General features: G+C 47.0%; 3 protein-coding genes across 4 annotated transcripts; 1 reads left to right on the top strand and 2 right to left on the bottom strand.

Annotated features, from left to right (window-relative positions):
- Window positions 1–10,030: 10,030 nt before the first annotated feature.
- On the bottom strand, window positions 10,031–46,173 carry HARS1 (histidyl-tRNA synthetase 1). Its single transcript, XM_060254462.1, has 13 exons — window positions 46,010–46,173; window positions 44,014–44,103; window positions 38,268–38,387; window positions 36,106–36,201; window positions 34,720–34,845; window positions 32,920–33,027; window positions 29,343–29,441; window positions 24,265–24,358; window positions 23,563–23,690; window positions 23,210–23,452; window positions 22,202–22,318; window positions 18,622–18,768; window positions 10,031–10,493 (listed from the first exon to the last, which is right to left on the bottom strand). The coding sequence occupies exons 1-13, from the start codon at window positions 46,085–46,087 to the stop codon at window positions 10,434–10,436; spliced, it is 1,506 nt and encodes a 501-aa protein (XP_060110445.1). The 5' UTR covers window positions 46,088–46,173; the 3' UTR covers window positions 10,031–10,433.
- An 8,402-nt stretch (window positions 46,174–54,575) lies between these two features.
- LOC132582749 (histidine--tRNA ligase, cytoplasmic-like) lies at window positions 54,576–68,488 on the bottom strand. Of its 2 annotated transcripts, XM_060254459.1 has the most exons (13): window positions 68,251–68,487; window positions 66,402–66,485; window positions 65,887–66,006; window positions 65,472–65,567; window positions 62,466–62,591; window positions 62,139–62,246; window positions 61,201–61,299; window positions 60,822–60,915; window positions 59,800–59,927; window positions 58,679–58,921; window positions 56,028–56,144; window positions 55,642–55,788; window positions 54,576–54,900 (listed from the first exon to the last, which is right to left on the bottom strand). In XM_060254459.1, exons 1-13 carry the CDS (start codon window positions 68,353–68,355, stop codon window positions 54,844–54,846), a joined length of 1,524 nt encoding a protein of 507 aa, XP_060110442.1. In that variant the 5' UTR covers window positions 68,356–68,487; the 3' UTR covers window positions 54,576–54,843. The 2 variants fall into 2 exon arrangements, with proteins under 2 accessions (XP_060110442.1, XP_060110443.1); XM_060254460.1 differs by lacking the exon at window positions 54,576–54,900 and having other exon boundaries at window positions 55,642–55,784; window positions 68,251–68,488.
- Window positions 68,489–70,366: 1,878 nt separating this feature from the next.
- ZMAT2 (zinc finger matrin-type 2) lies at window positions 70,367–103,767 on the top strand. Its single transcript, XM_060254463.1, has 6 exons — window positions 70,367–70,515; window positions 88,146–88,239; window positions 88,484–88,607; window positions 90,680–90,753; window positions 100,867–101,012; window positions 103,359–103,767. The coding sequence occupies exons 1-6, from the start codon at window positions 70,498–70,500 to the stop codon at window positions 103,500–103,502; spliced, it is 600 nt and encodes a 199-aa protein (XP_060110446.1). The 5' UTR covers window positions 70,367–70,497; the 3' UTR covers window positions 103,503–103,767.
- The last annotated feature ends 14,863 nt before the right edge of the window (window positions 103,768–118,630 follow it).

Here is a 118,630-nt window from a genome sequence, read left to right on the forward strand (position 1 = left end):
TTTGTAGTTCAGGGACCGCTGCTGCACTTCTCCATGCACATGTACACCAGACATATATCCACGCCAGCATTTAGCATACTAGTTTATGGGACAAAGCAATTGCAAAATGTTTTGTAACTAGTTTGAATACAATTTATTTGCCTCATTTGTGTTTCACCTTTTCCCCCAGTGGGGGCACAGAGTGTCTCCCGTTGCTCTCCTCCATTTTATCCACACAAAACCCCCCTGTGGTGGACCAGGCTGGAAGCATGTGACAAAGTCCCCCCCCCCACACACACACACACAGCCACCAGTGGGGGATAGGAGGGTAGGGTTGCCAAATCCAGGCTGGGAAACTCCTAGAGCAGGGGTGTCAAACATGTGGCCCTGGGGGTCAAATCAGGCCTCCAAGTGACTGCCTGTCATCTGCTTCCTTCTCCCTCTCACTTCCTTCTGCATCACTTTTTGCTTTGCAAGACTTGCTCAATCACACAGGAGCTACAGAGCAAAACCTCTATTTTCTCCATTGGCTGAGGCTCCTCCCTTAGGGAGGAAGGGGGGGGGAGGCAAAGCTTGCTTGCCAGGTTCTCCCAATTGCAGAGCTACTGAGCCAAGCTTCTCTTCCTTCTATTGGCTGAGGCTCCTTTCCCTCCTGGTCCCCTGGAGAAGAACGAAAAGAGCCAGAGCTTCCTTTGCCCAGTTCCCTGGATCTCCTGGGAGAAATATGAAGAGAACACCTTTAAGACCAATGAGTGCTAAAGTTTTAAGCATGTTTGTTTTTTAAAAAACCTTCAATTGTGTTTGCCTGTGTCCTTTATAAAGTTTATATCTCTGCTACCTAATCTTAAATAGGTGCACACGAGGCCTGGACCAACATGGTCTGGCCCAGCAAGGTCTCATTTATGTCAGATTTAGCCCTCATAACAAAATGAGTGTAACACCCCTGCTCTAGAGATTTGGGGCTGGAACCTGGGGAGGACAGGGACCTCAGTGGGGTACAATCAACGCTATAGACTCCACCTTCCAAAGCAGCTGTGTTCTCCAGGGGAGATGAACTCTGTAGTCTGGAGAGGAGGTGTAGTTCTGCGGGATCCCCAGGCTCTACCTGGAAGCCGCATCCCTAGGCCACTAGGCCTAGGTCACTCAGCAAATTTCCATAGCAGCTGAGGATTTGAACCTGGGTCTCCCAGATCGTAACTAGCTCGGCTTTCTAACCCCTCCACCACAACACTGGATCTCTGAATTCAAAGATTCAGTTCAGGAACGGCAAGAACTTTTGGGACAGTTCTTTTTAGGGTTTTAGGCACAAGCGTTCATTCCAAGCTCGCCTTTATTGATGCAAATACCAAGGGTCAGACATTAGAGCAGACAGGCAACTCTACAATTTGGTTATTACAATCGAAATCTCTGTGTTTTGGAGGGAAATGTCTTAAGGCCTTGTGAAAGCAGGGCACGGCAGGCCTGGCCACTTCACTTAAACCAGGGGTCCCCTCCCCAGCCTTTTTTGACCCTGCAGGAACATTTGGAATTCTGACAGCATGGTGGGCGCAGCAACAAAATGGCTGCCACAAGAGGCAGAGCCAGCCACACAATGATTGGCCACAACTTCAGTAACAGAGAGCAGGACCTTGTGCTGTGGTGGCAGCAGCTGCCAAAGGAACATTAAGAAGAAATCTTCACAGCCAATCAAATCTCTAATGGTCAGCCAAAAGCCTTGCTGGGCAAAAGTCCTGTCTGGCCCCACCCACTTTGTAAAATCAGAAAAGGTGTTGGTGGGCACCAGGAGCTAGGGTTGCCAATCCCCAGGTGGGGGCAGGGGATCCCCCGGTTTGGAGACCCTCCCCCCGCTTCAGGGTCGTCAGAAAGCAGGGGGGAGGGGAGGGAAATGTCTGCTGGGAACTCTGTTATTCCCTATGGAGATGTATTCCCATAGAAAATCATGGAGAATTAATCCATGGGTATCTGGGGGGGCTGTTTTTTGGGGTAGAGGCACCAAATTTTCAGTATAGCATCTAGTGCCTCTCCCCAAAATACCCCCCAAGTTTCAAAAAGATTGGACCAGGGGGTCCAATTCTTTGAGCCCCAAAAGAAGGTGCCCCTATCCTTCATTATTTCCTATGGAAGGAAGGAATTGAAAAGGTGTGCCGTCCCTTTAAATGTGATGGCCAGAGCTCCCTTTGGAATTCAATTATGCTTGTCACAGTCGTGATCTTGGCTCCACCCCTAATGTCACCTGGCTCCACCCCCAAAGGCTCCTGGCTCCACCCCCAAAGTCCCCAGATATTTCTTGAATTGGACTTGGCAACCCTACCAGGAGCACCCCTGAATTAAGCCATTTCCTGGAATGTTATTTGGCTCGTGGCTTGCCGACTATTTGCTTGCTTTATGGACTGCACACAGTCCCAGAGGGTGGGCATCCACCCGGTCCCCTGGCAATCCAAGGCCTGAATACCTGCGCCAGTCCCAGGGCTGGCAATCTAGCCTGCCCCCTGCCAATCCCATCCCAGGGCACTTGTAGGTTATCTTGACTTTTCTGGAAAAATCCATTCCGTGTTTTTATTGCAACCGTTATTGTGCTTCAATGTATTTCAATGGAGCTCATGCAAGTCCATTGGCAATCTTGTCTCTAATTATATCCTATGGGAAATCTAGCCTCTCCCATTGTTTCCAATAGGCAGTCCTGTCGTTCATTTTAGTAGGTCCCAGTGTCTCCCTCTAAGACAAATGGGGTCTGGATAGGGTTGCCAATCCCCAGGTGGGGGCAGGGGATGCCCCAGTTTGGAGGCCCTCCCCCCGCTTCAGGGTCGTCAGAAAGCGGGGGGGAGGGGAGGGAAATGGCTGCTGGGAACTCTGTTATTCCCTAGGGAGATTTATTCCCATAGAAAATCATGAATTGATCCGCGGGTATCTGGGGCTCTGGGGGGGGCTGTTTTTTAGGGTAGAGGCACCAAATTTTCAGTATAGCATCTAGTGCCTCTCCCCAAAGTACCCCCCAAGTTTCAAAAAGATTGGACCAGGGGGTCCAATTCTATGAGCCGCAAAAGAAGGTGCCCCTATCCTTCATTATTTCCTATGGAAGGAAGGAATTGAAAAGGTGTGCCATCCCTTTAAATGTGATGGCCAGAACTCCCTTTGGAGTTCAATGATGCTTGTCACAGCCTTGATCTTGGCTCCACCCCCAATGTCTCCTGGCTCCACCCCCAAAGTCTCCTGGCTCCACCACAAAGTCCCCAGATATTTCTTGAATTGGACTTGGCAACCCTAGGTCTGGAGAACACTCCCCCAGCCCAGGGATGCAGCCCTTACACAAAATTCTGAGTGACAATTCTTAGAATTTCACGCACGTCATAGCCCTGCGTTCCAGAATCAGTTAATAATCCAGCCGGTATGGTGTGTAGTGGACAATGCTGGATCTTGACCAGAGAGGCCTGGGTTTGGACCCCAGCTGCAGCCACAAATTGCTTGGTGACTTCTGAGTTGGCCTCACTTACCTTGCATGGTTGTTTCAAGGAGAAAATGAAAGCGTACACAGAGGAAGGCTGGGGTAAAAATGTAATACATTCATTTGTGAGGAGCAGGCATTGCAAAAAACAAGCAAGTGTCTAAAAAAGGTAAAAGGCAGTCCCCCTGTGCAAGCACCAGTCATTTCCGACTCTGGGGTGATGTTGCTTTCACAATGTTTTCACGGCAGACTTTTTACGGGGTGGTTTGCCATTGCCTTCCCCAGTCATCTACACTTTCCACCCCAGCAAGCTGGGGACTCATTTTACCAACCTTGGAAGGATGGAAGGCTGAGTCAACCTGACCCGGCTACTTTAAACCAGCTTCCGCCAGGATTGAACTCAGGTCATGAGCAGAGAGTTCAGACTGCAGTATTGCAGCTTTACCACTGTGTGCCATAGGGCTCTAGTGGCATCTTAAGGACTTATTTAATCATGAGAGAGAGTAAAGTTTAGTAAAACCCACCCACCCACCTCTTGGAGGTGCGAACTGCACAACCAGTCCAATGACCTCTCTCCATTTCTTGATTTGAACTGTGGATAGTAACACCTCACAGTGTCATCTCGCAGTTTGTGGCCCCTTGGTGCTTCTCAGCAACTCCTGGAGAGTCAAGGGGCACATAAGGGTTCATGCCAGCTGCCTGAACTGATTCTTAGATTTTCTTTTAAAAACAAACCCAAACCTAAAGTCTAGCCCAGGGGTGTCAAACTCATTTGTTATGAGGGCCAGATCTGACATAAATTAGACCTTGTCAGGCCAGACCATGCATGTGCCTATTTAAGATTAGGTAGAAGAGATATAAACTTTAAGGACACAAACAGAATCAAAGGTTTTTTTAAAACTTAAAATAAGATTTAAAAAAAACCCCTTAAAATAAAACATGCTTATAATATTAGCTTTCTTTGGCTCCGAATCGTGGGTTTTATACCGTCATCACCTGCGACTCCTTGAGCGCTTTCATCAGCGCTGCCTTCGCACCATCCTCAACATCCACTGGAGTGACTTTGTGACCAACACTGAAGTCCTCAAGCGGGCAGAGGTTACCAGCATCGAGGCACTGCTGTTGAAGACGCAGCTGCGCTGGGCGGGGCATATTTCTAGGATGGAAAACCACCGCCTTCCCAAGATTGCCCTGTATGGCGAACTCTCCACCGGCCATCGAAATAGAGGGGCACCAAAGAAGAGGTACAAGGACTCCTTGAAGAAATCCCTTAGCACCTGTCACATCAACCATCACCAGTGGTCTGACCTAGCCTCAGATCGCAAAGCATGGAGGCACACCATCCACCAGGCTGTCTCTTCCTTTGAGAACACACGCATAGCTGGTCTTGAGGACAAAAGGAGATTGAGGAAGAATCGCACTGCTACAGGACCAACCCTAAATCAGACTTTTCCCTGCAGCCGCTGTGGCCGGACCTGCCTGTCCCACATTGGTCTTGTCAGCCACCAGCGAGCCTGCAGCAAACGTGGACTATTGCACCCTTCTTAAATCTTCGTTCGCGAAGCCAAGCCGAGAGAGTATTTCTCCCATGGGATCCAGGGAACTGGGCAAAGGAAGCTCTGGCTTGTTCCTTCTTTCCCCAGGGGACCAGGATGGGAAGGAGCCTCAGCCAACAGAAGGAAGACAGGCTTGGCTCAGTAGGTCTGCCCTGTGATTGAGAGAGCCTGGCAAAGCAAGCTATTCCTTCTCCCCTTCCTCTGTAGCTTGTGTGTGATTGAGCAAGCCTGGCAAAGCAAGCTGTGATGGAGAAGAAAGCAGATGACAGCTAGTCGCTCGGGGGCCTGAGAGGAGCTCTCTGGGGGCCTGATTCGGCTCCTGAGCCACACGTTTGACACCCCTGGGTAACCATTTTTGTTGGTCTCATTCTCTTTTCTTTCTGGGCCCTTTGCTTCTTTCTTGTTTCTAACCTCTTTGATGTCCAGCAGTGATAAATAGAGACAATGACTAAAATCTGGAGTAGGGGCTGACTTGGGGAAAAATAGCAGGAAAATGAATGTCCAGCCTGGGAAAATGAATGCCCAAAATGAATAATTAATTGAAAGCCACCTTGCTTGTGTGAATGTGTGCCTCCGAGCATGTGCAGAATGCTTTTTACACATCAGTGAATAACTAGAATCAAGCTTCTGTCCTCACCTTCCCTGAGCTCTGGGACTAGATCTAAAGGACGGAAATATAATGCTCTGACAGGCTTTAATTCTAGAATCTCTTGCTACAGAAAAACAAGGTCCAGAGGGATGTAAATAAATCTGAGACAAGGACAGTTTCTTCTCTGAATGATTGAAACTGAAAACCCTCTGCACATGTGCAGAGTGCTTTTTTCTCACACTGCAGTAATCAACAAATATCCAACTTACTTGGTTTTGGGGTGATGAATGTCCAGGTTGGAGGGAATTATTTGCAGGCAGGCCTAATTAAAATACTGGAATCCACAATGCTGACCTTGACAGGCCAGAGTTCTGATGTAGCAAAAGGCAGCTTCATGTGTTCACTTCCTCACTTGCATCCTTCTATTGCTGCCGCTTCTTCCTCTCTCTCTCTCTGTGCTCTCCCCCCTTGCTGGCACTTTTTCAGGGGACGGAGGATGTGCAAGACACAGAGCGAAAACAGTGCATTCTATTTTCTAAGGTGCCATCACTGGAGTTCAGCTGATGTGAGTGGCCTCTTCAGCCCACCTTTCCACAGAGTGCAGATGACACAGATGTGTCTCCCCTTCCTGCCACTCTCCCCTGCCTTCCCTTGTATTAGCATGGCTTCTCTCCCTCTCATTTCTTGTCCTCTCTGGCTACTGCCAAATTAGCAGGTCTGCTACACCAGTGGTGCTTAACTTTGGGGGCATGGTGACTCTCCAAGTCCAAATTCACTTGGTATGGTGACCGATCCAGGGCAGGCCCAAGGTTTTTGGGACCCTAGGGGAACTATGAGCTTGGCTCCCATGTAATCCATCATTCCTTTTTCTACAGTGGCCAGCCAGATGTTTTTGAGAAACCAACAAACACTGCACAAAGGACACAACTGTGCAGTTGACGGGCATTACCAAGCACACATATGGAATTAGGGTTGCCAAGTCCAATTCAAGAAATATCTGGGGACTTTGGGGGGGGGGGAGCCAGGAGACATTAGGGGTGGAGCCAAGATCAAGGCTGCAACAAGCATAATTGAACTAGGGAGTTCTGGCCATCACATTTAAAGGGACCTTCCTTCCTTAGGAAATAATGAAGGATAGGGGCACCTTCTTTTGGGGCTCATAGAATGAAGACCCCCTGGTCCAATCCTTTTGAAACTTGAGGGGTATTTTGGGCAGAGGCACTAGATGCTGTACTGAAAATTTGGTGCTTTTATCTCAAAAAACAGCTCCCGCAGAGCCTGAGATACCTGCGGATCAATTCTCCATGAGTTTCTATGGAAATAAATCTTCATAGGGAATAACAGAGTTCCCAGCAGACATTTCCTTCCCCTCCCCCTGCTTTCTGATGATCCTGAAGCGGGGGGAGGGCCTCCTAACCGGGGGAGCCCCTGCCCCCACCTGGGGATTGGCAACCCTATATGGAATACTGGCATATGGAAATTACATTCTAGCCCTTGGCCACCCGCTTCTTCTCCATTACTCCCCTTGATGCCCTTTAAGATTCTAAAGGAAAGGAAAAGGAAAGGTCCCCTGTGCAAGCACCAGCCGTTTCCAACTCTGGGGTGACGCTGCTTTCACGTTTTCACGGCAGACTTTTTTTACGGGGTGGTTTGCCATTGCCTTCCCCAGTCATCTACACTCCCCCCCCAGCAAGCTGGGTCCTCATTTTACTGACCTCGGAAGGATGGAAGGCTGAGTCAGCCTTAGGCCAGCTACCTGAACCCAGCATCTGCCGGAATCGATCTCAGGTCGTGAGCAGGGAGTTCAGACCACAGTACTGCAGTACTGCTGCTTTACCACTCTGCGCCACGGGGCCGCTAAGATTCTAAAAAACTTCCTCTAATAACCAGCAGAACACATTTTCCTTTATTCCCTACCAACATGCCTATGCACTGAAGAAAAATACCAACTACAGTATGTCGCGGAGGATACTGTTTCCAGGGGCAGGTCTTGGTTTCCCGAATACAAAACCTTGCCTCAGATCAAACACTGAAGTTGGTTCTTTTAGGAGCTGCTTCACACATGGTTTTCCTTCAGAGATATTGTTCTGCTTAGGAAAATGTATATAACTATTGGTGGTCAAATGCCACATTTTGCTAAGTGAGGCGGCACCACTGGTTGCATTGCCAGCAGATGGCCAGCAGATGTTCTTTTCTCTACAAAGCTAGAATAGTAATGCAGGTAAGAAGAAGAAGATGATATTGGATTTATATCCCGCCCTCCACTCCAAAGAGTCTCAGAGCGGCTCACAATCTCCTTTACCTTTCTCCCCCACAACAGACACCCTGTGAGGTGGGTGGGGCTGGAGAGAGCTCTCACAGCAGCTGCCCTTTCAAGGACAACCTCTGCCAGAGCTATGGCTGACCCAAGGCCATGCTAGCAGGTGCAAGTGGAGGAGTGGGGAATCAAACCCGGTTCTCCCAGATAAGAGTCTGCACACTTAACCACTACACCAAACTGGCTCTCCATCAACATAAAACTGGCCTTGTTTTCAACCTCAGGGCAGTGCCAGGTGTTTGGCGTGGAACAAGCTGTGAGAACACCCTAGTCTCCATCTCCACTTAGAAGACCAGAGATGGTTCTTTTACCACTGGGAATGAACCACCGCATGCAGGAGGGTAGATGCTTCTCCGCTGCTGTTTGCTCAAAACCGCTTAACACTGTGCATGATGTCCCCCCCTTTGTTATGGCTGAAGCGTAGGATTTCATCAGTGCCTGGACTGTGAGAAGAGGAAAGATCCAACCCACACATCACTGAGTGTACAAGCAGGGGAATTAAGAGGGCTCTCTCTGTCATGGCACCCAGAGCCCTCCATAAACGTGTCACTCGTGGGTGGGGTGTGTGTGTTAGAACACAGGCTTCTCTATCAAGTGGGGAGCTGACAAGGCTGCCCCTGAGGATAACCACCTCACAGCAGGGACCTTTCTCTGCCATCTCCTTCTCCTCTGCCAGTTGAACCAGAGCGGAGGTGGAGGAGGTGCATGAAGATGGCAGATGGGGCACAGAGGTTGGTAGAGAAGGGCTCGCTATACCCCGCTGGCAGGCCTGAGTAAGTCGTGCAAATCTGGTGGTATCAAGTCACCTGTTAGTTGCTGTTGGGTCTGGCCACAGCATGTCCTTTTCCCCAAACCCAAGACAGTCTTGAAAATGGCCCTCTCCTCGCCCCCCCCACCCATTCCTGACAGACACTAAGGCTGACAATACTGTTGTGACCGCCTAGCAATGGTCACGGAGGGCATTTCTGCCTTAAAGCTACAGGCACAGCCTCTATTCTTTACAAGGCGTCTTTAGCTCCTCAATGTTTTCTTTTTAGATTTCGCTTTTTTTTTTTCCTTGTGGCTTTTCTCAGCTCCGTAGAAAGATCTGTCTTGTGTGCCCCTGGTTCTAAATCTCCAGATTTAAGTATCCACAGACTTGCCCATGCTGAGAATTAGATATATATGATGATATAAATGATGATACTGCACTATTTATTTCAAGAAGGACCACCTCATCCGTTCACATGGGAATTGCACTCGTTTCCATTGCAGTTTTTGCGAATACGGGAATCCAAAGGCGGCTTGCAGACACACGTCCCATGTAGCAGATTGCTAAGGAGCTCTCTGGCTAGGCCTGCTCTTGTAGAAGGGCAAAAAATTATATTGTAACTCCAGGAACTCAACGACAACAGATAACTTTGCTGCATAACTGCAAGGAATACCAGGGAACATGGACGCAGCAGAAAGCACTGAAGGGTAACACATTTTGCTCTGACCTGGATAGCCCAGGCAAGCCCCACTTTGTCAGATCTCAGAAGCTAAGCCGGTACTTGGATGGAAGACCTCCTTGGAATATTAGCAGTCAGGAGGCAAAGGCAGGCTCTATTCAGCCACCCCTCTGGACATATGAAGCTGCCTTCTACTGAATCAGACCCTGGGTCCATCAAAGTCAGTATTGTCTACTCAGACTGGCAGCGGCTCTCCAGGGTCTCAAGCGGAGGTTTTTCACACCTATTTGCCTGGACCCTTTTTTGGAGATGCCGGGGATTGAACCTGGGACCTTCTGCTTCCCAAGCTGATGCTCTACCACTGAGCCACCGTCCCTCCCCTTAGACATATGGACATATGAAGCTGCCTTATACTGAATCAGACCCTGGGTCCATCAAAGTCAGTATTGTCAACTCAGACTGGCAACGGCTCTCCAGGGTCTCAAGCTGAGGTTTTTCACACCTCTTTGCCTGGACCCTTTTTAGTTGGAGATGCCAGGGATGGAACCTGGGACCTTCTGCTTACCAAGCAGATGCTCTACCACTGAGCCACTGTCCCTCCCCTGTCCCTCTGAATATCCTCCAGGCCTCCAGTAGGGGTCAATTACCAGAGGTCGCCATGACTTTCAGGTGCTGCTCCCCCCATACAAAAATGCAAAGAAAAAGAAAGAAAAGAAAGATGGGCAGCACGTTTTATTAAAACTGCCAATTAACATTTTCAAATGATAACGTTGTGAAGCCAAAAGAGGGAGAGGGTATGGATGAATGAGGCCTCACCTTGTCCAGCCAAAGTAGGCAGTCACCAAAACACTCACAGAACGGATGGCATCCTCCAAAAATGTTCAAGCTTCTTCTGCAGAAATGACCTGTTTTCTTAAAAAAAAATGTTTTGCCATCCCTCACGCCCAGTGAAAAGGTGCTTCAGGGTACAATAAATAATAGAGCTTTGGAGAATGACCCCTCCCCATAGACTATCCAATATTGCCCCATGGGCAAAACTGGCTTGGCCTTTTGAAGAAGGACTCAGCAGTTCTCCAAGGGAATCCAGGAAACCTTTCCAGTGTGGGTGGCAGGAAGCTCTCTAGGATAGACATGTCCGCCTCTTGATTTCCTCCACAAGTTTTCCTCTGCAAATATCCACCTGCAAAGAGAACCAGGACTCAGCTGTAGCGCGTCTGCCCCTCTGCCTCCCACAATGCAAGCTGCCCCTGCGCAAGTCCCTCGATGCATGTGCTCCTCTGCTCCAGCCTCCCAGTCACTTTTTCTCCCTCCCTCAAAACAAACTTGCATTATGAAGCAGCATTTCTCCTGAAGCAGACCAGGGCACTGCACAGTTCCCAGCTGCACCTCTCATTTATGTGCCCTTCCTCAAGGCCATAGATTAAAGGTCATTCTACATAGGCCCTCCGTGTCTTGAACTGAACCAGTGCCTCCATAGGACTCGTCCACAATTATTTTTGGGGGGACAATTCAGGAGCATTTCCTTGCTCCACAGATAAACTGGATCTCCCAGCCCACATATGGAAGAACAACGGATCTGAGAGTCCTCCAGGGGCAGTAACAGCATTTATTCTGCCACAAGCTTTCATGACTCAGAGCTATTTCCCTCAGGTGCTACAAAGAAATTGTTTCTCACATTTGTTTTTTAAAATAAATATGTTCCCCAGAGAGCACTACGATCAAGTTCAAAAATTCTTCTCGAAATCCCTGGGCCAAAAGAAACCAAACTAAAAACTACCAGAGAACAGGCGTTCTCTACGAAGGCCCCCCAATGGCGGAATCAACTGCCGGAAGAGGTGCGGGCCTTGTGGGATTTTAACCAATTCCATAGGGCCTGCAAAACTGTCCTCTTCTAGCTAGCTTTTTAAGACGGAACCCCTGATAACATCAATAACCACCGTGCCATCTTATACATAATTTGTTTATATTATAATGTCATATTGTTTTATTGGTTTTACTGTTTAAATTATTAATTATATTATATATTGTTTTACTGTATCATGGTCTTACCATGTCTTGTTAGCCGCCCTGAGCCTGCCTTGGCGGGGAGGGCGGGATATAAATAAAAGTTTATTATTATTTTATTATTATTAAAAGTTTGTATTGAACGAGAGAATAACAAATAGCAGAGAAATAGGAAAAGAAAAAAAGAAAAGAAACCTATATAAAATGAAGGAGAGCCTTTTTCTGTCACCATAGAGTAAGAGTAAACTTTTAAATCATACTTATATTTGCCGTAGATAAAATCAAAACCCTTCTTTTATAGTTTATCTTCTTTTATTTGACTATTTCTCTGTTGTGTTATTTTTTTCAATAAAAACTATAAAAAGTTATTTCTCACATTTTTAGAAGAAAAATACAAAAGGGAGGCGTTGGAGGGCAAAGAGGGGCTCGGTGTGAATCCCACCCCTAAATCTTTCAGGTGCCACTTCTCAGCAAGAAACAGCAGGCTATTAGACATAAAGGATGGAGAAAGAGGTCAGAGGTCCCAGTCCCTCTCACAAGCTAAAGCATAGATTCCAGCAGGCAGCCATGTTGGTCTGAAGCAGTAGAACAAAGCAGCAGACAAGCGCACCTTTAAGACCAACTAAGTTTTATTCAGAATGTAAGCTTTCACATGCTCTTAAGCAGACTTCATCAGACAAATGGGAATGGAAGCAGCAATTCTTAATATAAGTGGGCAGTGTGGAATCATGGGAACGTTTTTAGCAGATTAAAATAATCACCAATAGGGATCTGTGTTTGTTAGGGCTAGGAGGCTGAAAAAACACTAGAGGGTGACAAAAAGCAGACTGTAGGGGTGCCATAAATCTAGGCAACATTCTGGCTTTGTTAGTTCAAATAGAGGGCATGGTTACTCAAGAGATTATAACATCCATATAGATTGCCATAGGATGGCAACAGCAATAGAACAAAGCAGTAGACAAGTTTCACCTTTAAGACCAACTAAGTTTATTCAGAATGTAAGCTTTCGTATGCTCTTAAGCAGACTTCATCAAACAGAACAAAGTTTGAGTCCAACGGCGCCTTAAAAACCAACGAAGTTTTATTCAGGGTGTGAGTCTTCATATGCATGCACACTTCAGTATGTTCACACCCTGAATAAAACGTCGTTGGTTTTGAAGGCGCCATTGGACTCTAGCATCTGAAGAAGTTAGCTCTGTCTCATGCGGGAATAAAATGTTGTCCGTCTTTAAGGCAGATTTCTGTTTTGTTTTGCTACAAGAGACTAGCATGGCTAGCTCTCAAGGGTTTGAGAGGGCAGTTACAGTTCAGCAAAGATTGTCAAAAAAAGGTTTTATACCCCCCTTTTCTCTCCCTTAAGGAGCCTCAAAGCAGCTCACAATTGCCTTCCCTTCCTCTCACTACCACAGGCACCTTGTGACGTAGGTGGGGCTGAGAGAGTTCTGAGAGAACGGTGACTGCCCAAGGTCACAAAAAAGATTTCCTATGGAGGAGGAGCGGGGAATCAAATCCAGTTCTCCAGATTAGAGACTGCAGCTCTTAACCACTAGACCAAGGGTGAAGAAGATGATATTGGATTTATATCCCACCCTCCACTCCGAATTTCAGAGTCTCAGAGCGGCTCACAATCTCCTTTCCCTTCCTCCCCCACAACAGACACCCTGTGAGGTAGATGAAGATATTGGATTTATATCCCGCCCTCCACTCCGAAGAGTCTCAGAGCGGCTCACAATCTCCTTTACCTTCCCCCCCCCCCCACAACAGACACCCTGTGAGGTAGATGAAGATATTGGATTTATATCCCGCCCTCCACTCCGAAGAGTCTCAGAGCGGCTCACAATCTCCTTTCCCTTCCTCCCCCGCAACAGACACCCTGTGAGGAGGGTGGGGCTGAGAGGGCTCTCACAGCAGCTGCCCTTTCAAGGACAACCTCTGCCAGAGCTATGGCTGACCCAAGGCCATGCTAGTAGGTGCAAGTGGAGGAGTGGGGAATCAAACCCGGTTCTCCCAGATAAGAGTCCGCACACTTCACCACTACACCAAACTGGCTCTCAAACTGGGTGGCCAAATTGCAGCTCAGGAGTCACATGCAGCTCTTCCACACTTATTGTGCAGCTCCCAGAGGTCAAGGAGGAACTTAATGCAGGCTTTCTCTCAAGGAGGTGAGCTTAGCATTGGGACCTCAGTCAGCCCCTGAGCTCTGGCCCATAGGTAGGTGACTACTTCTGCTGCTGTGTGAAGCAGGGAAGGAGGAGGAACAGGCAGGCTTGCCAGCTCTTCTCCTCCACCGCAGAGGCTGCCTGGAGAACCAGAGTGAAGAAAGAGAGTGCAAAAGCCGAGGGAGCCACTGGAAGGAGGGACAGAAGTAAAGAGGGTGGTGCAGGGTTTCCCCTTAGTTTCATAGTTCTTGTAGGAAATGTATTTACTAACCTTGTTGTCAAGGCAAAGAGAGATGCATCACGATGCAAATGGTGGTCAGTGATTTATGTACTACACTTGTGTTTCCTTCTCTCACGTGTGCCAAAAAAATAATTCCCAAACCTTTCCTTATACTGGTCTTATGGGGATTGTTATTCCCAGCTTTTGTTGTTCAAAGTCTTTTCCTAACATGGTCATGTTGTAAAGGGCATACTTATGTATTTTATCTTTCTGTGCAAAGAAAGTATTAAGAGTTTTAATAAAGAGGTTTGCGTAAATATTTGTTCACGTCTCGCAGCTCTCAAACATCTGACGTTTATTCTGTGTGGCTCTTACGTTAAGCAAGTTTGGCCACCCCTGCGCTAGACTATGTGTCCTCTCTGCGTCCTGCCTCAGCAACAGTCACTTTTGCACTGGTGGTGGTAGAAACTGCCATCAAGTCACAACTGAGAGATGTTCAGAGGTGGTCTGCCATTGCCCACCTCTGCAAAACTGGACTTCCTTGTTGGTCTCCCATCCAAATAGTAGCCAGGGCTGACTCTGCTTAGCTTCTGAGAACTGATGAGACTGGCTCACCTGGAGAGGTTAGTCATGCTAATCTGTGGTTTGGGAAACATACAGTTAAACTTGGATTTAAATATGGTTCATTAAGGTTCATCTAGGAAATGAATGCATGTTTTAAGCATTTGTGTGTGACATCCAGGCTCCAAGGAGCAAATATAGATGTTGTGTGCCATATCAAGTCAAAATGGCTTTGCAACGTCACTAAAAACACTTCTGGGCACATAGAGCTAGTTGTACAGTTCTTAGGATCCTTGTTATATTTTTAAAGAGTAGTTAAGAAAAACCTGCCTCAGTCCTGGAACTATGCCAGAGCCTGCATGTTAACAGGCATGCTAGTTTTAGTTTCCCATCTTTGTGGAGCATGGTTTCCTAGGATCTGGGAGGAAAGGAAAGGTCCCCTGTGCAAGCACCAATCGTTTCCGACTCTGAGGTGACGTTGCTTTCACAACGTTTTCCCGGCAGACTTTTTATGGGGTGGTTTGCCACTGCCTTCCCCAGTCTTTTACACTTTCCCCCCAGCAAGCTGGGGACTCATTTTACCGAACTTGGAAGGATGGAAGGCTGAGTCAACCTTGGGCTGGTTACCTGATTCTGCTGGAATTGAACTCAGGTTGTGAGCAGAGAGAGAGTTCAGACCACAGTACTGTAGTATGCTGCTTTACCACTCTGCGCCACGGGGCCACTAGGATCTGGGAGATCTGTGTTCAAATTCCCCATTCTGCCATGGAAAGCTTGCTGGGTGACTTTCAGACAGTCATTCTTTTCTGCCTAACCTACTTCACAGAGTTGTTTCTGGGGTGACAAAATTGAGAAAAGGAGAACAATGTGATTTGCTTTGGGTTCCCACTGGGAAGAAGCTGAAGTATAAATGAAAAGGGGGGGGGGAGAGAAACAATCCATAAACTGGCTGTGGTTGCTGAGCAAAATAAGGACTTTGGCTCTGCCTCTGAGTTGCCTACGAGGCTGAAGTTGGTCCTCAGTTCCATGTTCCAATTTCCTAGCTCCTTATTTGTCCCCTTGGAGGACCATATTCCTTGAATGTGGGGGTATATGATTTGTGGGGGCCCAAGCATTATGTTGTGGTTCAGAACTTTTAAAATGTCCTTGGTGTTTGTTGTTGGATTTGCAAGGAAGGAACCAGGAAATGAGAGTAAGGAACTGGGAACCAACTTCAGCCTCCTGAGCTGCCAAGAGAAAAGCAAGGCTGCAAAGGAGGGTGATTGAGGTATTGAAATGATCTGTGAAAGTGCTCTGATTACTGCTCTAATTCTTTAAGTGTTGAAGCGAAGGATTTATTCGCCTCGCCAGAGGCACTCTACAGAATCAGGCATCTAACACTCTGCTAATCCCCAGTTCATTGTCTCTTCTCCTCCACTAGCAAGGGGCCAAGAGCAATCAGGGAACCTAATTAGCAAACACAGCAGTCAGCTGAAGAATAAGATGGGACCTGAACAAAATAGGACCCTTCCTGACCCTGGAGGGTCCCTTCCAACTCTATGGGCGTTTTCGCACTCACCTTCAGCTGGCGCGACCCCCCTCTTCACCGCGCAGGATCTGCGCGGATTTCGCACTAAATGCCGCGGAGCAGCCGGAAGAGCCGGAAACTCCCGTCGCAAAAGCCGCGCAAACAGAAACTGCTTTTTGGCGGTTTACGTTTGAGCGGCTTTTGCGCCGGGAGCTTCCGGCTCTTCCGGCTGCTCCGCGGCATTTAGTGCGAAATCCGCGCAGATCCTGCGCGGTGAAGAGGGGGGTCGCGCCGGCTTAAGGTGAGTGCGAAAACGCCCATTGAGTTGTAACTCGGGGTCTGTGCTTTTTCATCCCACCTACAGAGTTCCCTCCAGATACACTAAGGAACTCTATGCTTAGATCCAGTGGGTAGCTGTGTTGGTCCAAAGCAACAGAACCAAGTTTGAGTCCAGTGACACCTTTAAGACCAACAAAGTTTAACTCTGGGTATGATTTTGGGCATTCACATGAAAGCTTGTACCCAGAATTAAAGTTTGCTGGTCTTAAAGGTGCTTGTGGACTGAAACTTTGTTTTATGCTTTCCTGAATTTCCCAAGTGAAAAAAGAAATACATATTTTTGTTTTGTCCCCCACCCCCCTCCCCCGCAGGGTAAAAACATAAATTTTAAGAAAAATTTAAATACTTTTAATCCAGCCTAAGCTTCTTACTGATTTAACAATAAAATGCATAATTTATAACTTAGCATTTAAATGGGTAGTATCTGGCATATTTGGCAGGTATGTGGAATTAGATTTTTTTCCTTTTGTTTTCTATTAAAAATTATAGGTAGACTCTAATGCCCCATTCTCCTGGCTTTCTGCAAACTTTGCAGAACTGAATTATTCAAGAGGGTTTTTCTATGCAGGCAATAGACTTGCACTGTAAAAATTAAAATCCAATAGCAGAATAGTAAAATTAACAAATTCAGAAAACCTTTGATCTGGGTTGCATTAGCGTGGGAAACCATAAAACAGTAACATGACAGAATGTGAGAATGCCTGTTAATTATTCTATTGCTAATAAACCTGGGTCAAAAAGAAGGCATAAATATATACATCATTCTAGTTTGCCATTAGGAAAAAATACATTAAAATATAGTGGAAGATGAGTTTAGTATATGTAATGAGATAAACAGTCAATATCCCTTGTTTGAGTATTGGCTGTTTATCTCATTAGAAGAAGAAGAAGATGAAGAAGATATTGGATTTATATCCCGCCCTCCACTCCGAAGAGCGGCTCACAATCTCCTTTACCTTCCTCCCCTACATCAGACACCCTGTGAGGTGGATGGGGCTGAGAGGGCTCTCACAGCAGCTGCCCTTTCAAGGACAACCTCTGCCAGAGCTATGGCTGACCCAAGGCCATGCTAGCAGGTGCAAGTGGAGGAGTGGGGAATCAAACCCGGTTCTCCCAGATAAGAGTCCACACACTTAACCACTACACCAAACTGGCTCTCTACTACATTACATATACTAAACCTATCTTCCACTATATTTTAATGTATTTTTTCCTAATGGCAAACTAGAATGATGTATATATTTATGTTACATGTTAAAAGGTAAATTCGTTGGACAGGAAAAACTTCTGAGAAAGAAATGCCTTCATTTTGACCCAGGTTTATTAGCAATAGAATAATTAACAGGCATTCTCACATGTTACTGTTTTATGGTTTCCCACGCTAATGCAACCCAGATCAAAGGTTTTCTGAATTTGTTAATTTTACTGTTCTGCTATTGGATTTTAACTTTGTACCACTTGGCAATCCAAACCCCACCAGCTATATGTGGCTCTGCTTACTGTACCTCATTCCTCGTCTGAAGAAGAGTGCATGCACACGAAAGCTTACGTTCTGGATAAAACTAAGTTGGTCTTAAAGGTGCAATCGACTCCTATTTTGTATCACACTATGTAAATCGTCTTGAGACCAAGTGAGAAATGCAGACTAGGAAGAACATAAATAAACATTTGAGAAAGAGTTACAAGTTGCAACAGAATATCTACCATACTTATGTATCGTTAATTTTTGCAGTCTGAGAGGAAGAAAAAAATAAAAGTTGGATGTGGAGAACAAATTCTTTAGTAAGCCAAAAGGAAGTACATTACTTGAGCAGAAATGTTCTCATACGTTGTCATTGTTCTCATAGACATATTTGGATACTAAGTAAAACCTAAGAACATTGTACAAAACTGAACTCTGTAATAATGTATAATCATTAAATACATTATAGTATTATCATTCTTTGGTAGCATACTGTTACCAAAATGATTTACATTTAAACAAGCAAAAAAACCCCCTTGAAAATGTTACATATGTCTATACCTAATGATGTAGATTTTCTTACAATTTTTTTTTCATTTTTGAACATTTTTAATAAAACCTTGTCTCCCATTTCACTCATTTTCCAAAAGAGAAAATAAGTTTCTGCTCCCTCAAATTCCCCCCCTTTTTTTCCTGCAAGAAAACCCGAAAAGTCTTGGGAAAACTAGTCCCCTCATTTTTCCTCCTCCCCTCCAGCTCTTCACATCTCTAGCTATGCTCAGTGCAGAAATGGCTCAAACTGGGCAGTGATCACCAATGTTCCCTCTAAGCTGCGGAGTCTTGTGAGCAAAAATTCTACTTTGTGAGCTACTGGCATTAAAGTGGTGAGCTACTGCATCAATGAGTTTGGTCTGGGGCCATTTTTCCTAAGACAAAAATGTGTGAGCTGTAGGCTAAAAAACTGTGAGCTAACTCACACTAACTCAGCTTAGAGGGAACACTGGTGATCACTCAGGACTTCCATCCTCCCCACTCCAGACAAAAAGGAATGAGCACCTCCTCTCTAGTAGCAACTTCTCGCAGCTTGACCACTCCGTCCTTCAGTTCTTGTTCCCCGAGGATGGCCACAAGCGGGATGCCCGTCTCCTCGCAGTACTGCAGCTGGTTCAACAGCTTGGGGTTCTTCTTATAAAGCAACTCAGCCTAGAGAAGACACGAAGAAGAAGAAGAAGAAGAAGAAGGAGAAGGAGAAGGAGAAGGAGAAGGAGAAGGAGAAGGAGAAGGAGAAGGAGAAGGAGAAGGAGAAGGAGAAGGAGAAGGAGAAGGAGAAGGAGAAGAAGAAGAAGGAGAAGGAGAAGGAGAAGGAGAAGGAGGAGAAGGAGAAGGAGAAGGAGAAGGAGAAGGAGAAGGAGAAGGAGAAGGAGAAGGAGAAGGAGAAGGAGAAGGAGAAGGAGAAGAAGGAGAAGGAGAAGGAGAAGGAGAAGGAGAAGGAGAAGAAGAAGAAGAAGGAGGAGAAGGAGAAGGAGAAGGAGAAGGAGAAGGAGAAGAAGAAGAAGAAGAAGAAGAAGAAGGAGAAGGAGAAGGAGAAGGAGAAGGAGAAGGAGAAGGAGAAGGAGAAGGAGAAGGAGAAGAAAAAGGAGAAGGAGAAGGAGAAGGAGAAGAAGAAGAAGAAGGAGAAGGAGAAGGAGAAGGAGAAGGAGAAGGAGAAGGAGAAGGAGAAGGAGAAGGAGAAGAAGAAGAAGAAGGAGAAGGAGAAGGAGAAGGAGAAGGAGAAGGAGAAGGAGAAGGAGAAGGAGAAGGAGAAGGAGAAGGAGAAGGAGAAGGAGAAGAAGAAGAAAAAGGAGAAGGAGAAGGAGAAGGAGAAGAAGAAGAAGAAGAAGGAGAAGGAGAAGGAGAAGGAGAAGGAGAAGGAGAAGGAGAAGGAGAAGGAGAAGGAGAAGGAGAAGGAGAAGGAGAAGAAGAAGATATTGGATTTATATCCCGCCCTCCACTCTGAAGAGTCTCAGAGAGGCTCACAATCTCCTTTACCTTCCCCCCCACAACAGACACCCTGTGAGGTAGATGAAGATATTGGATTTATATCCCGCCCTCCACTCCAAAGAGTCTCAGAGAGGCTCACAATCTCCTTTACCTTCCTCCCCCACAACAAACACCCTGTGAAGAGGGTGGGGCTGAGAGGACTCTCACAGCAGCTGCCCTTTCAAGGACAACCTCTGCCAGAGCTATGGCTGACCCAAGGCCATTCCAGCAGGTGCAAGTGGAGGAGTGGGGAATCAAACCCGGTTCTCCCAGATAAGAGTCCGCACACTTCACCACTACACCAAACAAAGCAGAGGCAGCGTTAGAGCAGGCACCCATGGATCCTACAGCTGTGGCTTCCTAATGGCATTCTAGGGACCTCCCTTCACCATTTGAGGATTTCTTGGCAGCTTACTGGTGAGTGAACTGGCAGTGGCGGAGAGGGCTTCTGCATGCCTTCCCTCTGCATTATGCAGTCATGGGAGTTTGGGGGTAGTGGTGGTGTTCTCAGGTTCACATGGGGAAAGAAGGAGGACTGACTGGCTGCCTAGTGCCCTACATGAATCACTTATGCAACCTGGAACATGTCCCAGAATCAGTGCAGCACTCTGGCAAAGCGCTGGTGCAAGAAGGGCTCCTTGAAAGGCGAAAACCCAAACGCTAAAAATCTTAGCCTGGCAGTTCCCAACCTTTGCAGTATGGCAACCTATCCAAGGCTGACCCAAGGGGGAGCAGGTTTGCATCCTAGGCACACTATAACCTCGGCACCCATCTAGTTCATCATTCCCTCTTCAGCAGTGCCCAACCAGCTGTTTTTGACAAACTAACAAACATCACACAAAGGCTACAGCTGCCACCACTATGAACCCCAAGCATGTGGTATTCCTACATACACAGCATACTGAGGTTACATTCCAGCCTTCGACCCCCCCCCCCTTCTCCATCCCCCTTAAAAATCTCATTCACTTCAGAGACCGTCAGCACACATTTTACTTGATCAAGGTGCATGAGCAGTGAAGAAGAAATATCTGCTAAAGAACGAAATGGAAGATACTGTTTCAAGAATCAGATCTTGGTTTCCAAAGCACAAAAGAGAGCAGTGGGAAGGGCAGCGGTGGCCATTAGGGAGGGAGGGAACATCATGACCCACTTTTGGGTCCTGACACACCATTTGAGAAACACTGTCCTAGACCACTGAATCACAGTATCATAGAGTTGGAAGGGACCTACGGGGCCATCTAGTCCAACCCCCTGCACAATGCAGGAAATTCACAAGCACCCTCCCCACCCCCAATAAAAACCCAGAGACCCCTGTTCCAAGCCCAGAAGATGGCAAAACCTCCAGGAGCCCTTGCCAAGCTAACCTGGAGAAAAACTGACCCCAAAGTGTTCTGTGGATGTGTAAGAAAGGGCCACAGAAACTAAGCATTGGTGCAACCCTTCCTGCCCTCCTCCTCATGATCTGTGTAATGCACAGAATCAGCATTGCTGTCAGTGCAATTCTGGGAGCCTGCCTAGTTCCCGAGGATAAAATCCGAAGGGTCTCAAATAGAGCAAGAAAAACAAATGTCAGGTGACTCAAGCACTGAGAACATCCCACCCGCACATCTCTGATGATGGCCACCCTTCCTACGGCTCGGCTTGCAAAACCTGCATAGCTGCGTCACAAACAAACTTTCCCTTTTTTTTGGAAGCTGAATCCAAACTGTCCAGCACCTCCTGGTTTCCCTCCTTTGGGGTTTTGGATGAGCAGAGGCGGCAGGGAATGCCTGTTCACCAGTAGCAGCTTCTGTGAAGGAAGATTTGGGACCGACTCCTCCCACCATTCCAAAGAACCTTACAGTATTTTGCAATTAGCGCTGCCCTCGTAGCAGCAATTCTGAGGCACCTTCCACTATGCTTTCTTATGCCTGTGGAACACTTGCTGGGGTCCCTTGCTGGACACCAGCTAGCACAGTGGCAGAGCTTGACCACACAAGCTGCAGATCCCAGATGGCCCTTATTCCAGAAAATGGTAATTCTCATTACAGTCTCAGCTTTGAAATACACCAGCTCCAGGTATTGCCGGACTGGCACAAAAACCTTTCCAAGGACCGTTTAGCTTTCAACTGTCACTCTGACATCCTGGGATGCAGCCTGAGGCTTCTCGGTTAATACTGAGACTCTGAGAGGACATGTGAATCGGTATCAGTGACCTATATCTACTGGGGGGGAAGGACCAGAGAAGATGAGCTGCCCCACATGCTTCGCTATAAATCAAACGTATTTGCCTGGTAGAGGAATCCAGGAACTTCTGGAGAGGGGCAACTGCAGAAGTCTGGGCTCACGCCTCAAAGATGCAACACTCTGACCCAGGTCAGTGCCTACATGGAAATGAAATGCTGGCAGCATCACAAATGGCCCATACTGGTACCTGAAAGTCTGGATCAGTAACTGCAGACAGACAGAATGGGTAAGAGTATGGGTCAAGCAGCATGACCTGATCAGGCTATTAATCACCCAAAAGGGTCCCTAGTGGCTGTTATCCCTCCCGCACAACTGAAGACAGAAAGACTCCCAAGTCCCTGGCTCGGCGTCTGGGCTGGGCCTCTGGCTGATTTGTAGATCACAGCCGCACCTTGACGCCAGCATCCCACAGCTCCGAGACAAGCTTCAGCCTCTCTTCAAGGAGCTTCTTCTGAGCAGAGGCCACCAGCACCTGCGTCTCTGTGGTCCGGATCTTCTCCTCAGAAGCCTGAAGGTGCAAAAGAGTTTTGAGAGAAACGTATGGAATCTCACTAACACAAGAGAATCTCAACAACTCGCATGTCCATACAAAAGCCAGAAACCGTTTTTTCTCAGGAGCAAGACTGCCCCAATACTACTCGAGTCAAGTTGTACAACTCTTTCAGTGCTCTTAGAGACAACAGCTGTTGCAGAAAAAGAAGACGATCATAGATTTATCCCCCCCCTTCTCTCTGAATCAGTCTCAGAGTGGCATACAATCTCCTTCCCCCACAGCAGGCACCCTGTGAGGTGGGTGGGGCTGAGAGAGCTCTCCCAGAAGCTGCCCTTTCAAGGACATCTCCTACAAGAGCTATGGCTGACCCAAGGCCATTCCAGCATGTGCAAGTGGAGGAGTGGGGAATCAAACCTGGTTCCTCCAGATAAGAGTCCACGGACTTAACCACTACACCAAACTGGTCACAAGTGTTTGCAGACTAATGCTGACTTCTTCAGAAGCAGATTTCTAGAGGTGCAACTAGAGGGGAAGTGCAACACCCCACAAAGAGCCCACATCCCTAAGCTTTCCCCACTAGCTCTGAACCTACATGCACACTAGACAGGTTGGGGGTGGGACTTCTATGGATGGCGAAGAGCTGGGTTTGCTGGGAGTGGCTTATGTTAAAGTCACAGCCAGAAGATCAATCTGTCCACAGCCAGTGACAAAGCAGCAATGCACAGTTCAGATGACAGTCACTTGGCCATTACAGTTTACAAAGTTAATAAGAAATCAAACTTAATTAGGTTCTGAGAGACTTTTGGCAAGGCGCTCGATGGGTGGGGCCTGTGGTCATTCCTTGCAAGCAGAGTAACCTCATGCCCTGCGCGGCCCTTGTGAAAGGAAACAGTGAGTGGCTCTCACCTCTGCCTTTTGCTCCATAATTGAGAAGATGCGCTCAATGCCGATGCTGACTCCCACGCAGGGCACCTTCCGCCCCTTGGGGTCGAACATTCCCACCAGCCCGTCGTAGCGGCCCCCGCCTGCCACGCTGCCCACGCCGACGGACTCCTCTGTGTGGTCGTTCTGCGGCTGGATCAAGACAGCCTCGTAGATCACTCCAGTGTAGTAATCCAGGCCGCGAGCCAGACTCAGGTCAAAAGAAATCTGGAAGGCAGGGCGGGAACCTCACAGCAGGCAGAAAGCTCCCCAATTAAGAGGATCGGTTGGGCCCAGAACAGCATTCCCTCCCCGCACAGACACACAAACACACTCACTTGATCCGAGATGCCAAAAAGAATCAGATACTCAAAGAGAAGCTTCATGTCCCCCAGCCCTTCCCTGGCCAGCTTGTTCTGGGACAGCTTCGGGTCTTGCAGCAGCTCTTCGATCAGGCTCAGCCCACCTGCAGAAGCAAGACGTGTGGGATTGTTACCTTGAATGAAAATGACTGGATATCAATAGTAGGAGATATGCAGAGGAGGAGGAGGAGGAGGAGGAGGAAGAGGAGGAGGAAGAGGAGGAGGAGGAGGAAGAGGAAGAGGAAGAAGAAGAGGAGGAAGAAGAGGAGGAAGAAGAGGAAGAAGAAGAGGAAGAAGAGGATGAAGAGGAAGATGAAGATGAAGATGATGATGATGATGGTGATGATGATATTGGATTTATATCCCGCCCTCCACTCCGAAGAGTCTCAGAGCGGCTCACAATCTCCTTTATCTCCCTCCCCCACAACAAACACCCTGTGAGGTGAGTGGGGCTGGAGAGGGCTCTAACAGCAGCTGCCCTTTCAAGGACAGCCTCTGCCAGAGCTATGGCTGACCCAAGGCCATTCCAGCAGGTGCAAGTGGAGGAGTGGGGAATCAAACCCGGTTCTCCCAAATAAGAGTCCGCGCACTTAACCACTACACCAAACTGGCTCTCCGAGTGCCCAGTCTGCTTGCCACAGAACAGGCATGACCAGACTTGCCTGCTTCCAAACTCACCGTGGAGCCGGACATATTCGCCGATACGATCTGCAGTCTCTGGCGAGAGCCCCTTCTCCCCGACCATTTCACTCTTCACGTCCTCCCAGGGCATCTGTGTACGACAGGAGAGTCAGGCAGACCCTGCTGGAAGGGGCCATTCTTACTCCATTCTGGTTGTTCCCAGCAGCCTGGGATAGTTCGGAAGCATTTCCCTCCCACTCCTACTCTGACTCCACAGAATCCTGCCACACTTCTAATCCATTCTGCTTCTGCTCTTCAGCTCCTCAAGCATGAAATGCAGCAAGAAGAATATTTTGCAGTCACGTGTCTCTTTTAAAAAATGCCAAGTTTAAGTAGAAAAATAAATATCGAATTAATCTTGAAGTTTTATTCTGGGCATCAGCTCTCGTATAGGAACATAAAAGCTTATATCAAGGGTTAAACTTTGCTGGTCTTGAAGGTGCCACTGGACTCCAACTTTGTTTTGAAACAGAAATATAAGATACTGGAATGATTTTTTGTTCACAGAGTATTGGAGGGCAGGGGAAGTATCTACAACAGATGAAAAATGAAATGCCACCATGGAAAAGTTAACTATGCAACTTTGTTCTACTGAACATAGACCAAGATGTGTTGGGCCTTTCAAACACGAGCCATCATTTATTAACTACAGGCACCACAAACATGAACTTGAATTAATGAATGCATTTGGAAAAAGGAAAGTTCCCCTGTGAAAGCGCCAGTCGTTTCCGACTCTGGGGTGACGTTACTTTCACAACGTTTTCATGGCAGACTTTTTAAGGGGTGGTTTGCCATTGCCTTCTCCAGTCATCTACACTTTCCCCCCAGCAAGCTGGGGACTCATTTTACCAACCTCCGAGGGATGGAAGGCTGAGTCAACCTGGAGCCGGCTACCTGAACCCAGCTTCTGCTGGGGATTGAACTCAGGTCGTGAGCAGAGCTTAGGACTGCAGTACTGCAGCTTTAACACTTTGCGCCACGGGGCTCTTGCAATGAATGCATTTACCTGGCCCGTAAAAACTGCCTGCTATTGTATATAAAACGTAGTAAATTATCTCTAAAACTTCATTTGGTACTCATTCCCAGAAATTCACACACAAAAAAAAGCTCACAGAAGACCTGTCCAGGGTATAGGAGAGGTCTGCAAGTAAGCTTGCTCATGTCAGCTGGATATGAGTCTTCCTCTACCAAACCTGCTGTCATGATCCTAGGCCTAGTGTGGTCTACGGGCTCCAGGGAAGCCTGTGTAGGAGTGGCTAGTAGGCTTATACCTCCCAGGATCCCTTCTGCCCCCCTGATTGGATTAAAGCAGTTTTGCAGGGAAAACTTGCCCAGAAGGGTGGGACCTGGGAGGAAAGCATAAATAAGCCAAGCTGCAGACTCAGGGTTGTTCTCTTTGGAGTGGTTGCAGCCAGAGAGAGGTGGTTCTCTCTGGAGCTGGAAGGAGGTTGCAGCCAGAGAGGGATCTCTCATCCAAGGTGGGCGAGTTGGTTTGAAGCAGGGAATATCTAGCTGGTTGTATCAGGGCTGTTTATTTCTTTGTCCCAACCTTTACTGTGTTTCTTTATTCACTACTGTACTAAAAAGTTTTACAACCCACTTATTGTACACTTATAATAAACCTGCTATTATTGTTAAACTGCTGGGTCCGCATGTCTCTTCGGTCACAGTTAAAAGGTGCTTGCTAATAAAGAAGATACAGGGTGCTTTGGGCCTAGGGTTGCCAAGTCCAATTCAAGAAATATCTGGGGACTTTGGGGGTGGAGCCAGGAGACATTGGGGTGGAGCCAAGATCAAGGCTGTGACAAGCATAATTGAACTCCAAAGAGAGTTCTGGCCATCACATTTAAAGGGACGGCACCTTTTCAATGCCTTCCTTCCATAGGAAATAATGATAGATAGGGGCACCTTCTTTTGGGACTCAACCCCTGGTCCAATCTTTTTGAAACTTGGGGGGTATTTTTGGGAGAGGCACTAGATGTTATACTGAATATTTGGTGCCTCTACCCCAAAAAACAGCCCCCCCCCCAGAGCCCCAGATACCTTCAGATCAATTCTCCATGATTTTCTATGGGAATATATCTCCATAGGGAATAATAGTGTTCCCAGAAGTCATTTCCCTCCCCTCTCCCCGCTTTCTGACAACCCTGAAGCGGGGTGGGGGGGTGGGGGGGAGGGCCTCCAAACCAGGGGATCCCCTGCCCCCACCTGGGGATTGGCAACCCTATTTGGGCCCTCCCATGCAGACCCTTACCAGAGTGGTGGCAGCCAGCAGAAGGACCTTCCTAGTCCTTTGCTGTGTGACACCTTTTAGTATTCTAAGAATAGGTTCGCACACACAATCACAGCTTGAGCTTGCTGGGGCAAACAATGAGAGGGTTCTTTGCTTTGGCCAAGAAAAAAAGCCTTCAGGCTCAACAGCTCATTCCTCACCGAATCAACGCCCTCTCCATCTCGATGTAATTGCACCATTGTGCCTCAGGTCAGAGCTGCGATTTCCATGATAACAAGGCACATCTATTTTTAAGGTCCCTGCAATTCCAAGGAGTTCTCTCTCACCACTGAAAGTGAACAGTCTCTAATTTGTGGAGCCCCCAACCTCCCATTTAAGGCCTACTCCAAATCTGGGGCCAGGATTTCCAGGAATGGAGCTTGTTCAATAGCAGATATGCAGGCAGCTGGTTTGGCCTTGAACTCCAGGGCTTTTTTTGTAGCAGGAACTCCTTTGCACATTAGGCCACACACGCCTGTTGCGTGTGCTTACATATTGAAGGCACAATCACAAATTATTCCTATGAGAAGAAAAATGGGAGGAGCCTAAAGAAGCCAAGGTGACTCCATAAGCAGCTTTCTGAGGACCTGAGAAATAAAAAAAAGACTCATTTAGGAAATGGAAACAGGGCCTTATAACCAAAGGTGAATATAAAAAAGGACTTACAGGGCTCTTCTTACAGGGCCTACTGTAAACTCTTGGAGGACTGGCTACATCAGGTGGTGTGGCCTAATATGCAAAGGAATTCCTGCTACAAAAAAAGCCCTGTTGAACCCTAAGAGGTTCCCAACAGCCCCACAGAGCTGTTTGTCTCATTCAACACGGCCAGGCCGTTCCCTGGTTGATTCTTCTTACAAGTCACAAAGAGACTGCATTTTGTAGGACCAAATATTGCCAGCAAGAAATCACAGAAAGCTTCCAGAGGTGTTTTTTTTCCTCCCTGATCAAACTGCAGTTTCAGATGAGTTATCTGGAGCAGTTTTCTAGATGTCTGCTGGGCAAGTTTACTGTATGCAGAAGAAGGGAGTGGGTTTAAAGTATCTGATCGCCCCAAGAAAAAAAAACATTTTGCTCCTCCCCCTTTCTAAACAGCACAATGTGAGTTCACAAGTTCACTTTTTTGTCGTGTTTAGCATCTCTTGCTAGCCTAAGCTCATACTGAGCTTCAACTTTCCTAACTTTCTCTCTACAGGCACTGGCTATTTGTTTATATTCACCTTTGGTTATAAGGCCCTGTTTCCATTTCCTAAATGAGTCTTTCTTACTTCTCAAGTCCTCAGAAAGCTGCTTATGGAGCCACCTTGGCTTCCTCCCGTTTTTTTTCTCCTTATAGGAATCATTTGTGATTGTGCCTTCAATATGTCACTTTTAAGAAACTCCACTACTCTGGAATGAGGGTCCCTTGGGAAGGCCCAGAGTGCCCTCCCAAGCCCTTCCGATCCCTTCCTTTGGCCAAGAAAACAGGCGTGTCGACCAGGTTTATTTTACACAGGGAAATCTAAAAAGGGCACGTGAACAGGTGAAGGGGGACCCCTGAATAATTAATGAATACCCCTATAATAATGGATGAAAGCATGTTTCTGCCTTCAAAAAGAGGGTGTCTGATGCAACGTTTGTTAGAAGCAGACAGAACTCAGTGGGTGTGGATTCACAGATGTGTATTGGATAACACAAAGAGGTCTCACTGAGAAACTTCTTGCAAGAGCTGATAACGCAGGGAGACAGAAGGTATAGAAAAATACTAGAAGGAGAGCAAGGGGGTGGGGAATGTTGAGTTAGATAAGTTTGGGGGGCCTGCCTGCTTGTTTGGGTGTGAATAAAACTGACTGGGTGTAGGATGATTTTAACTTAGTCATTTTAGAGGCTTATGGCCGGCTAAGTTCTGCTTTAGGCACCAAAGTAAAATTCGCTTCATACCAGCAATGTGTGCGGACCTCATTATTTCTCTGCTTCACAGGTAAGGTGCTTTAAACTATATAAGTAACGTGGGTAAAGAAAAATAAACATAAAGTCCCCAACGCAACTAAACTTAACTGTCCTAGTCTGTTAGGCTCCAGGCCTCGGCCTGCTCACTCTCTCCCTCAGCGTGAGGGTCTTCCTCCTAACAGCATGCATCCTGCCTGCTTGACGTCTCAGAAGGAAAGAACAGTGTCTGTCTCCTGAGAGCGCTTTAAAACAAGTCCCCTCAGTCTACTTGGACACCGACTGGCTGAAACCAGCACCAAGCATTCTGGGGATTGTAGGCTGTCTCCTCCTACTGAGACACAGGCCTTACAGGCTCCCTAGGCCCACTAGGCCTCTGTCTCACAGCACAGCGCAGATCATGACATTAGGGAATTATTTTTTGGCACAGATGGGAGAAGGAAACAAACATGTAGCACATAAATCACTGAGCACCGTTTGCATCACAATGTATCTCTCTTTGCCTTGACACCAAGGTTAGTAAATGCAGCTCCTACAAGAGCTATGAAACTAAGGGGGAACCCTGCACCCCCCTCTTTAATTCCATCCCTCCTTCCAGCGGCTCCATTGGCTCTTGTGCTCTCTTCCCACTCTAGGTCTTCAGGTGACCTCTGTAATAGGAGTGAAGAACTTGCAAGCCTGCCTATTTTCCCCTTTTTCCTTGTTTCACACACAGTAGAAATAGTCACCTACCTATGGGTCAGTACATTTGATGGGAGTCCCGTGAGAGCATCTCCACAGCACTTCTTGGAAAGGAAGACACTGCTGTGGTTTCTAGCCTCTTGAACCTGGAACAAACAGCTCCTCTGCCCCAAAGGCACCCACAACTTCAAGCCCTTACCTTGTCCAGCTTGTCCACCGTGGAGCAAATGGTTCGAAATTTGCTGTCTGGGACCCCACAAACAGCAAACATCCCATCAAGAATGCGGCGGTCATTGACCTGCAAGAGTGTTACAGTTTTTCTCAGAAGGAACCCATGACTTTTCTCTGTGTGTGTGCGTGCGTGTGTCAGGGGGAGCAATGGGGAAAGAATGTCTGTCTCTTTACTTCCTTTTCTTATGTCACTATTCCACCTACAAAGCTGGCGAGTAAATTTTCACACTTGGAAGGGGTTCAATGGTTAGCAGCCCAAAACGGATGCATCTCTTTGCTTTCCCTTCACCAATAGAGAAGGCACAGAAAGAGCAGGTGGGCTTGCAGGAGAGAAGTACAGGGTTCTCCCACTGCTTCCGCCATCCTCCTACAAGAGGAGGGATGGTCTGAAAACTCAGCGAGGGTGAAGGGACATCCGGGGACTTCATCCTCCTGCTGCACGCTGTCTCCTTTATCTAGTTATCGTGACAAAAGAGACACAAATGCTGCTCATCCTCAGTCACCAGTCTGATAGATCCAAGTGGGCAGCCGTGTTGGTCTGAAGCAGCTGAACGAAGCAGGAGTGCAACTTGACTCCTACTTTGTTCAACTGGTCTGAGAAGTAAGTAGAAACAGCAGGAAAGTAAAAGACATAAAGTAAAGTAAAGACAGGCACAGCAGCAGAAGAAAGGAAAGTGCTTGTGTCTCCCCTCCGCCTCAGGTGAAGTTAATGATCTACAAATATTGCCTTGCTTTTGGGGGGGGGGAGGCGGATGTGGGGGGGCGGTCTAACAAAGCACCTGGTGTCCGGCTGCATCAGCCATTTGAAGACTGGCAAAAAAAAAGGGGGGGTGCAGCAAGAGAAACTGTCAGGCTCCTCCAAACAGGCCCCATGTTTCTTAAGTGCCTGCTGTTTGTCACCAGTGATAAGATTTGAGGGAGACTTCTAAACTGCATAAGATTCAGAGTCGGTCTTCCAAGGGCACAGCTGTTTGTGCATAAAGACATTTATTATCTGCCAGCAGAAGGGGCTGCTGTTGCTTTGAAGGCAAGAGGCCCCAGGTTCCCTTCTTTGCATCTTCTGTTAAAAGGGCTGGGGATGACCTCTCTCCCCTCAAGACTCTGGAGAGCTGCTGCCAGGAGGACTGAAGGGCACTGGGCTAGGCGGGTCAGTCGTCTTGACTCCACAGGAGGCCCCCATGGTGTGTTCGCTTAACTCTGCACGTAGTACAAATGTACAAAACATCAGCATATAATTTAATAATGCAATCAGAGGTGCTAACAGAGAATTGGTAAAATTAGATAAAATAGAATGTAAAAACAACAATCCTGTAAGGACCTAATCCCAAAGTCCATTTACATAGATATAGGTTTAAAAGTGCATAAAACAACATTTGGCCTCTCCTGTCTAAGCGACCGTGGCCTATTTATATCTTGGGTGCACAGACCTAGTGACCTGCTGATGCAGAACGCACCCCTGGCATGAGTCCAGCAGACACTGAAGAAGAAGTGATTGCCCGCTATGCTGTTAGTAACTACCAAAATTAGTTGACTAAATTTTTGTAGTGATGTTTTAATGAACTGTTTTAGCAATGATTGTATGATTTTACCGGACTATATGTTTTAAGCTGCCCTAAGCCCGCTATGGGGTAAAAAAAGGTAAAGCTGCAAGCACCAGTCGTTTCCGACTCTGGGGTGACGTTGCTTTCACAACACTTTCACGGCAGACTTTTTACGGGGTGAACATATGAACATATGAAGCTGCCTTATACTGAATCAGACCCTTGGTCCATCAAAGTCAGTATTGTCTTCTCAGACTGGCAGCGGCTCTCCAGGGTCTCAAGCTGAGATTTTTCACACGTATTTGCCTGGACCCTTTTTTGGAGATGCCGGGGATTGAACCTGGGACCTTCTGCTTCCCAAGCAGATGCTCTACCACTGAGCCACTGTCGCTTGCCATTGCCTTCCCCAGTCATCTATGCTTTCCCTCCAGCAAGCTGGGTACTAATTTTACCGACCTCGGAAGGATGGAAGGCTGAGTCAACCTTGAGCTAGCTACCTGAAAACCCAGCTTCCACCGGGATCAAACTCAGGTCGTGAGCAGAGCTTAGGACTGCGGTACTGCAGCTTTACCACTCTGTGCCATGGGGCTGCTGCTACAGAGTACGGCGGGATATAAATAAAATATTGTCTCCATATGTGAGACCCAATACCAAATGCATTTCAACATCTGGCTTTCCTTGGTGATAGAAGTCAGACTGAGCACTCCATTAATTTAACAATAACAGGCAGAAAACTGACCATACACAGAACAGACCTTCTTAAGTCCAATCAGAAATTCTCAGAGGAAGGCCAGGTACCAAAACACAAGTCTGATTGTATTATTACATTATATACTGATGTTTTGTATATTTGTACTACATGCAGTTATGTTTTACTTTTTCTTTGTCCTGTCCTTTCTCATGCAGCGTTGAGTTTTTCTCCCCTTTTTTGGGTCGTACTCCTCTGCACATTTTAATGCTGCTGACAAAGCTTGGAGTGCTGAGGAACCTGCTTCGGGGAAGGGCTTGAACTGCTTACATTTTGGGTTCCTTTGAATCCAATAACCCAGGAAAACTGAATGTTTCCCCTCCTCTTGCATGTACGGAGGGGGGGAGGGGGGCAATCGACTCCTGACAGATAGCAGAAATGATTCTGTCAGAAGCAACGAATCAATCAAGACATCTCTTTCCCTCTATAGCTTGCAAACCCACATTGTACGGCATGTGGGCAAAGAAGTGTTTGACAAAAAAAACAGGACTCCCCTTTTCAAGTGGACGTACTTCTGGGCCCTTTCCAAAAGTCTACAGAAGATAAGGCAAAAAGCAAACTGTTTCACAGAATCATAGAGCTGGAAGAGGCCACAGAGGCCATCTAGTCCAACCCCCTGTTCAATGCAGGATCAGCCTAGAGCATCCCTGACAAGTGTTTGTCCAGCCGCTGCTTGAAGACTGCCAGTGAGGGGGACCTCGAAACCTCCCTAGGCAGCTGATTCCACTACTGAACCACTCTTACTGTAGAATTCCCCCACCCTAATATCCAGACCTTTTTGCCCATAATTTAAACCCATAACTGAAAGACCTGCTTTCTGCTCCCCATAGGAACAGCTCCCTGCCCTCCTCTAAATGCCAGCCCTTCTGACATTTAAAGAGAACAATTGTGCCCCCCCTCAGCCTCCTCTTCTCCAGACTGAATGTTCCCAGGTTCCTTGGACTTTCCTCATAGGGCTTGGTCCCCGGGCCCCTGATCATCCTTATCACTCTCTTCTGCTGCACCCTACTGTTTGCTAGGGCAGAACTCTTACCATGGCAACAAATGAGAGTGCCCCCAAATACAAGAAAGGAAAAGGGGGTGAAGAAAATACTGAGGATGGTTGTGGAGACATAACAGGTGGTTATCAGCTGCTGTTCTTTGTTCCAGCTCTGGGATTTTGCTGTTGTTGCAAAGGACACAAAAGGCAGCTGTAAAAAAATCTTTCCCGCACGCATTCAGGATAACACTGCACGCAACCCCAACCTTATTCTCACCTTGATAAGAAAATCTCCCAGTTGCAGGGCACTCAGGATCTCGTGCACAATCTTCAGGCACTCTGCATCAGGAATCATGGGGTCATACTGGCCGGCAATGTCAAAATCCTGGGGGCACAAAAGGGCAGGCAATGAAAACACCCACAGCTGCTAGTGAAAAGGGGCAGTTGACACAGAACCCTACACAGCTGAGCTACTGGTTAAATGCAATTCAAGAAGGACACATATGCAAGACGGGCTTTTATGTAGCCCCTCTGCAGACACTGCGACATATGCCAAAAAAAGAGGCAGGTCTCTGGTGCAAAAAGCTCCAGAAATTCAGGTTCTGTGTCCTGGAAAACAAAAAAGACACCTCCCTTTCACCCGAACCAGTCATCGATAATTCCCTATCACATCCACCTCTCCAAGCAAATTTTTAATGAACTCTTACCTTCAAACAGACAGTAGAATAAGTCATACAAACTGAATATTTCTTCCAGATTGTATATATAATTTACAATTCTGAGAATTATAATTTTAATTGGATGCACAAGGGCTCCAATTCCGATTTCACTGGAGGTGGGGGAGGGGGAAAGGAAGCATGAAAAGATAAAAAATGCAGAGGTCAAGGTTTTTAAAAAATATATAATTGATGTAGATAGATCCCATTAGGCCGCCATGTTGGACTGAAGCATAGAACAAAGCCGTGCACCTTTAAGACCAACTAAGTTTTATTCAGAATGTAAGCTTTCGTACGCTCTTAAGCAGACTTCATCAGACAAAATGGGAATGGCAAGCAGCAATACTTAATATAAGTGGGCAGTGTGGAATCATGGGCATGTTTTTAGCAGATTAAAAGAATCACCAATAGGGATCTGTGTTTGTTAGTGTAGGACAAAACAGGGTTAAAAAAAATTGGAGTGATAAAAAGCAGACTGCCGTCGTAGGTGCGGATGCCATAAATCTAGGCAACATTCCGGCTTTGTTGGTTTAAATAGAGGACAAGGTTTCTCAAGAGATTATAACATCCATATAGTTTGCCATCAGATGGGTTGGTATATGCAATAAGACAAACAGCCAATATCCCCCATTTGAATATGTCAATACAAAAAGACAAAAAACAACAACAAAACCCCCCAAATATTCTGATACACTGTTCTAAAAGAGAAATAATATAAGTTAGCCCCTAGAAAAACAGGGTGCATTATAGTGGAAGGTGGTTTAGTAAATGTAATGAGACAAACAGCCCACATCCCTCATTTGAGCATGTCAACACAAAAAAAACCCATTCTGATACACTGTTCTAAAAGAGAAATACATCGGAACACTGTGGATGCACAGCTATACTCAGCGACAGCTGGCTTAGCATTCAAGAACAGAATGGAGAGAGAAATTGCTGAATTACAAATTATCATGAAACTTGGAACAAACACCTCCCCAGGGCGGAACAGGGATACTGGTTTCTTATCTCATTACATATGCTAAGGACTGTGACAAATGCTGAAAGCTCACAAGCATCAACCCCCCACCCCACCCCGGGACAACAACTGCTCCTCCATGCTGCCCCCTAGGGGTGGTCTTTGTGCTTAGTTCAATTGGCATTTGTTTGGCAGGTAACCTGAAGGACAAGGAGATGGGCAAGGAATGTGAAGCAGCTCTCCAGCAGCTCCAAAAGCAACTCCGGCAGAGGGAGGACCATGGATCCAAGAGGGGGTGGGGTGGAGAAGCATCAGTTGCCAAGCCAGAGAAGGGAAATGCAGCAGGAGTCCTGTGGAAGGAAGGCCAAGCAGAGCCTCACCAAAGGCCCCCGCAGGTACTCACACACTGGTAGAACTCTCGGTAGCGGCCCCTCGTCATGGCAGGGTTGTCTCGCCTGTACACCTTGGCAATGTGGTACCGCTTAATATTGCTGATCTTATTCATTGCCAAATAACGGGCAAATGGCACCTGAGAAGAGAAGGCTAAGGAGAACATCTCAGCCCAGTGGCAGCACTTTTATGCTTCCAAGGACAGCCAGCAAAAGAGAGAGAGAGAGCGCGCGCAGCAGAAGACATCACCACACAGTCACCTCTGTTGTAAGCATGACAAGCAAAGGGGAGAAAACCATCTGCCACTTCAGGATGGTTCAAAAAATCTGCAGCCTCAGATTTACCCTACTTTGGCAGGTGAGAACAGGCATGGCAGCTGCAGAGACTAACACTGCGCTCAGGTACTGCTAGCTTTTACCCACCCAGATTTTGGAGATGAAAATACTCCCTTACCATCTAACTATGAGAGAACTGTCACAGTTTGAACGATGAGGCACAGGGCTCAAAATCTGGACATTTAGGATCTTTAAAGTGCAACTGCAACTCCAGAATCCTCTGTAGAAAGCTTTTAAAATGTGGAGAGTAAGTAAAAGGCAGTGAGAACCATCTCTGTGAAATGCACAAAAGTGAGAAGGGGCTCTGTTCTGGAAGCTGAGTTACTTATCCCCCTCCAGGGGGTGGCAGAAGCCCTCAATGGCCGTCTTGCCTCCCTCCTCTTCCTGGGTGGTCCCTCTGGGTTTGCCCCTCTTTCTTGGAATGAACTGCTGCATTCTCTCCTTGCTCCCTTTCCAAAATAGCAGGATTGGGTTTTATTTCCCCCACTTCTTGCAATAATTCAGTCTACCCAATTGCAAAAATATAATCAGCATTGTGGAGATGGGGCCCAGAGATATCGGGATAAAGATCCTACTAAAAGACACCAAGAGGCAAAATGAGCAGGTGATATAAGCAAATGAGTACAAACTCAGTTTTCTCTTTTTCTAAAAGGCCCCTAGTGAAAGAGTATCAAGACAAGGGCCAGAAGGAATACTCCAAAAGCATTTTTAGTAAAATGTGTTAACAGTAGTGGAGCACAACAGCTATGAAGCCTGCAAGAGAGTATCAAATGTGTAGCTCAAAACTTAGCATTAAGCTTTAAATTAGGAAGGTTGTCATAACCCCCACCCCCAAATATCTGCACTGACTCAAGGTCCCAAATAGCACAACCCTCTTTCCCTGTTTGTCTCAAAATAGCAATTGCAAGGAGCTGCACCCAAGTTGTGGCATGCAAAAACCAAAAGCAGTCGGGGTGCATCCCCAGTTCTTGAACAATTTCTGCCAGCGACGGGATCTGCGGATTTTGCCTAGAGTGTCAGGTCTGCTCAAGGGCACTTCCTGCCCAGGCAAGGAACAAGGATACAGTCAAGTCATAACGAAGGGACAGCAGCTCTCCACCTTGGTCCTTCAGGTCATAGATGAGCTTGGAGTCCTCTCCATACTTCCCTGTCAAAGTTTCCTACATGGGGGGGAGAGGGGAAGCACAGAAAAAAACCCAAAATGATGAAAATGTTGTGTCATGGGCTTCTATAGGATAGGACAATAAATCTTAACTTGCAAATCTGTCCTAAAAGGCCCCAATTCCTTGGGGATCCACATGCCTCTTCCCACCAGCATATGAGGAAAAGGGCTTGCTCACCCTTCAGTCCATTGCATGCAGTGTTCCCTCTGAGTTAGTGTGAGCTAGCTCACAGCTTTTTAGCCTCTGGCTCACACCTTTTTGTCTTAGCTCAGGAAAAATGGCCCCAGAGCAAACTAATGTATTCAGTAACTCACAACCTCAATGCCAGGAGCTCACGAAGTAGAATTTTTGCTCACAAGACTCCGCAGCTTAGAGGGAGTATTGGTTGCATCCTGCCTTTGGAAGCACCGAGGCGGCCCTTCTTTGCTGGCTCTCTGGAATTCCCTCCACTGCTTGTTTTCAGAGAAGATTGTCAGATTTTGCTACCTTCCTTTCAGACATTTAGGCTTCTACAACCCTTTGTTTTCAAGATTTAGATAAAAGTGAGCAGCTTTGGCGCTTTCTCGTAAAAAAAGAGAAAATAAAAGGGCTGCGCCAGTCACCGAGACAGAAAATAAGGCCAAGGCCAATGGTGCAAAACAGCATAAAATTTATTTTATTCATCAGTTAAAATCCCCCCCCAAATCCTCTAGATCAGGGGTGGCCAAACTGTGGCTTGGGAGCCACATGTGGCTCTTTCACACACATTGTGTAGCTCTCAAAGTCCCCACCGCCCATCAGCCAGTGTGGAGAAGACATTTCTCTCTTTAAATCAGGGGTCCCCAACGGGTACTGGGTCATGGTTTGAAATGGGCTGCGCAGCCTCGCCGCCCCCCCCACCCCCGCAGTGCCTCCCCTTCCCCCTGTTTTCACCATTTTAAGGCCGGGGAAGGGAAGGAGGCAAGGGCAGCGTTGCTTGCTGCTGCTGTGGTGGTTTCCCCGCCCATCAGCTGATCGGTGTGGGAGGGTGTTGGCCTGGGAGGCGATTCATAGCCCCTTCCATGGCCTTAAAATGATGAAAAGGGGGGGAGGCGAGGCAAATGGAAGGAGGGGGCAGCGAGGCTGCACAGGGGGTGAAGGAGGGAGGAGGAAAAGCTGTGGGGGGGGAGGTAGAATTGGGTGCCCCCACCCCAGGGCCAAAAAGGTTGGGGACCACTGCTTTAAATCACTTTGCCAAGCCAGCCAATGGCTTGGAGAATGCATTTAAAGTTGTTTTCTTTTCACCTCTCCCTCCTCCCTCCCACCATCTATTTGCCTTCTTTCATGTCTTCAAGCTCTCAAACATCGAATGTTCATGTCTTGTGGCTCTCAAACATCTGACATTTATTCTATGTGGCTCTTATGTTAAGCAAGTTTGGCCAGCCCTGCTCCAGACATTTCACCAACAGGCTTCTTCAGGGGCTACTGATCTCATACTTGTTTTGGAGAAATACTGCACAATTGACAGATTACCTGTTGGCAAAACATTTAGCAAATTTGGAGGATTTTAACAGTAATAAAATAGATTTTTATATTATTTTTGTGCCATTGGTATTGAAGTTATCTTCTACTCTTTAAAAAAAAAAAGGATGGGATGCAAGTTTAAATACATATGTAAAGTAACTGTCAGTCTATATTCCAGAGAAAGCTTCCACAGCTAAAACCCAGCTGTTCATGGAAATCTCTTCCACAACCTCCTTCAGCTGTCAGAAAGCGGCAGACAAATTAGGTTATGCATCATTTTGAAGCCAACACTGGTAATTATGTCTCTATCTTTCACCTATACCACTCTTGCCCATTTTATCTATTTCTGACATCTCTCCTTAATGGGAACCTAACTCAATTGATCCGATCTTTCTCCCCCTGCCACTTTATACTCACAACTCTTACTCTGTAAAGTAAATTAGGCTAAGAGAGACAAAGAAAGAGAGAGATTGGCCCAAGGTCATACAACAAGCTTTCCTAGCAGAGTGGGGGATTTGAACCTGCATCTCCCAGGTCTTATTTTGATGCTCTAGCCATTACACCATACTGTCCCATCTCACCTTGAGTTCAAATACTGGGGTATCTATTGTCTCAGCTCCATGACGCTTAAAGCAGTTGGTAATGATGCTGAAGACTTTCTCTCGGATGGCCATCTGCTTGGGGCTGTAGTCCCTGGTACCCTGAGAGCCCCAAATGGAAGAAATAAAGTTAGAAAGAGCCCGGAGCAATTTCCATTCCATATATCCAGGAAAAGGAGGTGGGCAACATGGCCATTCTGGAACACTGCTTCTCCAGCATTCAATAGTGGGATTAAATTTTCAAGTTTCTCTCTCAAAGTATCCTCTCTATAAGGAAAGTCTAAAGCATTTGGGTTTTAAACTGGGGGCAGGGAAGCCACAAGTGGAGACACAAATGACAGACTTAAAGAGTTTTGGATGGTGCAGAGAGAAAACAGACTAGAGCTTCATCCGGTCAATGCTTTTTCTTGTACACATGAACTCTTTTTCCGGTACACATGAACACACATATGAAGTTGTCCTATACTGAATCAAACCTTTGGTCCACCAAGGTTAGTATTGTCCACTCAGACTAGCAGCAGCTCTCCAAGGTCTCAGGTAGATGTCTTTCACATCACCTACTGCCTGGTCCTTTTAACTGGAGAAGCTGAGGACTGAACCTGCATACAAGGCAGATACTTTCCCACTGAGCCACAGCCCTTCATATGAGGCCAATTAAATCACCCAATTAAGTCTTCAGGCAGAAGATTAACAGAAACACAGTAGGCAACATCAGGGAAAGGCCTTGGCCTCTATGCCCTGCTGTTGGCCCTCCAGAGGAACTGGCTGGCCACTGTGTGAGACAGGATGCTGAACTAGATGGATCACTGGTCTGATCCAGCAGAACTCTTCTTATGTTCATCGTTTCCCCCCCGTAAGGCATGAAATTCAGCACAGTAAGATGTGATGGTTATCTAGGAATGCAGACAAGTTCTTGGAAAACAGGCCTATCAAATGCCGTCAGTGACACTAACTAACCGGTAACCCTCAATCTTACCATATTCAGAAACATCACAGTTCTGAAGACCAGGTGCTGAGGGAACCAGCATTTGGGCAGGGCTTGGCGATTCCATACTCTACTTAGAGGCTCCCTGCGAGCACGTCCCCAAGTGCCCGGTCTTCAGAACTGTGATGCTTAGCCCGATGCAGCACAGCTGCTCTTACCAGATGCTCTCTGGGGAAACACCAGCATGATTCCAAGACCAGCAGATGAGAAGCCAGAGGGTGGTGCTTAGAACTGCTTAACACAGCGGTCCTCAACAAGTCTATGCAATGGGGCTCTCTTCCATAAAAGTCGCCTTAAGACTGCATTAGATTCAGGCGGGTAGTTGTGTTGGTCTGAAGCAATAGAACAACATTTGAGTCTAGTGACACTTGTGAGACCAACAAATTGTGTTGGTCTTAAAGGTACCACTGGACTCAAAATGTTCTTATTAAGATTGCACTGTTAGCTAGTTGCAGAGGAAATAAGAAACAAATTCAGAGATATTCACCAGAAGGACACATAGAACAGAGATAGGAAGCTAAGTTGGCAATCCTGAGCACGCTTGCCCCTTGACATTTATGGACTTATACAGGGATAAATTGGGTGGAATTGGTACAAACATGCTGCTCTTATCCAGATGAATTGTGGTTACCAAAGCCTCGGTTTTAATTAAGCAGATGCTATATAAATTGTAGAACAATCTATTCCAGAAACTTTGCAGCCAGTGTATGGATATATGGTCACCTTACTGGTGACTGATTAACTGCAACATACACAAACACTTAAGACAGCAAAATAAGGCAAATGTTTTGCTGCCCTTTGACCTGGAACAAATTGTTTCTCCCAGCAGAGGTTCACCTTGGATTCTGGAGATTTTAACAGCACTGGCTATCAGGGAGAGACAAATGGGAGCCCGGCCCAAAAAAAGGGGATTAGGTTACATTCCAACAAGCAAACAAGCGTGGATGAAACAGGCTGCATATAAATCATTCTGAAGAGATAACAGCGGTTGGTTTGCTACAGTAAAAACAACAGGAATCTTGAGGCATCGGTTCATCCATACACCCCTGAACAGATTTATTACTTTTTTAATTGGATCTTGCTTTATCGGTACCCCAAGACAAGCCTTGACAAATTTTCTTTAGCTCAAAGAGCCAGTCTGAAAAAGCCAGATTCATTTTTCAGCCTTCAAGGTTTTTTGTATTTTAATGACCAAATTGTTGGTACTACATGGCCTAATCCTAGCCACTTCAGTTTCCCCTAAACTAAAGTGTTCTAGTCCATAAGTAAATATACAGATAACTCTGGCTTTCACTGCCACAAAATGCTAACCCAGCCTAACCTCTTCCCAGTTTCTTCCCACTCCATTATGGATTTAAAAAGAAGATGACGACGACATTGGATTTATATTCCGCCCTCCCGCTCAGAGTGGCTCACAATCTCCTTTACCTTCCTCCCCCACAACAGACACCCTGTGAGGTAGGTGGGGCTGAGAGGGCTCTCACAGCAGCCGCCCTTTCAAGGACAACCTCTGCCAGAGCTATGGCTGACCCAAGGCCATTCCGGCAGGTGCAAGTGGAGGAGTGGGGAATCATACCCGGTTCTCCCAGATAAGAGTCCGTGCACTTAACCACTACACCAAAGCACCATTTAATTGAGTATTGGCGTCAGTATGGAAAGCAGCTAGTTAAGAAATTATTTAATCCGCTACCAATAAATGGTGTAAAGTTAACATATAAACAAGCAAGGGCAAGAACTTTGTGCACACCTGTTTTGTGTCATGCAATAAAATATTCTGATGTTACATTTTTAAATAAGGTTAGGATTGGATCCAGCTGGCTTTTTTGTTCAATCTTGACCAGTCCTCTCAATTTATTTATTTAATTTATTTGTAGCTGGCCTTTCTCACTAAGATTCAAGATGGTTTGCACAGCATTAAGACAATGTAATCAACAGGATGAGACATCCAAAAAACAATGCAGTGGGACTATGATCCCTGAAATTAGAAATCATGCCACCCAGTTAGCAAAGGAAAAAGGAAAGGTCCCCTGTGCAAGCACCAGTCATTTCCGACTCTGGGGTGGCGATGCTTTCACATCGTTTTCTAAGAGATGCAATCTTCAAAGTTAAACAGAACTGCATTGGAATTATTTTCAAGTGATCACAAAACAGAATTTAGTGAACATGTTGCATCTCTTGAGATGGATTTTACTTCAAACAGCACGAAACATTTTCTGCATACTGACCACACCAGCAGTGCCATCTTAATAATAAGAGCAGCAAGCTTCAAATGTGCATTCACTACAGCTTATTTCCAAAGGGTCATAGGGCTGAAGATGTACCTGGTCTGTAACCTGATTATTTTTGGTAAGAAAAAAAAATCAATGGGCTTAAATATTAATGATTTGTGAATTATCAATGGAATAGATATCTTTTAAAGTAAGTCTGTGTTTAAAAGGGTATAAAATTATGTTTTAATAAAAATGTGGAGAACAGATTTTCAGGTAATATCTCTACGTGTACTATAACTAAAAAACTGTACCTCTGGCTAGAAGATTAATCATCTGATACTTTATCTTAGGGTTGCCAAGTCCAATTCAAGAAATATCTGGGGACTTTGGGGGTGGAGCTAGGAGACTTTGGGGGTGGAGCCAGGAGACATTGGGGGCGGAGCCAGGAGCAAGGGTGTGACAAGCATACTTGAACTCCAAGGGAGTTCTGGCCATCACATTTAAAGGGACAGCACACCTTTTAGAATGCCTTCCTTCCATAGAAAATAATGAAGGATAGGGGCACCTTCTTTTGGGGCTCATAGAATTGGGCCCCCTGGTCCAATCCTTTTGAAACTTGGGAGGTATTTTGGGGAGAGGCACTAGATGCTATACAGAAAATTTGGCACCTCTACCTCAAAAAACAGCCCCCCCCAGAGCCCCTGACACCCGCGGATCAATTCCCCATCATTCCCTATGGGAATCGTTCCTGGAGGTGCATAATGGCTGTGGGGGTGGAGCTTCCCCCGCTGGCCAGCTGGCTGGGGGAGGGGGGAAGCCTGTAAAACCAGGGGATCCCCCGTTGGGACCTGGGGATTGGGAAGCCTAATTTATCTTAGTCTAATTTTTTTCATTCCCTAGTAAATGTGAGTAACTATGAATGAATTGTAGCTTTTTGGTTTTTTAAAAAAAACCATTTGTCAAAAAAGACACAGATATTGAGATTTTGTAGGTATGCACAGCTACCATAATGTACTACATTAATTGCTTTCATGGTGGATTGCTTGTTTTGCCTCTGATTCTTTTAGCTGACCCAGTCCATGTGCCCTGGAAGTTTTCTATCACAAGGTACATAGTGGTGGAAAGGAGCAGCAGGAAACTCTCAAGCTTGGGATGAGACCAGGGAGGGAGAAATGGAAAAATGAGTGAGGATAAAGATTGCAGGATTGAGCTTCTCAGATGGTTTTACAGCATGAAGCGCTTTCACAGCATTCTGTGGTGTTTTGTTTTTGCAACTGCTGTGGAGATGTAACTGCCACAGTTGCTGCATTTATGTGATTTTGTCCTTTTTGTGATTTTGGTGCATCTTGAGTGAGGATGCTCTTGAGTGAGGATGGGGCATTAACTAGCATGCACCAGACCAGGCCACACTGCAGATGCTGCCATTTCAATGAGACTTTGAGGGAACAGGTTTTTGCAAATCCATGTTTTTGTGTAACATTGTGCAGTAGATTTCAGAGGCAGTGTTGTCTGTTGGGCTGATCTGCAAACAGAGTTGTATTTAAAGGTGCATATTGTTAGCGCACTTACTGGTCACACTCTGACCCTTCCCTTTGCGCATGTCCTGTGTATAATGATGCCTCTCCTAAACAGCAGAGAACTTTGTACCCCTCATGCATAAGGAGGTGGGCGCATCTGAAAGTCAGATCACACACCCTATTTCTACTGCACTTGGATAAGACGATAAAAAACGTAAAGGTGCAAGCACCAGTCATTTCCAACTCTGGAGTGATGTCGCATGTTTTCACGGCAGACTTTTTACGGGGTGGTTTGTCATTGCGCCTTGGGGCTCTTTCTGGATAAAACAATAACCATGAGGAAATTTAGGAAATATGTGACTTTGTTGATTAAAACAAAAAAAATAAGGTCCAGGCCAGTGGTGCAAAATAAGGTAAAGATTCTATTGTTATTCTATTCTGTTACTCAGCTATTGATCTTGTCAACTTCTTAAAGAATTACTTCAAGACTAACAGATTCCCCTGACGAAGCCTACTGGCAAAGCATGTTGGAAATTTTAACAGTCATCAAATATATTTCACCTTCTTTTGCACCATCAGCCTTAATCTTATTTTTTCTCTTTTAGTGACTGGTGTGGCCCGTTCACTTTCTCTTTGTTGATTCATGCCAGTAGTTGCCAAACAACTCAAGCAAGCAAGACAAACTACCCAGTACCAGAAGGAGGCAAAAGTCTTCCATTTCACGAGGTGGGAAGAAAGTCTGGGAAAAATCACTCAAGGCCTGCATCTTCACACCGCTGAGGCCTGTTCTCTGAGATGCATCAGGAAAGATCCTGTGATAAGCTTTTCTGGCCTGTGGGAACATACTTGGCCCCAACAGGCCTCAAGCGCACTGCAAGAATGGAACCCCAAATCTGGTTTCACAAAGGTGGCAAACTTTCTTTTGAGCGCCCTAACTCTTTTCTGCTCACAGCAGGAATGACCAGGGCTGATTACTGGTGCTCACCACTGCAGACAAACAGGTCACAAGAGTTTACCTTGGGTGTCTTGAGGACAAACTTGTGCTTCCCTTTCTCGGGACAGATTGCTGCCTTCATCTCTAGGAGTTTTGCCACTTGTTCAGCAATCTGAAAGAGAAGATACTGAATCAGCAGAGGTGATACTGTAGACAATCTTGACTTCAGCATATTCACATGCTACCATAGACAAATACAAAACCCTTACTCAAATCAGGTAAATGGACGAAGAAGAGATTGGATTCATACCCTGCCCTTCAGTACCCGAAAGAGTCTCAGAGTGGCTTACAATCTCCTTCCCCTTCCCCTTGCCACAACACACACCCTGTGAGGTAGGTGAAGCTGAGAAACTGCTCTTGAGAGGAACAGCTCTGTGAGAACTTGTGACTGACTCAAAGTCACATCACAAGGTACATGTGAATGAGTGGGGGAATCAAACCCATTTCTCCCAGATAAGAGTCCGTGCACTTCACCACCACACCAAACTGGTTCTCAAACTGTCCCTGAGCCAGGAAACGCGCCCCCCCCCTGCAACAATGACTACAAGTTAGTTCTGTTGCAGGTGCAATTGCACAGCATTTGCTTCTAGTTTACTCACCAGCTCACTTTTGGTTAGCCCGTTAGAAATAGCATAAAGCTGTTTTAAAATTACAGCATGTTCCTTCATAGGCATTCCGCAGGTCAGACTTACTCAGTATTGGCAAGGCCCATTCTATCACTTTCCTTACAACAGCAATGTAAAGGTTACTGGGGTAACAAGGAGATTCCCTCACATAAGCTGTGAGTATGGAAACCACTGCCACTTCTTTGAAGGGCAAGGAAGAAAGTTTTACTTCAACCTTTATGCAGTAATCCAATTGGAAAGAGGGAAAGAATGCTAACTCTTCAGCCATCCAATAAGGCCACCAACTTATCAACAGAGCAGCAGCACTCTTGAGGAGTCTGCCCAGCATTGGCGCCTTTTATCATAGATATGGGGAAAGGTGAGGGAAAGATTGTGTATCCACACTTTCTGGTCTTACCTGGAATCCCCATTTGACAGATGAAAGCAATGAATGCCGACATGTCAGTGAATGGAGCATATCCATATCTGATTTCAGTCAGACACTGGCTAAGATGGGGCGGGGCTGAACACAGTGAAGTCTGACTTCATTTACACCTTTGCTACAAATCTGAAATATGCTTGGCACAGGTCATCTTTCTGTTTTCAACATGACTGGGCTGTTACTTAAGTAACTCCAAAGGAGCAGCAAAATCCACTGCAGCAAAAGCCTTGCAGTGTAGCAGCAATTAGTGGTTCAGGCAGAGATCAGGCCACAGGCAAGTTCAGGAAAACCGCAAACTTTATTTAACGTGCACACGGACCCCCAGATCAGACTCATGTCCAAAAGAATCTGGGAGCCCCGATTCCAGGACAGCAGTGCATTAGAGACTACCATCCTTTTATTCCAGCGGAGGCTTCTGAGGACTGCAGCCCACTTCTCCAAATGTGCGTAGCACAGCAGGGCCTCACACAAGCCAGATGTGTGTGCGTATGTGTGTATACACACACACACACATTACAAATAAAAAACCTAAAGAATACGACCATAAAGACCAGGAATGCAAAAGACCCACAGCTGTTTGACCCTAATTACTGGTGTCCTCCCCTTTCAAGAACAAGCCTTGTGCATAAATGACAGATCGTCACTGCAAATGACCAAGCAGCTTCTAGTCCACAAAGCTGCTGCTGGAATAAAACCTTGCTAGCTTTGAGGGTGCCAGGAGGCTCCTAACGACTTCCCTGCCTGACCCAGTCCTGGCTAGTACGTGTGGATTGGGCAGAATCGAAGGCAGACCCCCATCTCCTGCAGTGTCTTCTACTAGATGCAGAAGCTTGCAGTCTTCCAACGGGAGTCCCCAATGTGGGCACCGCCACTCGAGCGGCCGCAACGGAAGCAGAAAAGGCTTCGACGTGGCCTCCACTGCAGGGCTGTCGTGAAGCCATCGCGGGGAAGAGGAGTAGAGGCCGCCTTACCTCTTCCGGGCTGGCCTTTTGCTGCTTCAGGCGCCGCACGGTGTCCGCCTGCTGCCTCAGCGCCTCTGCCTCGGCCATGACAGCGACAGCCACCTCCAGAGCCGAAACCGGCAGCAGAACGGAAGCCCGGCGACAAGCAGACGCACACCGCCTTCAGCGCGCAGCCGCACGCTACGCGCCGGCGCATGCGCACTGCCACGCGGTGACGCCGCCAGGGCTTGCCCACACGCCCGGCCTGCGCCAGCTAGCGCTGCTTGGGAGACCTACGATGCAGCCGGCGGGGATGATGCAAGAACGGCTGAGGATGGCGCGAAGCCGCTTCTTGGCTTGCATGCCTTTCGGCCACCTCACGCTCTGCTCCTCCAGCTGCCTGCTTGAGGAGCCACGATTCAGCTGCAGATTTGCAGTTCTCATCCATGTCTCCTATAACAGGAGCCCTGCTGGGGTTACTCCTTTGCAAATGGCACAGAAATGTCGCTGGCAGGGTTGCCAACTCGGGATGGGGAAATCCCTAGAAATTTAAGATGGAACACGAGAAGGGCAGGGGAAGGGAGGGACTTCAGTGGGATATAACGCCTTTGAGTCCGTCCTCTGTTCAAGGGAAGAGTTCGCTGTAGTCTGGAGGTCTTGTAATTCCAGAATGGAGATTAGCAACCCTAGTCACAGAAGTGGCCTCTGCCCATTTTTCATCTCCTGCTAGCCCACGTATGGCCTAATTGCCCACTCAATCACCCAAAGCAGAAGCTGTGAGACACCATTAAGCCTTTCCTTTGGTCACAAGAACCCATCAGTTTGTGGTGTTAACGGAATTCAAATTCCCCTCTGGAATCTTGACAGTGAAATCAAAGCAATTGGCTTTAACCTCTTCAGCCCTCAGCTCCTGAACCCTTATGCAATAATGGGGCCTGCATATATCATACTCCAATCAAGGAACAGGCAGGATGTGTAGAAAATGTTGACTTTTATTTCATTAAAAACACACCAAATGGCAAGGAAAGGTCCCCTGTGCAAACACCAGTCGTTTCCGACTCTGGGGTGATGTTGCTTTCATGTTTTCACGGCAGACTTTTTACGGGGCGGTTTGCCATTGCCTTCCCCCGTCATCTACACTTTCTCCCAGCAAGCTGGGGACTTCATTTTACCAACTTCGGAAGGATGGAAGCCTGAGTCAACCTCGAGCCGGTTACCTGAACCCAGCTTCCGCCGGGGATTGAACTCAGGCCGTGAGCAGAGCTTAGGACTGCAGCTTTAACACTCTGCGCCATGGGGCTCTTAAATGGCATATTACCAGGGCTTTTTTTGAAAAGTCCAGCAGGAACTCATTTGCATATTAGGCCACGCCCACTGACATCACCATTGTTTCACACAGGAGTTTAAAAAGAAAAAGCCCAGCAGGAGCTCATTTGTATATTAGGCCACACCCCCTGACACCAGCCAGCTGGAACTGCTATTCCTGCTAAAAAAGAGAAGCCCTGCATATTACACAGTTCTTATTCCATTAGTATTGGAAGGTAATTTTATAGATATCATGGACTGCCAGAAAGACAAGTGGCTTCTAGACCAGACCATATGAAGCCTGAATTCCCCCTATAAGCTGAAATGATTAAACTGAGGCTAATAGAAGGGGAAGATATGGAAGTAGTGACAGACTTCACATTTCTGGGATCCAAGATCACTGCAGATGGCGACTGTAGCCATGAAATTAAAAGACGTTTGCTTCTTCGGAGGATAGCTATGGTGAACCTGGGCAGTATAATAAAAAGTAGAGACATCACCCTGCCAACAAAAATCCGTATAATCAAAGCAATGGTATTCCCAGTAGTAATATATGACTGTGAGAGCTGGACCATAAGGAAGGCTGAGCACGGAATAGTTTCTTTTGAGATGTGGTGCTGGAGAAGAATCTTGAGAGTCCCTTGGACTGCAAGAAGATCCAGTCAGTCAGTCCTAAGGGAAATCAACCCTTGGAAAGTCAGATACTGAAGCTGAAGCTCAAATACTTTGGCCACCAAAAAAGAAGGGAGCACTCACTGGAGAAGTTCCTGATGCTGGGGAAGACAGAAGGCAAAAGAAGGGGACGGCAAAAGATGAGATGGCTGGACAGCGTTACTGATGTAACAAACACAAATTTGAGCAGACTTAAAGGATGGTGGAAGACAGGAGGGCCTGTCATGACTTTGTCCATGGGGTCGGCAAAGAGTTGGACTCGACTGAACAACAACAACAACAAATGAGAATACAATAATCCTAGGAAGAGCTGAAGGAAGGAGAAAAAGAAATTGAACGTCTTCCATGATGTACTGGAAGCCAAGGCCTTCAGTTTGCAAGACCTGAGGAGGGCTCTTAATGATAATGACATTTCGGAGCTCATTAAGTCATAGGATCACTGTAAGTCAGAAGCCACTCAACTGCACATAAGACACACACGTTGCATTTGTTCTTAGCTGCAATCTCACTTGAGCCTCAGCAAGAAACGTAGACAATAAAATATACATGATCAGGAAGAGAAAGAACAAGCTGTCAATGAACTCATGGTGATCCTGAGGCTGCCCGTATTATGGAGAAGTTAGCTCCACTGATTTCAATGGGGCTTGCTTGTAAGTAAATGTGTATAGGACCATGGCTCAAGCAGGGTGTGGATAGCCTAAAAAGCCCTCATGAAAAGGTGCACTTAAAAAACCTACAGAAGTTTTTTTCTACAACTTATGAAGCAATAGGTATGCAATGGGCTTGTGGGAAGGAGGGTGAAGAGTCTGTCTTAAATCAGACGCAAAAAAAATAATTCTTGGGGCCTGCATAGGATTAAGTGAAACCTTCAAGGCAAAGACTTTGAGTTAATTGTAATAGCACAGTAGCTCTGAACAGGCACGTGAGGTAGTAAACAGAGTAATCCTTTATTTGAGAGCACGTTGACATTTAAAACCTCCCAATTAACATGGTTTTTTTCCCAAAAATATACAGACAGCTCAACTCCATCAACTTTTACTCTGAAATAAGTTCCGCCCGTTCTGGGACCTACTTTCAAGGAAACATGTTTAGCAGCCTTAATAGGAAGCATCACCTGCAAACCCCAGAAAGAACGGCCAGTCTCTATGCAAGTTTCTGTATGTGGCCCTCCTTGAAGTATAAAAAACTCTATGCAACAAATAAAATGTACCCTCTCCCCTGTTGAAAAACAACAAAAGCATGCCCATTAGTCAAAACGTTAAAAAAAAATTAAACAGCAGATGGAAGTTTAATTCCAGAATAGACTAATGTACACACACTCAGCACAAACAACAGTCAGGTGGGACTTTAAAAATTAACAAAATATTATTTGCACATAATCTTTCACTTCAGCAGAAGGACCCAGTTCAGAAGGACCCAGTGCAGCCACAAACACTGGAATAAGTTCTTGATAATTCTTTTAAAGTACCAGTATTTTATTTGCTGCAACTGATTTGCACACCCACCCCACAAGCGCTGCATTCAGTGCAGGCACCAAATATTGAGAAAGACAGGATGCCCAGGCATCGTTCCTCTTCGGTCCAAGAGGCAGCTCCAAACACCAAAATGAACATGGAGCCTGTCTAACTAGGAAGGGCTGTCTCAGAGTTCCTCAGGAGTTCCCCTTCTCGCAAAACCTGTCAATTCTGGATTTAAAGCAGGCAGATTCAGACAGTATAAGCATGTTTACTCAGTAGCAAGTCCTAGTGAATTCAACAAAACAAAGTTTAAGACCAACAAACCTAAGTCAGATTGAGGTGATGAGAGAGGAGGTCCTACAACTGATGGACAAATTAAAAATTGATAAGTCACCAGGCCCGGATGGCATACATCCAAGAGTTCTGAAAGAACTCAAAGGTGAACTTGTGGATCTCTTGACAAAAATATGTAATCTTTCATTGAAATCTGCCTCCATTCCTGAGGACTGGAAGGTAGCAAATGTCACCCCCATCTTTAAAAAGTGTTCCAGAGAGGATGCAGGAAATTACAGGCCAGTCAGTCTAACTTCGATACCAGGAAAGTTGGTGGAAACTGTTATCAAAGAGAGACTCAGTAGGCACACTGATGTACAAAAGTTATTGAGGAAGACTCAGCATGGGTTCTGTAAGGGAAAATCTTGTCTCACTAATCTGTTAAGAGTTCTTTGAGGGGATGAACAAACTTGTGGACAAAGGGGACCCAACAGATGTTCTTTGCCTTGACTTTCAGAAAGCTTTTGATAAAGTTCCTCATCAAAGGCGCCTTAGTAAGCCCGAGAGTCATGGGATAAAAGGACACGTCCTCTTGTGGATCAAAAACTGGCTAATTAATAGGAAGCAGAGAGTATAAATGGGCAATTTTCACAGTGGAGGGTGGTAAGCGGTGGGGTACCACAGGGCTCAGTACTGAGTCCAATGCTTTTTAACTTGTTCATTATTTGAAGTTGGGAGTAAGCAGTGAAGTGGTAAGTTTGAGGATGACACTAAATCGTTCAGGGTAGTGAGAACCAGAGAGGATTGTGAGTCATTCCAAAGGGATCTGTCGAAGCTGGGCGAGTGGGCGTCAACATGGCAAATGAGGTTCAATGTGACCAAGTGCAAAGTAATGCACATTGGGGCCAAAAATCCTAACTTTATATACAAGTTGATGGGGTGTGAACTGGTGGAGACTGACCGAGAGAGAGATCTTGGGGTCATGGTAGATAACTCGCTGAAAATGTTGAGACAGTGTTCGACTGCAAAAAGAGACCAACGCTATGCTGGGAATTATTAGGAAGGGGATTGAAAACGAATCAGCCAGTATCATAATGCCCCTGTAAAAATCAATGGTTCAGCCTCATTTGGAACACTGTGTACAATTCTGGTCACCACACCTCAAAAAAGATATAGCTTTGGAAACAGTCTAGAAAAGAGCAACTAGAATGATTTGAAGGGTTGGAACACTTTCCCTATGAAGAAAGGTTAAAATGCTTGGGGCTCTTTAGCTTGGAGAAATGTCAACTGAGGGGTGACATGATAGAGGTTTACAAGATTATGCATGGGATAGAGAAGGTAGAGAAAGAAGTACTTTTCTCCCTTTCTCACACTATTTATTTTATTGGATTTATATCCCACCCTCCCCGCCGAGAACTCATGGACATTCAATGAACTTGCTGAGCAGTTGGGTTAGAACTGATAAAAGGAAGTACTTCGTCACCCAAAGGGTGTAACACATGGAATTCACTGCCACAGGTGGTGGAGGCTACAAGCATAGACAGTTTAAAGAAGGGATTGGATAAACATATGGAGCACAGGTCCATCAGTGGGTATTAGCCACAGCTTATTGTTGGAACTCTCTGGGGCAGTGATGCTGTATTCTTGGTGCTTGGGGGGGGCACAGTGGGAGGACCTCTAGTGTCCTGGCCCCACTGATGGACCTCTTGATACCGCCTGGGTTTTTGGCTACTGTGTGACACAGAGTGTTGGACTGGATGGGCCATTGCCCTGATCCAACATGGCTTCTCTTATGTTCTTGCAAAGTTAAATTCTGGGTACAAGCTTATACTCAGAATAAAACTTTGTTGGTCTTAAAAGGTCCCCCTGGATCCAAACTTTGTTCTGCTGATTCAGACCAACACCACTACCCTTATTTGCACGCACACACAGAATCAGTTTTAAATTTAAATTTGGGTAAGATACCCCTCAAAAGGCTGCAGCCCCCTTCAAAAAAGAATGCAGTAGTACTTGTCTACAGTTACTGCAGGGATCAACTTATAGACGGTTAAGTGATGGGATTTTTCTCCCGTTTTGTGTTTTATATGTGTGTGTGTATGTGCACACCTGGATGTCAACAGCTAAGTAATGGGATTTAAATGAGCTGCTGTAAGGACAAAGGCAATACATCCGAAGTGCAGAAAGGTAACAGGCCAGTTGGTAAGGACTGCATCACTCTCCCCACCCCCATTTTCGAATTAGTTTTTAAAACACCACTTACCACTGCACAATGACTATCATCTACACGCACTGCAAAAACACAGTATGCTGCAGGCATATGCCAAAGACGGTATGGGGCTGGAGAGAAATGGAGCTTGGTATTGTCAACTCCCACAGTTGCTGACTTGCCCTAATGATTCTTTTGGTCACCATGGAGTCCCTGTGCCCACGGGATGTTTCTTTAGGGGACATAGCGTTTGTTTCTACAGAAGGGCATCTTTCTGGAACAATTCACATGCTTGTACAGATTCAGGAGACACAGATCTGGGTTTCAAAGCTCTTCCTGAAGGCTATGGAAATGAAGACAGGAATCTAAAGAGTTGTCAGAACTGAAGAACAGAGGGAGCTGCTAGGATTGTGGTACAACCAGGACATTTTGTCAAGCTGCCTGGTGTGGGAGTGATGCTCACGCACATTAGGGGCATGACACTTCTCAGCCACATCCAAGGACATGCTGTGGTCTCTACACAGTAAAAAGGAATTCCATCAAAATTCTGATATTTGTAGGCAAATAGTCTCTTCATTAAGCATAAAAAAACAAACCGAAAATAAATTTTCACTCACAGGCATCATGTAGTGAAGGAATTGTGGTTCCAAACAAACTCGGGAGTTATCAGCAACATACAAAATACCAGGCATGGGTTAGTTTCCCTGTCCCCCTAATCCTGGATTCCAAGCTTAGATTGCCCCCAGGGTTTAGGATACTGGCTTGCTAGAAGAAAATTAACTCTGGCTAGCCTGCACACCTGTATTTGCATAGCCCTAGTGACTGGTCTTTGTTTGAAGCCCGGAGACCTTTAACACACTCTGCAAAGAAGAGGGGGGCTTGACAGAAGCACGGCAACAATCCAGGTGCGTGTGTATCCTGGCTTCACCTGGCATCTGAGCACAGCCAGAGAGTGGAGGAGGCATGAGAGGCAGTCACCAGGGCACAAAAAAGGAAGAGTCTTGCTGCATCTTTATTAGCTCGGATACGGATAACTCAGCAGCAGCTGCTCCCAGGAACAGCAATGTCAATGCTTTCCCACAAGGGGGCATTATTCTTATTTCGCTTCAGGACTCCACAGACAGTAATCAAGTACATTTTGAAAGCACTAACAAGAAAAAAAAATCAGTCCATAAACAGAATTCGTTTCTGGTTGTCCAGGACTAGCAAAAGAAACCTAAGACCGGAACCACTGGCAGGACTTTGTCCCAGTTAACATTTTTTAGGGGGTGGGGTGGGGGATTTGGGGTGTTTTTGTCAAATTCAGAGTTTTCTGTAGACATGGCTATTTGCATCGTTCCAATTTTAATATGTGTGCTGCCGAAGTGAGCACTATAGAGATGGCTATCTGAACCCTTCTGTGTGAATGCACGGTAACTATTCCTTCCATCTGATTCCATTAAAGTAGCACGACTGCTTTGTTCAGGGTGTACAGTGTAAACTGCAGAGAAGGGGGAAAAATGCCCCTGAATAAGATACAGGTGTTGAGGCTTTTCTGCAGCTGAGAGGGAGAAAGAAAATTCCTCTCTGTGCAGCAGACTGTTTTTCTTCTGCTATGCCAATTAAGCTTAAGGAACAGAGAAGGCGAAACAAACTTGGCATGATTTTAACTATACTAAAGATACGCTTGCCACTTCACATCCCTTTTAGTAGCTTCCTGCAGTGGTCAGAGGAAAAGACATTTCAGTCCTCCCTATTTTAAAAAACCCAAACAGTTTCTTATGGGAGCTTCTATAACTTTAATTCTTATGGAGTGAGTAACTGGATATTTGGGCTTGGCTGATGAGGGGCACTGGCACTCAAATCGACAAAATGAACCTCACCCCGCTTATCACACAAATGATGCCAGGATTCAAGAACGGAGAGTTAAGTAGGACAGAACCTGCCCATGCGACACTACCTTTTGTGATCAGCTATGAATGGGATGAAGACCTTTGTAACTAGCGCTGCCACATTTTTCAGGGCCCTGCTCCGGTGCTCAAGAAATTAAGCAGGTGATGCTTTCTCCACTCCATGCTAAGAAAGGCTTTCCTTGCTTATATCAAGCTGCTTTTAAAGGCAGAGGAGGAGCAAGACAGGTGTGTAAAACTGAACATTGCCTTTCAGCCTTTTAAATGTGACATGGTCCACTGAAGGCATGATGGCATCCGTTCTATTTCTATTTCAGGCAGCTGCTAAGATTCTGAACAGAGACCAAGCATTCACATCTAAGGCTCTGTAGCACGACCTTCTGAACATGCAATGCCTTTCTATTGGGACTCCTCACACTCTAAGGGGAAAGGCCAGCCATGCAGACTGGGCGACTTGCACAGACTTCACACTGGTTGACACTTCTGTGGACTAGCTCTGGCTGAAACAGCTCCCTGCCTTTGCATATTATATGGACAAAATGTATTACGCACCCAACTCAATGAATCAGACCCTTGTGAATGTGCCTGAAGTATTTAGCAGAGCAATGCAGGCTCTCCAACTCCCCTTAGAAAAAGCTGCTGCAAAGATAAGGGGGTCACCAAATGACAAACAGCTGATTTCACTAATGAGAGCCTCCACAACACATTCACCCTTTAGAGTGTCCTGGTTCAGAGTGAACAACCCACCTGTAGAGTTGGCTCAACTGTTCCTAGAGAGATACAGTACCCAGAAAAACAGAGGCTGGACTATATTTACAAAAGCCAATATGGCCAGTTAAGCATGAAAGATAAAAACAATTCATAATGATAAGCGGCAGGGCTAACCTGCTTTCGGAAGGCCAGCGTTTCTTCAGACAGATGTGCTTGGCCACAGTGCAAAAAACCAGACCCCGCCGACTGCAAATCAAATGCAGTTCTCAAACACACATGAAGAATCCCAGGTGGCTATCCAGGCAGGCATACTTCTCTAAGGACAGTCCAGATAAAATATACAATGAAGAATTATTTCTCCAGTCTCTTCTTGATCTCCTCTATGAGATTCTCCTTAGCAACAAGGACCTGAAAAGCAAACAACAAACATCAGACTGGTACATGCATCTGGCGCCGTGCGAACTGCACCGGCTACCTCTCGAGTACCGGATCCAGTTCAAGGTGTTGGTCCTTACCTTTACGGCCAGGGGTCTGCATATCTTCGGGACCGCCTATCCCCATATGTACCTCCCCAGGTTCTAGGACTGCTACTCAACATCTTCTCATAGTACCTGGTCCTAAGGAAGCCCAGCTGGCTTCAATGAGGTCCAGGGCCTTTTTGGTGCGGGCCTCTACCTGGTGGAATGAGCTTCTGCTGGAGATCTGGGCCCTGTGGGACTTATCAAGGTATTGCAGGGCCTGCAAGACGGAGCTCTTCTGCCAGGCTTTTAATCCAGCAGGCGTCCTTTGAAAGTCATCGCTTCCCCCAGCATTCACCATTATGGTGTTTATGTCATGATGTTAGTCATCAGCCACATGCTGTTGGGTGGTTTTGCCACCTATATCTATAAGATTGTTTACTGTGCTGCTCCTGATTTTGCAGTGCCTGTTTTTTATGATGTTATTTTAACTCTGATTTTGCTGTTGTGAGCTGCCCTGAGACCACTTGTGGGATAGGGCGGGATACAAATCCAAAAATTAAATTCAAATTACATCAAAGAAAACATTCCCCATGAAAGCAAATCGGACTGTTTTTAAAAAAACTGCCTGGTCAAACAACATGTCCTCCAAAAAGCTCTATGGGAATATTACATCCTCTGAAAGTCTGACCTCTTTCCTGGTGGCAACATCCCGCAGTTTGACCACTCCATCGTTCATCTCCTGCTGTCCAATGATGGCCACAAGTGGGATTCCCGTTCCCTCGCAGTACTGTAGCTGGTTCAGCAGCTTGGGATTCTTCTTATAGAACATTTCTGCCTTAACAAAGGTCACAAAAGAGAGGAATGTCAAACACTCACGCTGCGTGAGAACTGCCAGGGGCATCAGCAGGACAAGACCTCTCTTCAAATCAGAGGCTCCAGCTGCTTCCGAGTGCTGGGCCTTCCACATACAGGAAGCAGGCGGGAGGAGCCCCGTATGCCACCTCCTTGTACTGGAGGCACAGAAGCACATTAGCTCAATGGTACAAGTTGACTCTGATCACTCAGCGTTACTACCTTGATGCCAGCATCCCAGAGTTCAGAGATGAGTTTCATTCTCGCAGTGAGGAGGTTCTTCTGAGCAGCTGCCACCAGCACTTGCGTCTCTTTCACGCGGATCTTCTCCTTGGACATCTTAGAGGGAAGGAGGGGGGGAACCTCATTAAAGCCACTCAAAGCAGATGACAACATTTGCAGGCCAAGCCACAATCTAGTTCATTTGCAATTCTAGGACAGAAGCCGGGTCACCTTAGCTGAAGCTAAGGTTGAGATCTGAAGTGCAGCCTGTCACAAATCTCACTTAGAAAATGAGGCGGGAGAAAGGTAGACCCCGCCCCCCTTCTCCTTTGTTGTTCACATGCGGAGTTACCACCCACCCACAAGAGGCTATGTAGCCACATCCTGGAGATTGTCTTGACTAGGGGAGATGGAGAGCCCCATACTTGGAAGGGGGAGCCCACAGTCACAACAGCAGATTACATCTCTGGAATGGTGAATGACGGCACCTTCTGTAAAACTCAGCTTCACACCTAGTTCTTTAAAGAAGCTGGCCATTTATTTTTATTTATCGTATTCTCAACATTTTATTAGGAATACCAGAATGCAGGATGGTGCTAATGATGTCGGTAGTTGTCTGCGTGCGTGGTGGGGGAGGGTATTGAAAAAAAGGGAAATAAAAACAATCCCCAGAAGAAAAAGAAGAGCTTGGATTTATACCCGGGCCCTTCACTCGGCATCTCAGAGCGGCTTTACAATCTCCTTCCTTTCCTCTCCCCACAACAGACAGAAAACTCTGAGAGGACTTATGGCTGACCCAAGACCACATCAGCAGCTGCAAGTGGAGAAGTGGGAAATCAAATCCAGTTGTCCCAGATTAGACTCTGCACTCTTAACCACTGTTGTTGCTCAGCTGCACAGCCGAGTCTAACTCTTTGCGATCCCGTGGACCAAGTCACGCCAGGCCCCTCCCGTCTTCCACCATCCTCTGAAGTCTGCTCAAATTCACGTTTGTTACATCCGTAACGCTGCCCAGCCATCCAACTCTAAGAGGTTTGGGGCAGACCACAACTTTTTTTCGTAGAAAAAGCTCAGCAGGAACTCATTTGCACATTGGCCACACCCCCTGACATCACCATTGTTTCACACAAGGCTTTTAAAAAAAAACAATGTTCCCAGCAGGAACATTTGCATATTAGGCCGCACCCCCAGCACCAAGACAGCTGGAACTGTGTTCCTGCTTAGAAAAAGCCCCAGGGCAGACACAAATAACCAGCATGTTCCACACATGAAAAGCTAAGGTCTGCCTAGAAGATAGAGTTGTGATTCAGAGCATCAACAGGCTCAACTTCTGCATCGGCCCCGAACTTAGAGTGGAGCAAGCTGCCATCCCTCACCATCAGCACCACAGTTGTTAGAATGTTGGGCCTATCTTGTAGGACTCACTAACTTAATGTGTAGTAGTAAGAAGAAGAAGATATTGGATTTATATCCCGCCCTCCACTCCGAAGAGTCTCAGAGCGGCTCACAATCTCCTTTACCTTCCTCCCCCACAACAGACAGCCTGTGAGGTGGGTGGGGCTGGAGAGGGCTCTCACAGCAGCTGCCCTTTCAAGGACAACCTCTGCCAGAGCTATGGCTGACCCAAGGCCATTCCAGCAGGTGCAAGTGGAGGAGTGGGGAATCAAACCCGGTTCTACCAGATAAGAGTCCGCATACTTAACCACTACACCAAACTGGCTCTCCAAGTAATGGCCATGAGCTTGGAAGGGTCCCCCCCCCCTCAAAAAAAAAAAAAGGCTAGCCAGATTTACAACCAATAGATCTGTCGACGGCTCCAAGCCATGAGAGGTAAAAGGAACCTTTGAATTTAGACTGTAGGCTCTCTAGCTGCAGTCAGACCACCAAATGGACCCCCAAGTCTGATCCTGAAGGCTTGGGTGTTTGTCCTCTGAAGAATCTGACAGAAAGATAAATAGGGGCACTAAACAAGTAGGCATCTGGGACAAGATTAGTTCTGCACAGAGAGTATTCTTTGGTGGGCTAATTGTGTGGACCGTAAAGCTGATTTAGTACAAACGTGGCAGACTAACAGTGACAAGAGAGGCAGTAAAACAAAGCGATCAGGTGACTTCTCTTCCATGCCCTTCCAAGCATGTCCTTCAGCATCCGAAACGTTAACCGCCAGCACTTGCATTTCTTTTATGCCACAAGGGGGCTGGTAATGTCAGAATCAGGCCACTGTTTAGTATAATTCCCTGTTCTCCCTTTAATAAGGTGCACAGATTGTCACACATTATACAAGTCCTGCCCTGCATACTCTTTCACAGGAGTTTAATGCAGCTTCTCTCAGTCATCACAACGCAGCAATACGTAAAACACTGGCGATCTGGTCTTCATGCCTTGCAAAGACGGGAACAACAAGTCAGCAAGGTGCATGAGTGAGAGCACCTCCTTTGGAAGAATGCACAAATGATGCAACTTCCGAGCATTATTTAGCCAGCATCTCCCTCCAAAACAGCAGGCATTCCTCACTGACAGAAAACAAAGCCCCAAACCAGCACGGCTACCCCCGTTTCTGCTCTCCCGACAGTCACTCCAATATCTTTGTTTGTGCACTCGGTAAGACCTTGGATCCGGCTCCTGGGTGACACGTAACGTACAGCTCTTACCTCCAGCTTCTGCTCGATGACGGAGAAGAGCCTTTCCACCCCAATGCTGACTCCTACACAGGGCACCTTTTGCCCCTTTTGATCAAGCGACGCCACGAGCCCATCATAGCGCCCGCCTCCGGCCACACTGTCCACAGGGGGAGGCTCCTTGCAGTGGCCATTTGGCTGGTGCAGCAGAACGGCCTCGTAGATCAGCCCACTGTAGTAATCAAGCCCGCGAGCCAGACTCAAGTCCAAGGAGACCTGCAGCACAGGCCCAGAACCATGTTAGCAGGGAAAAGCTGGAGGACCCTGGGAGGCTCGGACAAGCATAGAAATGTAGAGCTGGCAGGGACCTCAAGGGTCATCTAGCCCACCCCTTGGCACAACACCGATAACTTGATGCCTCCCCCTCCCCCAGTGACCCCTGCTCCATACCCAGAGGAAGGAAAAAACTCTCCAGGAGCTCTGGGCCAAACTGGCCAGAAGAAAAATTCCTTCCTGACCCCCAAAGTGGCCACTGGCATTACCAAAGGCATTTAAAGAAAGGGCCACAAGATCCCAGCACTGGCTCCTCTCTTCGTGCCCACTCTCTCATGATCTGCCTAAATTCACAGGATCAGCATTGCTGTCAGAGAGCCATCTAGCCTTCCGTAGCAGTCCTCAGAGCCAGCGTTTCCACTAGGCAACATTCGGCAGCTGCCTAGGGCTCCAGATTTTCGGGGGCGCTCTTCGGGGCCGCCGCTGCCACCTCTGCACAGCCGAAGACACTTCCCACCAGCACTCTGCGCGGCCCTCCCACTCACTGCTTCAAAGGGAGCCAAGCTGGTTCCCCTTGAAGCAGTGGGCGGGAGGGCCGCGCAGAGTGCTGGTGGGGAGCATGCACAGCCTGCCGCCACCTCCTCACAGCCGAAGACGCTCCCCGCCAGTGCTTCGTGGCCCTCCCGCCCACTGCTTCAATGGGAGCCAGCTGGGGGCAGGAGGGCTGCACAGAGCGCGCACAACTCGCTGCCACCCAGCCGAAGACGCTCCCTGCCAGCACTCCGCGCGGCCCTCCCACCCCCTGCTTCAAAGGGGGCAGGGGCCCGTTTTCAGCCTGGGGAGCTGGAAAGGCCAGCACCGGGCCTGGCAATCCTACACACCTGATCTATGATGCCAAACAAGGTAAGGTACTCAAAGAGCAGCTTCATATCTTCCAGCCCTTCCATGGCCAGCTGACTCTTGCACAGCTTTGGATCCTGGCAAAGCTGATCAATCAGATGCCGTCCGCCTGCAGGAGAGACGTGCACATGGGAGTAGGGGGGAGAGACAGTGTTAGCTGCCGGGGGACAGACACATGCCATACACCCAGCCAGAGTTTCATTGTCTCTGAACTGCAGGGTGGCTTCAGGCTCTCAGGCCAAGGGAGGTCTTTCTCCACACTGTTAGCAGAAATCTTTGTTAAGAGAGGCAGATGTGGCTCCCAAGTCACCTGTGCTTCTTCTGAGCTCCGTTCTTCAACTGGGCATGTTTCAGGAAAGGGGGCGAGGCCCTCCACTGGTGGGACTTGTGGTTGGGAAGCAGTCTCTCCCACCTTGCAACAGCCATCACCAGAATGACAGGCAAGCGCCAAAGTTCCCCAAAGTTCCCCAAAGGAAGCCGATGAAGCTCTTTTCCGTTGATGGTCATTGTGCATGTGGCTCTTCATAAGTAAATACCACTGCTGTAACTGGAGTCACCGGGGACTGAACATCCAACCTTCTGCATGCGGATTGTGAATGCCACCCCCTGAGCAACAGCCCCTCCTGGCTCCACTTATCTCAAACCAGCTCACAGCTGCTGCTCCCTTGGTGAACCCAGTAGGCTTTGGGCCCCCTCCGTACTGCTTGAGCTCTAAACATTCATGGTTGGGAAAGGAACAAGTCAACCTTGGCTGTGATCACACACACTAATTAATTCACTTTCAATCCACTTCCGATGCACTTTCCAACTGGATTTTGCCAGCTCACACAGTGAAATCCAATTGGAAAATGCACTGAAGGTGGATTGAAAGTGCATTACTTAACGCGTGTGATCGCAGCCTTTCTCAGCCAAACTGGCTGCCACAAGGCTGCGGAGGGAGCGAGTCAACATTCTCAGCCCACCTGGCTTCCTCATTCTGCCCTGTGCCTGCGCTGAAACTTACCGGAGAGCCGAATGTATTGGCCAATACTCTCGGCAGCCTCAGGCAGAAGCCCCTTCTCTTGGACCATTTCCTTTTTCACTTCCTCCCAGCTCACCTGCGGAAGAGAAGAGAGACAGCAGAGCTCAGCATAGCCTCAGCTGCAGCAGTTCATTCCAAATGAAGCAGCTGACAGCCACATCTCTGTGTCAGCAACGCCCCCCAACAGGGGCCTATTTAGCTGTGGGAACACAGGGGTGGTATACGCATGGAGAGTGCTGGCCAGCCAAGGCTGATAACAGAACTATGTAATCTGCTTATTTGGTGCGTACCTTATGAATTCATGGCTGCAATGTGCTAAGACGTAGTCAGGGACTAAAAGACTCTCCCAAAGGTTCTTTACCTTGCCCAGTTTGTCAAGAGTGGAGCAAGCGGTTTCAAATTTCGTATCAGGAACACCACAAATGCTAAAGATCCCACTCAAAATACGCCTGTCATTGATCTGGGAGGTAAAAAGAAGAACATTCAACAGAAACCATGTCGCTGTCTGAAAAAGTGAGTAGTGACTCACAAAAGCCTGCATCGTGCCATAAATTTAGTTAAGTCTTTGAGGTGTTACTGGACTCTTGCTTTTTTTCTGCTGCCACAAACAGACTAACACAGCTACCCATCTTGTTCTAGAAACCATGCAGGAATTTGCTGATATATGAAGAAGAAGATAGAAGATATTGGATTTATACCCTGCCCGTCGCTCTGAATCTCAGAGTGAACATATGAACATGTGAAGCTGCCTTATACTGAATCAGACCCTTGGTCCATCAAAGTCAGTATTGTCTTCTCAGACTGGCAGTGGCTCTCCAGGGTCTCAAGCTGAGGTTTTTCACGCCTACTTGCCTGGACCCTTTTTTTAGATGCCAGGGATTGAACCTGGGACCTTTTGCTTACCAAGCAGATGCTCTACCACTGAGCCACCGTCCCTCCCCAGAGTGGTTTACAATCTCCTTTACCTTCCTCCCCCACAACAGACACCCTGTGAAGTAGGTGGGGCTGAGAGAGCTCTCTCAGAAGCTGCCATTTCAAGAACAACTCTGCAAGAGCTATGGCTGACCCAAGGCCATTCCAGCAGCTGCAAGTGGAGGAGTGGGGAATCAAACCTGGTTACCAGATAAGTCTGTGCACTTAACCACTACACCAAACCAGCTCTCAGCAATCACCTTTGCATCCCCTTTGGTTAACACCTTGGTTTTGTTCCAATTCTTTTTCCTGCAGGCAAAGGTCAGGCAACACGGACCCCGCTGTGGCCAAGAGAAAGGTATAAGGAAGACCGATGAGCTCTCTTACTTTGATAAGGAACTCTCCACAATGTAGGGCGCTCAAGATCTCATGCATGACCTTCAGGCATTCTGCATCAGGAATCATGGGATCATGTTGGCCAGCAATGTCAAAATCCTGGGGGGGAGAAGGCAACCATCAAAATAACAAAAGCGTAACCTGGACAGGAGATACTTAGGACACAACTCCTGTCTCTCAGTAATACAAAATAGCCAAAATCCTCCTATACATCTTGCACATTCCACTCCTAAGAGTCCTTCAGCCTCCAGTTTGAGCTTCCAAGGCAAAAGGCACACAGAACCTCTGTGCTCAGTTAAGCAGTTGGCAAATACTCACACACTGGCAGAACTCTCGGTAGCGCCCTCTAGCCATGGCTGGCTGATCACGCCTGTAGACTTTGGCAATATGGTACCGCTTAAAATTGGTGATTTTGTTCATAGCCAAATATCGGGCAAGTGGCACCTGAGAAAAAGGGTCAAGGAGATTCACCCAAAGCATGAGCACGTGAAGGCAGTTCTCTTTTATCAGCAGCCCAAAGCCTGCCGTCATGTCAATGTTTAGAAGCAGGACCCTGCAAGAATCTTTTGGAAGAATAAGCCTCAGGGTGTGCAATAGATGCTCCTCTCTGATCCATATCCCTGCCCCTTCCCCGGCTGTTCTTTAAGGCTAAATTACACATCGGAAGAACCTCAACTATGCAACATATAGTTCAGCCTTGAGACAGTAAGCATCTCTGGCAGATCAGGTCAGTTTTTATCATTTTCCTAAAACTTACTAAGGAGAAACAACGTGGGCATCTTTAGGGATAGCACTGCTTCAGAGCAGACAGTGAATGATCCATACTCTTTCTCCATGAACCTTCCTAACAAACAGAATACAGGGCAGCCTTTCCCACAAGACCCCTGTTGAAAGGGCTTGTTTGGAAGAAGGCCCAGTATAAAGTAAGGCAGCCCTAGAATATATAAGGCTTTAAAGTCCTATTTGAGCATTTTAGAGCGTGCCCAGTAATGTACTGGCAGCCAATGCTGACTGTAGGACAGTGAGAGATATTTATGTTTTATTTTTTATTGGATTTGTATCCCACCCACTCCACAAGTGGGCTTAGGCCAGGTCACAGAGGAGGGACGGTGGCTCAGTGGCAGAGCATCTGCTTGGTAAGCAGAAGGTCCCAGGTTCAATCCCCGACATCTCCAACAAAAAAGGGTCCAGGCAAATAGGTGTGAAAAACCTCAGCTTAGAGTAGAGCACTCTGCTTGTGTTATACTTTGGTTGAAAGATTGGATTTTGTTAGAGAATAATCGAATTTTAGCTCTAGAAGGCTTTAATCTGCAGGCAGGTTGGCATGCGAACCTATGGTATGTCACTAAGGGGCAGAATTATTTCAAGAACCACTTAATACGTAAAACTATCTACGATGTTTGGCTAAAAGTAAGAAGAATGATTTACACTAAGACTCCGAGATGGTTATCCCCTGAAGAAGCTTCAATTCAGCCTCAGCTATGGATTTTTAATAGGAAGACTAGATATCTAGATCTACTAGATGAGAAGGATAATCTCAGACGGAAGGATGATCTTGAATCTAGGGGGATAAAACTTGATTGGTGGACGATGAACCAGATAATAGCCAAATATAACATTGATAAATCTAAAGGATTTACTAAAGGTAACTTTGACAAACTTCTATTTAAAGAGGAAGATAAAGTAATTAAGAAAGCATATAATTATTTGATACAAATTAAACTGGAGGATGAGTCAGTAAAGGAGTCAATGATAAAATGGTCCCAAAATCTGCAAAAGAATATAGATCTGGAACAATGGGCCTCTTTTTGGAGATTGAACTATAAGAATATCAAACCAATCAATTACAGAGAAAATGTTTTTAAAATATTTCACAGATGGTATATCACCCCCCTGCAATTATCTCAAATTAATCAATCTATCTCACCCAAATGTTGGAAATGCGGCTCTGCAATAGGTTCTTTCTTCCCTATTTGGTGGAACTGTAAGGTGGCCAAAAGCTTTTGGATAAGAGTATATGAACTTTTAAAGGCAATATTATTAATAGATATTCAATTTAAACCGGAAACGATGCTGTTGTCATTTGTCAGAAAAGAAGTACCTACTGAGGATGTACATATGACGGTATATATTCTCACTTCTGCAAGAATAGCTTTTGCCAAATATTGGCCACAAAGGAATTGTCCTGAATTAAATGAGGTGGTTGATAAAATCTTTAATGCAGTTGAAATGGATATACTCTCGGACATGCTAAAAGGAGAGCCCAAACCTGAGGCTAGTAGGAAATGGGATAAATTCTATAAATGGTATGAGGAAAAATCTGTTAAGTAGAAGATTCTAGGGATGGTTTGTCTTTCAATATCAGCTAATAATATTTATATACAACAATTATAGAGTTAACTCTTATAACTATGTAATTCTTCTGTGGAGTATTGCCTGTTCTGATTAAAACCACAGATGATCCTCCTTAAGGATAAATGACATGTTTAAGAATTATGATTGTATTTTATATGTTTTGAATGTTTTGTTACAGGCTAATGTTTTTGTTCTTGGATTTAATAAAATAATTCAGACTCAAAAAAAAAACAAAAAAACCTCAGCTTGAGACCCTGGAGAATCGTTACCAGTCTGAGTGGACAATACTGACTTTGATGGACCAAGGGTCTGATTCAGTATGAGGCAGCTTCATATGTTCACAGCAGTTAAAATACAACATAATAATACAGTTCATACAGAGGTAATTTTTTTAAAAAAAAAACCCAACAGATAGCAAAGACTCAAATTCCAGCATCTACAAATGCCTCCCACAAGTATAGGGCATATGGTAGCTAAAACAAGGCCCATTCAATGGATGCCATAATGATTTTTAAGAAAGGGCAATTCACCTGGGCAGTGTAGACAGGGGAGGTCAAAGTCTTCAGGTGTCTGCCACCTCAACTAAAGGCCTTGCAGAACAGCTCCATTTTACGGGCCCTGCAGAATTGAATTCAATCCCACAGGGCCCTGATCTCAAGGGGGAGTATGTTCCACCGGGGCCAGGGCAGAAAACACACTGGCCCTGGTTGAGGCTAAGTGGATGTCTTTTAAGTAATGAGCTTCCTGTAACCATGACCCTCCTTGAAAGTCCCCCCCTCCATAAAAACCATCTTCAGTGGTATCCTCACGCAAAGCACATCATAGAAGTAAATAAACAGTGTGGACGATGCCACAAGATCTCTCTTCTGCAGGGAGAACTGCAAGCGGTATATCCAGCCCCACAGTTTCGACCCAAGAGATCAACGCAGCCCCCTCCACAAGGCTCTTCTCAGACTTTTGGTAGGATACAGTCAAGTCATAGCGAAGAGATAGCTCTTCCCCACCTTGATCCTTCAGGTGATACACCAGCTTTAACTCCTCCCAATGACTATCCAACAGAAGGTCCTGGAGGGGGGAAAAAAAAAGCAATGCTGTATATCAAAGCATGTTTAATATAGAGTGGTTTTACATCTGTTTGGAATGAATGGCTTATTTTCATCTTCCTCTTTACTCTCATTAGATCACTGCAAGCTGCAGCTGCCGTCAAGTAAGTTAAAACAGCCGCTAAATAGAAATTTGGAGCAAGTCTGTATAAACCGTTAGAAGGTGGCCTCATGGAAACTGGTGCTGTTGAACTGAAGGCAACGAATAGGTTACAGCCTTCTGCAGAAACAGGCCTGCAGATCTTCCTTTATGTAGGTGCTGGTTGTCTGGCTCTCCTCACCTTCAGCTCAAAGACAGGTGTGTCTATTGTGACCGCTCCATGACGCTTGAAGCAGCTGATGATGGTGCTGAAAATCTTCTCCCGGATGGCCATCTGCTTAGGGCTAAAATCCCTGGTGCCCTGAAAGTCCAAACAGAGACCAAATTGGAGCTTTAGCAAAAGCAGTCTTAAAAATAAAACACTCAATAAAATCTATGCAATTGCAATGGTGGCGGCAGCCAACAGCTGAAGAGTTTCCAGCTGCTTTAATTGTTGAACACTGAATATCTGGATCTATGCCAAAAAGCTTGTGACAAGAAGCAAGCACTGCTGAAAATAATAGGAAGTGATTGGAAGACAGGACAAAATTGGAAAAGGCAACCAAAGCTGCTCCCTGTACGTGGGAAATGGCAGGATCCTCTTGAGGGAGGAGGGAACTGTAGCTTGTCCCAGAGGAGCCAAGCGTCACTTCAATGGGGCCTGGAAAAAGGAAGTGGCAGAAGTAGACCCAGATGGGTGATTGAGATGGTCATTACCTTGGGAGTTTTGAGAATGAGATTTGCTGTCTTTGCATTGGCTTGCAGCTGTGGTGATGGAGCATTCGCTGTTTCTTCAGGGACCTAGGAAAAGATCAAATAGGTGTGATGAATGGAAGGGGGAAAATGAGCCCCTAAGGGCCCCCCCCCAGGCCTCTCCCTCCTGTTACCACCAGACAATACAGCTCTTTTGCAAATTCAAATCTACATCCTGTTGTTTGTATTTGAAGCATTAATAGCTTGCTCAGAAAACACATGGGATCTGTAAAACAACTATCATTCATTCTAAAAACCACAGTAAAGCCATTCTAGAATGCAATGGTGAACTAGGGAATGAAAAAATAATATCTTGGAAAAGACTTATTCCATCTATTCAAATGAGTAACAAATGAGAAGACTCGGATCTGCCTCAGCTTAAGTATCATATTCAAGTATACAGTAACGAGGAAGACATCCAAATAAATATTAATATTTTCCACACAGCTATGCTTTTGCATTTTGTTGCTGGATAACATTCAGTACTGGTTGGGGTCAGTTACTGAAGCCGAGACACAGAGGGCTGATGGAATTATCCAGAATTCTGAACACATGGAATTGGAACTCCAAGTACCAAACTCTTCCTGAGCTTCCATCCAGCATGGCAGGAAAGTTGTTCATGCTCAGTAACTGTGGCTAAGCTCGGTAGCACTGCAATAATATCTGTAACAATGGCATAGTTCCTAGACTGATCAGACCTTATACTGTTTTAATAAAAGCGAAACAATTTTTAAACCATAAAGAATAAAAGGTATCTTTTAACGCCCTCACTATTTTCAATCTTTTCCAAAGTAATGAACATGTAAAATCATTTGTTTTAACCTGATTGTGTAATTTTTTTAACCTAACATTTTACCAAACTTTTTTTTAAATCTGCGAACACTTACCAGCACAAGCATTTTCTGGTGATATGTGAAGAAATCTGAGCCAGTTCATAATTTCTTTCCATTTGGGGTTTTGTACATACATACTCTCTACTATTTGAGATTGGTATAAATGCTATGTATTTGCCACTAAAAAGGCCAGTGCCCTAAATCAAGAGGAGCAATGTTCTTTAGACAGTTTTTACAGACTGAAAGAGGGGCTCATCAGCATAGTCCAGAGCACGTGCTTTGCAATGCATCTCTCCAGGTTCAACTCCCAGCACCCCCAGGGAAAAGGATCTCCAGCTGAAAGGCTGGAATGATCAGTAGGGAAGCCCCTGAAATTTATTGTCAAACAAAGTGGACAGGGCTTGGCTAGATGGACTAATAATCAGACTCAGTATAAGGCAGTTTCATATATTCAAGGCTACAATTCTGTGTAGAGTTGCCTGGGAGTAAATCCCATGAAGGACTTACTTCAGAGTAAGCATACATATGACCATCTCTTTCTGGGTTTGGGGGGAAAGTGTAAAAATGAGTAACAAATCAGATTTTAAAATGAGTATTTTATCCTACTAAATAGTCAAAAGAAAGAACCCAATGACATGTTAAAGTAGTAGTGCTATGTGCTCTTTCCCTTTCACCCCTTCTCTGGCTGAGGAGATATCAGCAAGTCAAGGAGAGACAGAGGCACAGAAAAACCTCTGTTGAAAACAAAAGTCCTCTGTGAAACCCTTATGAGTGAAATGTAGCAAACCTTTGGCTTAAAAGGCAATTACTGGAATGAAAAACATCCTAGCTGTTGGATGTGTAGAACACTGCTTATGCCTAAACTTATCTTCATCTACTGGTGAACATCTGATGCTACAGCACAAGAGGGCTGTTTCAAAACCTAGCAACAGAAAAACATACAAGCTGCAAAAATGATGATAAAGTTGTGACAAATGCACCTGATTTTGTAGATTAACTGAGAATGCCCGTAGTACAGAATGCTGCACTGCCAGGCGTGGCTTCTTGTACAAAGCCCTTCTGAGGAAGGAGCGGACACAGTGCATGGCCAAGAGCTGACACAATCAAGTTCAGTAGCTGTAGTTCCTTGCTGCAGGACAAAACATGTCTTCACAAACCAGCTTTAAAAAACCCCCTGCATTCTAGTCAGCAGGAGAAACAGCCTAAACAAGGGAGAGAAAGGCAAATAAAAAAGAAAATCCTTACATGAGAAATGCTGATTAAAAAAGAGATTCCTTAAGTGAGAAATTAAGCAAGTAGTCTCAAAAAAGCAAACCTGGAAGGACACAGAACTGACAAAACAACGCTATGTGCAACGCTAACAAGTCTGGAAGCAGGAAGCAGCCCCAGAATGCTTAAGGATCTTAAGGACATGAACAGAAATCTTGTTGACACCTTAAGAGTCTGGAAATGCCACAAGACAAATTGTTTATTTGCAAAAAAACCACCAATGCTGCGACTCTGGGATTAATATGCTGCTTAAGTGCACGTGAATATTATTTATTTCAAGACATTCTATTTTCTTCCCAGGTGTTCAGCCCAGTGTACACAGTTTTTTTATCCTAACAACAAACATTGTGAGGTGGCCTAGGAGGAGAAATAGACACTGCCCTAACTACTCAAGAGGAGTAACTGAGATAATCTGCTGCAAGAAAAATATATAGGACTTTTAAAGACTAGGAGCCACAACACACAAGGTCAATATGGTGCAGTGGTTAAAATTGGCAGACTAGCATCTGGGAAACCTGGGTTTGAACCCCCACTACTGTCATGAAAGCTCGCTGGGCCAGTCACACTATCTCAGCCTAACCTACCTCCCAGAGTTGTTGTGAGGATAAAATGGAGGAGAGGAGAACACTGTAAGCCACTCTGGGTCTCCACAGGGAAGAAGGCAAGGTGCAAATGCTCTCAATAAAGCAACTCCAGCATAAACATTTGTGGATAAAACCACTCCATAAGGCCACACATTATCTAAGGATCTGAAGTTTGAACCCTGATCTTCCAGCACCGTAACATGCCTTATATCCAATGGGCAATCCAATCTCTCCCATTGTTTCCTATGGGCAATCTTGTCATTCGTTTTAGTATGTCCCCTTACAATTACCTTGCGAGATAGGTCAAAGGGCAACTATAACTAAGGTGAGTAACTAGAATAAAGCAAAGTGGGCAGCCCTGTTGGTCTGAAGTAGTTGAACAAAGCAGGAGTTAAGTTGCACCTTTAAGACCAACCAAGTTTTATCCAGAGCGTAAGCTTTCGCGTGCTAAGCACACTTCATCAGATGAGGGGATCAGGCATTGTGGCGGGAATACATGCAGTTTGTTGATTAAGAGGGCAAACTAACTGATCACATGGTCACATAAAATGTGGCTTGGCCATTTGGTCTGGATTGCCGTAAAAGGTAATAAGAGTCTCTGCCAAATGGTGTTTCTGCAAATCTAGGTAAATCACAAAAGGACGTGTATTTCCTAGTTGTAGTCCACCTAATTTACTGATAGATTGATGCTGATAAGTAAATCAGGTGGACTACAACTAGGCAATACACGTCCTTTTGTGATTCACCTAGATTTACAGAAACACCAATTGGCAGAGGACTTATTACCTTTTGTGGCTACCCAGCCCAAATGGCCAAGCCGCACTGGATTACCATGTGATCAGTCTGGATACTTAATCAACAAACTGCTTGTATACCAGCCACAATACCTGATCCCCTCGTCTGACGATGTGTGCTTAGAGAGCACAAGAACGCTTACGTTCTGAATGAAACCTGGTTGGTCTTAAAGGTGCAACTTGACTCCTGCTTTGTAGACTAACGCAACTAAGGGTGAAAGGCTACGGCCCGCTTAACGGCCGCCTACAGGCTTCGTAGTCCGCTCAGGATCTGAAGGAAGCGCTTTCTTCCAGGGGCTTTGGCTTCACCTCTTCTCCACCCGCCGCCCCCATGCCCGCCTCGCCAAAGCGGTCTTGCCTGGGCCTCACAGAGAATAAGTCGGGTTCCAAAGCAGACGAGGCGGCGCCTAGAACGGACACGATTCCTTCGGAAATTTCGACTCCTCACCGGAAACGCACGCGTTCTCCGAGGGCTTGAGAGGTTTGGTTGTCATAGAGATAGGCCGATTTTTCCGGCGCGCTTGATGACGTACCTTGAGTGCGCGACGGTCTCTGGTTTCCGAGACGCTTCTGAGGCAAGATGGCGTCGGGCAGTGGGGTAGGTGATGGGCTCGGGGATTTAGAAGGCGCGCCGAGGGTAGGGTTCGTGATGTTTCCTTGCTGCGTGTGGGAAGCGGTGCCCGTGGAGCCGCCCAGGCCTCCTTGGCAGCGATGAGGGGCTCCCCGCTCTTCCCTGAGGGTGGTAGAACTAAATCCTGCCTTCTTTTGGTTGCCGAAGTGGGCGGGCAAGAGCCTCCAGGGCCGCAGTACCAATGCTTAGCGTTTTCATTTTGAAACAAAGTTTCTTCAGAGCGTCTCCTTCTTTCTAGCCGTGTTTTGGACGGCAGGTGTGCTTAGGGTTGCCATTCTCCAGGTGGGGTCTGGATAGCTCCCATCATTTCAACTGATCTCCAGATTTAAAAGATGAGTTTCCCTGGGAAAGTTACTGCCTTGGAGGGAGGAACCTATGGCACTATATCCTTATTGAGCACTTTCAGCTCCCCTAACTCCACCCCACATTGCCAGGAATTTCCCAGCCCAGAGTTGGCAACCTTGGGTGTGCTGCAGCAAGAACTACAAAGTGGGCACTCTGAGACTTGAGGCCATCTGTGCCATGGATTCTGTGTTTGTGGCTTTGAAAGCTCCACTTTAGTGATGATCCCTGAATTTCATTTTTCAAAAAGCTACTAGTACAGAGCTTCCGTGCATATCTTGTTTTGACTCGTACCGTGTTTAGTTTTTATGGCGTAGAGCCTTCTTTGTCAGGACCGTGAAGAAAGACAATTTTGAGACACTAAGGAATTAATTGGGCTCTGGCCTATGGAACCACTTGGCGCTATCTACCTCCCTTCACATTCATTCACTTTGTTGATTTTGGTTCACTTATGCTTCAAAGATGAGGCCAAAGTTGTGATGAGTTGTTTTGAGATTGTTAATGGAGTGTGTATAAACTAGCTGAAGTCAAGTGGTTCCCAAACTCCTTGAAGGGTGGCTTTTGAGGGGGGAGAGTGATTCTGCTTCTAAACGTATTGTGCTTTTTGGGACTCACTCTCCAGCCTCAGTCCATGCTCCTTATGCAAATGAAAATCCCATGTGTTAATTCTGAACAAGTGTATAAGACTTTCTCCCCAGTTATAGATGTTTTACATATATATGATGACTTTATTGAGCATCAGACTGCATTTCATAAATGTTTTCCATTCTGTGTACAGAGGCTAACCCAGGGTTTTCATCAGTTGCTGCAGCCTTCTCCCCCACCTCACCCTGTTATGTTTCATAATCTACCAATTGAAAATCACTATCTCATGTCTGTTCAGCCAGAAGGGCAAACTTGGCCATGTTTCATCTTAGATTAGTATCCTGTAATGCTTTATACCACCTCCTTTCTGGGTAAAACTTATTTCAGTAGCTACAGAAAAGATTTTTTTGTGTGCCTCGGTTCTTTAAGACTAAAGAAATACGCAATTGAAATTGTTAAATGGTTATAAACCAAAGGTCCAACATCCTCTCTTGATATAGAGCTGGGTCATTTAAGGCCACTGAAATCCATTACTTTAGGTAAACTGAATTCTGCATAAAATAATTGCATGCACTTGTCACAGTTGGTGAATGTCATTGGCAATCCTGATCAGTTCTTTTTGGGAATGGAGATGAAGCTGGCACTCTATTTTTTGCACCAGATATTGGCTGCTGCTGTCTAATACCTGTAATGAGCATAACTAATGTCAACATTACATGGAGATGCTTAATCAGCCTACTGAAAACCTAGACTCTTCTATTTTCTGTGGTTTAAATATCTGCATTATTCTCTGAAATGTGAGACTACTGTAACTATAAGTGTTTAAGTGTGAAAAATGTTCTTAAGTTTATAAACATGAAATAATTTTTTTAAGAGTTATGGCTTGCATAGAGATGGTTAGTGGATTCCAGTGAAGATGATTTGCTGCTGCATTTAGGTGAGATGACACCAAGAAAAAAAGGTGTCCAGATCTCCTCAGGAGATGTAAAATTCCTGGAAATTTTGAAGCTTGGAAAACCTTTTTTATCAGTTTTTCCCCCCAAAATGGAAATTTTGGAGAAAATTGAAGTATAAAATGCAGCATTTGCAACTTAGCATATCAAATTCCAATATTTGACATATTTATACAACTTAGAAGTGCCTTAGTTTTCTCCAAGTAAAACTGCAGATTTACCCAATATCTAAGAAAAAGCTGCAAGCTGATGAACCCTATGCTACTTTAGGATAATAAGCTAATTGTTATCCAGTCCATGGGTATCTGTATCACAGTGGTTTGAGGGAGAGGTAAAAAGGTGAACTACAAAGGAAGGGTCTGGTCAAAAGGACAGCAGAAACCATAAAAGTTCTATATGCTCTCCTTTCAAGATTGGGTATCCTTGTAGGTATAGAAATGCATATTGGATTTAAGAGCTGTATATGTCTACAGTGTGCACACTTTGCCTTTAAAGGTGTTTCACTCATTCTTTTTTTCAGTACTCCCCCATATTTCCAATTTTTTCCTGAATGTTTTATGTCATTGTTGGTGAGTGATTCATATTCTCTAAGAAGTCTTCAACTTGAAAATGTCTGAAGAAATCACTTTGGTTTTTGGAGTTTGTGTGCAGGTGTGTGGGGGTCTCACATGCACACTGACGTCACAGGATCGGGGCACAGAAACTCTATAACTTCTACAACACATATTTACTCAAAAAAATTATGAATCTTACAGTTTAAAGCTCAGCCAATTGTAAAAAACTCTCTTGCTGCATTTGTGCAAATGTATGCACCGATATCCTACAATGATGTGAGTTTTCCAGAAAAATTAGAATTTGGAAATGTTCCAGAAATCTTTCTGGAAAGTTATGCAATTTGCTAAGCAGTATATGATTTGATTTAGCATTTTGTCTTATATTTAATAAGCAAAATGAAAGTGTTCTGCGTTAAATTTTTGTTCTGACAGTAAAAAATAACTGTTTATATGACATTTCTGGATGTGGTTTTCCAGTCATCTGTTTCAACAGCCTAGGGCAGGAGCCAGGCTATAACAATGGGGTTGCTTTATGCACAGTGGCCACTGCAGCTGTTTTGTTGTGTCATAGCTCAGTAAATCATTGGCTGTGCTCAGCAGCTGAGGCCTTTGCTCCTGGTGGAGGGCTGCCTGTAAAAACTCCAAGCAGTCTCAAGGGTAGTAATGAGCAGTATTCTGTAATAGTAGCAGATAGTGAGTTCTGAAACTCTCCTCTTGGACGCTCCCACATAGTGGGATGCACCTGTGGGCTCGGTTTCTACACTCATCCTTTGCAAAGGCCCTGCTTTGCTACTGTGTCTTCATTCTCTGTTGGGGCTACTCTGTGGGGACCTGGTCCAGCAGAGCAATAGGCACCATCAGTGTTTGGCCAATCGTAGCAAAGTTCAGACCGCAAGGGGGGCAGAGTGTCAGCTGCTTGGGACTGTGGTCGAGCTTTTTGTCCTACACCTTAGGGGAGGGATCGTGGCTCAGTGGCAGAGCATCTGCTTGGCTTGAAAAAGGACTCCGGTTCAGTCTCCAGTTTAAAAGATGAGACAGTAGGCGATGTGAAAAACCTCTCCCTGACATCTTGGAGAGCTGCTGCCAGTCTTAGTAGACAATACTGACCTTGATGGACCAAGGGTCTGATTCATTATAAGACATCTTCATGTGTTCAAGTTCAGCTTTTTTGGGGGGGCGGGGGGGGGTGATGGTTACACCAGGATGTTAGCATGGTGGTATGCTGTGGGCATAACTGCAAGGGGTTTCCCGACCCACCCCATTCTGCCCTGTATGTACTCTTAGCAGCTGATGAAGGGGATTGTGTTAACTAAGACAATGCACAGAGAAGCTATTGGGAGAGGTGAAGTAAACCGTTGCAGCTGTCACAGTGTGAAGCAAGAAATTTACCTCCCATGCTTTCCTGTACCTCTCAGTTGGAAGGCGGAGGCTCTAGGTTGGTGTTCAGTACAGTAAAAATGTATTGCGTAAAACCATTGGCCATTGCAGTTACATCAACTTACAAGTTAAAAGTAGTCAAGGACTCTAAGATTAACATATTAGATTATTCAAAATCTTAGTGACGTAAGCAACCCCGTGATTCCATAATCAGGCTCTAATAGTCCAATTAACGGCATCATTTTACTGTCTACTGGATGCTGCCTTTGCTCTGATTTTGCTAGCAGCCAAAGCAAAAAGTGCTACCTTATAAGAAACCGTAGAGTCAATATCTGATAATAGAAATATTAACTTATCCATATCAGAGGCCAAATACAATTGATTTGTTATTTCAGTCAGAAACTTGTGTCTAGGTTCTGAGTACAGTGGGCAAACCATGAGACAATGGAAGAGGTCTTCCACAGAACTTTTGTTCTGAAAGTGAGTGCTTATAAGTGTGCAGTATTTGTTCCCTCTCTTATGCTGCCTATGTGTGTAGAGTTGCAAAAACCCCTCTCTCCAGGGTTCCCATCACCCAAGTGCCTCCATGTCTTCTCTGAGTGTGAAGAACATAGTTTAAACCGCAGTCCAGCGTGAAGCATTCCAGCACACTGTCTTTTTTCCGTTGTGGGTTTTTTTTCCAGTTTTTTTCCTTTGCAAAGAGAGGAACACTCTTACTTTATTGCTATTTCTTTGTTGGATATTATGAGAAATTTTCACATTGCTGTCCTTGCCCTTCTTCTATTGAAGAAGATATTGGATTTATATCCCACCCTGCACTCCCAATCTCAGAGTCTCAGAGCAACTCACAATCTCCTTTATCTTCCTCCCCCACAACAGACACCCTGTGAGGTGGGTGGGGCTGAGAGGACTCTCACAGCAGTTGCCCTTTGAAGGACAACCTGGGAGTTATGGTTGACCTTCGGCAACTCCTAGTGGGACTTGGACATTCAAAGTGGTGGCTTGCTATTGCCTGCTTCTGTGTCACAGCTCTGGTATTCCCTGGAGGTCTTCCATCCAGGTACTTGCTTAGCTTCTAAGATCTGACTAGGTCAGACTTGCATGGGCTATCCAGGTCAGTACAAGACTGTTCACATTGTTATTTTATGTACATTAATTTGAGGCTTACCTCTTCAAGTGTGTGCAAGTTTAGTTGAAAAGAGTTAGGTACAGTGTGTTGCAAAGATGCAGGCTCACATAACCAGTTTCCAGTTTGATAAATGCATCTCTTTGGGAATCAAATCGAACGTTTCAGGCTGGGCTTTCCTGGTTAGAAGTAATACAAGCCCCTCCCCAAGTTTGAATCAAGCACTTGATTGCTTAATTATGCAGAAGCCTTCAGAATAGAGGGGAATATTTTTGTAAGATTCAGGTTGAGCACTTGTGATGAAGGGTGAACAAAAAGGTGTTGTGTGGCATCTTGCGGATAAGCAGATTTAGAGAACATAAGCTTTTCTGGGTTAGCGCCCACTCCGTTGAATACAAACTGAAACCTCAGCCCTCAGATGTATAAAAAATACACACCTTTTCTCTTTAAGGGATATTGTCAGCAGTGCTGTTGAAATGCTATGAAATGTAAGAAGTGTATTTCCATGGTAATGTGGTCTTTCTGTGCAAATTCAAAGGTATGCAAGAATGTATACTGAGCAGTTACTCTGTCTATCTTTGTATGCTTTTGAATTTTGCATAGAAATGTCACAGACACTTCATAGCTTTTAACCCCGCTATTTACATTTTTGCCTGCCTGTAGACTGATGTTTGACTTCATGCATCTAATAAAGTCTTCTGTAGCCTCTGAAAGCTTCTTGTAAAATATGTCAGCTTTTATGGAGTTGCAAGGCTCCTTTTTAATTTTGCTGTTTTTAATTTAACCTACTGGCACCTGATGAAGTATAGAAGCCTCTGAGTGGGCTTGGCAGCCTGCAGCAATTGGTGGTCCTCTTTCCAGGGTGTGATTCTTGGAAGTGTGCCTGCAGCCGAAAGGGAAGGAGTTGGCTTGAAATCTTTCTTGTCTTGTGTGGCTGGCAGGGCTCAAGAATGCTCCCAGCCAGTCACAGAAGCGTGTAACGGTGACGGCCAGCCCCACCAGGCAACTTTACATTCTCCACTCAGTCACTCATATGTGATGCTTGAATCCATCTGAAGACTTGGATGTTAATGTGTGTATGGCAGAAGAACTGGAAAGCACTTTGAAGGTCCCAAGCCTATGATTTTTGGACTGAACTCATCTGTGGTCCCTTCTGGGCTGTCTGATTGTACTGAAATGGGGATGGGACAACAGCGGGAGGGCTTCTGGAGTTCTGGCCTGCTGGTGGACTCCTGATGGCACCTGTGTTTTGGCCACTGTGACACAATGTTGGAATGGATGGGCCATTGGCCTGATCCATCGAGGCTTCTGTTACGTTCTTATGGGTGATCTGATTTTTTGGTGCTTAGCTCTGAAATGTTTTTTCATACTCATGAAAAGCCTGGTGCCCCAGGGCCTGTACTGGAGTTCTTGATTAACTGCATATCGGGTGGGGACACCTGTAAATTCCTGACAGATCCCTTTGCAATGACACTGCCAATAATTAACACATGGACACTTTCCTGAAGCCCCCAGCCACTAGCGATGGAGTGAGACCCTGGGGGCAGGAATGGTATCCAATGGGTCATAGTTGGGAGGAGCTGAGAGAGCTCTCACCTTCAACTATCCCAACCAGTCCCCTCCCAATCCTGTGCGATTCTAGCTGACCAGGTTGGTATCAGCGGCAACTGCCAAGGGCCTGGGTGGGGTCCAGCTTGGATGCAGACGTCCCCCTCCTCTCTTTTGTCGCTTCTATCAAAGCCCAAAATGGCTTCCCTATGGCAAGTTCCCCCATGCACACAGATTCTCGCTTGCCATGGGGCTTGATGCCAGCATACTGAGAATGCCCCTGATGCTGACTGAAGTGGGCGTCGGCAGTGTGTAGAGAGTGTGTCCGCTAGAATGGTGGCCATTAAGAAGGTGAACATATGAAGCTGCCTTCTACTGAATCAGACCCTCGGTCCATCAAAGTCAGTATTGTCTACTCAGACTGGCAGCGGCTCTCCAGGGTCTCAAGCTGAGGTTTTTCACACCTATCTGCTTGGAGCCTTTTTAGTTGGAGATGCCAGGGGTTGAACCTGGGACCTTCTGCTTACCAAGCAGATGCTCTACCATTGAGCCACTGTTCCTCCACAAACAGTTTGTGTGAATATGAGTTGGTACATGTGCATTTAATCTGCATGAGAATTGGTGTGTTGGTCCCAGTTTGAGCACCTTTGTGTGCAGACGTTGGGGCGGGTCGTTATACTCTGAACTTCCCTTCCACCCCCATTCCTTGCCCGTGGTAGGCCCCTTTGCACAGGGCAGAAAGCAATCACAAAAGGCAGAATGGCGAGCCCCCTCCCTTCCACTTCCCACAGTTTTCAGGGCTCTCCATTTGTTTGAAATGTTTTTCCACAGATGCAAATTGTATTTCCTCTGTCTTTGAATGAAGTTGAGTGGATAGACCCAGTGGCACTCATTTTAATTGCATTATAATGAGCCGACTCTCTCGTACCTAAGTAACACCAAACAGCAAGCCCGTGTTTGTGTCCTTGGCCTTTGTAATCCTTATAAAAGGTATAATGGGGAAAATGGACTGAGCAAAATCTTTTCTGACAGAGAAGCTCAACTTTTTCCCAGCCCCAGGCCAAAATCCAGTCTGTTGCAAAGGAGGCTTTCTGGACCAACAGGACGCAGTTGAAGAATTACCTGGTAATGGAGGGAGGGATTTGGTAGCATTAGCAGAGGGGAAGGGGCTTGAAGCCTCTGGCCCAGGCTGCTTTTGGTGCTGAGCATTCACAACACACTCTGTCTGCTGTGGCAATAGAGTTGTTGGCCTCAGTACATTCATGGCAGTCCGTCTTCTGTCAGTGGTGAAAGGTCGGTTTGACTGAGAAAAAAATGCTATTTTGGGCCTCCGGTCAGGAAAAGCTCTTTGAGCAAAATCGAGCAAGTGAAGCCTGGCAATCCGAGTGGAAGGACATACCCAGAAATAGGACGCCTTAGGGACAAGGGACAGAGAGAGGGAGGACTGGGAGGGAAGCTTAGGTGGGAGGGGGAAAGGCCTAAAGGAAGGGAGCATTTTAACCCCGGGGTGAGAGAGAAGGGCTGCCTGCTGTGGAGAAGGGCCTCATTGAACATTGGTGGCGGGGGAGTGCTGACCAGGCAGGAAAACCGATTGAGCGGCAGGGACCAGCATGGATAATAGGTGCATCATGGGAAAGAGAAGAGAAAGGGGGCTGTTTGGGGTCAGGGCAAAATCTTCACCTAAATGGGTGCCAGAACTAGTGTCTGAGCTGTTGCAGGGAAGGGCAGAGGTGGGCAAAGGAGCTGAGGAGACAAAGGGGTGCCTTGAACAGTAGCTTCCTGTGTGGGAATGAAGCTGGTGGAATGCTCCTGGCAGGGAAATGGGGGGATTTCCCCTGGTTAATTCCCATACGATACAGGGTCCTTCAAAGAACATGTTAGCATTGGACTAGGGTCCGAGAGACCCCGGTTTGAATCCCCTTTCTGCCGCTGAAGTCCCCTGGGTGACCTTGAGCCAGTCGCTCTCCAAGCATCACTGACCTCAGAAAGTTGTTGAGATAAAATGCAGGAGAGGCGAATGACAATGACGTAGCCTGCTTTGGGTCCCCCCACCGGGGATAAAAGTGGGATATATATTTTTAAAAGAAATAAACAGTGTGAAGGAGAATTCTGCAGCACGTGGCTTCTGCCATCCCAGCACTGTGATTGAGTGACTGTAAGAGGTGAGTGAGGCCCAGGAGGGTGCTGAATTTCACATTTGAATTAACTTGCCAGTTTCCTGGTTATAGGCTGGGCATTGATTGCAGGAAGGTAATGGACAGAAGCTTTGAAAGCTGGATGCCTGCATGCCAGAGGCTAGCTCTGCCAGGTTAATTTGTTGAGCTGCCTTCTGGGCCTGTAAGAGGGAAGAAATGCCACCAAGTAGATTTTCCCCTTATATGGACATATGAAGCTGCCTTATACTGAATCAGACCCTCGGTCCATCAAAGTCAGTATTGTCTACTCAGACTGGCAGGGTCTCAAGCAGAGGTTTTTCACACCTGTTTGCCTGGACCCCTTTTAGTTGGAGAGGCCAGGGATTGAACCTGGGGCCTTCTGGTTACCAAGCAGATGCTCTACCACTGAGCCACCGTCCCTCCCCTAAAGTGAAATATACTGAGAAAAAGCTATTTCTGTTGCACGGTTCCTTTTGTGCCACGCACCTTGAAGCAAGGCCCAGCTGAGAGGCTTGGGGGTGGGTGGGGGGAAGCTCAGCTGCACAAACTGTCTAGAGGCAAACTTGTCCAGGAAGGAGGCAAAGCAAACCTTGGGATTGGTCTTCTGCAGCAGCAGGGGAGAGATTGGCACGGTGGCTAGTGGTGATGGCTTTGAGTTTCGCTTTGCAGTGGAGGATGTGAACAAAGAACCTGGCAGTTCTGCCCCCGCAGAGGTGCTGCGGATAGCGTGTGAGGGCAGAAGCACCCTCAGGGTTAACCCTGTTCTTCCTTCCACAGGCTGGGCTGTATCCTGGGCCTCTAGCCGTCACATCGTTCGATTTGATCCTTTTTTAATTACTTCTGCAGAAAATAGCTGACTGAGCTTTGGCAGAACAGCCCTCCGACGATGGTGGCCTCTTCCACTCCCCCCCACCCCCACCCCCCGGCCACTGAACGCTCAGACTGATGATGTCTTTTGTGTAGTTTGCTTTAATCTTGGTCTTGCTCTTGTTCATCCGGCATCTCACAACCCAAAAGTGGTTTCCATTTGGATAGATGCGCTTGTGCTCTTGATAAGAACGAAGGGCTGGCATTTGGAGTTTCTTTCAGCTTGCAGCTTCGGCTTGTGACTTGACGAAGCCACACATTTCCTTCCTTACTTCGGCCTGAGGTCCTTTCCCCCCTCTTTGGCTTATGTCATCTCTTGGGGAGGGAGCCTGCGTAGCTGCTAAGCACTTGTTAAAAGATGTCGGAGCTTCCAGCAAGCCCCTCCTTTGATCACTCTGGAAAAGTTTCTTTGGAATCACAAGCCAGGCCTTATTACAGCAAGATCAGAAGTTTTGATTCATTTCTTTCTGCCTGGCCTAGGGACACGGCTAAAAGATCTTCAAAAGGCGATGGCTTCTTTTTATTATTGAGGAGAAAAGTGAAGCAGCCTGTAAATTGCCTTCTCTCCAGGCACCAGCCAACTTTGATTTGCGATGGTGTTGCTTCACTGGGCGAATCTGGAAAAATACCCCTCCCTGAAATTCTCCCTCCTCCCCTCCGTGAATTAATTTCTGCCTTGTAAATGTCCTTTCTTCTTTTACCTGAAGAAGAGGCAAATAATCTTAGTAGTGACATGTTTAAACCGCTTAACAGGCCCAAGGAATAAAGGAATCAAAGGTTCAGTCTCTCTCTCTCTCTCTGGGGCTCTTGAAAAGAAAATCCTGGCTGTAGTTGTTTGCAATCATTCTATTTTTAAGAACATGAAAGGGGGGGGGGGAAGCCGGGGGAGCTTTGATTCTGAAATGAGGCTTTCATTGTTTGTTTGTTTTTTTGGATGATAATCATTCATTTGGCTAAATAAGGGATAAGATGGCAGGAGAGACTGTGGAAGCCTTTTCTGTTTTTTCCCCCAAAGACATAATTAGAGAGGGAGAGAAAAAAACTGTTCACAGACTTCCTTCCTTCCTTCCTTTTCTTGCTTTCTAAACACAAGATTTTAAAAACATGTATTTGAACCCATCTTGTCATTCCCAAGTAAAATGAAAGAATAACTTAGGCAGAGAGTTACTTGCTACTTATTCTTTTTAAAAAACACAACTTTGCCATGTACAGGATTTTTGTGTCTTCAGCTGGTCCCAGAAAAGGTCTGCTGATGTTTGAGGATTTGTGTGTTAGGGGCAAAATGGCTGGCAGTTTTCTTGTGTTGTGGGGGTGGGTAGATATGTGTGTACAGAACTTTTTTGTTGCAAGGAGGTTGGGGCTAGTGTTCCCTCTAAACTACGTTAGCGTGAGCATGCTCACAGATTTTTAGCCTCCAGCTCGCACATTTTGTCTTAGCTCAGGACAATGGCCCCAGAGCACAACAATTTATGCAGCAGTTCACAACTTTAATACGAGTAGCTCACAAAGTAAAATTTTTGCTCACAAGACTATGCAGCTTAGAGGGAACATTGGTTGGGGCCAATGAAGAGATTCTTTATTGTTTTAACCAATTTATTGATAGCATATGGTTACGGAACTTAATTTCCCTTCGTTGCTTCAATACTAACCCATATGACTTTTCAATCCCCCCTCCCTCCAATATAGACTTCCCCGAGGTTATAGATTCTAATTCAATACTAAAGATACATCTGACTAATCAAAATTAGGGCCAATGAAGAGATTCTTGTTGGGGTCGGACAAAATAAAGTAGAGCTATTTGAACAATGTGTATAAAGTTGGTGAAGCACTTGTGTATTTATCATAATTTTTAAAAGGCGCTTTGAAATGGTGTGCAGTTTCTTAAGCCACAGCCTTCCTGGAAATGGAGTTGCTAACATAACACCAAAGGGGCAAATTCAGAGACCTGTCTCTGCCACAGCTCACCTGATTGTCTCTCAGAGGTTTATGATATGCTGCCTAGTTTCTCCTAAGTGCCACAGCAGTCTTTAGTCTGGACAGGAGATACCCAGAGGGGAAGTTTTCTATTTGGGAACAGATCCTTGTCCTGAATTCTGGGGCACATTATGGAAAAAAGCAAAATTAATGGGCCTTTTCTGTGCTTTCCAAATCGTTGTGATTTTTCACCGGCACTTTTTTAAGCTTGAGCTCAGTCTTGAAATTTCTCTCCTTTTCTCTGTGTACAAAACAAGAAGTTTGGGGAGAACCTCGGGGCAGCAATGGGGATATCTCTATTTTTAGAGTGAGCATGCCATGCCATTTCTTTTAAAGCAAGATAAGCACTCGCCACATCCTCCAGGAACATTGCTGCAAAGTTTGGCTTTGAGAGCCAGTTTGGTATAGTGGTTAAGAGGGGTGGATACTAATCTGGAGAATCGGTTGGATTCCCTACTCCTCCACATGAAGCCATCTGGGTGACCTTGGGTCAGTCACAGTTCTGTCAGCCTCCAAAATAAACCTAGCTTGTCACAAAAAGAGCTTGGGCTTCAGGCTACCAGGCAGTCTTCAGATCTCCTGGCTATACTACACCTACTGCCATGTGATTATTATTGTTTGACTTCTTTGAGATAAGAAAGTACACTGGAGTCTAGGTTGCTTTTGTAATATCTGTTTTAATTACCAGTATGTAATGAGAGCTGAGCAGACAGAAATTGGCTCAGAGAAAGGGATGAAGAAACCAGAGATGTGCCTCGGTTTTCCAGTGCAGCAGAGGGGCCACTCAGAACACACCTATACCTGAGACACTCTGCTTCCAGTCCAGCTAGCTCCCTGTACTTTTGTTTCCCAGTTCAAACAGCAGTAGTCTAGTTTCTCCTTGCCCCTCCCATGCCCTGAAGGGTTGTCACCTTCCAAAAGCGAGAGAGAGAGAGAGAGAGAGAGAGAGAGAGAGAAAGCCAGCCATTAAGGAATATTTCTTTTTGTCAGTTGTCTGCCTGCTCTTCAGTTGCTTGGTGACAGCCACATTTCGCAATGCTAGAGATGGTTAACCAAGACAGAGACAAAGCTCAGAAAGGCTAAGTGGCAGACTTGTCTGCACCCGCTTTGACTTCCAGAATCCTGTTCATAGTCAGGCCCTCCTGCCATCCTCTTCTGTGCAAAGACATTCTCTCCCTCCCTCCCCATTTGGAATATGCTCTCGGTGGTCAAAGTACAAAGCGGCATTTATTTTAGTAAAAGCTGATCCCCTGTGCAAGCGCCAGTCGTTTCCGACTCTGGGGTGACGTCGTATCACGATGTGTTCACGGCAGATTTTTTTACGGGGTGGTTTGCCATTGCCTTCCCCAGTCATCTACACTTTTCCCCCAGCAAGCTGGGTACTCATTTTACCAACCTCAGAAGGATGGAAGGCTGAGTCAACCTTGAGCCAGCTACCTGAACCCAGATTCTGCTGGAGTCAAACTCAGGTTGTGAGCAGAGAGTTTGGACTGCAGCACTGCAGCCTTACCCCTCTGTGCCACGGGGCAGGGCATTTATTTTAGACAGGGCTTTTTTATATATAGCAGGAATGCAGTTCTGACTGGCTTGGCATCAGGGGTGTGACCTAATATGCAAATGAGTTCCTGCTGGGCTTTTTCTACAAAGAAAGTTCTGATTTTACAGCATTAGTTCTTAAACTCCCTTTCTCTAAGAGTTTCTCTTTCTGACTGGGTCTTCTTTGCAGACCACCATATTTGTTTAAGTGCCATTTGAATGGCTTCCAAGTTGCACCTCCACGACTGCTGTAAGTCAATGCAGTGTATGTTGCGTTTGGAAGCTTTATTGGGTTCTCTAATGTTTCTGCTCCAGTCAGTATCACTGGCTGAGGTTTCTGCAGTCCTAATCCCATTTCACTGGTTTACTGGATGTCCCATCCTGTTGGTTGTGTTGATTTATACTGTTTGGTCTGCCTTGAGTCTCAGCAAGAAAGGTGGAAAAGAACTCAGAGCTTAGGGCTGCAGTACTGCAGCTTTACCACTTTGTGCCACGGGGCTCTTGTCATCCTACACTTTATTTATTTAAAAAAAATTCTGTGCCACTTTTCCATCCAGTTCAGGTCCCTGAAATCCAAGCCTCCAAAATGGAACTACTATATCTGGTGTTTGTGACAACTGTAGTTGATTTAGTAGAGAACCCCTTGGAAGGTGAACTGAAAGAAGTATCCTGTGAATTCAGTTTTTTAAAGAGATGTTTTCTGTTTTATAAAGCTCAAGTGAATAGTTTGAGATTGACTGGATCTGTGAGTGAAAGAAGGTTCTTCAGTCTTTCACGAGTAGCTCATTTTAGCTATATAGCTAAAAGAGAGGCCACTGTCATTATAACTGCCTGTTGTGTGCACTCAAGGGCCTTCTATCCCTTCTATCGTTCTTCTAAATTTAGACATTCCTTCCCCATTGGTATGACTGACACCATCTGGACAGAAAAGAGTTAATCCTGGACCAGCTTTTCTGTCTTGCTGGGCTGACCAAGGAAGCCACTGGAGAGAGGGGTCCTCAGGCACTCACCGAAATCCAGGACTTGTATCCTAGAAGGGGGTGGAAAAAAATAACAAGAAAAGAAGCACTAAAATTAAAATACTTGTGTAGAAATGCTTGACTAATTTTATTTTAGATTTCTCATTCTCCCTGTCCCTTGGGCTCTGGCTTAGTAACAATTTTAAAATGTGAAACTTAACATAATTTAAATTTGAAGCCGACTTCTCTCCCAGATGCTCTGGGCAAACCGCAGTAATTTGAAGCAGATACGAAATAGGTATTTTTAAAAAGCTAAATAAAAAAACCAGAAGAAATGTTAAAGCTCTGGTTTTTTGTGAAGAGTTAACAGCTACAACTAAAATACCCTGTATTATCACCAGCCACAATCAAAGACCGAGCTTAGATTTTGTCAGGTCTCTGGAGAAAGGGTCTTTCAGAGCTAGAAGGCTGTTGCTAAGAGCCCGTGCTTTCATGTCCTTGCTTTTTGCTGGCCTTGGCTGGCTGGAAGGCTAGCCGACAGAGAGACTCTGGCTTTTAGGCCTCCAGAGGACATCTGTGCCTGATCAGCTCGCTGGCCGAAGGACTTTTGTAAATTAGCAGAGCATTATGTATGCTAAAGAGGTTTTCCTCTGTTTCCATGGTGGTGTGATCGTGCTTTTAAAAAAAAACTATTGACTTCTTTTATACCCTGCTTTACACCCCAGTGGGGACCCAAAGCAGCTTCCATCAGTCTCTTCCATTTGTGTGACTGCCTGAGAATGGGTGACTGGCCCCAAGGTCACTCAGCAGGCTTCCATAGCAAAGTGGAAATTCAGACCTGGGTCTCCCAGAGCCTAGTTCCACACTCTGACCACTGCATAGGCTTGCCAATCCCCAGCTCCCAGCGGGGGTTCTCCTGCTTCCCCAGGCTCCTTCCCGCCCCCAGTCAGCCAGCCGGCGGGGGGAAGCCCCTCCCTCACAGCCACCGTGTGACTTTCCACCTCCGGAGGCTTCAGTCTCCGTTTGGAAAGACTTCCTCTTGGGATGGGGTGTCTGTGTGACTTCGAAGAAGTTGGCAGCAACTTGTGAGTAGAGACGCCAGTGCCTCGCTTCAGAGTCACCAGAAATTGGGGTGGGGGGGTGGGGTGGAAATGGCTCCTGGGCACTTCATTGTTCCCTATGTGGAGATTGATTCTCATAGGGTATAATGGGGAATTGATCTGGAGGTATCGGGAGCTCTGGGGGGGCTGTTTTTTGAGATAGAGGCACCAAATTTTCAGTATAGCATCTAGTGCCTCTCCCCAAAATACCCCCCCCCCCAAGTTTCAAAATGATTGGACCAAGGGGTCCAGTCCTATGAGCCCCAAAAGAAGGTGCCCCTATCCTTCATTATTTCCTATGGAAGGAAGGCATTTAAAAAGGTGTGCTGTCCCTTTAAGTGTGATGGCCAGAACTCCCTTGGAGTTCAATTATTCTTGTCACACCCTTGCTCCTGGCTCCACCCCCAATGTCTCCTGGCTCCACCCCCAAAGTCTCCTGGTTCCACCCTCAAAGTCCCCAGATATTTCTTGAATTGGACTTGGCAACCCTACCACTGCACTGTGTTGACTCTCACAACCGTTGCTGTAACGAGGTTTAAAAAGGCAGGCAATAATTACAGTCCAGGCTTTGGAGGAAAAGATTGCTTTCTGTACAGACGTCCGAGAATTTTCCTTTGAGTGTTGCTGAATAAGATCCCCCGTCACAGGATTAGTGCCCATGCTCAGATTTATCTAGATATTTAATTTGTGTTCTCTGTAATGTCAGACTCTGAAAGCTTCCATTAAGAGTAAGCACAAAGGCACGGGCCAGGAGTTTGGCCAGAGGCAAACAGGCTGCTTTTCACCTGGACTCCAGTTGCATCTTCTAACATGACCTGTTGGAGTTTGGATGCTCCACACCTGCTGTGTCCTGTAGATCAGGGAAGCCAGTCTCTGATCTTTGGAGAGGAACAGAGACCGATTCCCCTGCTTCTTCATAGGACCTCCTCTGGAGATGTTAAGGCATGCTCTGGCCCCTCCTTTTGTACAAGATAATGCATGGGATGGAGAAAGTAGAGAAATAAGTACTTTTCTCCCTTTCTCACAATACAAGAACTCGTGGGCATTCAATGAAACTGCTGAGCAGTCAGTTTAAATGGATAAAAGGAAGTACTTCTTCACCCAAAGTGTGATTAACATGTGGAATTCACTGCCACAGGAGGTGGTGGCGGCCACGAGCCTAGCCACCTTCAAGAGGGGGTTAGATAGAAATATGGAGCAGAGGTCCATCAATGGCTATTAGCAACAGTGTGTGTATATGTATATGTATATGTGTGTGTGTATATATATATATATGTATATATATGTATATGTATATATATGTGTATATATATGTATATGTATATATATGTGTATATATATGTATATATGGCTGCTGTGTGACACAGAATGTTGGACTGGATGGGCCATTGGCCTGATCCAACATGGCTTCTCTTACGTTCTTATGTGACACAGAATGTTGGACTGGATGGGCCATTGGCCTGATCTAACATGGCTTCTCTTATGTTCTTATGTATGGGTTCATCTGGCCTGTTTCTGATCTGCCCAAAAGAAGAGGAGCCCTTCTGCATCAGGACAAGGGTTGGTCTAGTCCACCCTCATCTTTTCAACAGCAGTGACTTTCCAGCTTCTGAGCATTCCACCCCCCCCCCCACCAGCAGGTCATGAAGGAGCAGTCCCCCCCCCCCCACCATTAGTCATCCACTAGCTGATCTGTCACTGTTGAGCTTGAAAGGTTCCATCTAACTTGCACACCTAACAGCCATCGATAGGCCGGCTCTTTGTGAATTTGTTACTCTCTTTTCGAAGCCAGTGGCCATGCCTGCAGCCTGTGGCAGCAAATGCCAAAATTTTATTTTGCTTGGTGGGGAGAGGGCTTTCTTCTGTCTGTCCTGAACCTGCTGCCTATTTGCTTGGTGGTCAGACATTCCTTATGCTCTGGTTGCCTGTCCCTTCCCGGGCCTTGTCTCTTCTCAGGTGCCTCTGTGCTTGTCAGAATCTTGTCACCCTGCTTGGGTTGCAGTTAGCATTGACTGAGGAATGGCAACTTAATGGTTATCTCGTAGCTACTTGCTGATGAGCACTTATTTCAATTGGTTTGGGCTGTGGTCACGAGCTGTGTTTTGAGAAGAAAGTTCCTTAAACACAACAGGGACAGGAGGATTTTATCGGAGTATTTATGAGGCAACTACTTTTGTGCTGAATTTTAAAGTCCTCTTTTTGCTGGTTTCATACAGCTGAAGTTCACGCCCTGTTTTATTCCTTTAATTATATTTTTTATCTGATCCTTCCTCCACAGAGCTTGGGGCACTGTATATGAGTCTGTCCTCCTAAATTTTATCCTCACAGCGAGGTAGGTTAGGCTGAAAAAGAGAGTAACTGGGCCAAGTGAGGGTCGTGGATGAGAGGGGATGTCCTGTAAGTGAAAGCGAACATCTTACGTGTCCTGAGGCCCTACAAATTCAGTACCTGCAGACCTTGCCGAGGTTAGAGCACTTTGTGAACTGAACACTGAATTGTTGCTTTCTTTCCCTGTCACAGACTAAAAACCTGGACTTCCGCAGGAAGTGGGACAAAGATGAATATGAAAAGCTTGCGGAGAAACGGCTCACGGAAGAGAGAGAGAAGAAAGATGGTTAGTAATATATAGATGATGGGAATGTGTCACTGGTTCCATTAAGAATCTCCAGGCCAGTTTGTAGGTTGGGGAAATTCAGTGGGGGGAAAAGGGAAATTCAGTGGAGAAAAAGGCAGAGAGTCAAAGTGGACCATATTTTCCTTGGATCTTTCTTCTTTGAGAACTAATTTGCAATAAGCTCATCCCTTTCCCGATATTGTTTTAAATCCTCATTTTATGACCACCTTGATTTGTTTTTAAGGCAAGCCAGTACAGCCTGTCAAGCGAGAGCTTCTTCGGCACCGAGACTACAAGGTGGACCTGGAATCCAAACTGGGGAAAACCATTGTTATCACCAAAACAACTCCTCAGTCTGAGATGGGCGGGTGAGTCACCTGACATTCTAACACTCACTGTTTCCTGAGTGTTTCAGTAGGGCAGTGTATCTTCCCTGGGGCTTGGGTCTGTGTAGCCCATTAATGACAGTAGCACCTCTAAAGGGGAATACTCATCAAGGTCTTCATGAACATTGAACTGTTCATCTTTCCCAACCTGATTCTCCAGATTTGGGCAACCAGAAAAACACTACTTTGCATGGGCCAGCTACTGGAGGAATAAGGAGCAAAATCGATATTTTCCCCATTTAGCTGTTTATATCTTTCGTTTATTTTTCAACCTGCACACTTTAGGCTCTGCCCAATTAGCGGACACTTTTATTTCCAGTCTGCTGCTTGAAGGGCACTTGGTGCAATTAGTAGACTGATCAAAGCCACCAAGTAATACACCGTCTTTCAGTTTGCAAAAATATATTATAAGGATTGTGTACAACACCTAATAAACAATACAATAATGATAGAGGCCAACAGTGCTAGGGCCTTTTAAAGTAACAGAAACCCCACGGGGCCAAAAAATCCTGTCCCCAAATGACCATCTAAACTTGGAAATAGTCCAACTGAAATTCACAGGGTAGGTAATTTTTCATCAGAGCCCCATGTTCACATTGAAATGAGAAGCTTAGTGCTGTGATTAGAGAATGTAGAACAGGGCTCCTAAATAATTGTGCCATTAAACTGAAGAAAGAATCGAAATGTCATCAAAATCTAGAGAGATGTCTTTTTAAGAAAGCAGCTCTGTTGAAGCGACACTCCTCAGGAGCGCCCACCTTGTGAATTTCAGTTGGACTGTTTCCAAGTTTGGACTTATATCTATTCATTTGGGGACGGGGTTTTTTGGCCCCTTGGAGTTTCTATTATTTTAGAAGGCCCCAGCACCGCCGGCCTCTATCATTATTGTATTGTTTATTATGTGTTGTACAGAACCCTTATAATATATTTTTGCAAACTGAATTACTTGTGTGGCTTTGATCAGTCTACTTTTATTTCCAGAGCTGGCCATCCCAAAGGGAACGTGCGTGGTCTCCAGCTTCTTTAGCAGGTTTACAGTAGTGTAAGACTCTGTAGAGTGGTAAGGGAGGAGCTTCCAGCCTTGTACTATGGCCCCAAATGTGGGGATATTTCAAAGTGTCATTCCCTGCTGGATTCATCTGTGTATTCCTTCCACTTGTCTGCCCAACCCCCTTGGACTCCCTCTGGTGTTATGTCCCAGGAGGCGGACTCTAGCCGTGACCCAGATGATCGAAAACCATTTTGCAAATGGGGGAAATGAATCTTACACAAGACAGGGAGGAAGTGTCCCCACCGCATTTTCTGAAATCCAGGCTATTCTCTCCTTCCTTGTCCTCGCAATACCTGGAGGTGTCAGGCACAATCGCTTCCACTGTATGGAAGAGAAAACGAGGCAGAGGGAACATGAAGGGTGCATGCCAGATGTAGGGCGCCTGGCTTCCAACATGCAGGACCCCCCACCCTCCCTCAAGAAGCACCAAGGAATAGAAGGTGGAGTTTTAAAAAACGGAATCCTGTCATGTCCTCACCAGACCCCAAAGAAGGTTTTTTTTTAAAAAAAAGAATAGTTTGAAAGAGATGAGTGTTTTACATCCCCTTCACCTCACCTAACCTCACCTCACCAAGATAAACACCAAGAGGGGAGGGGCTGATCAAGTGCTCCGTTAAATCGAATTGAGGACTGTGTGCATGCACAGTAAGGAGCGGAGACTTGGAGATGCTCAGAAAAAAGATAGCTGTCATGCCCCAGACTGAGAGGAGTATTTCAATGGATCACAGCTTTGAACGCTGACAGAGAAACCACACGTTTGACACGTTTCTGAAAATTCGGTAGCGTCAACTAGAACCTCATTTTGGTTTTTGGGGGGTTTTTTTCCTAATAAAATTCTAATAAATATATATATTTTATTAGAATTTTAAGAAACAGGACAAGGAAATACAGAATGGGGAAGGAAAAAACCTTACGTTGTTGTCTGCCTCCCCTTAAACTGGGAACTTTTTGTAGAATTAACCTTATTTCTTATTTGACAACTGATCTTTGTTTTTTGTTCCAGGTATTATTGTAATGTCTGTGACTGTGTAGTGAAAGATTCTATCAACTTCTTGGATCATATCAATGGCAAAAAACGTAAGGAAACAAGCTCCCTCTCCCCCCCCTTCTTCCCAGTTTTGTCTGTCTTCTTCCCAGTCTGAGTATAGGTGTGCAAAATCCTGGTGGTTTTAATCTGCAGAAGAAGCTGTTTAGTGTTGATCTTCAGCAGCCTTAGGCCCTCTGGGACTCACTAGGTGTTCAGCTGTGACTCTTCTCTCTAATTCTGCTCATTCCTAATTGGAGTGTCCCAAAAGATGAAAAGATGGCCCTCATTTCTCTGGGACTGCTCTAAACAGACTCCATTGTCCTGTTCATTGTGGATTTGAATCTAAAAGAGGTGATGCAAAGGGCTGGAATAATTTGCCACTGCTGCTCTCCTAACACCCAAATGTTAGAGAGCCAGTTTGGTGTAGCGGTTAAGTGTGCGGACTCTTATCTGGGAGAACCGGGTTTGATTCCCCACTCCTCCGCTTGCACCTGCTAGCATGGCCTCGGGTCAGCCATAGCTCTGGCAGAGGTTGTCCTTGAAAGGACAGCTGCTGGGAGAGCCCTCTCCAGCCCCACCCACCTCACAGGGTGTCTGTTGTTGGGGAGGAAGGGAAAGGAGATTGTGAGCCGCTCTGAGACTCTTCGGAGTGGAGGGCGGGATATAAATCCAATATCTTCTTCATCTTCTTCTTCTTCTTCTTCAAATCCCATCTCTCCTTGGCCCCATGACCTCTTCATGGTTTGGCACTGAATGCAGACAAGCCAGCACTACAGTCGAATTGGAAAAAAGGCTTGAGGTGAAGGGGGTGGTGGGAGGTGTCACTCGATATGGAGACCAGTTCTTCATCATTCAGCCCTAGGGTCCTCCTGGATCTGTTGCTGCTGCTTGACCTTCAGGCAGGAGCACTTTTCACCAACTCCATTTGACGTGAAAGCTGCTGTCCTCGTTTCCCCTCCAGTCTAGGACCTGGTGAGCAAGTCATGTTGCCTTCGTTTCAAGGTTCCAGTGCTGCAGTGCGCTGTGCAGAGAGCTGCTCTTCGAGACCTCCTGTAGGAATCTATGGGAGCTGGTTCCATAGGTCCTCAGGGAACATGCCTTTTATTATTTATTTTAGTATATTTCTGTTCCGCCCATTCCCTGCAGGGCTCAGGGCGGAGCACATCATATGATCAAACAATAAAATACAATAAAAACGTTCTGTAAGCAGACGACTCAACAGCACTCAGATGACCATGTCATCACATATTGCCCAGCCTAGCCATCTCACATCACGGCAGTTTTTATTTCATTTCCTAGTGCAGATGACAGTGCTGGCTGGGGAGGCCAACCGGATCAAGAATAGACGTCCGCAGCCTCAGCTAAAAGCCTGGTGGAACAGCTCCGTTTTACAGGCCCTACGGAAAGCTAATATGAAGAACATATGAAGCTGCCTTATACTAAATCAGACCTTTGGTCCATCAAAGTCAGTATTCTCAGACTGGCAGCGGCTCTCCAGGGTCTCAAGCTGTGGTTTTCCACACCTATTTGCCTGCACCCTTTTTTGGAGATGCCAGGGATTGAACCTGGGACCTTCTGCTTCCCAAGCAGATGCTCTACCACTGAGCCACCGTCCCTCCCCAGCCAGGTAGGGCCTGGATCTCAATAGGGAGCTGATTCCACCAGGTTGAGGCCAGGACGGAAAAAGCCCTGGCCCTAGTTGAGCTAGTTCCGTAGGTCCTCCGTGAACATGCCTTTCACCAAACCATGCTCTCGATACGGCTAGACTGGTGTTGTGGACTTGGTTTGGCAGAGGCTTTCCAGGATTTCAGACAGAGTGGTCTTTCCAGCTCTGTTGCTTCAGATTCCTTATCAGAAGCGGGAAGGGATCGGACGCGGGGTCTCCACCACGGGAAACCTGCGCTCTGCCACTGAGCTGGTTCCACCTTATTTCTCTCCCACCCTATAAAGTGGTCCTGCAGCTGTTTACTAAGGGTTTGATGGCTGCTCTGTTCCACTCCCTCCTCCCCAGCCTCTGTTGCTTTTTCTCTGCATCCAATGAGCATAGGAATGCCTTCCCTTCTGCTGCTTCTCTTGGGCTCAGCGACCCTGCGGAACAGGCAGTGGTAATTAATTGGCTTTTATGTAACCTGCATCGAGCCTTTGCTAAAAGAGGAAGGGGGGTGTCTCCTGTTGGCTCTTCCATGCACCATAAAGGCCACTAATCGAACGTGCTTAAAACAAGGCTCTTTCCTTGGGGGGAATAGATCATTACTTGACATTTGGAAGCCACGGCGGTTTACATATTTTTCATCTGCGTCACTTGATCCTTGAAGAATTCTAAAAGCTTGACAGCTGTCACTAAAAAAGATAGAATTGGAGATGCTGCTGTTAGTCCCTGATCGATTCCTCCTTCTTCCCCCCCCCCTCCCCTCACTTAGTGACTTCTTTGATCGTGGGGTGGTTGCACATGGAAACCCAGCAGATGGCAGCGCTTTAAATTGCACCGCGGGGAGGCTGAGCCTCTGCTTCTCCATCTGGAGCGAGCACCCTCTGTAGCAATCCAAAGCTACCTGGTCGCCGTAAGATCCCCCCCTGGTGGTGCTGCGGAGACAGCCGGCTTCTCCTCATGCTGGGTGCTCCCTGCCAACCGTTTGCCACGACGGAGGTAGACTCCATGTGGTGCGTTTGGAAGCAGACACGACACAGTGGCAGTTCATTGTAGTCTCCCCTATTCATAAGCAATAATATCCACCTCTTCTCTGTTGCCAAGTAACAGCTGTTGCCCACAGGGAAGCAGCACAGACCTACTATTGTTTTTCCCCCCCAAACAGAACTCTGATGGATATACAATATTTGCTTTATTAATGTGTGCATGCGTCTAGTAGTATTTGCAAAACTGCATCCTGGATGAAAGCTTCTGAGGTATGAATACCATTTGGAGCTTTTTCTAAGATGTTGAAACGTACTGCTGAACATTCATCCAATCAACTATTTAATTTTGCTTATTGTAGAATTTCCATTCTGCCTTTTAGCCTAGGCTCCCAAGTTAACTGGGAAATTAATTGGTCATGAGGTAAAGATAATAAAACCACAATATACCTGCAGAATTAAGTATCAAAAGGGGGTAAAAGTTGAATACACAGCAGCAAAATATATCCACACCATTAAAGGCTCAGGAGAATAAAATTGTCTTCACTTGGCACCTGAGTGCTGTCAAAGTAGACACCAGCCAAATGTCCCTGTGTTGTTCTCTACTTCACCTGAAAGTGAAGACCCCTGGAGCAGAGTCTCTGAAATTTTTAAGGATGGACAATTTTTTTGAGGCCCTTTAGGTCCCAAGCCACCCTGAGATAGGGCGGGATATAAATCTAAAATATAAATCTGAAAATTAAATTAAGGGGATGTTCATGAACACAGAGTTTTGATTAAAAAAAACCCAGTTTCTGACACGGGTTCTTCCCATTCCACACTCAGCAGCACTCATGAAATTTGATAGGGGAAGGGGCTCTTTAGGGGAGGGGCTGTGGCCCAGTGGTGGAGTGTCTGTTAGGCATGCAGAAGGTCCCAGGTTCAATCCCTGACTTTCCCAGTTAAAAGTACCAAGCCGAAGGTGATGTGATATGAAGGACCTCTGCATGAGACCCTAGAGAGCTGTTGCCAGTTTGAGTAGACAGTGCTGACCTTGATGGACCAATGGTCTAATTCATTATAAGGCAGCTTCATTTGATAGAATTATCACTATTAAAAATTCACACCTGTTTTAGCATTGGTTGCATTGAAATGCTGTGAAAGAAACAATGCATACACACACACACACACACACATATACACACTGTGGCTAATAGCCACTGATGGACCTCTGCTCCATATTTTTATCTAACCCCCTCTTGAAGCTTGCTATGCTTGTAGCCGCCACCACCTCCTGTGGCAGTGAATTCCACATGTTAATCACCCTTTGGGTGAAGAAGTACTTCCTTCTCTCCTTTTAACCTGTCTGCTCAGAAATTTCATCAAATGCCCACGAGTTCTTGTATTGTGAGAAAGGGAGAAAAGTACTTCTTTCTCTACTTTCTCCATCCCATGCATTATCTTGTAAACCTCTATCATGTCACCCCGCAGTCGACGTTTCTCCAAGCTAAAGAGCCCCGAGCGTTTCAGCCTTTCTTCATAGGGAAAGTGTTCCAGCCCTTTAATCATTCTAGTTGCCCTTTTCTGGACTTTCTCCAATGCTATAATATCCTTTTTGAGGTGCGGCAAGCAGAACTGCACAAAGTACTCCAAATGAGACAGCACCATCGATTTATACAGGGACATTATGCTACTGGCTGATTTGTTTTCAGTTCCCTTCCTATTAATTCCCAGCATGGTGTTGGCCTTTTTTTATTGCAAACGCACACTGTCTTGACATTTTCAGTGAGTTATCTACCATGACCCCAAGATCTCTCTCTTGGTCAGTCTCTGCCAGTTCACACCCCATCAACTTGTATTTGTAGGTGGGATTCTTGGCCCCAATGTGCATTACTTTGCACTTGGCCACATTGAACCGCATCTGCCACGTTGACGCCCACTCACCCAGCCTCAATAGATCCCTTTGGAGTTCCTCACAATCCTCTCTGGTTCTCACCACCCTGAACAATTTAGTGTCATCCGCAAACTTGGCCACTTCACTGCTCACTCCCAACTCTAAATCATTTATGAACAAGTTAAAGAGCATGGGACCCAGTACCGAGCCCTGCTGCACCCCACTGCTTACCGTCCTCCACTGCAAAGACTGCCCATTTATACTCACCAGCAGTGCCATAGGTGAAATGAAAAGTGTCACAGAGAAAATAAGAGAAATCTACAAGGGAATAGGTGTATCCTGATCCTAAATCTTAACCAAAGAGGGCTTAATTGGTCAAAGTCAGTTCCTTGAATTGTGCCTGGAAACAGATTGGTAACCAGTAGAGAGTTCTGTAGAACAGGCAAAATGTGTTCCAGCCAGCCATTGCCATTGCGTAATCTGTTTGCTGTGTTGTGAAGCTGATGAAGTTTCTGGTTGTCCTCAGAGGCAATCCTACACACAAGTGGTTGCACTAACCACCTTGAATGTTACTGCAGCATGGATAACCCTGATGACACCTTCTCTGTCCAAGGGTGGGGGCTGAAGGTGGCGCAGTAGCCTCAGCTGGACAGAGGTGTTTTGAACCATGGCCTCCTGAGGAAGATTGAGCACAGCCTCCAAACTGGGGGAGGACAACCCCATCCAGAACAGGTTGAACCTCATCTCTTGAGCACATTGAACTGGCAACACTGCCTCTGTCTTGTTTGAATTGACTTTAGGTTAGCTCCCATGTCTAGGTGTTAAGCAAACATTTTGTAGACATCTTGGCACCTAGCCATGGTGATCTAACCAACGGTCAAGACAAAACAGAGGCATTGTTGGGAAGTAGAATGGATTGCTGTAGTTAAGATTTCTGTACGGTGTCTGAGTCATCTACATTGGCTCTTGTTCAGGTTGCATACCGGAGCCAAAATTTCTGTGATTTCCAACCAAGCGGTTTGTAATGCTTTCATCACTTAATCTTAAGAGAGCTTTCTGAAAAAAAATATATCTATTAAAACATGCACACCCCACTTTCCCACCTAGCAAAGAGGGCTGCAAGCAATCAAAATGCACTGGTGTCCAAAAGCAGATACAGCGCAGAACTCATTCAGAACAAGCCAAGTCAGATGGCAGCTTGAAAACAATTTCCAGCCCCACTTGAGGAGCCAGTCATAAAAAACAGATCAGCCGTTCACATATGCCCTGTATCAGCACAGGACTTCCTTAAAACCAGCAGGCTGAGAGGCCCCAGCAGTCTTTTGGAAGGCTGTGTTATTGGGATTGCACTACCGCTAAAAATGCCCATGACTGGGCAGAGAAAGATCCAGTGGGCCAGGGCAGTGGAAGAGAGGGGGACTGCTGAGAGGAGAAAGCTTGACACAAAGATTGATGTCAGGACAAGATGGTCTTCTACATATGTGAGTTTCTCATTTAGTCACCACTGGCAACTTTCTGAATCCATTCAGGGAAGAAAAAAAATTGAACCATTTTGTCACCATCTCATAAGAACATAAGAGAAGCCATGTTGGATCAGGCCAATGGCCCATCCAGTCCAACACCCTGTGTCACCCAGTGGCCAATATATATATGTGTGTGTGTATACACACACATATATATACACACTGTGGCTAATAGCCACTGATGGACCTCTGCTCCATATTTTTATCTAACCCCCTCTTGAAGCTGGCTGTGCTTGTAGCCGCCACCACTTCCTGTGGCAGTGAATTCTACATGTTAATCACCCTTTGGGTGAAGAAGTACCTCCTTTTATCCATTCTAACCCGACTGCTCAGCAATTTCATTGAATGCCCACGAGTTCTTGTTTTGTGAGAAAGGGAGAAAAGTACTTCTTTCTCTACCTTCTCCATCCCATGCATAATCTTGTAAACCTCTATCATGTCACCCTATCGTTTCTCCAAGCTAAGGAGCCCCAAGCGTTTTAACCTTTCTTCATAGGGAAAGCGTTCCCACCCTTTAATCATTCTAGTTGCCCTTTTCTGCACTTTTTCCAATGCTATAATACCCTTTCTGAGGTGCGGTGACCAGAATTGCACACAGTATTCCAAAAGAGACAGCACCATCGATTTATACAGGGGCATTATGATACTGGCTGATTTGTTTTCAATTCCCTTCCTAATAATACCCAGCATGGTGTTGGCCTTTTATATTGCAATCGCAAACTGTCTTGACATTTTCAGTGAGTTATCTACCACGGCCCCAAGATCTCTCTCTTGGTCAGTCTCTGCCAGTTCACACCCCATCAACTTGTATTTGCAGCTGGGATTCTTGGCCCCAATGTGCATTACTTTGCACTTGGCCACGTTGAACCTCATCTGCCACGTTGACGCCCACTCACCCAGCCTCAACAGATCCCTTTGGAGTTCCTCACAATCCTCTCTGGTTCTCACCACCCTGAACAATTTGGTGTCATCCGCAAACTTGGCCACTTCACTGCTTACTCTCAACTCCAAATCATTTATGAACAAGTTAATCTCCTTGCTATCCATTCTGGTTTCAAGATGTCTCAATGCAGAAGTGCTGTTTTAGTATCAGAGGCAGCAGAAGAATCATGCAGGATAAGAAGTCAAACGTTTTCTCTGCCTACCTGCAACCAGTGATTGCATTAGTTGCTCTGGTAGACAGTCTCTGTCTCAAAATGAAGCCTGGATCCAGATCAAAACAGGCCCAGGGCAGTAATGTCGTCCAGGAAACCCTATAGATTTTCTGTACCCCCCTTTCAGTAGCTCTACCAAGCAAGGGAGTATTTAAAACGGGCTAATATTTGGCCAAGATTCCTGTGTGTTTGTTTTGTGTAAAGAAGGTTTCAATAAGGTCTGCGTCACAGCCTCCTTCAGAGGCTTTGGAAAATTTCCCCTCTACAATTTATGAAGTTCAGCAAAGGGTCCTTTACTTTATCCCCACAGAACTTAATTAGTCATATGGGACTAGGGTCTGATTGGCAGGCAGGAGGCTCCTTAACCCCTGAGATCCTGTCAACATCAGCGGGTGAAACCAATTCAAAGCTGTGCCTGGAAGAAATGATCAGATGGCACAACAGACACTTCTACAGAACTTGTTCCAGAACTGGAATCCAAGCCAGAGCAGATCTGAGAAACTTTGGTTAGCAGGAATATGCACAAAATCGTCACTCCTGATTGCCAAATTACTCTCATTTGGGGCATCTATCTTAGGAGCCCTTAAAAAGTATGAATTATCCTAAGCAACTGTAGTGGATGCAGTTCAGCCGATGCAGTGGTCCTGGAAAGGAAGCCACTTTGCGCTCTCTCCATCACCTCGTAGTCTTTCTGTGGCATGTGGTGTCAGATTTATCGCAAGTCTTCTGACACTCATGATGTTTCCCATCCATCTTCATTTCCACGTAAATCCCTGTTAACCCAAAAGGGCAGGATTCTTTCAGAGGGCGTAGGAGTGATCCCATCAGTTGCCTCCAAGGGCTTCCATTCCAGGCCCCTGTCAGTGGAGCCAACGTCAGGGGTCTCAAAGTCTCATGGAGCATTTTAGAAACCAGCTGCTTCCATTTATCTCCAGGGGCAGACTATCCTATTTGGAGCTATCCTATTTGTTGCAGGTTTCGGTAGTCACAACCAACTGTACCTTTAGCAGATAATGAACAGGCCTCAGCCTTTTCCCAAATGGCTAGTTGAATTTAGATGTCTCTCCTTTTCCATGGACATAACCTGTTTGACTGAATGGATCTGGTCTGGAGATGGGGGCACGCTATGTTTCTGGCAACATGTGCTAAGTGCAGTCAACTCTTGTAGCTCTCAGATAGTTGGGCCCAAACTGCTGGAATGTTGCACAAAGTCAGTGGCTGTATTCAAGCACTGTGGCGAAGCTCTCTTTGGCCATGGTGGGCCTTGGGCCTCCTTCCTCCCTTTGCCCATGGAGTGAGAAGGAGATGCTTTGATCTGGGACACTTTGCATCCAAAGCCAGTTTGCCCGTGCTCCACAGGGCAAGGCCAGCCGACTTCTGTTTGCCCAAATACCTGTCTTTTGATGTCACAGCAAATTGGAGGTTGGTTTGAGGCTTCTCAGACCGGGAAGCCTCTAGTTGTGCTCTGCAAATCAGGAGGGGGTGGGGTGGAGCTTGCAAGCCCAATAAGAAAAGGTGCCTGTACTCCATCATGGGCAAACTGACCGACTGGGATGTCTTAGTTTAAATGGATGCAACTCTCTCTTGATTTCTTTTTCTTATGCACGCTGTAGTTTTGTAGCTAGAAAGCATCGGCATTTAGAAATAGAGAGGCTCCGAGTTGGATGTATCTTTTAACTATTTGTCCTTGTTCTGCGAGCTGTGTATTTCTGTTTTTGTAGATATACTTTTGCCTTCCATGAACCGTAGCAGCTAATAGATTTGTTTTTTAAAAAAATTCTGAAACATAAGAGTAAAACCATGTTAAATGATAACCAATAGCAAGTAGTACCAACTCGGTTGAGTGTTACCTTATTCTTGAACATATGAAGCGTCAGTCTCAGCCAGGTTCCCTTCTGAAGGGAGTTACCGCGTTAAGGCCTTGCCTCAGGTTTGATGATGTTTCAGGAATACCTGTTCACTTAGATGCTGCTGGCTCAAGAGAGAAAACTAGGATGCGAGGCATTCGTTGCCAGTTTCTGGGAGGCAGAGGTCCGTTTGTCCAGCAGGCAGACTTTGCTTCAGCCTCTTATGCTGTTTCAGATACCAGCAGGGTCACCCAGAACGGTTGAACTGTTTTGTGATGCACTTTTGAACTGACACCGTCTCTGCACCCTTGGAAAGGATGTCATCTGCACCCTTGGAAAGGAGAGCTAGTTTGGTGTAGTGGTTAAGTGTGCGGACTCTTATCTGGGAGAACCGGGTTTGATTCCCCACTCCTCCACTTGCACCTGCTGGAATGGCCTTGGGTCAGCCATAGCTCTGGCAGAGGTTGTCCTTGAAAGGGCAGCTGCTGTGAGAGCCCTCTCCAGCCCCACCCACCTCACAGGGTGTCTGTTGTGGGGGAGGAAGGTAAAGGAGATTCTGAGCCGCTCTGAGACTCTTCGGAGTGGAGGGCGGGATATAAATCCAATATCTTCTTCTTCATCTTCTTCATCAGAACCCCCAGAGTTTTTGAGTCAGTACCAAAAATACCCATGATGTTAGGGAGCAATTTGAAAGACTGTAATTCTTCATAGTCACCTGCTGGGTGAGTTGGGACCCCCAGCACCACAGTGGTTATTGATGAAGAACCTGATGAGCATGGTTGCCTCATGCTTTGTGCCAGTTGCACCTGTGTTTTGGTTGGGGCGAAATAAAGCCATTACAGTGCCCAACGGCCTGTCTCTAATACAGTCCCATGCGCCCATTTCTTTGCCATACAAATGCATGGCTGGAAATAGTTTTGCATGGCACCGTTGGCCTTTTATCATATTCTGCACCCTGCATTTGGTCTCATTCTGCATTATCTGGCGGTGTTGCGAGAGATGCCAAGAGAAGGTGAGCCAACGTTCCTAGAGCAGCGGGCCCTTGTGCTTCCAAGCAGCTTCTAGGCCTTCGCTGGGCTCTTGAAATCCCATCCCTGCCTCTGAGGCTCTGCTTGTCGGTTCCCTCCTTGTCTAGATCAGAGGAACCTGGGCATGTCAATGAGAGTCGAGCGCTCGACGCTGGATCAAGTGAAGAAGCGCTTTGAAGTGAACAAGAAGAAAATGGAGGAGAAGCAGAAGGATTATGACTTTGAGGAGAGGATGAAAGAGCTCCGAGAAGAGGTCTGTGAGTGAAAAGGGGGGGGGGGAGAAAAAAGGAGTTGGGGTTTGATCACTATTTGGCTGCTGAAAAGAAACATTTCGATTTTTTTTCGACAAATGGATGGCAAAGAGGCATCTCAGGATTAAATTCCTCCAGGTCTCAAGACTCTCAGATGCTTGGGCAGGGAGCTGAGACTGCCCAGGACGCATTTCATGGACTAGGCCTCCTCAGTTCCACAGTGGCCTGCAGGTGGAGCATGTGCAGCTTCTCCACTTGCAGTTCTCATATTGGCTTGTGGGGAATCTCACTGCATTTCATTCTGTGATTTTCGGGGGCCCCTGTTTCTCTTTAAAACCAACGCGTAGTGGAGATCAAAGTGTTTCCTTATGCTTTCCGAAGGCAAACGTGGCGTGGGATTGTGTGCCATCTCTCCCGGAGAGCCAGTTTGGTGTAGTGGTGAAGTGTGCGGACTCTTATCTGGGAGAACCGGGTTTGATTCCCCACTCCTCCACTTGCACCTGCTAGCATGGCCTTGGGTCAGCCATTGCTCTGGCAGAGGTTGTCCTTGAAAAGGCAGCTGCTGTGAGAGCCCTCTCCAGCCCCACCCACCTCACAGGGTGTCTGTTGTGGGGGAGGAAGGGAAAGGAGATTGTGAGCCGCTCTGAGACTCTTCGGAGTGAAAGGCGGGATATAAATCCAATATCTTCATCTACCTCACAGGGTGTCTGTTGTGGGGGAGGAAGGTAAAGGAGATTGTGAGACGCTCTGGGTCTCTTCGGAGTGGAGGGCGGGATATAAATCCAATATCTTCATCTACCTCACAGGGTGTCTGTTGTGGGGGAGGAAGGGAAAGGAGATTGTGAGACGCTCTGGGTCTCTTCGGAGTGGAGGGCGGGATATAAATCCAATATCTTCATCTACCTCACAGGTGGTCTGTTGTGGGGGGCGGGAAGGGAAAGGAGATTGTGAGCCGCTCTGAGACTCTTCGGAGTGGAGGGCGGGATATAAATCCAATATCATCATCTTCCTACAAACAAAGGCAGCAGCCATTGTTTTGAAGCACCGCCTCTTTGTCTATAAGGGGCATGCATAACAGGGGGACTTTATAGTGGCCACGGGAGAAGCTTTGGGACCATAGATGGTGGCTTACCCCCTCTGAGAAGCAGAAGAAATCGCTTGTTTAACTCATGCATGCACATTTGTGCGATTTGCATATTTTATGCAGGCTGTAGAACTTCAGCTTGTTTTTTGCATACAATTTAGGGTAATGGTGCAGAATTCCAACAGTTACCAGAGAGAGGATACATTGTTTGCTAAATGTCCTGGCAAGGGGAGTAGGAGAAGATAATCCTTAGTCTTTCCCTTTGTGGTTTGAGACATCTCAGACTTCTCATGGCCCCTCAGCCCTCCGCCAATTAGGCCGCAGGAGTTAGTTGGATACAACAGGCCTGTATCCTTGGGATAAGCCCACCAGCCCTCTCTCTGCCTGTCTGGTTGCTGGGGGGTACAGCCTCTCATTTGCCAGTCTGGGAAAGTGGCGTGGCCATGTTGCAGTGGGGATACAGAGGCTTTTTAAAAATAATAATAATAATAATAACAATCCCAACCAAAAAAACCCATAGCAGTTTCTTGATTTCACAAACCGAGATATGATTTTGGATGTCATTGGTCGGAAGGGTGGCTGCTGTGGGCGCCCTGTGCTGCCCCCACCTGGAGGGGCTGGAGGGTGCAAGCAAGAGGGAGTCCTCGGAGCTTTGGAAGCTGCCAGGGAGTCAGTCGCTGAAGTCAGTCACACTCCTGCTTCCCCCAGCCCGAGCCTGGCACAGTTCCAGGCCTGGCGATCTTGCCAAATGAAATGTTTTGATTAGAGCAGTGGAAACCCTTTGATGCCAACCTCCCTCCCCCCGCACCTCCCTGAAGCCACCCAGAACTCCGCTTCTGTTCCAGTGAGCAGCTGTCACTCGGCCGCTCCAACGGCCATTGTCTGTCGCCACCCTTGGGCCCTGCAGTCGGAGCAGGACAGTAGTGCTGAGTCTGTGGCTCTCCCAGCAAATGCTGCTTTTCCATCACTGTTGATTTCCGACAGAGTCTTTTGGCATATGCTTAATAGCAGATGCTGCCAGTGGCAGGGAGTTCTGGTGCAATCATTCTTCACGTGTCGCTTCCCTGCGAGTGTCTTTGGGCCGCTGCCTTTCCCAGCTCTCCTCCGAGGCCCGCAGTTTCTCTCTCCCCCATTGTTTGCTCTTCAGACCAGAAAGAATGTCGGTCTCTGCGGCCCAGTTCCCGGGATTGTGCTTTCCCCTTCAAAAGGCCGGGGCAGCGCAAGCAAGCTGGATTCGTCTGACCGTGATTTTGCTTTGTTGTAGGAGGAAAAGGCCAAAGCCTACAAGAAAGAAAAGCAGAGGGAGAAGAAGAGGAGGGCGGAGGAAGACTTGACGTTTGAGGAGGATGATGAGATGGCGGCCGTGATGGGCTTTTCTGGGTTTGGCTCGACCAAGAAGAGCCACTGAGCGGCCTTGGGACTTTTCCTCTCGACCGAGCTTGTTTCTGCCCAGGTGACACTTGAAAACCCCTGGACGATTTTGCAGGGAATTTCTACCTAAATGCCCCGAGAGGCAGTGGCATTGGGAGCTGGGAAGCAATTCCAGATCCCCCTCCTGTTTGAGGCTAGCTGTGCCCGCCTTATCCATAGCGCCCTCCTCCCTGCAAAGATAGCATCACCCTTGCCTGTATGGTGGGAAACCTCCATATTGAATAAAGGACTTTTTAAATTAGCATCCTTCTTCCCCCAAAGTCCTTACAGCGCATCGAGGGTCGACCTGTTGCCGTTCTTCCTTTCTGCGAAATCTCTTCCTTGACCGCGAATGGACTGCAGTTGTTTCTTCCGGAACCCTGCCCCCTGGGGTCTCACCTGAGGGCCCCCTCCCCTTTCCCGCCTGCTTCTCACTTGGTGTCGTGTGGCCTTGTGTGCACGAGAGACATTCTTCTGCATATCTTTTTTTCTATTAATAAACCGATAAAATCCTGCATGTGGGCTTTTTGGGGAATTGTTCTTCCACCTGTGAAATGGGTATACAGTGCGGGTGGGTGTTTCTCATCCTTGCAACGCGATCTAATGTATGATCTTCAAGAAACGGGGTGGGGGTGGGGAATGTCTTATAACTCGTCGAACAGAGCACGGAGCTGCTTGCAGTCTGCTTACGGAAAGTTCCCCCTCCTCTCTGCTGTCCTCACTGGATCCCTTACAAAAAGGTGGTGGTGGTTTGTCGAATGCTCTCTTGGTGTGGGAAGGCAGATTTGAGTTTGGGCAGCTGGGGCTTCCCTGGGATCACATTAGTTGGGAAAAGCGTATCTTAATGGCTGGAAAGAGCAATGGGGGACTCTACTGGGGGAGAGTTTGTCCAGGAATTTGTCTTATCTTTTTAAAAAGTTGCCAAACCTTAAGGCTTCCAAGGCTAAAGCCATGAACGGTGGTCTCCCTTGGGTTCAATGGAGTTACTGAAAGAGAATCCCAGGGGAAAAAATCTCTTACACAAAGGATCCCTCTCAGGTATTGCCTCTGTGCCTGTATCAAATGCCCATCCTTCGGTTTTATTGACGCACTTGGTGGCGGGTGGGAGGGACGGGGGCTCCTCTGCCATCTTGATCCGGACTGGAGAAGTGTTATCTGTGTGGTTCCAGCTGCTTCACACACCCCGTGTCGTTTTCATTGATGCCTTGATTTAGTTCAGCCAAGTCCTCCCTCACTCCTCCCTTGCCTTTTTTTGGTTTGGGGCAGTTTACATCTGGGGCTGCTGATTTCCGCCGTGCCCTCCTTTCTGTGCTGATAGGATCATTGTTCTTGCCTTTCTCTGTACCTTTATGGGATCTTTTCATGTCTTGGGCCGCCGTTCAAATACACTCACAGAATAAATCCTATCATGCTTTGCTGCTGTTTTAATTCCTTAATCTTAGACTGCTGACAGCTTCATTGCCTCCGATATTTCCACTTCAATTCAGATTATAATCCCCATTGAAGATGCCATTGAAATGATACACAGCCCGTAGCGCTGCCAGCCGAGATACAAACGTCCTTGGAGACTTGACCCTTTAAAAAAAAATCCTTTAATGTGCTTCAGACTCCTTCTGTGCACCAAATGGAAGTGGGGATTTAATTCCAGCCACGTACCTGTCCCTGTGCAAACGGAAAGAGTCAACTCCGTTTGAATGTTTGAGAGAAATGAGGCCTGGCACTAAATAGCTGACGAGGCTTGGGGAGAGACGGGGGGGAAAGGCAAATTGCAGGGCTGTGTCACTCCCTTCCTGCGCGTTCGGAAAGTGTGGTACAGTTTGGATGATTTTACCCCAGGTAGCTGCTTTGTAGCTTCTCCGAGTCCCCTTGTCCTGCTTAGACGCGTTCACAAACGGCTCATTATTGCACATTGAACTAATTGAGTTTAGTTAGTGTTGATGAGAAATGGCATGGTCCAGTGGATCCCTGATGGAGCTGGGCCCTGGGACCCGCTGTGTCCTAATCCTAATTCTGCGGCTGCCGCTGTGAAATCTTGACAATGTGATCTTCAGAGGGAGACGGCTCGGTGCCCCCTTTCGTGCCAGGGATTCTGAGCAGCTGCCGGAGAGGCTGAAGCCAGGCTCCTTGCGGCTGCAGGCACCCTGTCTCCCTTCCTTTCTCTGCCCGGGCTTGTGCCCTTGGAGAAAGAGGGGGGTGCCCTTCATCAAAGCAGAGTTGCAGAAATGAATAGCTAAAGGTTAGGGGATTTTTAGACTCTTTTGTACAGGATTCTGGTCTGTTGCTATGTAACTCACATCTTACACCAGTCTTGAGGGTGTTTTGTCTGTCAGATTCCTGTAGCCCAAGCCGGCAAGACGTTCTTATTTTGACAATAATTGAACAACCGGCTGAATGAGAAATGTGGGCTCAGCTGACAAGAGGAGAGCTTCACAGCTATTGCCTACCTGCCCTGGAGAGGGGGAAGGACGAGGGAACCCCGCTGTTTAGCTGTCTGTATATGTGTGCATGTGTTTGGTTAATGTCCATGGTCCCTCTTTCCCCTGCCGCCCATTCTCTCCTAAAAGCCTTTTACCCAAACTCCGGCCGATTCTCCGTAGGCCTGAGCCATCTGCCTACACGTGACAGTATTTCTGCCTGTCCCAGCACATGGGCTTTGCTCTTCGGGGTGGGGAGAGGAAAGGCAGCGGAGGGGGAGTCTCTTTGTCTTGGTTACTTGCTGGGAGCAGTGGAGTGTATAGTGGCAGCGATACAGGCTCCTGTTGGATTCCCAGCAGCAGGAGCTGCCTCCAGCCAAGGATGAAAAGCCAGTTTCATGGGAGGAAATAATATTTAGAAAGGAGAGCAAGAGAGATAAGGCTTCCTGCAAAGAGCATTAACCCTCTGCTCTCCGTGCTTCTCTGCGGAGGTGTTAAATCTATGCCGTTTGTTGTCCTTGGTGGAAACGAAACCTTCGGCTCTTTGCCGCTGACATCATCGCCCCGTATCGTGGACGCCAGTCAATCCCTGGTCTTTCTGCCAGGCCGTTGCTCTTTCTGCGCTCGCGGGCTGTGGGATCTGGAGCCAAAGAGACTGCCCACGATCCCATGGTGCCCACACGTCCCATGTCGGGGACACCAATCCGAAAAACGAGGCAGTGAGACGATTTATTGCGCCACTGCGAGCAAGGAAAATGCAGCGGGCCTCGTGGGGACATGCAATACACGGTGACCCTCTGAAGGGAGTGAGGAGTGAGCGAGCAGGTCTCACCTCTGCAAGGAGCTCACTAGGCTGGCTGAAGGGCAGCTGCTGCGTCTGCAGACACACCATGCAGGGAGGCACCTTACAGGGAAGTGCAGACATCACGGATCCCTTGATTCCCCCCCTTCCCTGTGGGGACCCAAATTGGCGGGCCTTGTTGCCCTCTCCTCCCTTTTAGCCTCACAACAACCCTTTGTAGTAAGTCAGGCTGAGAGTGGGGAGTGGGGGGCTGGCCCAAGATCTCTAGGGCAGAGGGGGGGATTCAAACCTGGGCCTCCCATATCCTAGTTAGATGCTCTAACCCAGTGGCTCCCGACCTTATTGGCACCAAGGACTGGTTTTGTGGAAGACCATTTTTACATGGACCAGTGGGGGTGGGGATGCTGGGGTTTTGGCTGCCCCCACATCCCGTCCCTGCCCCCCCCCAGGGTCTTTGAATGAGTAGGCGAAGGTCTCTGCCTCACTCCGTGCCCCGCTTGCCGGCACCGGTCCACGGCCCGGGGGTTGGGGAGCCCTGCTTTAACCACTATGCTCGCTTTCTGCATGCTGAATAACATTTCCCAGCTGATCTCCATGCCTCCCCTGTTGGCCTCGGGCCAGTTGCGTCCTCTCCGCCTAACCTACCCCACAGGGTTGTTGTGAAGATAAAGTGGAGGCAGGCAGTGTAAGCCGCTTTGGGCCCCCTGGGGGGGCGGGGAAGGCAGGGAAGAAAGGAAAGAAATGCAATCGGCCTTAATTCACGTTGGGTGGGATGCGTCGATTGTCTTCTGCAATTTGGAGGCAGGCCGGGAGCAGAATGAGAGTCCGATTTGCATCCAGGCATCCCTGTTGTTGCTTAGAGCCCTTTCAGGCAAGCAGCGGAGCGTGCAGAAGCGAGCTTTAATTAGGCTGTCAGTTAAAAGCCGGCCCAGCTTTCTAAGGCTTCAGTCCAGTCCAGGTGCGCAGGGGAAGGGCCAGCCAGACAGCTGCAGGCTGGGGAGCAGAGGTGTGAAAGGCAGGGATAAGGCTCAGCCTCCAAGAAGTGGGGGAGCCCAGGGCAGGGGTGGGGGGAGAGTGTGAGCAGCAGCTGAGCGAGAGCCTTCCCCATAACTGCACTGCTGGCAGATGTCTGTGGCACACGGGAGCCAATGGCAGGGGCCAGCCGGAGACTGTTGCTACAGCGATTGTTGAGCCCCCTCAATCTGCAGAGCCGCTGACTGGCCCGCCTCAGGGCGGAAGAGCGATGGAGGCGGCAGGCAAACGGTTTTCAGTATCTGAAGCACGAAGGAATTCCGGCCTGACCTTTTCCTGTGTGGCAGCTTGAAAAGTGTAGCTGTAACTTATTACGAGGTTCTGCAAAGCGGGTGCTCTCTCCCTTGCAGAGCTCCGGGATTCAGAACTTTGCCACTTGGTGCTTTTTTTTTTTTTTTTAAAGTTGGACAGGATGATTGAAACCCCCCGCCCCCCTTGCAAAAGGCCCTCCTGGCTCGAAAAGACCACCTTCATCTTCATTTGCAGCTTTAGGCACAGAAGACGGCGTTTCAGGGAGAGCCCTGCCTTCAAATCTGCTGAGTTGGGCCTGCGCTCCGGAGCGGTGGGAGCATCCTTCTCCATTAGAGGGAACATATGCTAATAGCGCGATGGCCCAGTTAAGCAGCCGCCGCTGCCATTCATTGTCATTAGGGGCGCATCACTTCCAAGGCAGCATCCCAGTCCAAGTGACAGCCTGATTTACCTTGCCGTGCCTCGGGAGCATCGCGAGCACACCTTCCCTCCCGAGCACTTTAAAACAATGGCTGAGGTGCCGCAGTCTGGCAAGCGGAGAGACACTGCGACTTGGCTCCCAGCAAGCAGTGCCCGGGGTACCCTGCAGCGCCCTGGCGTTTTCTCACAGGGCTTCCTGTCGCTAGAGAACCCACCCAGACCAGCTGTTCCCAGCCTTTCCGAAAACCTCCCAAAACAGCACCGGGAGCATAAATGCTTCGAGGAGGAGTGTTGGGCAAGCTTCCTGACTTCACTAAAGCTCTTCTTCAGACTGGAGGGCAAGCCAGAAAGGTCACGGAAATATATTGCTGGGCGAGATGAAAAGCTCCCTCCCGCCGCCTGCAGTCGGTCATAACCCTGCAAGATAACGTGCTCCGGAGAGACCAGAATTAACGGCCGGCTTTTGCTGCTTTCAGATGGAGAGCCTCGTTGCCCCCAAAAGCTTTGCGGCAGCCTGAGGCTTCTGAACCGAGCACAAGCCCTTTTCAGATGGTCGGCTTCGGCACTCGAAGTGGGAGTGTGCGCTGTGTGCGGTCTTCCTGTCATGCATGGTCACCATTTTGTGTGATTAAGGTGTGTTGTATTTTCTGTGCTTAAGAGCCCCGTGGCGCAAAGTGGTAAAGCTGCAGTACTGCAGTCTGAGCTCTCTGCTCATGACCTGAGGCCAATCCTGGTGGAAGCTGGGTTCAGGTACATAAGAACATAAAAGAAACCATGTTGGATCAAGCCAATGGCCCATCCAGTCCAACACTCTGTGTCACACAGTGGCCATTACACACACACACACTCACACTGTGGCTAATAGCCACTGATGGACCTCTGCTCCATATTTTTATCTAACCCCCTCTTGAAGCTGGCTATGCTTGTAGCCGCCACCACCTCCTGTGGCAGTGAATTCCACATGTTAATCACCCTTTGGGTGAAGAAGTACTTCCTTCTATCCATTTTAACCTGACTGCTCAGCAATTTCATTGAATGCCCACGAGTTCTTCTATTGTGAGAAAGGGAGAAAAGTACTTCTTTCTCCATCCCATGCATTGTCTTGTAAACCGGCTCAAGGTTGACTCAGCCTTCCATCCTTCTGAGGTCGGTCAAATGAGTCCCCAGCTTGCTGGGGGGGGGGGGGAAGTGTGGCTGACTGGGGAAGGCAATGGCAAACCACCCCGTAAAAAAGTCTGCCATGAAAACGTAAAAGCAACATCACCCCAGATTTGAAAACGACCGGTGCTTGCACAGGGGACTACCTTTACCTTTTTATTTTCCGTGCGCGTGCAACGTGAATGTGCCCAGCAAGAACCACAGATTTTGGGGGGAAATGTGCTTACGAGAGCCAGTGTGGTGCAGCGGTTGGAGTGTCAGACTAGGATCTGGGAGACACGGGTTCAAATCCTCACTCATGCCACAGAAGCTTGCTGGGTGACCTTGGGCCAGTCACACATTCTCAGCCTAACCTACCTCACAAGGTGGTTGTGAGGGCAAAAGGGAGGAGAGGAGAAGGATGTAAGCCACTTGGGGAGAAACATGGGGTATAAATAAAATTACACATGCCAAAGTGGTATGTGCGTGGAAAACACATGCATCACCCCCCCAGGCAGTTCACAATGCACCAATCAGGAGGCTTACGCATAGCACATTCTGCCAGTCCATGTGCTTGGTGTGCCAAAGTCAAACGTTTGAAAAGGGCTTCCTGTCCAACCTAATTAACTCTGCACAACACTTTCTCTGTTCCGTGTTAAGATAACGACCAATGGCAAATGGGCTTTTCTTTATGCTCTGTGACGTCTTTTTCTTTTCCCTTCTCCATCCATTTTTTTTGTCTCCCCCCCCCCCTTAATGTCCAGCCAGAAAGAGAGTTGTGGTGAACTTGAAAGCCTTGCTCGTTACTTTGTGCCATTTTAATTGGCCCTGTAGCTGTTTGAACTGTTTGTAGAGGAGCCTCTTTGTTGGCAGTGAAATGCATTCCCCCCTCGCTGCCCTTTGAGGGCCGCTTTCCTTGTGTGCTTTTGCACACCTTGGGCAGGGCTGTGACTGACGGAGGATGTTGTGTGAAGTTCACATTGTGCTGCCAAGGGCCCCAAAGCCTCCAAATAAAGCACTGATGATGATGTGGAGAGGAGTCTTGCAGTGCGGCTTGTCTTCCCCCTGTTTTCCAGGCACTGAATTTTAAAGGGGGACGAAGCGGTGGGACTGCATACCAGCCAGAGAAAGTTAGGCATGTTTTTTAATATCCATTGATCTCCATAGATTTAATCGCACCTGATTTAGCCCGCATTGGATCCCATCCTGAACGCTGTATGCAACAAATCCATTTGTCTATTGATTTCCTCTTTTTTAAAACAGTTCAAACTAGTTCTCATTCACAAATCTTTTTTTTTTTTAAATCACATGTTTCTGCCAATGCATAGAAGGAAGAGATCTCACGATTCCTTCCCTGTTCCAGCTACTAGGTTTAGAACAGGAGGGGATTCTTTTTGTTCTGTGAATTGTAAAAGGATGCCACCCACACAAGGTCCATCCCCCAACTGAGGCCATGAGTGGTCCAATAGAGAAAGGGTTACCAATCAGAAAGAAAGAAAGAAGTCGCAGCAACAGGATCCAATCCCAAGCGTTGGTGCCGAGCGCGGAAAAATCCCGAGCTTTTCAGATACCAATTCAGGGATCGGCGCAGCGCTCTATCCCATGAGTGTGAATGCACAGATGACCACTCGAAGACTTACAGTTACAGGTAAGCAACCTGTCTTTCTGTTTGGGCTTCCTCGGTCTCCGATAGGAGCAGATCTCTCTCTCCTGTGCCTACAACATGGCCTGGCCTGAAGACTAGGTCTGTAGTCACAGGGGGGCATGTGGGGCCACTGCCCCCTGACTTCCAGGGGGCCCCTCCATGGTGCAACTGCCTTTTTTTTTGCCATGGCTGAGTCAGCAAAGCAGCAGCAGCTGGAGCTGGGAGAGCTGAGCAAGGCACAGGGCACTGCTGCAGCAAAAACTGCAAGAGGAGAGAAGGGAGGCAGAGGAAGCCACATGGAATTGGCCAGGGAGGGGGGCAGAAGGGTTTGCTGGCTGCAACGTGCCAGGGTGGGGGAAAGAGAGGTGGAAGGAACACCCCCCCCCCCGCCCCGCTTGCATGCAAGATGCACTCCCTTCTTGACTCCAAAGTTTTCGGATTGGCTGCCTCGACTTGGTCACATTCAGATTCTCCAGATTTTGCTCCTACTCCAGACAAGCTTCTCCGTTAAGCTGGGGATGGATGCAGCTTGACTTTTGCACCCCCATTCCGTCCCTTCTGCCTGTTCTCTCTGCGACAGGTGAACGTAAGAAGAGCCCTGCTGGATCAGACCAATGGCCCATCTAGTCCCGCCTCCTGCCACACACAGTGGCCAGCTAGCTCCTCTGGAGGGCCAACAAGAGGGCACAGAGGCCGAGGCCTTCCCCTGAGGGGGCCTCCTGGCTCTGGGATTCGGAGGATTCGTGCCTCTGAACACGGAGGCTCCCCTCAGTCACCAGGGTCAGCAGCTGTTGATAGTCTTCTCCTCTACAAACCTACCTGGAGAGCCAGCCTGGGGTAGTGGTTAAGTGTGCAGACTCTTATCGGGGAGAACCGGGTTCAGGGCCGTAGCCAGGATTTTAAAAGTCCGAGGGGGGGCACCCTTTCCCATCCACTGCAGGGCTTGCCCCTTCTCAGAAGCTTTCCGGGATAGGGGCAAAAGCTGGAGACTCTGAAAATGCCCAAGTCGAAGCAGCTAACCCTAAAACTTTGGAGTCAACTTTGCATGCAAGTAGCGGGGTTTCCTTCCACCTCCCTCTCCCCCACTTTGCAGCCAGCAGCTCCATCCATCCCCCCCTTCCCAGGCCATTCCACGTGGCTTCTCCTGAGCCTCCCTCTTCTCCACCTGTTGCTTAGGCTGTTGCAGTGCCCTGTGCCCTACTCAGCTCTCCTGGCTCTGGCTGCCGTGGATGATGTTTTGCCGGCTCAGCCATAGCAAAAAGAAAATGAAGAAAGCAGACTACACCTCGGAGCTCCCCCCGGAAGTTAGGAGGCCTACCTGGAAGTCAGGGGGCAGTGCCCCCACAGGCCCCCCCTCCCCCGTGGCTACAGGCCTGACTGGGTTTGATTCCCCATTCCTTCACATGCAACTGCTAGAGTGACCTTGGGTCAGTCATAACTCTCAGAGCCGTTCTGCTCAAGAACAGTTTCTGTCAGAGCTCTCAACCCCACCTACCTCACGGGGTGTCATTGGGAGGGGAAGGGAAAGGAGATTGTAAGCCATTCTGAGACTCCTTTGGGTAATCTGCTGCTGTTTATTCCTATGGCCATCGCTAGATCCATATTTGAATCACTTCCTGTGTAAAGTGTTTCTTTTTCTCCATCCTGAACCTCCTGTCCATCAGCTTCATTGAATGCCCTCGAGTTCTAGTATTTTGGGACGGGGAGAGAAGTTTGTCTTTGTCAACTCTCTTCACCCCATGCATAATTTTATACACCTTTGTCCCCCCCGCCCCGCCAAGTCATCTCCTTTCTAAACTGAAAAGTGCCAGACTTTTCATAAGGAAGGGGCTCCAACCCCCTAATCGTGTTAGTTGCCCTCCTCTCTGGAACCCTTTTCTCCAGCAAAACTGTCTTCTCAATTCAGGCTAGCCAGCTGGCTGCATTCTTCGACATTCCCCCTTTCCACTGAAGCCTGAAAGATCCAGAAAATAATGTTGATGGAGAAAATATAATGAATATTTCAATGCTACAAATCTATGAGTGGCATGTATATTTAATTTTTTTTTTTGAAGGTGGGGGATTGCCTTGTTAGAAGGCTGCCCGTCCACTTCTCTGGGTTGAGAAGTCTCATTTGATCACTTCCAAAGATTCATCACTCCAGAAAAGGTTTGGCAGGCCCTTGATGGAGGTACCAGAGGCTTAGGCCGTTGTGCCTGGAGGGAGGGGTTGGAGCCAATGAGTCTGTGGGCACCATTTAGGCCTATGTTGCTGGCAGGGCAGTTGTCTCTCTGCATTGCAAAGCTGTTCATCCAGTTTGGTGAGCCAGTTTGGTGTAGTAGTTAAGTGTGTGGACTCTTATCTGGGAGAACCGGGTTTGATTCTCCACTTGCACCTGCTGGAATGGCCCTGGGTCAGCCATAGCTCTGGCAGAGGTTGTCCTTGAAAGGGCAGCTTCTGGGAGAGCTCTCTCAGCCCCACCCACCTCACAGGGTGTCTGTTGTGGGGGAGGGAGATAAAGGAGATTGTGAGCTGCTCCGAGTCTCTGATGGCCGAGGACCTGCCTACCTGAGGGACCGTCTCTCCCCATACGAACCCCAGAGAGCACTGAGGTCAGCAGGGAAGAACCAGCTGACTATCCCTGGACCAAAGGAGGCCAAATTCCAAAACACCCGTACACGGGCCTTCTCCATCGCAGCTCCACACTTATGGAACCAGCTCCCGGAAGAAGTGCAAGCCCTGCGGGGCCTTGACCAGTTCCGCAGGGCCTGCAAGACCACCCTTTTCAGGATGGCCTTCGCTGGCTGAGAGACCGCTGTTGGGTGACTTCCGCTATTATCATTTATAAATGGAATTAGCACCTGGAAACTTGTTTTGTTTTAAAACTAATGTGATTTTAAACTGTATAATTTGTATGAAATGTTGTTAGCCGCCCTGAGCCCGCCTCGGCGGGGAGGGCGGGATATAAATAAAATTTTATTATTATTATTATTATTAAGAGAGAAGGGCGGGGTATAAATCTGCAATTCTTCTCTCCTAGGGCCACAACCCCCAATTTCCTTTTGTACAAATGCTCTTCTGAACAATTCTGCTTTACACGGTCAAGGAAATGCTGGGGAGGTGGGGGAGGGTAGCTTCCTGACCTCCACACTGGGGAGGAGCCACTACAAAGAAGGGACGGCCTTGCCCTGTTGGGGAGTGGGGATGGAGGAGAAGGATCTGGTGCACATGTGGTTGGGTAGAAACAGAGGGGCTCAGGACATGGGAGCAGGAGCTGTACCTGTCTTGGGTGAGGAGCCTGGGAGTTGAGCTCATCCGGGCCTTCTGGATGAGGGGGAGCCTAGAAAGGCCAGAGCCATGATGCAGCTGGGGGGCGGGGGAGCCATGATGCAACTAGGGTTGCCAGGTCCCCCCTGGCCACTGGTGGGGGGATGGGGGGGGAAGGTTGCCAGATCCAGGTTGGGAAACTCCTGGAGGTTTGGGGGTGGAGCCTGGGGAAGACAGGGAACTCTGTGAGGTACGAGGCCAGGCGGCCTGCCCTCCAAAGCATCCATTTTCTCCAGAGGAACTGATTTCTGTAGCCTTGAAAAGAGCTGTAATTCCGGGGGATTCCCAGGTCCCACCTGGAGGCTGGCATCCTTAGCAACTGTGGGTGACGCTACTAGCATCCCCCCTTGGATTCTAGCTCCTCCCCCTGAGGTCTTAATCCTTCTGTGGATCTTGAGCATTTTTCATGGAGGTGGCTTTCCTGCTCCTGGCCCACCTCCTGCCGGAGTTTCTTTCCTCCTCCTCAGTCTGGCGCTGCTGTTCTTTCCGTCCTCTCTGGCACAACAGCCACTGGTGGTTGGGAGTCTGCGTTTTCTTCTTGACGTTTCCAGCCAAGTGCCCTGCATTGTGCTATAGTCAACTGATCAGTGTTCCTCCTTTAGAAGCCTGTAAGACTCGCTGCAGCTCTGCCAATTTCGTTCCGTTTGACAGAACATCCTTCTGGGGATGGGGATTTCTGATGCTGACCTTGTGAAGCCCTATAGCAGGGGTGGCCAGCGGTAGCTCTCCAGATGTTTTTTGCCTACAACTCCCATCAGCCCCAGCCAGCATGGCCAATGGCTGGGGCTGATGGGAGTTGTAGGCAAAAAACATCTGGAGAGCTACCGTCGGCCACCCCTGCCCTATAGTAAAGACCTCCCTTTCCTAGCTGTGCCTACACTCAACACTAGAGTGTTCAGGGTTCCCCAACCTTTGTGAGCCAATGGGCACACTAGGAATTCTGACATGGCATGGAGGGATGCACCAACAAAACTGCTGGTACCGAACGATTGCCCCAGCTTACCTCCGGTCACACAATGCAGATCCTTGTGCTGTGGTGGCAGCTGCTGCCAAAGCATCATTTTTAAAAAACCTGCACAGCCAATCATGTCTCCAGTGGCCAATCAGAAGCCATGCTGGGCAAAAGCCCTACCTGGCCCCACCCACTCCCTGAAAACACTCGGTGGGTGCATAGAGAAAGTGTTGGCAGGCTTCATGGTGCCAGTGGGCAGCGTGTTGCCCCCCTACTCTAGAGCTCAGTGTGCCAGTGAGTCCACAGGGGACTTGGGACCATAGACTGGAGCAAGGTACCACCCACTGCCAGGCAGCATCCTGAGTCTAGCCGCTATAAGAACATAAGAGAAGCCATGTTAGATCAGGCCAATGGCCCATCCAGTCCAACATTCTGTGTCACACAGCGGCCAAATACACACACACACACACATACTGTGGCTAATAGCCACTGATGGACCTCTGCTCCATATTTTTATCTAACCCCCTCTTGAAGGTGGCTATGCTTGTAGCTGCCACCACCTCCTGTGGCAGTGAATTCCACATGTTAATCACCCTTTGGGTGAAGAAGTACTTCCTTTTATCCATTTTAACCTGTCTGCTCAGCAATTTCATCGAATGCCCACGAGTTCTTGTATTGTGAGAAAGGGAGAAAAGGACTTCTTTCTCTACTTTCTCCATCCCATGCATTATCTTGTAAACCTCTCTCATGTCACCCCGCAGTCGACGTTTCTCCAAGCTAAAGAGCCCCAAGCGTTTCAACCTTTCTTCATAGGGAAAGTGCTCCAGCCCTTTAATCATTCTAGTTGCCCTTTTCTGGACTTTCTCCAATGCTATAATATCCTTTTTGAGGTGCGGCGACCAGAACTGCACACAGTACTCCAAATGAGACCGCACCATCGATTTATACAGGGGCATTATGATACTGGCTGATTTGTTTTCAATTCCCTTCCTAATAATTCCCAGCATGGCGTTGGCCTTTTTTATTGCAAACGCACACTGTCAATATTTTCCTCCCCAAACTGCCTGAAGATGCCAGGGTCCCCAGTATCTGGGCCCCAGTCCCTGTGAACCCTTACTGCAGTCGCATGATATCTGCTGCTGCTCTTTCCAAACCCCGCTGCCCTTATTTCTTGTACTTTCAGTGCAGTCAGGCTGCCGGTGTGCCAACTGGTTAGGGCTTGCCCCCTTCGCAGCGTCGTTCAAGACATGGTGGGGAAAAGACCAAGAAAACAAGTTGCCACCACAAGAAGAGGTGCTGTGATTCAAACCTTTCTGGAAGAAGCCTGCGCTCCGAGCAATGAAATGGCCGTGGCTGCTGCGGGCTTAAGGTGCTCTGCGCAGGTTCTTTCTGGACTTTGGAGTGAAGTCATTGGTGGGGTTGCCAGCTCTGGATTGGGAAATAATTGGGGATTTGGGGAGGGGAGTGCATGAGGAGGGTGGGGTTTGGGAAGGGAAAGCACTTCAGCGGGGTCTGATACTATATAGCCAAAATTCTAGAGCAGCCATTTTCTCCAGGTGGACTGATCTCTGTTGACTGGAGATCAGTTGTAAATCTGTATGGTATAGATTTAATGTTAAAATTTTAAGGTTTTTAGGTTTTTAAATGTTTTAACTTTTAACTCTGTTTTATTGTTTTATTGTTTGTTGTGAGGCGCCCTGAGCCACTTTGTGGGAAGGGCGGGATATAAGTTATAGAATAAAATCACAGAACGTTGGCAACCCTCGTCATTGGAGATCTACCAGTTGAGCTCTTCCAGCTGTTGACGTTTGACCACCTTCAGAGCTGGAAAAAGTACAGAGGAGGGCAACCAAGATGATGGGGGGGTGGGGGGGTGGGGTTGTAGCACCTTCCCTATGTGGAAAGACTGAAGAGTCTTGGGACCTTTCCGTTTAGAAAAGAGATGACTATGGGGTGGGGGGTGGAGAGATAGTAGAGGCAGGCCTCAGATTCAGTGGGAGCTCACGGGAGCACAGCTCCTGAACCTTTCTGAGAGTTCCACCTCCTTGTCCATTAAATAGTAGTTGCAGCTGCATAACAATCCCTGGATGAGCTCCGCCACCTATTTTTCTACAAAATGACCCCTGGGTAGAGGTTTATAAAATTATGCACAGGGTGGAGAGAGTTGACAAAGACATATTTCTTTCTCTCTCCCCAAATACTGGAACTCAAGGGCATCCAATGAAGCTGACAGGCATTAGGTTTAGAAGGGACAAAAGGAAATACCATTTTACATAGAGAGTAATTCAGATATGAACATATGAAGCTGCCTTCTACTGAATCAGACCCTCGGTCCATCAAAGTCAGTATTGTCTCTGTCTCTTAGACTGGCAGCAGCTCTCCAGGGTCTCAAGCTGAGGTTTTTCATGCCTATTTGCCCAGACCCTTTTTAGTTGGAGATGCTGGGGAATGAACCTGGGACCTCCTGCTTACCAAGCAGATGCTCTACCACTGCTTACCAAGCAGATGCTCTACCACTGAGTCACAGCCCCATTCATGGCTCTCCAGGGTCTCAAGCTGAGGTGGTTCATGCCTATTTGCCCAGACCCTTTTTAGTTGGAGATGCTGGGGATTGAACCTGGGACCTTCTGCTTCCCAAGCAGATGCTCTACCACTGAGCCACAGCCCCATTCATGGCTCTCCAGGATCTCAAGCTGAGGTTCTTCATGCCTATTTGCCCAGACCCTTTTAAGTTGGAGATGCTGGGGAATGAACCTGGGACCTCCTGCTTACCAAGCAGATGCTCTACCACTAAGCCACAGCCCCATTCATGGCTCTCCAGGATCTCAAGCTGAGGTTCTTCATGCCTACTTGCCTGGACCCTTTTTAGTTGGATTGCTGGGACCTTCTGCTTGAACCTGGGAGCTTCTGCTTCCCAAGCAGATGCTCTACCACTGAGTCACAGCCCCATTCATGGCTCTCCGGGGTCTCCAGCTGAGGTTCTTCACGCCTATTTGTCTGGACCCTTTTGAGTTGGAGATGCCGGGGATTGAACCTGGGACCTTCTGCTTACCAAGCAGATGCTCTACTACTGAGCCACAGCCCCATTCATGGTTCTCCAGGGTCTCAAGCGGAGGTTCTTCACGCCTATTTGCCCAGACCCTTTTTAGTTGGAGATGCTGGGGAT

Source organism: Heteronotia binoei, chromosome 14 (genome assembly GCF_032191835.1).
Source record: "Heteronotia binoei isolate CCM8104 ecotype False Entrance Well chromosome 14, APGP_CSIRO_Hbin_v1, whole genome shotgun sequence".
Classification (NCBI taxonomy): Eukaryota; Metazoa; Chordata; class Lepidosauria; order Squamata; family Gekkonidae; genus Heteronotia; species Heteronotia binoei.

What these genes read in the sequence shown, in the direction of transcription:
- LOC132582749 (XM_060254459.1), bottom strand. Translation starts at nt 68,355, where the DNA reads ATGCACTGTGTCCGCTCCTTCCTCAGAAGGGCTTTGTACAAGAAGCCA. An exon ending in CTCTTCGCTATGACTTGACT is followed by an intron (nt 62,592 to 65,471) that starts GTATCCTACCAA and finishes CCTTTTTCTCAG; the next exon opens with GTGCCACTTGCCCGATATTT. An exon ending in TGTTTGGCATCATAGATCAG is followed by an intron (nt 58,922 to 59,799) that starts GTGTGTAGGATT and finishes CCTGTGCTGCAG; the next exon opens with GTCTCCTTGGACTTGAGTCT.
- ZMAT2 (XM_060254463.1), top strand. An exon ending in CCTCAGTCTGAGATGGGCGG is followed by an intron (nt 88,608 to 90,679) that starts GTGAGTCACCTG and finishes TTTTTGTTCCAG; the next exon opens with GTATTATTGTAATGTCTGTG. An exon ending in TGAAAGAGCTCCGAGAAGAG is followed by an intron (nt 101,013 to 103,358) that starts GTCTGTGAGTGA and finishes GCTTTGTTGTAG; the next exon opens with GAGGAAAAGGCCAAAGCCTA.
- HARS1 (XM_060254462.1), bottom strand. Translation starts at nt 46,087, where the DNA reads ATGGCCGAGGCAGAGGCGCTGAGGCAGCAGGCGGACACCGTGCGGCGC. An exon ending in AAAAGGCCAGCCCGGAAGAG is followed by an intron (nt 44,104 to 46,009) that starts GTAAGGCGGCCT and finishes CTTCTCTTTCAG; the next exon opens with ATTGCTGAACAAGTGGCAAA. An exon ending in TGTGGGATGCTGGCGTCAAG is followed by an intron (nt 18,769 to 22,201) that starts GTGCGGCTGTGA and finishes TGTCTTCTCTAG; the next exon opens with GCTGAGTTGCTTTATAAGAA.